General features: G+C 34.8%; 1 protein-coding gene across 2 annotated transcripts; it reads left to right on the forward strand.

Annotated features, from left to right (window-relative positions):
- Positions 1-25,518: 25,518 nt before the first annotated feature.
- LOC149531198 (Cyclophilin-like peptidyl-prolyl cis-trans isomerase family protein) lies at positions 25,519-112,524 on the forward strand. Of its 2 annotated transcripts, none has more exons than XM_089808742.1 (7): positions 25,519-25,924; positions 31,291-31,369; positions 62,066-62,113; positions 80,198-80,221; positions 80,364-80,546; positions 112,039-112,114; positions 112,253-112,524. In XM_089808742.1, the coding sequence occupies exons 1-7, from the start codon at positions 25,856-25,858 to the stop codon at positions 112,413-112,415; spliced, it is 642 nt and encodes a 213-aa protein (XP_089664868.1). In that variant the 5' UTR covers positions 25,519-25,855; the 3' UTR covers positions 112,416-112,524. The 2 variants fall into 2 exon arrangements, with proteins under 2 accessions (XP_089664868.1, XP_089664869.1); XM_089808743.1 differs by lacking the exon at positions 25,519-25,924 and adding an exon at positions 53,316-53,368.
- Positions 112,525-144,179: the final 31,655 nt, after the last annotated feature.

Genomic DNA, 144,179 nt, shown 5'->3' on the forward strand with positions numbered 1-144,179 from the left:
CATGCAATTTTGAAGATTGATTTGGTACGTAGGTTGAATGGGAGGTATAAATCCAAATTGCCTTTGAAGATATTCAACCATTTAGTTAAGCCAATTCTTATCCATGGAGCTTAGACGAAGAGTGATAAAATATTTGATGATGGATAAAATATGACCTTAGGACTAGGAGCAATTTTGGACTTTGTTTTGATTTGATTTGGATTGAATTTGATTTGATTTGATTTGATATTCAATGAAGGTTTGAGATAACCTTGATGTAGATAAAGACCTTACGATATTGCAAACAATTGGATGTTGGATTTGGATGATGATATCTTTTTCCACTCGGAGATGGAAAAATGATCCCAAGTTGGAATAGGATACAAGATAGATGACTCAATACTTGGTGATGGACACAATCCCAAGTGAGAGAGTAAAACTATGATAAGTTTGCTTAAGGATGAAGGTCTAATATCACATTTTGAAAAGATCTTTCTACCTACAAATTTGACTGAATCTTGATGACGGAGAAAGATAATTGATGGTATTAATTTGAGTTAATCAAGATAGCTAGGATTAAAGTCCATGATTTATGATGGTGCTCCTATGTCCAAAGTGGAAGATTGTATTAGAAGAAGATTTGAATAGATGAAATTAGAAAGATTGATTTTGGATGAAGATGTAAATGGATTGAATTAGGAATTGATTAGACAAGCGATTGGATTAAGAATCATGAGGATCATGACTAGGTTGAAGATTAGGGATTTAATTGAATGATTAAGAAAATGAGGAAATGATTAGGAGGGTTGAGATTTTGAAGAGTGTGATGAAATGGGTGAATAGAAGAGGTGATGTGGAAAAAAAAGCTTCTTTTTGTTATTTTTGAAATGATTTTTTTTTTGGATTTTGACATTTTATGATTTTTTTTATTTTTTTGAAACATAACATGCAAAGCATATAATGAAATATATATAAGAAAAGCTTATATGGTGTGTCCCCTTCAACTAGGGAGGGTTTCGAACGCTCAAGAATGTCAAACACACCAACAATCCTATAAGGTCTTGACTAGGATATATAAGCTCGACCAGGGGTGTCCTTGATATATGCAAGGTACGTGAGGCCTAAATTTGTAGATGAAAGAAAATAATGCCACATAGCTAGGAGGAGATGGTAACCCAAATCTCCACCTTCACTTTAGCTAAGAGTGACAAGGTTTTACTTCCAAGAGAAGTGTCTTTCAATTCACCTCCTGATATTTATACTCCGTCAGAATGCTAGAGTTGAGGTTGTCCCAAGAGGTGATGAAATCCCCAAGAAACCTCCTAAAAAGTGTAAAACAAGGCTACTTATTTCTTGTGCACTCAAGATCACCCAAAGGTGCGAGAGGAGTGAATATAGAAGTAGTCTTAGGTTTAAAAGATACTTGTTCTTTCCCAATGGAGCTTTAGGTTTTGTAATCTATTCTTGAAGGCACTCATGTTCATAGCATACAATGTTCTTTCCAAAATGTCGTCAACATAATAAATTGAGTATTCATCAACAAAAATAAATTGATTAGCGTTAACATAAAAAATTCGATAGGGATAGAGAAAATTCCTTTATTGCATTCAAGATTGAGTGAGTGTTCATTTTAAATACGAAATCTAAATGTTCATTACAATGATCTTTGAACCTTAAACATTCAAGATTTGATGAGATTCATTTTAAACCCAAATTGAAATGTGTATCATAGCATTGTTCTTTGACCTTTATGCATTCAAGAGTGTATTTGACTTCTAAGCATTCATTCCAAAAAAAAATGTTTGTGAATTTTCTTAAGGCATTCATGATTGTGTTTTAACAATATTCATCCAAATGAAAGGTTTTGTTCAATTGATTGTGCATTCAAGATTGGATTTGCTTGTTTTAATTTTATCCATTTAAGAGTGTGTTTGATTTATCCAATTAAGTACAACATGCATTAAAAGGAAAGTTTTTAATCATTCAAGTTCATTTCCCAAGAATAATAAAACTTTAAGGGAAACATGCAACACAAATGGTTAGTTGTTTCGAGAATGCTCCAATTTGTAATGTTGCAAACAATCAACTTGATTAGCATCACCAAAATCCCCAAAATGAATGCTTAACTATGCAAAAAATTATTTTAACTTTTTTTGTAATTTTTTATAGACATAAATCAACTTAGAATATCCCATATCCTACGGAACCACTAAAAGTCAATTTTCATTTTATACTTTCTTTTTTTTCTTTCCTTTTTTAAATAAAAATGCAAATGATAGAATATTGGTGCAGGTGACAAAACTTTAGAGACAACAAAATGAATATGACAAAAGAAAACCAAGTATAATATACATGATACTTACACTTTCAGACTACAGATGACAGTGGTAGAGTGGAGACCTAAAAACCTAACCTATTGGGTGCACACGTAAACAACAAAAGTTAGTTGTACATGTACATCAAAGATTCAAAACAATTCCAAATACAACTAATTCTATACTTGAGTTTTACAACTTAATGCAACTGAAAAGAAAGAGTCCTCATGCAACATCAGAGAAGCTCAACAAGGGCACCCACAAGAGGTCTTCTTGGTGTGCTCAATAGTGAGGGATGTGGATGTGCTCTCCCAAACACAACTATCTAATTAATCCCATGATTATTTGAAATAGAATGCAAGATGTATGAAGCTAATTAGATGTGAAGAGAATGCTTCAAACAATGGTTATGGATACAATCATGCTCAAAGCATTCAAGGATGGTGAATATGGATGCAAGAAAAATAAACTAAGTTATCAATGCAAAAACTAAAATTTAACAACTATCAAAGAGTTAGCAACAATGGTAACAATGCAAATGAGGGAGATGAAGAATGTTTGAGACAAGGGTTGTAATGCCCTAATTAGAGGTCCTTGCAACAAGGATAAATATAGGTCAAGATTTTAAAAAAATTAAAACAAGTATGGATGCACATGACATACAACATACAAGGATCATAAAGATTGCAATGGAAGACTAAACAAACATCCAAACACAAATGCATCTCCAAATGACACAACTGACCAAAAATGTCAAACCATGAAAGAGTGTAAATGAATTTGAATTTGAAATATTCTGAATTCAAAATCCAAAACCAAGGGATTCAAGAACACCATAGAGGGTAGTCAAATTACCTCTTGAAAACTTTCGAACAAATTGAAAAGTGCCCATTGTTCACTTGGATAAGTTTCTAAGACCTATGTGACACTTTCATGTAACACTATGCAATACTTTCTAGTATCATACAACCTTTCTCAAGAGGTCATGAGATACTTTCAGGGTCTGGGGGATACTTCTCAAAAGGTTGTGTGATACTCTATAAGTATCGCATGATGGTTCTTCAAAGGGTGTGCGATACTTTCAAGTATCAAATGATAGTTTTCTTATGGGCATGTGATACTTTCCAATAGTTTTCTTATGGGCATGTGATACTTTCCAATATTACAATTCTTCTTCTTTGGGCATGCGATACTTTGTAAGTATCACCCAATGTTGACACATAATTGCCCAGGAAAAGCAAGAAACATACCAATGGAAAACATAGGGATAAAACAAGAAGTTAAAACCTCCACACTGGGGATTATCAAATCTACAATCAAGGCATAGATACTCGAACAATAACTACAAGATGGAAACTACATCTAACCATCTAAACATAGCAATGGAGGAAAATAACTGAAAGTAACATCGTAGTGTACTGACATAATGAACTAAGTGCACAGTTCCTCCCAACCATAATAGCATCATGAGACCATGAAGGTCCTAGCCATCCCCTACGTGTAACATCTCAAACTACCAAAGTCAGAGTTTTCTTATGAGGACATCACTACTAAAGCATAATAACATCATAAGAATAGGAAATCTAACATGCTAACCAATAAGCAACAAATACTCCAACTAAGAAAATAATATCATCTAATCATAAGCTAAGCATCATAATAAGGGAATGTGTCACACATACTAACATCATCTAAACATGATATCCAAACATACCAATGAAAGCATAAATCATAAGTAAGCATACTCCAGAACCTGAAGTATCAAGTGAAAACATCCAACAATGGTTGCACTAGAATAATAGACCATCTATGTACATCGATCCCTAGCAGTGGTGAAGGTTGCTACACCTCCCAACCACATAGAACCCATAGGTCCACTCCCATCATGCTGATGGAGATAATGATCCAACCACAAACATACCCAAGCAAGCATCCATGGCTATTACTCATGCCAGATAGTAATAATGACTAAAACCAAGAATATGAGACGATACAAGTACTACAAGTCCTGGTTAAACACTCAATGGGTAACTATGTAGGTGCTAACAAAATGGAGAGTTGCATGGTATTAGATAGCTCACACTTCCCAATGGAAGGAGAAAATATAGAATATTTTTATTATCTTAATTTCATTACCAACCCGATATGTTTTTTGCATGCCAACCCTTGAGAAATAGTCACCAAGCTGCAGAGTTAGAAGCCCCCTCCATGTTGCTTCCCTACCCTACCCATGCTCATCAAATGATGAGTGCCTGTAAGCATGCATATTCCCAACCCAACCCCAAATTATCATAACTTCTAGAAAACCACAGAAGATTGGGCCTAGCAAGTCACCTATCAAAGGCATGCATACATCCTTGTGTGTAGTGCACCACCATCACAAAGATCATACACAAGGACAGGATGAGAACACAAGTAAAATCACACTCAATTGAAAACAAGCTCAGGAGGATGGATGTAGCATGCATCCCAATGTAATATAAAAGTGCAATGATGATCTGACTAACATCCTATAGATGTTGCAAAGCCACGATCAATAGCATGCCAAGAAAACTTGAGAAAACTGGGTAGCACTCAAATCGAGGTAAAAATCCCAAAACTTCAAAACTTCAAAATTAAAATCCATTTGGTCTTTGGGTACAAAAGCCATGAAAATCCAATAAAATTAGGGTTCAGACACCATATGCAAAAATAGCTAGCATAATGATGTGAAATCCCAAACCCTCGTCCAAAAAATTAGGAAAATGTTCATACCCAACCAACCGAGTAGAACTAGAAAATAGAAAGGGAGGGGAACACTAGTTCTTAGCCTCCTAACAAATAGCTACCAGAAATAGATGTAGAAACTGAGCTAAAACAAGAAACTGAGAGATCCCTACTTGACAACAAAAGGAGCTAAAATAGGAAACAACACAATAAAATAAATAAATAGCAACAGCTACTAGAAATCATGGCACAACAAGGTCTCCCTGAGCTGGATCCAATGAGATTGACCTCGCAAAAATCCCACACCCGTAGCTCTCACAACAAATAGAAAGGCAATCTTCCAAAAGAAGATTCTCAAAAAGGCTCTCAATTTTGTAATTTGCAAAAGTGAGAAGTGAGGAATTAATATCCTCTTTCAAAACTTATTCACTTTTCGAGTGAATAATTAATTAGCGCAAATAACCAGAAGGACTAGTTAGATCCTGAATCAACCCAAAAAAAAGAGAGGTTATTTCAAGCAATTGGAATTCAACTAAGGTAAAGCTACCAGAAATTAAATTCAATAAAATTTAAAGTCCGAAAATCCAAAATCATAGAAATTTCCTTAACAACTTTCATGATAATGCGAACCACTAAATGCACAGACACACTCATTGGTCTAGTCACAATATGCAAATGAGTTCAGATTTAATAATCATCGGAAGGTTTATTTTAAACAATTAAATAAGGATAGGTTGACCATATAGGGATGACATTGGTAAAATATGAACAGTTGAATCACTAACTCTAGGTGCCACTATCGGGGATATAAATCCTGCACACTAAAATACATGATCATGTGCAATTGCATATTTTAACATACCCAAAAAAATAAATGAAGGATTTGAGCAAATATGCAAATCAAATCCACGAAGCCCTTGAATACCTGTATGTAGAAAACCTATCATAGAGAAGAAAAAGACAAGAAGAGGCAAGGGTTTGCTCTAAAAACATACAAATTGTATTCTCAGTTAAAGAAAAGATTAATAATTACAAATAGATCAATCCTTATAGAAGGATATCGAAACCCAAAAGGTAAAAGCTATTTAATAATTACTAATTAATTATTAAATAGAGAATTCAAAAAGTACATAAAGCAAAATCTTAAGAAGGGAGAAAAGGCAATTTAATTAATGAAATTAAATTAACCTTTTTCTTTGAAATTAAATTAACCTTTTTCTCTAACACCCCCCCTTTAAGATGAGCAACAATGAAGTTACAAACAATCCAGAAAGAGAAAGGAAACTATAATGCAATGTTGAAAGCAAACTTGGGTCCCAACAACAAGGCTTGATGAAGTACCCAATCACAACAAAATCTCTATGAAATGGAGAAATAGAGAAAACCTAGTGGGAAAAAATATACTCCAAAAAGAGATAGCTAAAAACCTAGTGAAAGACTGCAGAAACCTCCAACTAGAGGAATGTTTCAGAAAATAGGAACAAAGAGCAATCATAGAACAACTAAGAAGAGTAATTCTCCATGATGGGATTGAGATCTCAAGGAAAAATTTTGGGATCATCATGGGTCCTGGGAAGAAAAGAGGAATCATAAAAATAATAAAAGTTCACGAGTCTATGGCTTCTCCTATCGGTAATGCTATAGGTTGTAATTAATATAATAAAGCTCATAAAATGGTAGATCACAAAATTAAACTCTAATAAGATATAAATACATGAAAATAAATGTAACAAGGAGCATAAAAAGAGAGATCTAACCACACAATAGAGCTAAACCTAACTCTAAAAATATGCAAAAAGAAGATCAAGGATCTAACTCCAAAGTAAAAAAGAAGAGATGTGTCAAATTTACCAAAAGAAGGTAAACACATAGTTCAAAGACACAATGTAACTCCAATAAGAAAGGGGCATAAGTCAGCTTCACTAAAATTTATAGTGGTGAAATGAAAGACATTACAAGTGGTATTAGAGCATCTTTCTTACTAGCCTATGGAAAGCAGTTAGTGCAAAAACACCAAAGGGATCAGAGAGAATTAGAAAGGGAAGGAAGGAAACACTCCACCAAAATGAACAATAAAATAAGTAATAATTGAAAGCCTTCATGAAACAAACAAACCAAACTACTCAAGCACTCATGGAACAAACTGAAAGAAACGCTCAAGCTATAATCGAGCAAAGTGAAACAAACTGACTCCTCTTAGAAACCATTCATAATATAAACAAAAATGAGAGAGATACAAATTCTCACCAATTTGAAAATGATAATAATAATCAGTTGCATACACTAGAATCAGAATGTAGACCCATGAGACCCCCCTTTCTACTTGGAGAAGAACAAGAAGAGGAGGATGGGTTAAATGAAGTAAATAATATAAATGACATTATAAAAGAGTACTCTAAAATTGATTGTGAACTTAGAAGGGAAATACCCTTTAAAGACTATTGTGACGCTCAGATGAGTCATTCAATAAAAAAAGACATTACATCAAGAAAAGGGTCTAAAAGAGGAGATAAATAAGGTGAGTGTCCCAAAATTTGATGGATCAGAAAGAACTACAACACACTCATGGGTACAAATATTAGATACTTATCTCTCCTTGAATCCTATGACAGAAAAAGGTGTTATTAAATTTGTTGTTAAATTTTTTGTCCTTCATCTAAGAGGAATAACACAAGATTGGTGGCAACATGACCTTAACAACCAAGGGCAGAAATAAATTAAGAGTTATGATGAATTCACCCAAAAACTCATAAAATGATTCGATCGGATAGACCAAGAATGGTACTTTAAAAAGTTGACCCAAATTAGACAAGAGGGATCAATATTGGAATTTGCTAGAAAATTTGAAAGATTGTCAACTATGGTACCTAAATTATCACAAAAAAGACAGACTTATTTATTTATAGATGGGCTAAAAGAGCCAATCAAAAGTACAATGGGATCATGAACCAACCAATTTAGAACAAGCAATACAAAAGGCCCTAAAATTTGACCCTCTAGTGAATAATACATCAAAGATTTATCCCAGGCATTCCTTTAGAGATGATAAAAGTGGGAAGTGAATAACCTTTATTCCTCAATGGGAAAGAGAACAGTTAAGGAGAAAAAAATTATGCTTCAAATGTAAGGAAAAATGGGAACATGGACATATTTACAATAAAGGATAGGATCAAGATCAAACTAAATGTTATAAATGCAAGGACCTTTGGACACCCAGGCATAAATGTAATCAAAAGGACCTTATAAAGAAGAAACTATGATTTGATTGTAAGGAAGCATGGGAACTAGGGCATAGATGTGGGAAAAAGAGACAAGTCAAGTTCATGGAAGAAATGTCCTATGAATCAAAAGATGAGGAAAACCCTAGTAAAAAGATAAAACTTGATGAAGACAAGGAGGATGATGGGACTTTAGCCTATATCTCAAAGACATCGAAACATCAACCTTTCAGAATCAAGGGAGATATAAAAGGGAAGAAGGTAACCACATTGATGGATAGTGGAGCTTCCCATAATTTCATTAACCAAAGTATAGTTTCCAGACTAAACCTAAAGACAAAAGATTTCAAAGGGTTGAAGGTAACACTTGCTGATGGATCTGTGACCCTTAGTAAGAAGAAAATATCTCAGCTCAATATCGCCCTAGGAAAACATCTAGTAAAATACAAACTCTATATTGTAGACATGAGAGATACTGACATCATCTTGGGTAGATCCTGGATACATTCCTTGGGATGCTTTATCTTTGATCTCCCAAGACTAGAGATATGCTTCCTTCATAAAGGAAATAAAGTCACCTTGCATGGAATATCAGATGGATCTCCTAGGGTATATCATCAAAAAAGATGGAAAGAACACTTAGACACAAACAAGTAGAATGGGTTTCCCAATGTTTAATCTTGGATAAATCAACCCTGAAAGAAAAATCAATTCATATAGATACACAACCAATATTAAAAAGGCATAAAAAGGTCTTTAGTGATATCCCTCCAGGTATTCCTCCAAAAGGAGGATTTGAACATTTCATTGAGTTAGAAGAAGAGACAAAACTCAATGTTACTACTCCTTATCACCATCCACAAAGTATAAGGAAGAAATTGAGAAAACCATAAGAGAATTGCTAGAGATGGGACATATTCAACCAAGCTCTAGCTCATTTGCTTCATCAGTTGTTCTCTCAAAAAAGAAAGATGGCACAATGAGGATGTACATTGACTATCGAGCTCTAAATAAGAAAATAATTAAGAATAGGTATCCAATTCCAAGGATTGATGAGCTTATTGATGAACTCCATGGAGCCCGCTACTTTTTAGAAATTGACCTAAGATCAGGATATCATCGAATTTGACTAAGAGAGGAAGATATTCCAAAAACAACATTCAAATGCCATTATGGACACTTTGAATTCCTTGTTCTACCTTTTAGACTAACTAATGCTCTTGCTACTTTCCAGTCATGTATGAACCATATCTTCAGAGGACAACTAAGGAAGTTTTTATTAGTTTATTTTTATGATATCTTCATTTACAATAAAACATGGGAAGATCATCTACAACATGTTGATGAAGTATTAAATATCATAGAGAAAGATTCATTATATGCTAAACTCTCAATATGTGAATTCAGCATGGAAGAAATTCCTTATTTGGGACACAAGATTAATGCTCAAGGAGTTCAGGTGGACGAAGAGAATATTAAAGCAATTCAAAGTTGGCCAAAACCAAAAACATTAACACACCTCAGAGGATTTTTGGGGTTATGTATCTATTATAGAAGATTTGTGAAGGGATTCTATAGACTAACTATTCCACTTACTGATCTCACCAAGAAATGAGCCTTTTCTTGGAATGAAGAAGCATAGGAAACCTTTGAAAAACTTAAGGAAGTTACATGAGCTCTTGTACAGTTCTTGTAATACCCAATTTTTCTTCACCATTTGAACTATGTTGTGATGCTTCAAGGGAAGGAATTGGAGCAGTATTAACACAACATAAGCATCCCGTAGCATTTGAAAGCAGGCAGTTGAAAGACATAAAATGAACATATTCAGTATATGATAAGGAAATACTAGCCATTATGCATGTCCTTGAAAAGTTTAGATAGTATTTAATTTGTGAAAAATGCATTGTAAAAATGGATCATAATATCCTCAGATTCTTGTTCAGCCAAAAAGATTTAAATGATAGACAATAGAAGTGGGTAAGAAAACTACAAGCATATGATTTTGACATCAAATACATGAAAGGAAAGAATAATATTGTACCTAATGCCTTATTGCGACAACCACATCTGGGTACCATAACAACAATAACTACAGAATGGAAGACACTATTGATTTCTGAATATGCAAAGGATCAATTTTCCAACCATATATTAGAAGGAAGAATACATGATGAGAGGTACAAAACTTAAGGTGATATCATCCTATATAAAAATAAAATGTATATTCCTCCAAGATCCAAATTTTAAAAAGAGATTTTGAAGACCTACCATGATAGCCCACTTTCAGGACACCAAGGATACTTCAAAACATATAAGAGAGTAAGAAAAAGATTCACATGGAAAGATCTAAAAAGGGAAGTTCTCAAATATACTAATGAATGCCTAGTTTTTCAAAAAAAATAAAGAAGAACACATACTTCCAACAGGACTTCTCCAACCATTATCGATACCTAATAAAAAATGGGAAAACATTTTTATGGATTTTATTATAGGCTTACCAAATATACAAGGGAAAGACAACACCTATGTGGTGGTGGATCACCTAATTAAGTACGCACACTTCATGGCCATATCAATAGACTTCAAAACTCCTCAACTAGCAGAAGTATTCTTTAAAGAAATCTTCAAACTACATGGATTTCCTCGAAACATTGTAAGTGATCAAGATCCAAAACTCCTTATCTTATTTTGGAAATAAATATTCAAACTATCTGGGATAGAAGTTACACCTAACATGAGTTACCGTCCACAAACTGATGGTCAGACAAAAATTGTTAACTAATGGCTAGAAGGATACCCAAGAAACTATGTTATAAGACAACAAAGCAAATGGGATAAATGGTTGCACCTAGGAGAATATTGTTATAATACAATCCATCATATGTCAATGGGGATGACCCCCTTTCGAGCATTATACAGATATGAAGCAACATCTTTTCGAGATTTGATTCGAATAGAAAGTCAAGTACAAGGTAGCAGGGACTTCATACAAAAAAATATAGACATCATGAATTCACTCAAGAACAACCTACATCAAGCACAAAATCAATAGAAGATTTATGTTGATAAGAAGAGAATGGAGCAAACATTTGAAATAAGAGATATGGTCTTCTTAAGACTACAACCATATAAACAAACCTCCATCAAAGCTAGTGGAGTTGAGAAGCTCAAACCCTAATTTTACGAGCCCTATAAAGTGATAAAGAAGATAGTGAAGTAGCCTATGAATCAAGGCTTCCCTCCGATAATTAGATCCATAATATATTCCATGTGTCATGACTAAAGAAGGTTTTGGGGCAACATATCACTCCATGCTTGGAACTACCACCACTAGATGGTGAAGGAAGATTAATCCTAGAACTAGAGACTATCCTCAGAATACAAGAGAAAGGACCAAGGAATAGAACCATTGAAGAATATTTAATTAAATGGAAAGGCTTACAAATGGAAGATGCAACATGGGAAGGGTCTCAAATATTGGATCACCCAAACCTTAGAGGAATTGCTTGAGGACAAGCAATATTGAGAGGGGATGGTTGTCATATCCCCTTAACTAGCCAAAATTTAATTATAAATTGTTTGAATTATTTAATATTGATATAAAATGTATTGATCATTTAACTCTTATAATTGTATTACAAATACTTTTCATTTAATATTGATCCAAAATATATTAATCATTTAATTCTTATAATTGTATTACAAATACTTTAACAATTATACACACGAATCCAATATATATATATATATATATAATCAACATATATAACTAAATGAAATAAACAATATATTATATATATATATATATATATATATATATATATATATATATATATATATATATATATATATATATATATATATATATATATATATATATATATATATATATATATATATATATATATATATATATATATATATATATATATATATATATATAATCAACATATATAACTAAATGAAATAAACAATATATTAATAAGATCAATAAAACAAATCGATAACATTACATAATCTGTAACACAAAGGACATGTCTACTCATTTCAAAGGACACATCTTCCCATACTGATGTCAATGATATTTATGGGGATTTGGAAAGGACTGAGGGAGAGACAATGAATGGCATAATACACTCCAATCTCAATCAAGATGTGGCGAAGGGTGTGATAGGATCGGTACTAAGGTGGTAGAAGACAATCATCAAAATCTACACCGAGTTTTGACTACATTACAGTAACGTTCGGTGACATGGGCACCAGTGTATAAAGAATTATAAAGGTTAGTATTATGTCATATGTAATAGATTAATCCCATCATTAAGAATGAATATCAAATTTAATATTAAAGGATAAATGAAATTAAATATAATAAAGGTAATTAATATTAATTTCTTATATAAGGAAATATATTAGGGTAATAATTGAATAACACTTTAAATTAATAAGATCATAATTTTCCAAGATAAGATAATTCCTACGGTGGGATGGGTTGGGTGGTACAAAGATAGTCATTAGAATCTGCACCAAGTTTTGAGTACATTGCAGCAGCGTTCGATGATGTGGGCACCAACGTATAAAGCATTATTAAGGTTAGTATTATGTGGTATGTAATAGAGTAATCCCACCATTAAGAATGAATATCAAAATTAAGATTAAAGGATAAATGAAATTAAATACAATAAAGGTAATTAATATTAATTTCTTATATAAGGAAATATATTAGGGTAATAATTGAATAACACTCTAAATTAATAACATCATAGTTCTCCAAGATAAGATAAGTCCTACGGTGGAATGGGCTGGGTGACACCACTTGGAGGTACTAGGTAAGGCCTGTAGTGAGATGGGCATTGGGCTTCATCATCCAAGGGTACTAGGTAAGGCCTATGGTGGAGCGAATATCCCAGGGTATATCATACAAGGGCACTATCTTGGGAAGGATGATTAGAGAGAGATAATAATAATGAGGGAGAACGACAAGGCCCATGAATGGGTAATAGGGCACCCCATTGTGGTTTCTCCTCCTACACTTGAATGATGAATTAAGTATTTGACATTATGATGAATTATATTCTTTTTTAAAAATATTTCTATATTGTGTTGGTTTGACAAAATCACTTTAAGATCAAATTTCTTTGTGTTCTCTAAAACTAAAAGTATAAATACCTTGCCAGGGGTTTAATATAAAGAAATCCAAAAAGGGGACATTACATTAACAATATAAACTAAGTGATATGAATTCATTAACTAACCACTTCCACTCTAATATTCAAAATACAAGAGAAATAGGGACTACCAAATATGACTCTCAATATAACTAAAGTTAGATTAGAAAAATCCAAAGGGATAAAGGGATGACAATTCTAAACCTAAATCATAGCAAGGAAGTATGCAAGAAATTCCTCTTTCACGCAATGTTAATTTGATTAAAGATGTGTAAATATAAATGTGAAATTGAACCAATTGAATTAATGACAAGTGTAAAATAGATCTAGGTGCTAAATATATGCAACTAACTCAATTAAAATATGGAAATAGGTCTAGAATAAAAAGTGAAATGAATGATAAAGTACTCACCTTGAAATATGTAAGGGAATATACCTTTTCACTCTAAATATCACAGATCTACAATTGTGACTGGACTTGTGTAAATATAAATGTGAAATTGAACCAATTGAATTAATGACAAGTGTAAAATAGATCTAGGTGCTAAATATATGCAATTGACTCAATTAAAATATGGAAATAGGTCTAGAATAAAAAGTGAAATGAATGATAAAGTACTCACCTTGAAATATGTAAGGGAATATACCTTTTCACTCTAAATATCATAGATCTACAATTGTGACTGGACTTTTGATAGTGAATTTGTGATCATAGCTGAAAACCCAAAAAAGTGCTATTTTTCTTAGGCCTCCAAGAAGACGTCAACTTGATGGTAGAGTGTCTAGACACTTTATGAAAAGATGAACATATATCTGGGACATGGTAGCAAAGTTGACCCAACTTCTTTGGAAATTTTTTGGTGAGTAGTTACTAAATCTTTGGTTGCCATTCAACTATCTTGCTCCTACACATAGTAAAACTTGATTTTTTTTGGTTGGATGAGGGCTTGCCTTGGTGAAGACATAAATTGAGGAATAAAACTTGTGATTGAAATGTAAAACATGTAAGGGAAGAAAGACAAATGTAAGTATTCACCTTGCTTGTAGAAACCCTTGTCAATAAGGATTTACAATGAAGGATGTTGGAAATCTTCACAAATGCAATGGATTTGTACCAAACCAAATCATCAATCCATGGATCTAAATGTACATCAATGAAGAGACGATGAATTTGTTCATGTAGAAATCCCTTGATGACCAGCAAAATGGTAGATCTTGAAGAGGAAATGGTCACAAAGGATCCTTGAACTTTTGAATGCCTTGAATGCTAGAACTTATGCCTTACAGTTTCTTGGATGTATCTTGATGTATAGTGATGTGAAAATGAGGTGCATAAGATTTCTTTTATACTATTTTCTGGGTGTGAAAACAAAACAAGCCGATGGGGTCGCATGATTTTCTAATTTGCAACTTTGAGACAAAATTGGCCCCAAGATTCAAAATCCCTGGAGAACAAGTCAACCTAGTTTGAAATAGGTCAAATTGGTTGACTTATTCTAGAAGAGGTCAACCTAGGTTGACCTATTCCAGAAGAGGTCGACCTAGGTCAACCTATTTCCAAGTTAGTCTACAAGGAGCTAACACTGAGGTCTCAGATATTTCATTGATGAAAGTAGAAGATGTAGGGCATAATAGGAGAAAGAGATGATTAAACACAAATCCATTCATGGTCCATAAGGTCACTAAAGGATGGCAACTAAAAGGTATCAAATGATGAGTACTTCTAATTTAAGATAATACAATCTCAAAATAAAGTTAGACAAACTTACATTATGTGATTTATAAGCTATTAATCAGAACACTACAAACATTGTAAGATACTCCTGAGTATGTGAGCTTGGATGTGTTTTGTAGGATGAGTGTAGACCTTATGTATATGGTCATGAATCTTTATGTGATGGTTTGAGTAAGTTATAATTGTTTTGGTCTAGGCTTGTAACATAGAATTATGCCTGATGTGGTTGTTGTATTTTGGGTATAATATATTAGTGAGTTTGACCGAAGGTTTTTGAGCATAAAATATGGTAGAATATTTGGAATATTGCATTCTTTGGGATGTGTGGGTTACATGGTTCATGTTGTGACGATTGCTAGCATGTAGTGTATGGATTATTATTTTGGGAAGTCGATAAGATGGTGTAGTGCGTTGATTAATGTGGCAAGCATTAGTTATGGATAATGGTGTGCAATTTAATTATTGCATTTTTTGTAGAATTGTAAAAGGTGTCGCATGCATCTCAAAATGGGTCTATTTATTTATTTTTGCATTAGAGAAGTCTTGATCTAAGTTGACCTAATTGATTAGTTGTAATTGCATAAATGAAAGTAATTTCCTTAGTTGTAGTGTATCGAATGATTATTATATATGTGATCTTTGATGCTCGATATCAGAGAAAATCTAAAGGATTGACAAGTGCTTTGGTAATAGGTATGCATCGAATATATTATCATTCCCAAATGTGCTTTATTGGAACCATTAAGACAAGTGTGTTGTGATCAGTTAATTCATTATTTGGATTTGTAAATCCTTGAAGGTGGATTTAACCTTAACACCTTAGGAAACGAGTCTTCTTGAAGGCAGATTTAACCTTTTTTCTCTGGTCATTATGCTCTAGGAGTGAGCATTTTGTTATCATTAACATTGGAACCTTGTAGCAAAGGTCTACTCCTTCAATAGGGACATATGTGTTTAATGTATTGTATCAACCTGTAACAGGGTTAGGTTGTCTTAAATGAATGTTTTCGTATTAGTGCATGATCCTGTGGGTATCATCCCCACTATTTTTCCCCCCTTAATAAGGTTTTCCTCAAGAAAAAAAATCCTTGTGTTATGATGTTGGATTTCATATTATTATGCATTGTTATATTTGTGGTTGGTGATTTGTTTAAGAAGTTTGAAGTTTATAAATATTGCATGTAAATGATTCAACCGCCTATCAGTTGCGTAGTACAAAATATTAACTCCAACACATACATCTGAACATCATTGTAACCATATTAATTTATTTTACCATTATATTTGACATGCGATTGAAGAAGGCAAGCTTCAAGTGGTGAAGATTGACACCAAGGAGAATCTAGTTGATGCATTGATCAAAGTTATTACACTGGAGAAGTTTGAGTTTTTCAAGCTTCTCTTGAAATTTCCAACACGTGATAACAAGAATCAAAGTGGGGAAATGACTTTGTTACGAAAGTAGGTTACTTTTTAGTGGGAAATTGGTTGGGGTGTAAAGACAAATAGTCAAACTTGATATCCCTCCAATTAGCCTTTCCCATTCAACTTCTTGTTGGATATTCAAATAACCTAATTGGATATGTATCTATATTTAACTTGTTGTGTATTCAGATATCTTTGATTAAACAAAATATTTCCTCTCCTTAAAGAGTGGATTTAGGATGAAGTTGAGCCACTAATAAATTACGTCTCTCTTTTGTGTGTAATTGATATTTGTACTTTCATTTCTTTGCTCTTCCATATTTACAATAAGAAGCCTCCAAATTGACAAGTTTTCTTTGAAATCATTGTGTTTCTTGTAATTAATTCCATTATTAGTTATATTGAAGAAAACCACTGTGATAGTGCAATAATCGCTTTATTAGAAGATTGCAAGAACACAATACCTTAATTCTTGTCCTAGGTGATGTAATTGGTACTTAAGAGTGAAATAATACTTTACAGACTTAATATAGAGAAGAATTAAGGGAATAGAAGTTGATCTAGAGAAGACTCTCATAGGGATGTAAATTAATCATTCATATGTTCACAAATATATTTACTATTACAAGAAATAGAGGGTCGTACAAAAAGAGGGAAGAATCATCATTTGGGACGAGAATGAACTTTTTTCTCTTAAAGGGAAGCAATAGATGAATTACTAAAAAAGTTTGATTCACACTCTTATCTTCTAGTAAATTTAGAAACTTGGTTGATCGGGAATATGGACAATGTGTAATAAAATTGCACATAAAAGAAATTATGAGAAAGGTTGTGGATGTTGGTGGGTAGTTGCATTAGGTTTGATTTCGAAGGGTGTGGAGCATTTTCAGTTGTAAGTTATAGCTCCTAAGTATGAAGCTATTTGGTAAAATAATTTATTGTTTGCTTGTCATGAGATGGTTGTATCCATGTGATTAGAGATGTTGATGTTTGTTATTGCGCCATGGTGGATTTAAGTGTTGGCATGATACATTTTCTCTCGAGAGTTTGTGCTCTTTAGAGCATGAGGTTTTTATTTGTGGAGATGTTAAATCAAGTTGTCATGTTGTGTTCTAGGTAATATAGATCATGTGCAGTGGGAGTTTTGACATTGGTATTGTTAGTGTTGTTCATATTGATGTTGGAAATATAAGAGCAGTAATTGAGAGGGGAGGGGTGAATTAGTTACCACTAATATAAATCCCAAATCCCTCTAGATGTCAATACAAAATAAAATCTAAAAATCGAATACTGTTGATGCTCGACAAATACACATAAAATGTTGTAACTTGGTAAATACTGAATATGCTCGATAAGTACTTAACATGCAAATCTCAGATGTTATTTGTGATTACCATTACTTTAACTTAGATGCAAGCACATAAAAGAAAATAACATGAACACAATTGACATCGAGATCTAACATGGAAACCCAATTTGGGAAAACCACCAATTGCAACTAGTTATTATTTTCACTCTTTTGAAGTGAGCCATATTAGGAGCCAACCCCATTAAAGGTTGCAAAACGCACTATTAGGTGTGACCCTATTAAAGGATTTAATCACCCTGTTAGGAGTGGCTTTGTTAGAGGTCTTTAGATAATTCAATAGAACTACCACCTTGTTAGAGGTTTTACAAATAGTTGTTAAGCCAACTCTGTTAAGAGATTTAGATCACTACTACAATGGTTAGAGAGTAACAATGAGATGACCTAATTTTTGATGCAATTGAATTGCTGATTATAGATCTCTATTCAAGCTTGTACTTGATCCTTCCTGATCAAATATATCTTTTCAGCTTCACAAGGATATTCTGCTTATTCTTCTAATTCACTTCCTTACTACATCATTAGATCTTCAAAATCGTCCATGCATTCACACTATTACACACTTTCGAATTCTCAACTTGACCTTATAATTATATCATTCATATTGTTAAGTCAGCTCATACACAACTTAAAATAACTAATATTCATCAATTTAGTTTGCTAGAACCAATAGATAAATTAATTAAACTCAATATGCCAAAATAAGAAAATCCTTCGTTAGCCGACCCTGTTCGATCGACACTAACTCAAAAACAATTTTCCTATGTTAACCAAGTGAACTCAGTTAACACTAAATATTCATGAAGATCCTTTGGTAATCGAGTGAGCTCGATCAACACTCATTTTTTGCAGACTTTTCTTAGATGCCTAAGATAACTCGGTGGTCACTACCTTCTGAACTAGGCAGACACAGTAATGCTTGGTAGATGTAGAAAATTGTCTTTACTACCAAAGTGAGCTCGGCATGCACTAACTAATAATGATATGACATTTGTGTAACATCGAAGACAATACACAATTAATTAATTGCATCCAACAATCTCCCTCTTTGGCATTGATGGCAACACAACATGTCATAACACAATGAAATTTTTGGAACAAGAATAAAGTAAGGAAAATATCCTTAGTTTCATTCTAATTCACATCTATGAGAACTTTTTCTATTAGTATGAACTCTTTCTGTCTTCATTTTCTCCCTTTGTCAGAAAACTTCTATCAACAATTATTACTGAGTTCATTCTCCCTCGTAGACATCTCTATGATATCATACATCTCCCTCTTACAACAAACTTCTCCTTTTAATTAAAAATCTTATGAGATATGACAGTAAACTTCTCCCTCTTTGACAACACATGCCAAAGACAACAACTCTGTTAATATCAATGTACCTTAAGTACTGATTCATTTGCAATATGCCCTTGCCAATACTGCACCAACCGATTGATCTTCAATAGGTTATGGTTAATGTATCACTAAACTTTATTTAGTGAGCTTTAGATAGGGGAATAATCCCTAGCTTACCTCTTAGATACAGAAATGCATCCTTAGGTAATGGCTTGGTAAATATGTCTGCAATCTGTTATTTTGTGTTCACGTATTCCAATATGACTTCCTTATCTTGTACTAATTCTCTTAAGAAGTGATTATTTATTGCAATGTGCTTTGCTTTGGTATGCATCACTAGATTCTTTGATATATTGATTGCACTGGTGTTATCACAATATATGACTACTAGATCTTTGATCTTTATCTTCATTCCTTCCAATGATTGTTTAAACCAAACAATGTTAGAACAATTAATTGTTGCTACTACATATTCTGCCTCTGTTGTGGATTGAGATATGCAATTTTGTTTCTTGCTTGTCCAAGAAACTAGTCTTTTACCAAGAAAGAATGCTCCACCACTAGTGCTCTTCATGTCATCAATACTTCTTGCCCAGTCAACATCAATGAACACCTTTAAGTCCAAATTGCCTCCAAATCTATACCATAAGCCATAGTCTTCAGTACCTTTTAGATATCTCATGATTCTCTTGATTGCCATCATGCGATTTTCTCAAGGATTTGTTGAGAATCTTGCCAACATACCAACTGCCAATGCAATATTAGGCTTTGTATGCACTACATAATGCAATTTTCTAATCATTGATTTGTATGTGATCCGATCTACTTCCTTTGAATCATCATTTATGGAAAGCTTATGTCCAATAGACATAGGAGTTCCAATTGGTCTTGAATCTTCCATTCCAAATTTCTTTAGTATCTCCTTGACATATTTGGATTGAGTAGTGTATATACCATTTTTCTTCCGCTAAATCTGTAATCCAACAAATAATTTTATCTCTCCAAACATAAACATCTCAAATTCTTTACTCATTCCTTCTGAAAATGCTTTGCATGAGTCATAATTTCCTGTAAACAAGGTATCATCAACAAATATTTCTGCCAACATAATCTTCTTGTCTGGGCCTTCTTTGATATACATACTACTATTATCATTTGTTCTTTGAAAGCCAATCTGTATCAAGAAATTATGAAGCCTTTCATACCAAGCTCTAGGAGCTTGCTTGAGACCATATAATGCATTGTGTAATTTGCATAGCATGTCTCTTTTGTTAGGATCTACAAAACCTTCTGGTCATTCAATGTAGACTTCCTCATCAAGAATGCAGACTTAACATTCATTTGATACACTTTAAATCCTTTGTGTGCTGCATATGCTAGTGGAGTTCTAACACCTTCTAATCTTGCAATAGGAGAAAAAGTTTCACCATAATCAATACCTTCTTCTTGAGAATAGCCTTTGTACACCAATCTTGCTTTGTTTCTAGAAACTTTTCCATCTTCATTCAGCTTGTTTCTAAACACCCATTTTGTATCAATTATATTTTTATCCTTGGGTCCAAGAATGAGGGTCCAAGTTTTGTTCTTCTCCATTTGTTCTATTTCTTCGTTCATTGCTTCAACCCAACTTTCATTATCCAAAGCATCTTTAACATTTCTAGGTTCAAATTCAGCAAGTAAACATGTACCTTTTAATTTGCTTCTTGTCATTGTTCCATTAGATTTGTCTCTGATGATTTGATCAAGTGCATGATGCCTTCTGACATATCTTGCTAACATAGGTTCTTTGGATTTGGAATGAGTTTCACTAATTTCATCGTGAACTTTAGTATCAAGCTCGGGTTCCACTATCTGCGACTTAGGTCCATCATACTCGGTTTGAACTAATTCAGTAGCTTCTGTCTACAACTCAGGTCCTTCAGACTGTGACTTGGGTTGCACTGTCTGCAACTCAATAACTGTTGGAGATTTTGGGGACTTGGGGGGTGAAGCTTCCTTTCTCTTAGATAGATTTGGTAGGATATCAGGTTCATAGTAAATAAATCTTTTGTAATCCTCTGGCTCTTTGCTACTTTCTTCTTCACTCTTTTCTGCACACTCATCAATTCTCACATGTGCACTTTCTATGATTTTATGAGTAGAAAAATGCAAACATTTGTATGCTTTACTTCTGCAGGAGTATCCTAAAAATATGCCTTCATCACCCTTGACATCAAATTTGCCTTTTCTAGATTCTTTCAAGATATAACATTTGCTACCAAATACTTTCAAGTAAGTTACATTAGGTTTGTAGCCATACCATAGTTGATAAAGAGTTTTGTTTGAGTATTTCTTCAACTGTACTTTGTTCAACATATGAACTGTAGTGCTGATAGCTTCCTTCTAGTATTTGACTACAACATTCTTTTCAATCATCAATGTTCTCGCACAATCCATGATGGATTTGTGATTACCATTAACTTAAATGCAAGCACATAAAAGAAAATAACATAAACACAATTGGCACCAGGATTTAACATGGAAACTCAATTTGGGAAAACCACCAATTGCAACTAGTTATTGTTTTCACTCTTCTGAAGTGAGCCCTATTAGGAGCCAACACTATTAAAGGTTATAAAACATAGTGTTAGGTGTGACCCTATTAGAGGATTTAATCACCCTGTTAGGAGTGGCCTTGTTAGAGGTCTTTAGACAATTCAATAGAAATGCCACCTTGTTAGAGGTTTTACAAATAGTTGTTAAGCCAACTCTGTTAAAAGATTTAGATCATTGCTATAATGGTCAGAGAGTAACAATGAGATGACCTGATTTATGATGCAACTAAATTGCTAATTATAGATCTTTGTTCTGGCTTGTACTTGATCCTTCCTGGTTGAATATGTCTTTTCACCTTCACAAGGACATTTTGCTTATCCTTATGATTCACTTCCTTACTGCATTATCAGATCTTCAAAATCTTCTATGCATTCACACTCTTGCACACTTTCAAATTCTCAACTTGACCTTATACTTATATCATTCATATTGTCAAGTTGGCTCATATACAACTTAGAATAACTAATATTCATCACCTTAGTCCGCTAGAACCAATCGATAAATTAATTAAACTCAATATGCCAAAATAAGAAAATCCTTCCTTAGCCAACCTTGTTCGGTAGACACTAACTCATAAATGATTTTCCTGTGTTAATCAAGTGAACTCAGTTAACACCCCATATTTGCAAAGATCCTTTGGTAACTGAGTGAGCTCGGTTAACACTCATCTTTTGCAGACTTTCCTTAGACACCTGACATAACTTGATAGTCACTACCTTCTAAACTAGGCAAACACAAGAATGCTCGGTAGACACGTAAAATTGCCTTCACTGCCCAAGTGAGCTCAACATGCACTAACTAATAATGATATGATATTTGTGTAACATCAAAGACAATACACAATTAATCAATTGTATCCAACAATTAATTACATTGATGGATTAGCCATGGAGGTTCTCTTGAAAATTAAGAGGCTTGGGTGAGGCTATAGAGTTCTCTTGGGATTATAGAACATTTATTGAGATAGTATCTCTTTGGAGGTTTCAACAAGAACACCAAGGAGTCTCCACCTATGACGAATGCGAGTTCATTATGGATGTAGAGGAAATCGTTCTTGGAGAAGAGTTACTATGGCTTGGTGTAACCTAGAGGAGCATTCTCATTCCCACTCTTGACCTACTCGATAGATTTATCTCCTTCCAAATTTGAGTTTGAGAAATATTTGAGATGGTTTATAGTTTTGGAATATTTCTGAGTTTTATCTTCTTGTTTACAAGGGCTTACATGTATAGTGTTAGGTGTGACCCTATTAGAGGATTTAATCACCCTGTTAGGAGTGGCCTTGTTAGAGGTCTTTAGACAATTCAATAGAAATGCCACCTTGTTAGAGGTTTTACAAATAGTTGTTAAGCCAACTCTGTTAAAAGATTTAGATCATTGCTATAATGGTCAGAGAGTAACAATGAGATGACCTGATTTATGATGCAACTAAATTGCTAATTATAGATCTTTGTTCTGGCTTGTACTTGATCCTTCCTGGTTGAATATGTCTTTTCACCTTCACAAGGACATTTTGCTTATCCTTATGATTCACTTCCTTACTGCATTATTAGATCTTCAAAATCTTCTATGCATTCACACTCTTGCACACTTTCAAATTCTCAACTTGACCTTATACTTATATCATTCATATTGTCAAGTTGGCTCATATACAACTTAGAATAACTAATATTCATCACCTTAGTCCGCTAGAACCAATCGATAAATTAATTAAACTCAATATGCCAAAATAAGAAAATCCTTCCTTAGCCAACCTTGTTCGGTAGACACTAACTCATAAATGATTTTCCTGTGTTAATCAAGTGAACTCAGTTAACACCGCATATTCGCAAAGATCCTTTGGTAACTGAGTGAGCTCGGTTAACACTCATCTTTTGCAGACTTTCCTTAGACACCTGACATAACTTGATAGTCACTACCTTCTAAACTAGGCAAACACAAGAATGCTCGGTAGACACGTAAAATTGCCTTCACTGCCCAAGTGAGCTCAACATGCACTAACTAATAATGATATGATATTTGTGTAACATCAAAGACAATACACAATTAATCAATTGTATCCAACAATTAATTACATTGATGGATTAGCCATGGAGGTTCTCTTGAAAATTAAGAGGCTTGGGTGAGGCTATAGAGTTCTCTTGGGATTATAGAACATTTATTGAGATAGTATCTCTTTGGAGGTTTCAACAAGAACACCAAGGAGTCTCCACCTATGACGAATGCGAGTTCATTATGGATGTAGAGGAAATCGTTCTTGGAGAAGAGTTACTATGGCTTGGTGTAACCTAGAGGAGCATTCTCATTCCCACTCTTGACCTACTCGATAGATTTATCTCCTTCCAAATTTGAGTTTGAGAAATATTTGAGATGGTTTATAGTTTTGGAATATTTCTGAGTTTTATCTTCTTGTTTACAAGGGCTTACATGTATAGTGTTTGGGCATTGTAAATGCTCTCATTTAGGGAGGTAAGGAGATCATACTTGACACAACTGAGCAACTAGATCGTGTTGGTAGAAGGGTGGTAGGAGGATGAGACATGTTTGCATGGATGTTTCTTCCTAAAGTTTTTTAAGGTCATCTATTGTTGTTGTGATTCATTATTTGTAACCATAATATGTTGTCTTTTCTCGAGGACTTGGACGTTGTCACTTGAGATTTTGTAGCAAGTTGTTTTAGTTTGTTTATCATTTTGTTATCACTATACCTTTTTATGTTAGTGTTGATCAGTAGGTTTGGGTCAAGTTTTGGTTAACATTACTAATGCAACGTATGTATTGCTTTATATGCAACTTCTAGTTTTTTGACACATTAGTAGTTTATGGTGTGTTTTATTGGAAGATGATATTATTTTTTTATATGGTGAGTTGGTATATGGGTTGGATATGACGACATAAATCTATTGATGTGTTATGGTTTGTTGGATGTGATTAGCAATTGGCTATGGTTGTTATTCTAGATTGGGTGTTTGTTCCTTGGCATATTATTACCATGAGATTTGACAATTTTGTTTTGAGATTGGTTGAGAAAGCAAAGCAAGGTTTGGGAAAACAAAGCTAAAGAGGAAGGTTGCTTAAATGTGAAGGTGCAAGTGAAAGTTCAAGTGGGAGATTGTTGGATTGTGAAGTCTGACTATTCATTTCATCTTTCTGTCTTTGTCTCTTAATCTTCAATTGAAGATTATTGCATATATGAAGGCAAAATCCTATGTATGTAAGATGCAATAATAATAAAATTCTGTTTCTTCACTCTTGTGGATCTAGTCAAATTGATAAACCACATTAAATTCTCATTTTCTGTATAATTTATAGTTTCTAATTTATATAATAGTATAACGATCAAGTCTTAAGAGATTGCTTCTATCATATATCATCATTCTTATTAATTATCCTCAACCTTTTATTTTGACTTTTATCCATTATTTATAAATTTATAACTAATAAATATTATATTTGTAATTAGAAAACAAAAACAAAAAAACAAACAAACTATCCTCACAAATTATACTAAAAAATAAAATTGATTCACAATACAATTCATATGATTACATCATTTAAAACCAAAACCCAAAACTCCAAAGTGAGACTTGAATCACTTGATTCATCACATTAGAGAGGCTTAATTTGTATTTAAAGACAACTCACTTTAAGAGTATGAAAAATGGAGTCATGGTGCATAACGCCTGCCCTTGTTTCCATTCCTGGTTCCATTCCCAGTCCGAAGATTCTTACAAAAAAAAACCAACAAATATATAAATATTTTTTCAACGAATGTCATTTAACGAGGGATAAAAAGGAAAAACAAAAACAAGGGTGCACTTTCAAATTTGGAGCTTAAGGAGAAACCCAAATGACCAGTGTTCAACGGGACGAGACGAAGATCGCGCCAATTTCCTACGATCCAACTGGAGCAGAAAACATATACAATTTGGGTTTCCCTATTATTAGGGGTTGATGAGGAGAGAGTTCACAGCAGTCAAGATCTAGAGTAGAAGACAGAGATGAGGAAATGGATGCTTGCTCTGTGCGGACTTGTGATATTTGTGTGGGCATCTTTAGCGTCACTCAAGGTACGTACAACTCTAATACACATTATAAATGTTAAAACCTCCAAACAGAAGCTTCGCATGTAGTTACTAGGGTTTCATGAGTTTTGCGTTTGGATTTACAAACAACTTTTACACAATTTAGAGATCAAAGGAATTCCGTCGAGCTAGTTTACGGAAAGATTTGGATTTCTGATAGTTTTAATTTCCCCATTTGACTGACATAGAATAGCTTTGTCACTAGCTCATTTAAAAAGACAAGCAAAAAAGCAAAGAAACAAACTTTGTATCACAATGACAAAATCTCCGGCTCTCGATTTTTTTTTACCCCAGCTGCACACATTTGAATTAGAAGTGGGTTTATCAGCAGTACCTGTTTTGTGCCACTAAAAAATGTGATCTGTAAGCTCTTGTTATAGTTAGTATATAGATTTTTAAATGGATTTCGTTAAAAAGGGTCCTTACAAGTACATCATATATCAGTGGCCAAGGCACATTGTCGAACTCACAAATTCTTTACTCATTGATTGTTTCAAATTAATGTAATCTTTTTTCCCTGGATGTAGTCTCATCAATAATGCTATGAAGAGAAACATGTAAAAAAGAATCTCTAGCTCAAGAGGTAATGGTGTAATAAGCCAACGAATGTAGCGAATAGTCATTGGGAGTTTGAATACTAGTACAGTAAGATCGTAATGCAGGGACACATTATATATATGACAATTAGTACCATGCTCGTAATTTTTTTTCCTCAAAATTTCCTCAATATTCTTAATCTGTATTTTATCTTTTATTTCACTTCTTTATTCTTAAAAAGATGTACAATTATTTGTAATAATAGTAGATTGCAAACCAAATTTAGAAATAAGATATTCTATAGCGGCAACACAAATATTAGATGTGTAACAGGTCTAACACGGATGGCCTTGAGTCACTTAGTGAAATTATCTGTACTATGTAGTGGTTATAATAAATGTGTTTAATTAAAGAATCCGGGGCAATTTTGCCACAAAGTTCAACTCTCATGTAGAGAATGGACAAGGAGAGATGAACAGATGAAGCTAATGAGCTGGTGTATGTTTTAAATTACTACGTTTGGCATGTCCCATGTTGAGTTAAAGATTGTGTTTAGTGTGCAATGCCACTTGTTTTTTAGAGTTAAGTACCCTTTGCTTGTCATGTTAGGTTTGCTTTCACTGGTTTTTTCCATAGTTTTTGATAGAATGTCCAATTCCCAAATGGTCCAGTTGGCAAACTTCTCATGGGCATCTCCAGTTCATACACTTTGCTGTAGGTAACCATGGGGGAAACCATTCTACCTATGTCAAATGTACACTTTAAAGATCAGCTTCCCCTTTTTAATGGAACACACATGCACAATTCTCTTCTCCTCTAGACATATAATACCCTTGTTGCCAATGGTGTTCTTGTGAAGGGTTCTGCAGTAAAGTTGATAGACAATGCTTGTCAGGTGGTCTGGAAAATGATGTAAGGAAATAGTTGGACACTACCTCTTGAATGCTTCTTTTTTCTTTTAACTTGTTATGTGATGGTTTGTAAATGTTTAATGCTTACTTCATCTTGTTTTGCATGTCAATTATAATTACTAATTAGTCTTTTAAAAATGTTATCCATTAAGGCTCTCATTGCTGGTGTGCCTTTTTCCATTTCCAGTAGTCCTTCTATTCATCTCTTAAGCACTTTTGATATTGATATTTTTTATTGTGATGCAATAGCGTTGACACACATGTTATTGTAATGCCATTCAAGGAGTAAATTACATGTACCTAACGTATCAATTTCAATTGTTGCCTTGTGTCCTTATGTGAAGCACTGGTTAATTCAAGGTAGGTTGTGTCTACATGTTTGGTTTTGGCTTTATTGATTCTGTTAGAGGAGGAAACATATTTAGATTAGGAAGGTGTGTGTATATATAAATCTGATAGTAGTGAAAGTGCAAAGCCTTCTATAACTGCTCCCAAAATCTGTAAGTATTCTTCTAAACTATCTCAGCAATAATTCCTTGTGATTCTGAAACTCTCAACTGCAATCCCTGTAACTTCGACGTCACATGAGTGTAGGACCCTGAATTAGCTTCAATTCCTTGGTTGATGTTCATGGTGTTGTTGGCTGAGGGTCCATTTTCTCTATATTGACACTGCACAAAAGAAATGGAATAAAGACAACTAAATGTGCTGGTTCTCTTACTTACATGTTATGATTTGGCATTGACATCAGACTATGGGGCTCACATTGTGATGTTGAGGGGAAGAAACTATATTCCTCCTGTACTGATAGTCAAAGGTATGTTTTGCATCATGGGATAGAAGGATCATTGGTACTGTATGGGCCACAGGACTTCTTGTGAATCTTAGCTACAAAGAAGTAGAGGAATTGCAATCTTGGTATGCCTTGAAAGGTTCCTCTTACCTTTCAACATGTCTGTCCAAAAGCAAGATGGATAGTGTGATGTCCCTGCCAAATTAGCAACAGTCATAAGTAACAATGTTTTCATGATCGTTTACTCAAATACTTTTTAATGGCACACAACACTGTTTCATTTACCTGCTGATATCAAGTGACCTGAGATTACATAGTCGACCACTTCTATGCAGCTATCCGATTATGTGGAGGAATGTCAATTCTGTACCAGAGGCCCAGTCTTCCAAAATATGAAGGTTTGAATATAATATTACATTGTTTGACTAGCATCTTCAGTGGTGTCAAGTAAAGGATAATTATTATAAACTATGGGCAGCAATGGCTATTAAACAACCAATACGACAAAATCAATCAGTTCAATCACCTTTATGTACTATATGAGTCTCTACAGCAGCATTACCTTAAGATTATTGCACTGGGTGCACATGATAAGTGTTCAGGTGATTTTATGCTTACATCAAGCAGTACAAGGAACCGGTCATTGAATATACGATGAATGCTTTGTCAGAAATAAGATTATAAGATACAAGGCAATTAACACATAATCAGCAATCAACAATAATATCGTTAATAGATTGCAACCATGAAAAAATTATCACATATAACTAATCAAAGATTAGTTAATTAATGGGGTGCTATTACTGTAGAGGAAACCAATACTAGGAGGAGCAATCTTTATTTAGGAATTGTTTATTGAAGGATGCAACTCCTTGAATACTCCTTGATGCGTCAATTGGCAGATGAGAAGGTGCAACTCACTCCTTTATGTGGCAACCTTGCCACTTGAAAAGGTGGAATCCACTTCATGATGTGTCAATGCCACTTGAAGAGGTGGAATCCATTCCTTGATGTGGCAACCCTGCCACTTGAGAAGGTGGAATCCAATCCTCAATGTGTCAACACTATAGAGTGGAAATAGCATTTTAATTTTCAAAATAAATTTCTTTTATTTCCCCTTCATGGCAATTTAGTTAGGCAATTTTTGATTTGTTGGGTTCAATTTTTACACTTAGCCAAATTTTACTATTTTCCCCAATTTTTCACTCCACTAGATTTTACTATTTTTTCCAATTTTCCAAACTTCGCCAAATTGTACTATTTTTTGCAACTTGATTTTTGGGAAGGCTTGCAAAATTCTGAATTGTTGCCAAACTACTCTACCACCTAAACCCATCAGCGGGAAGCAAAAAGACGGTGTCCCCATTTGCAATGAGGTGGTGGTGTGTCAAAACCTTACAACAGGCCTTCCTTCAGATCTCCAGGTTCGATCAGGCAATGGTGCCAAAATGTTTAGTCCCTCCAGGCTATGTGTTTAGCACAAAAAGCAAATAGGAGTATGAGTGGAATACAGATAACATAGCAATTCAAATAGACACATAACAAAAAAATTGGCAGAAAGATATATCATTTTATTTACAGTGTAATCTCTCTCCAACAACAACATGAACTTGTTCTAACCCAAGTATGAATAGTGTCTGATGGTTGGTTAAGGCTGCCAACACTCAACAACAGACAAACTATCAGAACAACTAGTTACACTGCCAACTACTTCTTAAAGCTTAACAAAGTATTATTTATTTATGTGTGGCAGATCTGTCATCTACAATGCCTCAGTTGCTGTGGGAGATGGCAGGAGATGGCAGGATTTTCCTGCCGAGCTCCCAGACTTTTCGTGGAGCCTCTGAGGATGTCTCTAATACTGGAGATGGGGCTCCATTGCCATTTTCAAGATGTGTCGTAGGGGTTTGGAGACATGTCTCCTGGTTATATAGATTTCAATTATTGATGTCCATGATAATGGAATGAATTTGTACAGTAGAAGTAATCTGTATAGTCTAAGTGGATAAATTTATTTTTTGTCATTACTTGTACCGCTTTTTTGTGGAGAATGTTGCATATATGTATATAGTAAATTCTTCCTTTTTCTGAGTACACAATAAATGTTTCCAGAATGCAGTGGCTTCCAAATATCTTTAAGATGTCTAAAAAACCCAATAATATATGTTTGTTCGAAATCTAATAGCGAAATTAGTTGCAGTTCCATTATTTTACAGAAAACATGTTTCCCTTTTGATGCCATTTCTCAAGCATGCAGACTTGTAGGGATTGGCATGCAATGACCTTATTGAAAATAATGCACAATTCATTACTTCACCAGTTAGAACTTAGAACAGATCAATTAAGATTGGTTAATTCAAATTGGCATTGCATTTAATTAGAACATAACAAAGAATATGCAATGCATTCAGTGTTCATGTACAGCTTCAGGGTGAAATGCATCCCTTGTCATATAATTGCTATCAAATCAATTGTCAGGAAATCCTCTAATGGCTTAATGACTCAATCCTCCATCATTTGTGGGCAAGTGTGCTATGCACACATTCTGTGGGTAGAACTAGAGAACACCAATATAAAAATGGAAATGGAAATGTGCTGCTAACCATGGCATGGTAAAGGAAAGTGTTTCATAAGGAATTCTATTTTTGTATAACATCATAACACATGGAACTGATTGTTAGATGAAAATGATTATTTGCAAAGGTGAACATAATTTACGTCCTTATTTTATATATTAAGAAACGATTTAAATACATGGAAATCCAGAGGTGGTCTGAATAGTGTAATTAAGAATGAGATATTCCTTGAAAAAGTATTTATATGTGTGATATAAATCAATCTAACAATGATGTGGATGTTCCCATAACGATATTACTCTGGTTACATAAACCTAGCATATTGCTATAACAGTAACACTTGCTGGGGTTGAGTTAGGAATATGTAAAAATCTAATGTGTGTCGATCTGTTTTCTGTGGGAAATATAATCACTATAATAGCCAGAATTTAGTTCTGCGTGTACACGGTCACATGCATGCACCCTTTGCCTTAAGGCTTAGATAGGATTAATCTTTGTTGCTTTACATTTTTTGTTTCTGTTTTTGTTTTGCAGGCAAGAAGAGAGCGGGTGAGCTTGGATGAGATCACTCATAGAGTTTATCTAGATGTTGAAATAGATGGACAACGTGCTGGTAGTATTCTCTTCTACCATGTATCTATTATACTAGGAGCTGCTTGTTTCTTGGTTATGATCAAGCGGTTATAGGCATGATGCTTTTTAACACAGCCTTCATAAGATTTATAATTGATTCTTGTATGGCCTCCTCCATTGGCTATATATGTAATTCCCTGCCTTATAAATACTGGGTGACATGCTTGGAAGCCTGTAATAAGACCATATTCCAACTAGAATGGCGATTCTCAAATATGTAGTCTTCCCTTTTCAGTGGTGGATGAAATGTCATAGCATGTGTTCTACCAAATTTCAATATAAATGATCCTAGAGCTTCTTAAGCTTTAATGAAATCTTTCAGCTGAATCTTGGCCACTCCAATGTCTTCCACTATCAACATTGAGTTCATAAATTTGTCAGAGTTCTCTTGGTGAGGAATTAATATGTCAGCTCTCCAGTTGGTCACCACCCATTTGGAGCTTATTGGCTTAATTGTGTAGTCTGTTACCTTGTATGCAAAATATAATGATTGGTTTTTATCTTTATTGTTATAGGCATTACTGTAGTCTCATGTTAATGCTACAAGCAAGATTACACAAGCAAGATCATATGTTCATCTAAACCCCAGTAGCTTCTTATTTATGAGACATAATTAAATAATAAGCACATGCTGTTTAGTTTGTTACTGAAGATTTCTTGCTTTTATACATTGCATGAAGGGAGGTAGCATGCCATAAGCATAAAAACTAAGGTTAATATTGCAAAAACCTGTTGTGCCATATATAGTCTTCACCGATCTCTCTAGAATGAATAAGATTCTTCAATGGTGATTATTTGAATAGCATCCTCATATCTTTGGCAATCAAATATAACAATTGTTGATGCAGATGTCAATATATATTGTTTTGTATGATCCTAACTTCTATACTTCATTCTTGGTATTATGCTCAACAAGTCTGCATGATATGCTTGGATTTATCTATAGTGGAGTCTGGGAGAAATGTTTGACCCAGTCTTATTGACTTGTAGGACCAACACTTCCAATGATTGTGTGATTTTGTTATGTACAGTGAGGTAGATATTATCATCTGATTATCTAATGCTGCAAAACCCTGTATGGTTCATAGATTCCATCTGAAGAAATCGGGGAGGTTTGTAGTCTGAATGAATGACGGCCATTTTAGCTAGTATGTATGTTTCAATTGATGACAAACCTTTTATCCATTTCAGGGTCATGAGTTTAGCGGCGTGGAATTTTATTGTTAAAGGATTAAGGTAAACAAGTTGCAATAATTTGAAATTTCAAAGTGTTGCTAAATGGACAGAACTATTATGTGAAATCAATAACTGAGGTAAAAAGAGCACAAATGTAAATGAGAACTACATATTGTTCTGAGATCAACTATGAAAGACTACTGAGATATGTACCTTCCTGTGCTTATTACAGGTATCAGCAAGATAGTGCCTGTATACTTTGTGGGAGTGTATACATTTGTGAGCTTGTACTGAGTTGTGTCAAGTATGTCATATTTGTCTGTACAGTTGTTTAAGCTGTACTTAGCTTTTAAAAAATGAAAATTTAGCAGTGGAAAGAAAACAGAAAGTGAAAAATAAATCTAAAAAGAACTTGATAAAACTATAGATTCATGGTTACCAAGAAGATAAAGATAAAAAGTGATATAGAAGAATCAGAAGACAATGAAAAGAAATAAAAACCATTAAGTTGCAAACCTATATGTCTTGTGTTTGTTGGCTCTGGGATGAATTTCAGTTATTTGGAAGAGATTCCTAGATCTTCTTTTAGATTGTGATATACATGCATGAACTTTTATGCAATATTTTAATTTTTTAATATTCATTTCTTTCTATATATATATTTTACATTTGACTGACTCTGCATGCCATGAAGGATATTAATCAGAATCACAGCTTTTCCAAAGCCCACGATGATAAATTTCTATGCCTGTGGTGAAATTGTGTAGAATTCTCCATTTTAACATTTTGGATCACACTTAGTGATCTGGGAAGAGGAACAAAAATTCTACATAGCTCATTGACCATTATCCAAAACACTGATTTATAATTTCTATAAAGCTCACCAGAAGCATCTTATTCATTCTCAAGGACAATGGCTTTAGTCTGACTTTGCAAAAAGTGTGCTTCTTCCTCATTTCAGTGACGGTTGTTTCATATCGAATTATTACCAAAAAAACATTTGTTTCACACAATTTTCATGCAATGAAATACTCTATTGGGCTTAATTAGTAAGTGTGGATTGTCCACTTATTGCCATATTAAGATTTTTTCCAAGTAACTTTACCATACTGAATTTTTAATTTTTTTTAATTTAATAAATTTCTATGCATCTACCATTTTTAAAATTTTCTTTTCATGATTTATAGAATTTTAATTTCAATGTTCCTTATCTAAACTTTGGGGGTTGTTATTTGATTTTATGTCCATTTCAAATACTAGTCTTTTCTCTAGTTCAAGGAATTAAGTTTTAGGGGCTAGTACATGTTGCACAAACCATGTTTGGTTCATCTAATATGATGACGATATGCTAGTTTCAACCATAGTTGAAAACTTGGACTTAACAATACCTCGACAGCCTCAAGTTTATAAAAAATGGGACTGCAAAAAACGAGGAAAATCTCAGCAATAACTCATCAAATTTATCTAACATTCGAAAATACACGATTGGAAAAATATTCTTCAAAAACACACTTATATTGAATTTCTTGAACATATTACTGATTTCCATCAGATATAACTAAAAATTTGAGTTTAATCCATACCATAGAGAAAAAATCAAGTTCAACCTTTGAATAGATATGAACTTGAAGTTTCTATATCAATGAAAAATATAAAGCGTAAATTGTGTATGATTGAAGCTCAATTTTTTTGTTGCTGTTGTGTGGGTGCTGCCGAAGTAGATGGTATCATGGTACAACTGTGATAACCTCAATATGTCCCTAATTGCTGACCAACCTTGCCTTCTCCCTCCTCATATGCTGCCACATTTGCTTTCTGTTTAGCTCTGCCCTTCCCTAATCAGCTAACTCTCATTAGTTAGCAATGGATCCATATCAACATCATTGTGCACATCAATCCAATCTGGATATGGATCAATATTATCAAGGTAAAGTGTTTCATGTGAACCCTACCTTTGTACTTTCTTTTCATTTGATTCAGGGTTTTACTGTACATATGCTAAATTAATATTCTATTAAACAAAGGAGATGAAATCTCCTTAAATAGATTTACAACATGTTTCATAATGAAACAATTGTGAATTGAAGAAAAAATGGAAACTTCCTAAGTTAACTAAGATGACATTTAAAAATCATTACAATTTTTTAATGCCCTCCCTTAATGCTCGTTGTTCTACTGACCCAACAAAAGACAATCTCCAAGTCTTTTGGTCACAAATGCAGAGAAGGCTATCCCCTTTTGGTCATAGATGTGCAGAGAAGACTCTCCCCTTCTCCTGGAAACGCTTCTGCAAAATGAGCCTACTGCTAAGACCCTTCTTGATTCTACAAAACTTTGGGAAATGACGACGATAACCAAAAATCTACCTAGCTAATGTTTGGAAAACAAAAACATGCCCCATCTTGTAGCCAAAGACATCGAGAACAACTTTTGAACTTGGTTACCTAGTTCTCCCCTTGGCCCTTCGAACCAAGTGAATTTCAAACCGGTTCTTGGTCCTGGTCCTGGTCCTGGTTCCCTTTTGGGTTCCACTTGGGTTCAAACCCAAATAGGTTGGTTTCCTCTAGGTTGAATCTAGGTCAATCCAGGGCAGACCTAGGTAGACTGAGTGCGAATGTACAGTTCCATTGGCGGCATTCTATAAATTTGTGCAGAAAACAATAATTACAAAATTTTAATAAAGATTTTTAACATCACAAAACAAAGTTTGCTGATGTTCAAATATTTATTACATCAAATTAAACTAGCACCCAAGATTTCTTCAAGTGAAATTTTTATATCCGATTGTTGATAATGACCCCTGTCTGAATAATTGGACGCTCTGTACAGTGATAAATCATATTTGAAACATAAAATAACATTTTCAATAGGTGAAGGGAGTTGCAAGTGACTTATATAACATTTTTCAAGTAGGATGTTACTTACAAACAAACAAGCTCTTTGTACAATGAAAAAGTAAACATCGTTGGACAACTTGGAAAGCAGTGATGTTATTAGTGCAGCTGATCCCAATAACATTGACAATGTTTGTGAACCAACTAATGCCTTTGATGAAGAATAAGAAGATGAAAGTTTAGATAATCCATTAGATGATTGAAACTTAGCATAAAGTTCTAATTGTTGAATGTCTAAACACTGATACTTGAACTCGATTTTATTTTAATAGTTTGGTGTTGATAATAGACATGGTACTAGGATTACAAGTTTATAGTGTTTTTGTTGTTTTTATGATACTGTGTGGCATTCTAATCTTAACTCATTTTTCTAAGCTGCATACATGTGTGTGTGTGTTTGTATATATATATAATTTTTACCTGTTTTTGTACTAACGAACCCACACCCCATTTCAAGATTTTGTCGTACCAGAAAAAACAAAAAACTTGACACCAATAAAACTAATTATGATTTTTTGGGAAAAAAACTTGAAAACCCAAAAACAATTTTTGAGGAGAAAATTTGAAAAAACTAAACATGATTTTTAAGAAGAAAAAAGGGTCAAAATTAGGACATTGAGACATTAGTGAGTAGCTAGCACAAAATCTGAGACGTGTATCAACATACAAAACGTCTTTTCGAGGAAAAATGGTAAAACCCTTGAACAAAACGATTTTTGAGGCAAAAAATCGCACAAAACCAACAAATAATTTTTAGGAAAAATTAAAAAACCCCCCCATGATTTTTCTTGGAATAAATTCTTAAAACTTAGAAATAATATTTTAGGAAAAATTATAAAAACCCATCCTAAATTTTTGAAATAGAAAATTAAAAAAAAAAAAAACCGGCTACATTTTATTTATGGAGATTTTTTTAGAAAAACCAACACTATTGTTTAATGTTCAAAAATTAGAAAATCCAAAAACTGAAACAAATACTCACAAATGCATGTTACATTGTATAAACCCTAGTCAGTTCAAATAACAAGAAACCATGCAAAAACCTAGCTGTGGATATGTGATCACTAAAATAAGGGACAAAATAGAGCCTGAACCATTGGTTTACATAGCCTTTGAACAAAAATGGGTTGTTACTGTAAGAATCCCTTCTTGATTTGATCAGCAAAATTAAGTTTTGATGAGTGGAATTTCAACAAACAGTTGGTGTGCAATCAAAGAGTCATAAGCAAAGTACTACTCTAACATCACTTTACTGATTTTCAACACAAAATGCTGTTGGGTAGTTGTATTATAAATGAAATAGTGACCTCTAGATCATACATTAATACATGGCATAATAACAACAAATTGAACTACTGATTTATAACAGAACAGCAAACTAACATCTGTTGTTTAAAATTAAGCTACCGATTCGGATGTGGATGCCGGAAGCGGATACAGTATGCAGGGATTTTTTTTTTGGATGCGGATGCGGGAGGAAACGTGTATATATATATATATATATATATATATATATATATATATATAATGATCTGCTTGAATATCCTAATTGACTGCTGAATATTTTCCATTACAATAAAAGGACAACTTTGATTGTCTTTTTTATAATATTTTCTCTTCCCTTCCCTCCAATCGCATCACTCATGGGTAATTCTTCATGTCTGAGAACATCAACCACAATAGTAATTCTGCCTTGAAGCTGCTAAGAGGAAATGTCCTTTGGAATTCTCCCCAGAACTGTTGCTGTAACCAGAGACCCCAACACGTTAAATGTTCGGAAAGAATATTTCTGTTTTTCCATATGTCAATCAACTCGCCTCAAGTAAGAATGAATACATTCAAACCACCTTATTGTCTGATGATTAAACATGCTCTTGTATTGATATGTTAAGTCCTTGTTGGTGATTCATTGTGTTATTTTCCCTCCCTTACTCTTCAATTCGATTTAAATACCCCATTCACCAATGAAGGGTTCCCTTGGATCAGGTGTGCGTTCCTGCTTGGTACCTCTTGCAAACTAACAATAATTTTTCTTCCTCTGCATTAATCAATGACCATTTGCAATATCACCATCCTCCTTACAACAATTAAGGCCCGTGGATGCTCTTGGAAGCATCTGAAAGCCCTGTGGCTGGCTTCCGGCCAGCATCTGGCATCCGTCTGCATCGGATGTGGAAGCTTAGCCTGCAAGGGATGAATCAGTATCCTACGTGTAAAACACCATTGACTGGACTCTCAAATCATGTAAAGATTAACTTAAACAACAACAACTGCATATGTGATTGAGATATGGTAGTATAGACCCATTTTCAGACAAGAGTGGATGCTGTGATGGAGGTCTGGTTATGCTGTTGTGCTTGTTCCACGTCCACGACCAGTCACCATAAACCGCTGTTAGTTGTACTGGAGGATGCCGTAGTGGAAGCCAGTTCTGTGTTTTGTACTTTCCCAATGCCCACATCCAGACGCCCAGTCTTCTATGTAATACGTTCTCCCGCAGATTGCTCAGCCCAGCTACTGCAACCTTGGTGCGTTGCTTACCTTCACCCCCACATGTCTGAACCCAACGTTGAATTTTTGCAATATCAGTGCCAACTTCCGCAACTTGCCCGAGGATCACGTGGTTACCAATCCGAGTGCCTTCCCTGTTCACTATGGCTCCCGTCCTCACTGAATGTTACTGCGATGTGAATCAGGACGTTACAGTATTGCTACCTCCCACTGCTTTGACTGCCATACTGCATTCACAATAACTCCTGCAAGCACTACTAATATCCGCTAAGCCATACCTGTTTTAACTGTCGAGTCTTCAGTCCTGTTCAAATATGTTGAATCAATGTTCCACCAATACTTTCCAAAATGAATCTCCAAGAAATAACTAGGGCTACGTCTAGTTCTTTCACCTTGCTATTAAGGGTTTGCATCCTTAAAGCAACCAGTCACATTCAAGCAACTGCTTTTCAAACAATGTGTTAATATATTGCCATTCATGGTGTCACCCAATGAAGCTCCACACTTTTATAACCTCGATATGAGGGAAGACACAAAAAACTAGGCAATGTGGGATTAAAAGCCAATTTCGTTTTTTGGTCACTTAAGTTATACTAAAATATTTAAATAAATCACTTAAGTCACTTGAATTTTAATATCTCTTGAAATACTTTTCTGATTGCCATGTCGTCTGAAATAGGAATCTCTCCTCATAATTCCCCATGTGATCAAAAACATTTTCTAAAAATAGAAAGGGTCAATCTCTATTGCTCCTGACTTACTATACATAATAAGTATGGCAAATGGAGTAAAAATGATATCGAACGAAGGCCAAATCCATAAATCGCTGAATGTTGGAGATGAATCAATCCTTAGAAGACCCTCTAACCATCCTCATTAGCCTACAATGATCCAATATTAGGCAAATCTGTGAAATTCTAATGTTGGCAACAAATGGGGACATTATAGTTGCTTAGAGAAAGGAACCCAAAAATGACACCACCCAACCACAACACGGGTATAGAGGAAACAAAGGTCCTTGTGCTCGCCAATTGGTGATACATAGAGGTAATTGTGTGCAAAAGAAAACTTCAAAAACTGATGGATTTGCAGAAGAAAAAACATAAATCACTTGAACAAAAATGTAGGTTGAAAACTACATGTTAATGTGTTGAAGACAGTCATTGGGGGTTTACAAAACACCCTTCCATCAAAGATGAGGCCATTGCAAAATTGTGCAGATCTCATAGAGCAAAAATGAACCAAGCACAAACAAAGATATTTCAAATTCACGCACAAGCAGAAAAGGCGCACAAAGAGAAAGCACACTCGAATGGAATAGTCAAAAAAGTTGACTGGGCTTGAGATTATCAGCAAAAGCCTTAAGATCCGCCCTTCAGAAAATGTCCATGAAATTGCAAAATCGTTTTTTTCATTTAGAGATGATTTAAAAAAATCGGGAATAACTTTCAAGAAAAGGGCAATGCATTTTATATTAAAAAAATTCACCAAAGTTTGAAAAATTCCATTGACTTGCTCTGCTACCATGTTATGGCAGTGTAACACGGGGACTTGCACCCCCTCCTAAACCTTGAAGTACTCGTCCCCGAGACGTCCCCGTATCGTGTACTTGTGTACCCAAGTATCCCCATCTCTACGATTCTACAACCATGTTGCCGTTGGGATGGGTACTTGAATTTGTATTTGAATTTTGATTTTTTAATGTTGCTATTGGGTATGTAATATGTTACCATGTTGAATGTTCAATGGTTCTAGTTCATGTTGCAATTTTGCGATGTTCAAGTATTTTAAATTCGTATGTTTTACTGAAACATCACTTCATAACAAGCATTTCAAGTTCTATATGTATACTATACAACACCCCTCCGTGCCCTGTCCTCCCCTTACTGCCGTACCCTTGCTGTCTTGAAAATGAGACCCATTTTCTCCCCGTCCCGAAAACTCGTCCCGACGTCTTGTCCCAACGTACCATAGTACTGGGGTTACACTGTGTTATGGTAAATCGATGTTATATTAAACAAAGGAGAGGAAGGCTCCTTAAATTGGTTTACAAAGATGATTTCTCTAAATGAAAGAATTGTGAACCGAAGTTAGAAAGTAAAACTTCTTAACCTAACTAAGTTGGCCTTTAAAAAACATTACAATATTTTAATAACATAGACAATGTGATCCTAGTGCTTTTGAGTCCACTTATTGTGCTTCTTTGTATGAATGGCCTAAAAATCACTCTAGTTGTACTCACAATAGTAATACTACAAGGTTGGGATAAAATGTAGATTGCAAGGTTTTGAAGTTTATGTACTGTCGAGCCATAATTTTTCCACCACAAATCTACAAGGATAACAATTTGCATTTTTAACATACTAAGGATTTTAGTAGACTTAAAATAAATAGCATATAACTTAAAATGCTAACACACTAAATACAATATATTTGAAGTTTGTACATAGCAAAATTGCAAAACGAACAAGAACCATTCAACATTCAACATAGTAACTTATCAATATGATTGAGGATTCATATAAATGATTAAATCATTGTTCAAATATGAAATATTATATATCATAAAGATGATCATGATTACAATGACGAGAGTAACATGATGTAATGAATCATGATCAATATCAAAGTGAGTACAAAGTTTTAAAAAGTTTAAAATCTCACATCAAAATGAGAATATGTAACTGTTGGAGGCCTCTAATGACTAATCATCCCCCAAGCCAAAGTCCACATCACTAGAACTACCGTACTCAATATCCTCCTCATCAAGGTCCATCAAAGGAACACCAACTAGCCCTGCATCGACTTTTGTTGCAGTCTTGTCCTTATCAATTTGAGTTGGATCCTTTGGCTATACATCCCATTGTGCTGCTGGGCTCTCTTGGTACCCACGTGTCTTGCGGTTTGTTCCTCTTAACTGAGTGGATGAAGTTGTATGTAGACCAGTTCCTCTTTGCAACTGAGGAACTAGAAACCTGAGATAGCAAACAAATAGTTACTGTGAGAAAATTAGAAAAGTAAAACTCTAAATTTAAAAGTTTTAAAACTTGATTAAGTTCTAAAGGTGAGGAACTACAAACCTAAGAAAGGAATCAAGTGGCTAGTGCGGTAATATTTGCCCTCTGTGATCCATGGCATTTCCACCACAATATGGGATGCTTCTGTGCCATAGTTCTAAGGTCCATCATTGCCAAATTTGAGTATCTTGGAACATAATAAATTTTAGCATAATGTCATTTCTGGTAAACATGCCCAACAATAAATTTAATTTTTAAAGTCACTAATCTCTAGATTCTAATGAATATTGAATTAAGAATCGCTTGCCAGAGTGGCAAACTCCATTCACTCTGATTGAATTTGGGCAGCAGTCTTATCATCAAACATCTTACCAATGTGTTGAAGACCTTCACCTTGTCATCCTAAAGTGGTGTAAAGGAATGTTCAACTTCTCCCACTTGCGGTGAATGATAGGTTGAATGTGCTTAGTATCGAATGCTAGCGTGGGGTCCCTCTCACAAACAACAACTCTCATCTGGCCAAGCATGGAATCGATGCACATATAAACCTTTTCAAGGGTAGGTGCATCCCCATCACCATATCCGATGACCTCAAAACTGGAGCAGTAATGGAGGCTATGTATTTTGCATCAGCCCAAAATTGATCACTCTTCACTGTCTCCTTCACCCTCTTCCCTTGCTTTGTTTTGGACTCAACCCACCGATTCATCACCATATCTAATGACCTCAAAACTGGAGCAATAATGGAGGCTGTGTATTTTGCATCAGCCCAAAATTGATCTCTCTTCACTGTTTCCTTCACTGTCTTCCCTTGGTTTTTTATTGGACTCAGGCCACTGATTCCATTCTTGTGTCACATCAGTTGCAATGACTACTGTGACTCAAGTATTCTCTCCAAGAGAATGTACTGTGAAGCATATCTAGTCTCAATTGGTTTTAGGAACTCCTTCGCAAAGTCCTTGAAGAGTGCATGTGAAGCATGGTGATTAACATCTGCACCTTTCTACCATTTTTAACCACTTATTTGATCCAGTTGATTTTCACCATGTCGTTGAGTGCATTGTTCATGACATGTATACAACATGGAGTCCACCAAATATGTCTATAGGCTGCCTCAACAAGATTCCTTGCAACTTTGCACACATGTGTAGCATCTGTCACTATAACCACATTTGTGTTCCAACCTCCTCAATAGCCTCCCAAGGATGTGAAACTTAAAAGCAGCACCTTTACGATGCCTTGAACAATCAATTGCCTTAAAAAAGCATGGGCTTTCGACACATGTGACCATGATGTTGATGAGTGGACGATGTCTAATGCCCGTCCACCCATCCATAATAATGCTGCAACCCAACTCCATCCAACATGCCTTCATTGTTTCCATCAAAACCCCAACATTGTTATATTGCCTATCCAAGACTGTGGTCTTGAATTTGTGCTCACAAGGTGGCACAAATGATGGCCGTCCGTACTTTGCTACCATGGACATCATCTTTCTATAGTAAGGAGATCGAGTAACATGCAATGGGATGCTATTAGCAAAAAAGAATTCAGCAACGACTTCATCTAGCTGATTCTTTACGTCCACATTAAATAAATCAGCAATGGGGTTATTAGTGCTAGAACTTCTTGCCTTCCTTTTCCCCTTGCTGCTGCCCCTTGCTGAACTATGGATGAAGGAATGTAAGCTGATTCTGAATATGTCTGTACTCTTTGATGTAAGATACGTGTAGAAGTATCTTGCTGCTCCTGTAACATTGAAACTGCACTATCATCGGGAATGCCCCACAATTTGTTTATTTCAATTCTATACTTCACATTGTGAGCATTTCCAAAGAAATCGCAAGAACTCACACCATATCCTGTCCAAAAGAGAAGGTGTGAATTAACCCTAGTAATGCTTCCATGCTATTCTACACCACAAAAATTACATTCCATTTTTGTTCTTGTGTAACGCCACCTGTAGCTGTAGGGAATGACACTCTAAGAGCAAATTGTTTTAGAGGGGATTTCGGATCAAAAGACCCCTAGCAAATGGTGCCAAAGTCTTAGAGGGGCAATCAATAAAATGTGCTCCTAGTGCAATATAAGGAGGTTCGGATTGTGCCTTTGGATCAGCATCATGCTTAGTCTCATACTTAGATAACTAGCACTTTGACCTCCCTGATGCACTTCCCTGTCTTCTACACTTTGACTAGAGGCCGTGTATACATTATATCTCACAAAAACATAGATTTCAGCCTGATTAGTAAAAGAAAAATAAAAATTATAACTACTTTCAGCCTAGTTTAGAAGTTGAAATAAGTTTCAGCATAACTTTATAACCAAAAATAATGGTATGATGACATAATGCATTCAAAATTAAAATTTCAACAACATACAAGAAACTACCAACACAAATTTTAAAGATTTAAAATTTAAAGTTAAACTCAAACAATGCATTCTAATCTCAAATTTGAACATGTTGTTTTTGAATTTTTTTACAAGAAACTCGAATGAAAATCTGAAAATAAATGTAAAACAAAGGAAATAGTAAAATAAAAAACTTAAAACCTACCTTGTGGTTGATGAATCACTTGCAAGATTGAATCTTCTTGCTCCTCTGATCTTGCAATCACTTGCAAAATCACTTTCCAAACTCTTTCAAACTCTTCTTCTCACTTTGTTCTCAACTATTGCAAAAAAAGGAATGCCAAATGAAGTATATGGGCCTTCTAAAGGCTTAGAGGGCCCTATATGGGATCCATATAGACTTAGGGTTCAATAGGGAAATAAATTTAATTTAATTTATTTTTTTATTTTTGACTTTTTGGGCTGCTGTTGCTGGCCGCACCCCGTCTTGTCTCGAGTGCGGTCGATATTCACCTAGGCAATCCTCAAGTACTTCCCCCCCCCGGACCCACATCCCGGAGTTGGGGATAGGGATGATGGTGGTGCAACGGCCAAAATCCTCTAGTGAGGGTGTTTGGGTGCATGGTGTACCCGTCCTAGGGACGTCCCAACACGTAGTACAAGGGGGTCTAGACCCAGGTGCACATCCCCATGTTACAGTGAAAATAACAACAAAGTCTCTGCATATTGACTAAACAAGATCAATATATCGTTACCATCAATGTGTTCTATCATAAGTTAAGTGCCCATGTGTGATTGTAGATGTACTTTGGGATATTCCTTGTATCTTCAACCACATTCTTCACCTGGTTTACTTTCCTAAGTTTTCAAGTAGGCCAAGGCAGTGGGCAACAAAAGGCTCAAAAGAATAATACTGGGTCCCTCGCCTCTAGAAGTCAGCTTGCTGTCACATTGCAATTGCATAGTCAGTAACTATTTGAATGACATATTCCACTCTCACTTCCATCAACATCTGGTCCAACAAGTTGCTCAATGTTTTTTCATTTCTTATTCCATTAGAGGCATCAACTAATTTCAAAAATGCTAGTTATCCTCTTGAAGCCACCAAAAATTTGGTTTGTGTCCTATTTTCTACATTCATCAACACATTAGATAAAATGGTGCAGCCTTTCTTTTCCGATTTCTGTTTTTTTTCTTTTACTACTAGGTCTCTGTTTTAGATCTCATCTTGCAATAATGACCCACTCAACTTATGACTTGGGGCTTTGAACTCTTTAGCTGCCATGGTCAATGCATCACCAATTGTTTCCAATAAGGATTTGAAGCAACATTTAATAGAATATTATTGTAGTACAAAAATCTTGCACATGCCAACTTTCCCTCATGTTGCAATTCTCTATCCATGTAGTATCTTTCAATAAAGTTTGTGCACCAAGATTGTTATGAGGAACAAAAAAGCTATAACTATGTCTGCTCACACTTCTTGAACGTCATATTCTTGGACATCCGGAAGAATAATCTTCCATATCTCCTTAGGACCTACTAGACCTGAAAATTAGGTTTGGGGGCTAGCATTGCTGCCGCTCACTTTTTCTCTTCTACTTTCCTTTACTCATATGTTGCATGGAGTACTTTCACTTCTTCTCAATCCTTGGACAGCTACTACATAGAATGTAACATGTCAATATTTGAGTCAAGCTATGCCACGGGTCATAGGTTGTGTAATGGGTATAAAAACCTCTATTTACATTGAACCTAGTGTCCCATGTTTCCTTGGTATGCCACCAGTTTTTCTATTTTCAGAAGCTGTATCTCTTTTAGAAAAGTAAAAAGGCAAACCTAGGAAAAGGGAGAGAACATGAAGAAAATAGTATTACCCTTGCTGGTAGCTCAAAGTTTAAGAAAGTCTGTTTCAGAAGAGATTTTAGAGATCAACAATTCAATAACATGTTGCTCAGTTGCTAAACTCGCATACTATGCCACTTGTAATTCAAGTGGCAGTCATAGAGAAAGAGAGAATTGTTGATGAAAGTAAAAAAGAGAACATTCTGCAATATGACAATTCCATACAAGAATTGTAAAAGTTATCTCAGAAATCCAGTGAAGAGAGAAATGCCAAATTGTTGTAGTGGCAAATACTAGACAAGTAGTAAATGACCAAGTACAATAGATTGCTTTGATGGATGTCGCTTCTTGCTCCTCCAATGGTTTATTTTGTTGTTGCAACTCTATTATCACACCATGAAGTGCCAAGCTCACTTTTCTGTTTCATCAATGCAACTTTATTTTTCCTCCATTGATTTCAGATACTTTTTTCTACCTCCTAGACTAGTGGTAAATGACCAAGTACAATAGATTACTTTGATGGATGTCGTCTCTTGCTCCTCCAATGGTGTATTTTGTTGTCGCAACTCTATTGTCACACCATGAAGTGCTAAACTCACTTTTCTGTTTCATCAATAAAACTTTATTTTTCCTCCATTGATTTCACATACTAATTTCTACCTCCTCCATAGATTTATGCAAACAAAGAGTTGTTTAGTTCATATTGTAAACTTATTAGCTATAAAGTCAATGGTCACTATTGCAACTATGGTTGTATATTTGTCACTATTATAGTCACAAATTTTGTCTTGGGCACTGTTGGGTCCTTAAAATCTGTGCAAAATGTTTTTTGGGACTTGTTTCTTGTGACAAATGTGAATAGTAAAACATAGCTCTAAACTCTAAAACAGTAGAAAACAACATAGAACAATGAATTCAAGTCTACACTAAGATTAGAGCAAAATAAATGCAAGAAAATGCCAAATGCTATGAATCCTCTCCATTTCAAGCCTTTGATGACCTTAGTAAATGTTGGTTGATGGTTGATGTTTGAAGCATAGTGTGATGCTCAATCTTGTAATACAACCTTAGCATCCAGTCTTCTTCCTTGAAAATGGCTTGAGGATCGTTTGATTTGTAGGCTTTTGGTTGGATTGTTCAATGATAAGAATTTATCTTTTCGGTGGAGGGTTAGCACTAATTCTCATGTAGGAGAGCATGAGCAAGTGACAACTAGCATCATATGATTGCACATGTTAGTAGGGCGAGGAGGGGCTGAAGATGGAGAGTGGAGATTGACCAATTCTCGATGAAGGGTGGAGATTGAAAATGGGCTTTTTGGAGTCTTATGCACTTGGAGCCATGAAAAGGATGACTTTAGAGGATTGTGAAAATGATTATTTACTTGGATAGATTTGATTTATTTTTTCAACTAAGGACGAGGGGGATTTGAGACCAATTAAATAAATAGTGTATTTGTTTGTTGTTTTTCAAAATGTAGAGGAAATGATTGATATAATTGAATAAATATGATTATTTGATTAAAGTTGGAACATTATGGGAATATATTTGTTAATTTTTTTGAATAAATCAAAGTAATTAGTCAATTATTGGTTATTTAGTGTGTTGGCAGTCCCTTGGGTCCCCTTTGTGGTCTTTTGTTGGACATCAATAAATTTGTCATATCTTATCTTATGGCAAAGGAATTGGAGGAATAGTTAGATGGATAAGCGTGGCAGTTTGGTTAATTTAATTGAATAAATAAAAGTAATTTGTTCAATTAATGTGAGAATAATAATCAGATGGGTATGCATAACATAGAAACATAAATCGTTTGCTAAAAAAGTTGGCAAACCAGAGGTGTATGAGCCTTTAAAACAATCGGGTAAAAAGTCGGCAAAAAATCAGATTTACAAAAGAAAAATGTAAAAAACTAGTCAAAATTTACTATTTTATTTTTTCAAAAAAGTTAAAGGGCATTTCCATAGCACAGATATTGAGAGAATAAAAAATAGAGTTCAACCCAGGAGTTGTGGAAGATTGATTTTCATTGTTTATATTCATATTGCTGCTTATCTTGCACAAAACATAACGTAAGAGCATTAAAAAGTAACTAGATAGAGACAAATGTCAAAATGTCAATTACAATATTGTTTGTCATTTCGTACAAAGTTAATATATAAACTAAGTAGTACATTCCGAAAAATCAAATGTAGCCAATGACATGCTACTGGGTAGGAGGCCTCGATGATGCTTTTCGGGAAGTCCCCGACTAGTTGATGGATGTTTTATGACTACGTCAACATAGAATAAAGTGTCTAACTTCTCATGATCAAAATCACAGCACATGCAAAAGTAGCACAGAAGCTCATAGAGGTGACTCCAAGGTTTAAATCGTAAACTTGTGATTTTGGCGCAGATGGGCTTGTTTATGTATGTTGGTTATGTAAGGGGACTTATGTTAGTCCATTCTAGACTTAGTAAACTTGTGTGAATAATATTACAATGAAGTACTTGATACTGAACCAACAAGGCTTTTGAACCAATTTGAAAATAGATAAAGGTTTAGGAGTTCTATTCTAATCCTAGAATGCAAGAGATCATAAATGTGTTTGTGAACTCTACTAGGCTTAGTGTTGTCATCAAGCTAGTGCAATCTTTTAAGGTTGCGCAAAATAGATGTTCAAATCACTACTATAACACCAACACCATCCATAGATGCATGTCAATGTGCAAGCAATAATTGAAGATAAGCTTGTTAATCTTCCAATTGAGCACACAAGACAAATTTACAACGAACAAACAATTAGTGGTATGGATTAAACGAGTTTCAGAAAGGTTGATCCACAATTTCTTTTATTTATCTGAATTACTGAAGGTGATTTCTAAACTAATTACTTCAAGCAAATTCTAAACTATATTTAGAGATCAAAGGATCCCACAACACTTTACAATTTTCATTAAAACACTACACTTAAAATGATTTGATTCAATTATGGTAGTATCTCAGAGACAATTTTCCAAAAACTTCCTTTTCATTGAGAAAAGTGGAGTTTATATAGGAGCCTCAAATACAATGCACAATCGAGATCAATTTGAAACCAATGATCTAGATTAACCCACAAAAAACCCTATTTAGGTTTGCTACAAACACTAAATGCACATCCAATGATAATAAAACACCACCTGATGAGCCGATGAGAATGTTTAATGGCATGAGAACCAATGATAATAGAGAAGCAACTAATGAGCCTGTGAGGAAATTTAATTGCATGAGAAATAATGAGAAATTATACAACTCATCATCTAGAAGGTGCATTCCTTTTTCCTTAGAAAATTTGATGAATTTCACTACCACTTCATTAAGTTCCTCCTTTCAATGTCAAACAAGTTGCTATGTTGTAATTCAATCACCTCCAATTCTCCCTGCAAGTGTCAAGTACCCTATCTCAGTTTGAGGTGAGCTTTTGCAAATCGTTGATGGAGACCATGAGATAAAAGACTATCCAATTGGCTCTTCTTGATGGATTCCATCCACTTGAAGTAGATTGATCTCATCTCCACCTCCAATTCTTCTAAGCTTGACTCACTAGAAACATCAATATCTAGATCTAGTAACATCTTGATTGGAATAAGAGCCTTTGAATGTATGTCAAGGATAGACCCTTCAGCCTCAAGACGATCTGGCTGTCTCTTCATATACAATGAACGATATGAATGATTAAAATCATATGTGCTTTCCTTTTCAATTGCTCCTCAAACTAGTGTTTGCATAGGAACCTTCAATGCTTTGAGACAAGGGTACATGATGTCCTTGCTTGGTTGAAAGTCCTCCAAACTTTGGAGCTTATTCATGAGTAGCATAGTTATTTCATGAGCTTGAACCATCTTGGTAGGAAAATCCTCTACTTGCCTTCTAATATCTTTAATCTTCCACCTCTTGATGGGTATTCTTAATTTTCTTGCTGGTATCAAAGGATTCATGAGGAATAGAATAGGTGGAGCAAATATAGCACCTTCTTGTATTGTTGGATTTATTGGCCTGCGCATATATTCCTTCAACCTTTTATTATCCAACTCTAATATCTCCTTTTCTTCTAAGCTATCCATCCTTTCTTTAATTGCATCAACAATGTTTTTCAATTCTTGAAATTCTCACCTCTCGTTAGATGGTTCAATATCAAATGTTGCAATGTGATGGTCCAAAGGAGTAATCTAATCTCTTGTTTCGTCAACCATTGAGACAATTACATGTAAGGTGCAGGATTCTAACCCATCTTTGGTAATCTAAGTGAACTTCTTGGCTTGCTTTTGTTTTCTTTGCCTTACCAATATGACTTAGAAATGTATCAATATCCTGAATTGACAACCCCTCTTCTACTTTATTCTAATTTATGCAGTCTGTGAACCAATAAGGCACTGTGGACAACTCCATGCCATCCTCAAATTGATTTTTTTCATTTGACTCTTCCCAGAGCTGAAATAATTTCCTCATCAACCTCCTTTGTACTGGGACTGGGTTGTCTCATATCCTCCCTCAAATCAATCTCCAATTGAATGGTGGGAGATGCAGGTGGTTCTTGAGTTTCTTGCTATGCTAACAAGGATGATGCGAATTCTCCTTGATCTTCTTGACAGAATACCTCAATATTGCCATCCTGTTATGATTCATGTTCCTTATCCTGTATATCCATTTTTCTAATTGATCAAGAACTAGTAACAAAAGTGGTTGTGCTAGATTTATGCCTTTTGTGTGTGGACTCTCCATTGTTATTTTTCTTATCTTTTGCCTGTGATCCTTTAGCCACACTCTCTTTTTTTGGAAGTTTAGCTTTCCTTGTGATTGTTCAATCTTGAATTGTTGATTGTCATCTCATCCCCTTTGGAAGAAGACTCTTCATTCTGCATTTTTCCATATGTGAAAGAAAGCAACTCTATTAGTCTTGTCACTTGTGACCATTTGGTTATTGAGTTGATTTGTCCTTCTTGTGTTCATATGGGGGATGCATATGATTTCCATCATCCTTAACATGATTAGGATTGTGGAAGGTGTTACACTTTCTTGTTAAGCACACTGACATTCTGGACCACACTTTCCTTCTTATTGCATAATCATCTATTAATTTTGCTCAATAGTCTTCTAAGTCCACCTTGTGCTTGTATTACTTTCTTTTGTAGGTAAGGATCTTCTGAAATGGTTTGAATTGACCTCTTGCCTTATAGATTCCAAGTTGGTAGAAATGCAACTTAGTGCTAGTTGTCTCTATAGCTAATGTTGTGGGACACATGTCCAACATTTTGCAAATCGTAATAGGGAACATCATACCTTGCGTATGTTTCTCCTTTTGAATGTGATCAAACCATGATAATTGTCTCACCACCTCAAATAACACCACCAACTTGTCTATGGGATATCTTGGAAGCTTGTAGGGCCCAAAAGTTAATCCTTCAATCCTTAAGTAGGTGAAGGTTGGGAACTCAAAGGCCATATCTTTCAATCAATGTCATTGCCTTTTTGGACAACCTCTTATGGAGTCCTCATTGTCATGTGCTTGTGATATGCATGACAAGTGTATCTTTAACTCTCCTATAGTTCCCTTTCTCACGGAGTTGAAGCTCAAGATGACAACCATAAATCTTAAGTTGTCCTTTCTTGTTCCCTACGCTGCCCTAGCATATTAGACTTGGGCATTTGATGTTCGTTGCCAATGGGTAAAACATATAAGAGTTCATATAGGTCTTTGTCTTCAAAGATTTCTATCTGGATGTCTAAGTTGTTGCTTATTATCTTAGCCCAGTTGATCATTACTGTTCTTGCTGAGAGTTCCTCTATGAAATAAAACATCCAATTCTCTAACACTGCACCTTGAGGTGTTCAAATGACCTTGTTTAACATGAGGATCGTATCATTATATTCATTATCTGGAATTATGAGTTTCTTGGGCAACTTGGAGTGATGTCTCCTAAGTTCACTAATCCAAACTTCATTTACGATGTCCATATGGCCTTTGGTCTCTTCTTGAACGTGGATTGTGCCTCTTCTTTTGTCCTTACTTGCATTGTTGGATGATAGGTAATTCCAAAGGTTTTCCTTACTGCCTCCTCATTTAGAATGCAAGCATTGCTCCTTTGGAAGTGTCGATTGTCCTTAACAGTGGATCATAATGTCTTACACACCCCACCCGAGTTCATTGCACTGGTGGAAATCCTGTTGCATGGTACATTCCACTCTTCATAACATTGAAAGCCACTGGGGGAGGTAACTGACCTCTAGTCCCTAGAATCCTTCCCTTCATCTTCATTATGTTCAAGTGCTTGAAGTTGGTATCACCAACTTTCTTTCTCTTAAAAGTTATCTGAGACTAAGGAAAATAGCCCTTTCATAAGATTTTTCATTTGCACCTTGTTGCTGCTCTTCCCTTTGTCTTAGCCATGGTCTTGAATGAAGGAAGAAGTTAGCAACATTCTAAGTAAATCTGATTAAGAAACTAACTTCTAACCTTACTACTCTTGACTTTGCTACTGATTTGGAGCTTATAAGTTAGAAAAATCAAGTATTGAAGGGTTGCAAATGGAGTTTATAACCAAGACAAATAATGAATTTTTTAAGACAAGGTCTGAAAGTCAAGTTTGAAGACAAAATTTGTAGACCAAGTCGACACTTGAATCTAATTTCTCCTTGTCATAAACTTAGATATCAGAACACCAAAGTCTGGGAAAAGTTAGAGGACAATAGTCTGGAGATAAAAGCATGCAGACATTGTCTGATCTGATTATTAGAATTATTTTAGTATCTTAGGTTCTTGCTATTTTTAGCTTGTTATTCATAAGTTTTGTTAATGGTCATTTAGGCTTTAATTTTAGTTCTCTTAATCAGTTCTATTTTTAGACGTTGTATTTATTTAGACAACTTGCTTTTCAGTTAATGCTATTTTTAGCATCTGTTAAACTCTATCTATTTGTGCAAATTGTTAATACATTTTAGTTCCGTTCTTTTAAAGTTTCGTGGTATCAGAGCAAATTCTCTGGGATTTTTTTTTCCTATAAGTCATGTTTGGAAAACACGTGAGGAGAAATTGCAAAAAACTTTCATGGTATCAGTGTGGGAGCTGGTCTGGGTATGGCTTCCTTATGGAAGTGTTTTAATATTTTTTCTTCAAAAATTATCTGGTAGGTTTTAATAAATATTCCTCAAAAATTATCTGGTGGGTTTTAATTAAATTTTTCTCTTTAGAAGAAATAAAAATTTGGTTGGTTTTAATCATTTTTTTCCTCAAATGAAGTTTTGTATTCTCTGATCCATGTCTCAGATTCTATGTTTGGTTTTGATTAATTTTTCACCTTAAAAAATGTGTTTTTTTGGTCAAATTTTACCTCAAAAATCTTTTATGGTTTCTGTTATTTGTGAAGTTTGCATGGGATTTCATAACAGGTGTTCTTCTTCTAGGATTTTTGATGCTTTTCCAAAAAATTGATGCTTTGTAAACTTTAAATCATAATAACGTGCAATCTGTTTTGGGGCATCTTGCTCAACTGAAAAGTTTGGAGGGTTCGCCTATTTTTCCTTAGAATCGCGACAGCTGTTCTCAGTGTGTATCTCAGTTTCCAGGAAGCACAGTTTAGTTATCCAACATCAGATATGGTGGTTTTGTGATGATTTTTTGTCATGGTTTTGGTAGATTCTGGGAGGGTTGTTGGGAGATTCATTTAAGTGACAGCGTCAATGCCAAGCACTTGTCTATTGTTGTGGACCATTCTGAAGAAGGGGACATCATTTTCTATTTTTTTGGCTACTCATGATCATTGACATTTTGCAGAACCTGGGAGGATCTCAACAACAGCAGTATGTTTAGAAGGGCTTATGACCACAAGACATGTACATTGTTCTGCAGTGCAGTTGGTAGAATGACCATTAAGAGAGGGTATTAGAATATTTGTAGTATCTTAGGTTCTTGCTATATTTAGCTCGTTATTCTTGAACTTTTATTCTTGAACTTTAATTAATGGTCATTTTAACTTTATTTTTAGTTCTCTTAATCAGTTATATTTTCAGACATCTTTATTTAAACAACTTGCTTTTCAGTTAATGCTAAAAACTATTTGTTTGTGCATTGTTTATACAATTTGATTCACTTTTTTTGAAGTTTCACAGATTCATGTAGCTTGCAAAACGTGGCTTAGGAATGGATATGTCGAAACTTAAAGGTGAAAATCAAACCTTTTCATTTATGGACAAAGTTCTGATTTCTGAGGACATGCTAAGAATCATGCATTCCTGGATGGAATCAATTGATTTTTCCTTGCAAGAAATGTGTGTCTTTGTGCCCTAGGTTGAAATTTGTGAGATTTTAAGCCTTAAAAATCTTCTGATTTTAGTTCTGAAAGTCGCAGCTGTTGTGTAAAAAGTCTTCAGACTTATGTCTGAGATTACATATGTTTGCAACTTTGCAACCCCTGTGCTTCCTTTATCTCTGCAAACAATGTTGATACCTTAAGTTTCTTCTCTTCACTTTGGGAATTGTCACCACTTGTCAGAATATATTCAGACTTTAGTCCGAAGACACTCGTGGCCTCCTGGACATCTGATAATTATTTCTGTTTTTGAAGTCTACAACACTAATTTAATGGAGACCTGATTTTGAACCCTCAAGGCTATTTGTATTCTTTGAAACACCCTTCGACCTCTTACCTCCCAATTATTGGGAGGGTTTCAGACCTGGATTTGAAGCAAGATGTTTGCTAATTTATGGAATTTTGATCTTAATCTCTTATTTTCTGCTTAAAATCTGCAACAATGTATCATGGAGATCAAATTCTCAGCCTTCAACTTCAATTTGCATTTCTTCAAATAGCTGTTACTTTGTTATTCTCAGATATATTGCTATTTTACCTGTTTGCAGTCCCTTAGACCCTCTTTGTGGTCTCCTGTTGGACATTAATAAATTTGTCTGATCTTTATCTTATCTTCACATAATTGATGCAACCTCTTGCCTAGATCAAACGCCTCCCTCTCAGCTTGCTAATTTGCTGATGATTTCCCTAGGACCAACTAGCTTCCTTCTCTGCCACCTTTGACATTCACACTTAAGGTCAACTCTTCACACTGTGTTTTCTTTTTTGCTGTTTAATGGCTTTTTAAAGGGTTGTGGCTTTGGTTTACATCTAGATGACAAATGTGGCATAAAAAGATTTTACCTCTTGATACCTCGAGACTTGTGCAAATTGATTTTTATTCAATTTTCCATTAATTTCATCGTAAAAAAAAATCAAGTCTCTGAGGGGAAAATCAATGCTTATAAGCACAATCTCAGTCCACCTTTAACTATATTCCCAGCCTTGTATAAGCCTCCACAGTGGAAATTCAATGTCCTTGGGGAGTAATTCTTGTTGAAATTTACTTTGCTCTTCTAGTGGAGATTCAACCATCATGGGGACTAACATGTCCCTTTAAAATTTCCTTTCACATATTCATTCACCTAGCAAAGGGAAAATTTGATTATCATAAGGACACCTATTTTACTTGTTTAGTTGCTCACCAAGGCAAAAATTGACCCGTATAGGTACACTCTTGATCCCAACAATTCATCTCAGTCCTCAAGGGGAAAATCAACCACAGTAAGGAGAAGCAGAAATCTTGTGGGTATAAGGACTAGCGAAAAATCCTTGCCTATAAGGACAAGTTGTGTCTCTTACTTTTTAAGTGGAAAATCTGGCTTCATAGGGACAAAATGCAGGTTCCATGGTCATAGGGATTAGGGGAAATTCCTTGTCCATTAGGACTTTCCATTTCCACTCTTGAAAAATCTGTAAGCTCAAGTATCAAGCTAGTGGAAAAATGACCCTTATAGGGACAAAGTGGAAATTCCTTGTCCATGGGGAGTTTCCACATTAATTTTATCTCAAATTCTGAAGTGTCCAGTGAGTGGAAAACTGACCCATATAGGGACTTTTGCATTTTGACTTCGTTCCTCGTGTCCTGAAGTGGAATTTGACCTCCATAAAGACTAACAAGATCTCCAACATGTTTCTAACTTGCTAATCCTTCCCAAGAGTGGAAAGTCAGCCATTACAAGTACTTTTGGCCAAGACTTTGTGAATTTTACTTGTTTTTGCCCTCAAGGAGTGAAAATTTTATCCTTATAGGGATTACCACTAGGACTTTGTGCAAAATCAATTTGCATAGGGACTCTTGGTCCAAATGTGGTGGAATAATGACTCCCATAAGGACTATGCGCTTGTCTTGCATGATTTTATCATTTTAGTCCAAATTAATAGGTAAAATATGACCTTATAGTGACTTGTAGACCATTTGACTAGCCAAAATAGCCCATACTTAGGAATTTGCACCTAGAACTTGACAATTGCATATCGTAGTGACCACCAAACTTATATAACCCGTCTATATTTGCAACTTTAATGACTTGGTCACTTAACCACTCCTCAACCTTCTATCCTCAAAATTGATGCTACTACTGCCAAAATCCTAAGTCTATCGAACAAAAAGATGGGTTCCCCATTCACTATGGGATGATGGTGTGAAAATGTCACAACAAGTTCTTCAAGAACACTACTCGAAACTTTGGCCATTACCATGACTTCCAAATCTTCAGACTTAAGCACATAATTATCAACATCAATATCTTGAGGTGCAACAACGCCCTTAGAGACTGAATCAATCTCATCAAGGTCACAATTGGGGAGTCGTCCTCAATAGTATTTGTACTTTTCTGCTAGAACACACACACACACACATCAGAATTTTCAGATATACTCGTGAATTTTAGAATTTCATAACATTGTAAGTGTAACATTCATCATAGCAACATCATTTGAAATTATCAATTCCATTCATCAAATCATGTAGAACGTAGCACTAAATCAAATAACCATCTTGTTTTGAATGACTGTTGGTTGTTAAGACAACCATTCAGAATTTTGGACTAATTTGCTCATTAATTCTCATCAAGTGATTATCTTCTGTCCAAAAGCTTTTCCTTAGCATTGGAAAAATTCAACTTCAAATTCTTCATTATTTTGTCTTTATTAAAATTTGTCTAATAAGCATTTCTGAGACAAATGACATGAAGCAGAGATAGATATTAGTTGTTCAATTCATTGCGTGCGGGAAGTGCAAAGCCTTAGGGAATTTGAGGAAGCGCTAATTGATGCTGAAGAAAAAAATAAATTGTTGTGCTGTTACTTCTAACATATTTTTCAATTTAGAATGTCTGTAAGCCCATCCAATATTTTATTATTTTGTTCAAATATCCATCCCTAAGTACTCATTATTAACCTTCTTCCACTGTTGCACCGGGCCCACTAATGGGCAAAAAAATTGCCATTTAATAACTTTTTTTCCTTTGGGATTTAATATTATTTTGCTGCTGAAAAATTTAATCAGTCCTCGGGACGGTCAATGTATCCTAGAAACATGTTGACCGTTTCTTGTGTTTTAGGGACGCGTCCCTGATTTTTTTGCCTGGAGAGGGATGACTTGGAAATGTCCACTGCTGTCCCCCCGTTGCCGAAATCAGGACGGTTTTTGAAACTTGGGATATAGGGGTGGAAACGTGTCCTTGGCTAACATAGCTTGAAAGTGAAAAAGACAATGAAAACAACTTTTTTAGTGTAAATAATTATTATTTACACTTTACTTAAGTTTACTTAGGTTAATGCATTATTTTATTATTTTATTGTTTTAGGTTAATTGAGTGCAAGTTATTAAAACTCCTACCTTGAGCTTTCTTTAGCTTATGTGAAGGTTGTGCTGAACAAAAACCAAGTCATTCATCTGTTTTTGTGTTAGACGGTTGCATTTCTTGGAATGTATGTGTTAAAAAATACTTGAATTATACTCTCAAGTGGATGAGCTGCAAGGCTGGGTCAAAATGCACATTGCAATCCACTCAAAATTTTGCATTTTTGACCAAAAATTTCCCAACATTGAGCTGGAAAACACATTGTGAGGGGATGATACCATGTAAGAATATCTTCAAATCTTAACATACTTATTGATCATGTTGACAAAATGAATGGGCTATCAAAATTTTTTAGCCCACCTTATTGCAAGGTCAATTTGCCTTCCTTGGTAGCCCTTTGGGAGCAAATCCCTTCCCTTCTTATGCATTTGCAACTCTAACATAGTGTATTTTGATTGGTCTTTGCTTGGAAACCTTTTTTTTTTTTCATGCACTTGAACAAGCCTTATGTGATTTCAACGTCAATCTCTTCAAATTTCGTGTTGTAGAACAATGATGGATTGAGAAACTATCATGCAATGTTGAGAAGATAACACATCTATCCATCCCATCTCCTATCAATTATGTCCTGTAACGGCTTATACGTGATCATTTTGTTTTCCAACCTACCCTTTATCACTAGTGTCCTTGGCCTTATCCATTTTCCCATCCACATCCACTAATTTCAAGACTTTTACTAGAGGCTTTGAAAATTGTACCATTTGTTCAATTGCTTCCCAAAAAAATGATTGAATACTTGTACTCTGCTACTCCTATGCTATCTGTTTGATTTGAGAAGCCTGAGTCTATCCACTTGGTTGAAACAAACACGCATCTCAAGCTCATTTTTTGTTGAACTAGAGACTGTAGTGTAAGGAAGTGTGTTGCAAACCTTGTCATGCTTGGTCGAACTAGCTCCTTGCCCTTTGTGAAATGGCAGATCATACTCAAAACCCTTGTGTGATTGTAGATAAATTTGGTAACTGTGCAAGCCTTCAGTAATGCCATCTTAACAACCCATTCAATATTCCAATGCCCTCTAGGGTTAGATCAAGGTAATGTGCTGCACATGGGATAAAAAAACATAGAAGGGTATTTGTCTGTCAGAAGTCTCCCATTAGTAACAAAAGAAACGACATTATCTGTAATATATTGAACCACATTTTATGGCCACATCTATGACTTTTGAGTCAAATATCTCAAACAATGCAATTGCAGTTTTCATATATCTGATGCATCCAGTGATTTCAGAAATATAGTGCCTCTTGCCTCTATCACAAAAGACGAGGAAGTTGATGAGGGTTTGGTTCATCTGTCCATCCATCTGACATAACGGTGCACCCACTACAAGCCCACTCTAATGGATGCTCCTCAACATGTTTAACACCTTTTATTGTCATTGAGCATATCAACCCTCATTGTATCGGAAGATGAGGCTTTGAATCTAGGACCTGCAGTTACAATGCCATCCATCATAGCTTGCCAATATGGAGATCTGCAAGGCGTGAAATTCCTAGGCAGAGGAGAAAAAATAGTTTGAAATTGACTTCATCCCTGTTCATGGATAGTTTTCCCCCACCCACTACTCTCTAAAGCAGTATGTGATTTTGGTGTATTATGAGGTACAAAGAAACCATTGATGTTCCTTCCAGTAGTGTTTGGGCCACATGATATAGTAAGTGTTCTCCCACTAGTATGAGATTCCCTGAAACTCTCCCCTCTACCATCTTCCTCATCCAATTGATGCCTCTGCACGCCCATAGAATTGGAACCTATTTCAATCCTCTTTCTTGCCTTTTTGCCTCAGTCTTAGTAATTCCATCAAGATGGTTTTTGGCTTGGTATGTGACATCTGTAGGGCATTTAGTGCATCTTGTGGTGTTATTTCCCAAATGCCATTTGAAGTGGTAAATTCCACCAGTTTCTTTGTTTAGACACCAATTGCATTTAACCTTTGTTATTCTACCGGTAATCAGTGTGCAATGTGTCCGCACAATCCACACACAGCATTGTGTTTAAGAATAAAATCTGTTGAAGCTTTTTAATTCAGCCTTTTAGCAATTTAATGTTGAAATGGGTTAGTTACTCAGCCTATTTTGCAACTCTATCACAATTTATGTATTACAATCTAAAACATTTAAATACTTAATCACTGATCAATAAATTAAATTTATAATATTTTAGTCAGAACTACAAGAACAAAACAACCATAAAATCACATAACCCTAAAATCATAGTGCAAGAGATGCAAATTATAGACTAGTAGCATTTCTATTGCATGATTGTCAATATCTTCAGACCTTTGTAATAACTTATAATCAGAAGTTGCAGAAGTTTTCAAAATTTTCAGGAGTGTTGTGTTTTCTGGATCACTGTTCATAAAATCTTCAGAATATTATACATTAAATCAATGGATCATTGATCATACAAATTTCAGAAAATTATACAGAAAATAATTTACAGAAAATCAGAATGTATAATTTTCAGATATTGTGATTCAGAATATTAGTACAATTTATATGTATTATGTTGCACTTTTTGGTCAAATTTCACCTACTCATAGCCAGTCAGATATGACAACTATCATTATTTTGAAAATAGGTTAACGGGTATTAAGAATATATGTATATTCTGTAACATAAAATGTAGACAGAACATATATGTAAACAAAATATAGAACCATAGAAGTATCTCGAAATTTAGCTGCAACTAGCAAGTATATCTATTCCTGCGTGGCAATCTTTTTTGGTCAGTATGGACAGCAAATGTCTGGACTTTGCTCACGTGGCTCCTCTAAACCTGCAAATGACTGCACACAACACACAACAAACCTGCAATTTTGCAAACGACTGCACACGGCCCCTCTACAACAACTTGATACAAAATACAGGCTTGCACAGCCAATAAATAGAAATTTGGGCAAAATTGTTCTGGCGCCCTTAGGGTTTTCCTGATAAATACATTCAGAGGGTTTAGTCGCTATTTTCACAAGGGGATTAATCGCAATTTTAAATTATTTATTGGCCAAAAATCTTCAAAAAATCATTGTCTTTCGTCGTTCAAAAAATCCCAATTTTCTGGGGAATTAATTGGCAAACCTCTCAATCCTTGATTAATTGTGATTCAAAAATGATTTCTGCTTCTATGATGTATAGGCTAGCTTTGATATAAGAAGTGTAAAAAATGCTGATGTTAGATGTGTTGTTAGTATTCTATCCTCTATTTGTTTGACAATTTCATTTTATTGTTTACAAAATACATCTCTATATGCATTTTTCTAACAAGTCTCATGATCTGTATATGCTACGCCTCTTACATTAGAGGCTTTTGGTCCCATAGAAGCTTAGTGAGACTAAATGAGGAGTTCCCCCACTTCTTCCTTTTATATAGATGGTGTTAGCTGTTATTCACTTTCCACATAATAAGTTTGGACACATGCTTCTTCCAAGTCTTGTGGATTGGTTGTGGCGTCCATGCTAACATGGCTTGTCTTTGGAATCCCATGGTGTAATATTGCAAAATTTTAAAAGAAATTCCACTGAATCTTTTGTTCATGCATGTGGCACATGGGGATAGAAATTCTTTTGGATCAATTCCTTGAATTCTCTGCAACAACAATGTAAATAATTTTAGTAGTAAGATAGTATTTTTATGTTTTGCTATTTCCTATTTACAGTAGAAACTAAATAGTGAAGAGTCTTTTTATAGGGGGAGCACTAGGTTGTGGATTTTAAGTCTTTTGTGCATTTACTTGGAGACTTCTCACATTGCCCATTGAGGAATTGTCATTGCAGCATATTGTGGCAACATCCTAATATGTAATGTTCAATTCAAACAAGATTTCATACTTCATTTTGGTTTTTCGTAGCTACACATGGATTGGATCTTCGTATGGCTTCATTTTCGTTGGAGCTTTTCCTGCTATAGGAGCTCTTAATGTGTTGACATGATTGTGGACAAGTGGTTCACATTTTCAATTGATAGTAAGTTAGATCATTAATTGCACAATAACATGCTTTCAGATCACGCATGGGCACAATCAACCTAGTTTCTCTAGTTATAGAAGTGATAGAGACAAGTTGAACAACCTTATTTTGTAAAATTCATCACTTTCAGGAAAAAATGGTGGCGAATATTTTTCACAGGAAATATGTTTGGTATTCTCTTATTAATAATGGGATATAACATTGTAGAAAAGTAACTCGACTTGAGAAAACAAACTTTGCTTTTTACCAATTCAATACCTTGGCTCTTGAAAAATTGCAGAAGGGAACAAGCTATCAATTAGGCAAAACTTTTCTAGAACACTAGAGATTTGTATTAAGAAAAGAGGTGCTATAAACAAGTTACGCATGCACAAAAATAGGTGGCTTTATCACCACCTTTGCAGATTAAGGGGGGGATGTAACAATAATATACATAATCATAGTAGTAGTAGCAGACAAGGAGTTAATGCACTAAAAGTAGATTCTGTTTAATGAGATTGACCATAGGTCCAGGAGAACAGGCCATGAAGATTTTGTGGTGCTTGTGGGATTCCAGCATGCATGCAATCTACAAGGCTGCAAATGCAACTAGGAGTATTGAGTTTCATGGCAGTGTAAATCTGCATAGGTCAAAGCAATATTCAAAAGCACAAATAGGCTTTACTATAATGGGTGGCTTGAAGAGGAAAGATATTGAGGTTATGATACTGTACTAGACATGGAAAAGACTCTGATTAGTATGGTAATTTTTTTTTCTGTGCCTACTCGCTCTCATGTGTATTGCATGGCTACAATCGATTTATAGGTAGTGCAGACCTTATGTAACTGTTTTATTAGTTCCTACATAGCTTGAAGTGCCTGGATGTTATATAAACCACTAGCAAGACATAATGAGCAACAGTCCATTGCATTAACAATAGTAGCAGACTGTCTTTATAAAGAGATTATACTTAATAAATAGAATAAATGTCTGGGCTTAATAATGCTTATTGTATGTGATTTTTGTCTTTTCTAACTTGTTTGTAGGATTTTTTTGTGTAATTGATATTTTCATGCATAGTATTGCCTATTGTTTGCTTCCAATTTGTTTTCTCAATCATATATTGAATATGCATTTTACTTAAACCATGTTGGGATGTCTTATAATATTTTTGAACTTTGCTGGTGAGTCCTTGCAGGTCGGATTGTAATAGGCTTGTACGGCAAGGTGGTACCAAAAACAGCTGGTATGTAGAATCTATTTTTCCTTTTATTAATTTTCAGTCGAGAGCTTAATATGAGTCTCATTATCATCACAATGCATGACGTGCTTTGATGCATTGTGAAATGGTGTCAACAGTGTACTTTGTTGTAGAAACTTGTGCAAACATGCCCTCGGGCCTCAACATCTTGTATTTTGATACCTCGAACAAAAACAAATGCATCCTTTTAAAGTTTTAAAAACAATGATTAGTCAAAAAAGCAAATAAAAAAGACTTTCAAGAATACAGCAAAACCTACTCTCAATCCTTCAAACTCATTTTTTCTTTGGAGATGAAAGCTCCTTATATAGATCTACAAGGACAATGTTTCTAAAAGAAACAATTTGGAATGAAAGACAAAAATGGAAACTACTTAATAAACTAAAGACCAACTATGGTGATCATTAAAGAAACATTACAATGTTCTAATACCATCCCTTAATGGTCATTTTCTAACAACTGCCTTTTGGTCACAAAATCTTTTGAATATCTTGCTACTGCTGATACTCTCCCTGGATCTGAAAAATGTTAATGACCAAGAAGCCATCTAGTCAGATGTTGGGCAATGAAGGCATTACTCCCTGTAGTTAGAGATGCAGAGATGAAACTGAAACCACGATCTTGAGGAAAACTGCCAAATCCTTTTGCAGATGTGTATTATGGCCCAAAACAGGCTTCAAGATTATTCCCCCAAGAAATTTTACAGCTGAGCACTATGTCTCAACATAGACTGCAAGAAGCCATGTTTTTTGAGGTGAAAAATTGAACAAAACCAAAAAATATATTCCAACACATGGATCAGAGAATACAAAACTTCGCTTTTGTAGAAAAATGGTAAACGGCAACAGGTAACTTTTGAGGCAAAATTAATTAAAACCCAAGAGATAATTTTTGAAGAAAATTTGAATTAAAACCCAAGAGATAATTTTTGAGGAAATAACTATTAAAGCCCATAAATTATGAAACTGATAGCAACATGCAAGAACATGTGACTCACATGCAAATTCATGCAACCTTTGAAAATCAGAGACTTTCTCAAACTAGGAATTCATGTGATTCAAGCTCTTGACCAGACTTATGATTTTCAGCAAAAATCTTCAAAGAAGAACCACAAAATTCTCCAATGATTTTTTATTTAAAAAAGTCTAAAACAAAATTCTGCAAAATTTTTTTAGATTAGAAGAAGCTCAATTTTTATTAAAATGTTTGCCAATTTTTATGAGATCTCATCGACCCACTTTGATACCACATTATGATAAATTGATCCTTGTATAGATTTACAAAGAAGATGTTTCTAAAAGTAACAATTGTGAATTTATGATGAAAATAGAAACTACTTAATAAACTAAAGACCAACTATGATGACCATTAAAGAAACATTACAATATTCTAATAGGTGGTAGATTAGGTCAAATTTGGTTAGGCATAGTGTGTTCCACCTTCTTCTAGCATTGTGTATGAGCTATTGGATTTGGCTTATGACACGTTTGTTTTAGGACCTATGATGGAGGCTGACTTGCAGATGCATTAATCTTTATATTAGGCTGACCTATGTTTGTAATTGTGATTTTTAATTTATATAAGTCTCTTGGATCCTTCCTAAAGTGTGTTTGTAATTGTAACTTGTAATTTGCAATTCATTTGTGCTTTTACTGAGGTCTTCCTTGTTGCATTGTATTCTCTTCTCTCAATGCTTTGCAAGACCCCTATTGTGTTTAGAAACTGAGAATGCCACTATGATTCTATCTTATCTATAGTATTTATTCATAGGCTAAGAACTCTCAAATGTCATTTCTTGCTTATCTGAAACCTTTGTGTCTGTCATAATTACACTTGCTATCCTTGATGACTAGAGGGACCAAGGATTCACTTCGCTTAGGGTTTTACCATTGCATTCGTCAGTATTATTATTTGTATCTTATATCAGTTGTGATGCTGTGACATACCCATGTATTACAGCCTTGCTATTCTGCATTTGTTCCTTGCTGCTAGTCTTCGTTTCACTCTAGGTCAAAGTTGCATGGATACAGATATGGATACAAATACGAGTATGGTATTGGACATGGATACAAAAAGAAACCCAATTTGGATATGGTTGGATACAGAATTTATAAAAAACAAATACACATATTTTAACACAATTTTCTACATTATTAAAGGATATTTGTAACTTCGAAAGCAATATGGACATATGATTGCTATATAACACAATTCTAAGTTGATTTGATGGCTTATAATTTTCAAAAAATGGTAGATTTGCTTTGGAAGATAACCCAAAAAATGGCTAGCTGAAATAGAAAAACTTTTCGTTTGTCTTCCTCATTTCATGTAGGCTTTTGTTTATTCCAACTAAACAAAGTTGTATGATTGATGTTTGTTTTTAATCAAGGAATATTTACATCAAATTTTTAAAAAATCAAATCGTGGTATTTGGCACAGTCCAAAAATTAAGTACTTTTGGGCACGTGGGTAGGGAATCTGATATGTGTTCAGGCCATATCGTAATCATATCTGATACACATACAGATACAGATATGGGGATACACGTGCCTGAGAAGGGGAAGAGTAGTTCTGGCTACTCTGCTCAAGGTTTCTTCTTTTCTCTTTTTCCCTTCCTTCACATCTTTTCTGGTTTTCCAATGCTATATAATTATGACCTCTCCAATTTGCTTAGTACCCAAGATGACTTACAAATCCTTCATTGAAGGCAAACATCTCTTCTATTCTAATTAATGTCATGTCACTCGCCTGATTATTGTGCTCTTTTCATTGAGCCTGATCCTTTTATTCAATGCTGATCTTGCTTGTCAACGTTTTTGTGTCACCCCTCTTCTGTTTTTTACAAGTATCATTTTCCTATTTTTGTTACATCTCTTTTTATACACTTGCTGTCGCTTCCATCTTGACTTTGGCATGTTTGATTTTTTAATTAAAAAATGGGTTTATTGAATGCTTGACCTTGTAACATAAATGTTTCACATATTTATCTAGGATTGATGCACTGTTGACTCAATGCATGCGACATTTCAGCAGTGCATCATGCTCACAACTAAATATCCCAAGGAGAACAATTAATCAACCAAAGGCTAAGTGTTTGTTATGAGTATCACAAGATTTAGTTTCTTCTTTAGCACCTTAACTGAAATATATGGTTTTGTACATGAGGTAAGTACTGTAAACTCTGGTTTGGTTCAATCCTATTATTTGCACACTCAAGAAACATCAAATATATTTATGACAACATATATGGCCAAAGCAATTTAAGTTTTACCATTTGGCATATAAACTGTATGAACACTTTAAACATGTATTTAATCGCATCATGTCATGCCCACACACATATTGCACACACATGCACACACATGATTAATGTCTAATATATCTTTCATTCAGAATAACAACATTGTTTCCCTCCAAGATGTTTTTGTGTAATATTTAAAATAAGGAAAGTAAAATGTTAATGTTTCTAAATTGAAATTTAAATGTAGCCTTAAAACAAAATACGACGATGCTATCAATCAAGGTTATACATTGGTTGGTGATATTTTTGTTGTGATACATAAGATTTAAAGGCACAATCCATATTATCAGGTGTGTAGTTGTCCTTGTGTAGGTGTGCTTTCTAGGGTTATAGATGAGATTAGAGATTTAGTTGATTTTTTGTTACAACTGCCAAAATGCCAAGGAGTTCATACCTACAAAACATCTCAAATTTAACAACCAAGGATAAGTGGAAGGGCTTATATTTTGGGATTGTTGAAGGGATTTGTAAAGAAATTCAATCCATAGGGAGATAATCAAGCTAGAAACAAAGTGTTTGAATAATTGAAGACAACTAAAAATAATGTGCTGAACTTATATGAGGTGAAGAGGTGAGGCCTGTCCATAGAAGATGCAGCTTTGGGGAGACTATTCTAATTGGAAGCATATAGATTTTTGTAGCATGTGATTGGAAATGTGAGGCATCCATGCAACAACATCTAAAAAGGCTGCAACGATAAGCAATCTAGAACTAGAATGTGACAGAGTGACGTAGTAAAAAATGTCCCATTCTCATGTATGGATTTTGTTAAGAAGTATTGTTTGCTGGTTGGTTTGTGCTATAATTTCTCACTTAATGTTAGTGTGTTCCATTTTCAGCACTTGCTCCACTAGCATGCAAAAGTGTGTCAAATATCTTGTTCTTTATCTAGTTTTGTTCTTTCCTAGAGTTAATTTATTTGCTAGTTAGTGTTTGTTACTAGCTTTAACAACAAGCTCTTCTAGAGAACAGGCAAGTTATGTACTTCATAACATATTAATATTCCTTCGTCCTAGTTACAATTCGAGTAATATTTTGCCCACTTTGGATAATATGAAGACCTAGGTAATAACTAATAAGTTAGAGGTGTTGATTGGAGTTTCTTTCTCATGGAGTATTGTAAGGAGAAGCCATACTAGATGTATGTATCTATTAAATGCATTTGTGAATGAAAATATAGAATGTCATGTTACCTTTGGATTTTTAGGTGCAATCCATATTCAATTTTGGAGGCGGCCCTTATTATTCTAGGATTGTAGACACTCTTAATAGATTCATGACATTATTTGTGAGATAAACCAGGTGGAAGAAAGTGACTTGCGTTAGTTCTCAACTTCTTTGGTATTCTAGTACTCTCGATAAGGATAAAGATGGTTGGAGCCTTGTTGATGCTAGGTCTTAGTCTTTATTTTTTTATACCTAAACACATCATTTGAGCCGCTGATGGGAATACAATGTGAGTTAAATGGAACACACTTAAACTTTAATGAATACGATTTCCAACTATGGTAATACTTATTTTTGGTGAATTATGTTCAAAATGCATTTGACCCCTCATTTGGTCTTCAAAACCTATAGTTCTTACAAATTGGATGGGACCTACAATATTTAATGTTTCTTGTTTTAAATCAATAAGACTATCAAATATGCCATCTACAAGCATAATATAACCAAGAGACAACTTGGGTACTGTTCTTGTCTATACTCAAAATTAGATTGTGCTTTCTACATCACTAGATACATTTGGATTTGGTGGTGTGGTTGTCTATGTAGCGTCAAAGTGAAGAATGACGTGCTATTTAAGAGGGGAATGAAAATGTGAGGCTACATAGTCTCATATGTGTGAGGGTTGCATTTAGAGGTCTAGCATTATGATGAAGACGCACTTAAGTGGGTTATCTTGGGGACTCTCATCACTTACAACTACAGGGGTATTCTTCACATTGTTTTTGGCAACTACTGTGATATCCATGTTGCTGGTCTAACCTTTCATTCCACCAATTGGTGCTCAACGGGCTCTTTAAAATTGGCCACTAGAATGCCAAATGCTTCTTACCATGTGGAAGATTAAAAAGGGTTACCAATCCTAATGTGGAAGGTAGGAAGTGTGAATGAGAAAAATAGAAAAGGAAGTTAATATAAAAGAAGAATGAATATTATATTGAGTAATTATCTTTTTTGAGGAAAGTTGAATATAATATTAGATTATAAATTAGTTGATATCTAGAGATGTACTTTACATAAATCAACTAAATTAATCAATGCATATAGCATATGTTTATTGGAATGCAATTTTGAATCTACCAGAAATGGTTTGCAAATAGGAAGGATGGCTAGCCATCCAATTCATGAGAACTCAAGTATACCACTTTGAGATGGATGGACTAGAAGTCTTACCATTCTCATGGGTTGGGCAGTGTTGAGGACAAGAATTCCAATCATGCTCTTAGGCTTGTGGATCTTATGAAGCATGCCACCTCAAGATGAATGGACCACAAACCAACTATGCTTATAGGTTGAGAGGAAGAGTGGTTCTAGGTTTGATCGAGGAGGGTTAGCCTACAAGAAGGATTGAGGGATGGAGTGGGCTAAAGATCCTAACATTTTGTGGGCTGGGAGGTGAATAAGCGCTCCTTTGCTTTGAGGGTTTTCTCAAGTACGCCACCCTGAGATGGATGGATAGGGAATTCATGTATGCTCTTGCAATAGAACGAACAAGCATCCTTGAGATTACAATTTGCTAACATTTTTAACAAATTCCCAATATGGTTGCTATGGGATTATGCCTTACAATTATTATTAATGCAATTAGGGCACTTATATTTAGAAAGGACTCAGGAGTAATGCTCATGTGCATTTATATGTTATCATGAATCTTGATATTTAATGTTAATACTTGTAAATATAGATACTATGATATATTCTTATTTCTTAACGATAATTGATTAATATTGTTGTAGGATCTAAACCAGAACTATTTCTTACAATGTATTGCATTTGATAGTGTTTTGTAAAGTTATGTTTGAAAGTGAATTGCATTCTTCAATGTAAGTTGGAATTGTTATTTTAGGGTATAAATTAGGGAGATCCCAAGAAGGGAGATTACAGCTAGTATTCAGCTATCAGTGGTTACAATTTATAGAGCTAAAATTCATTTTTAATCCAACTCACCCCTTCTTTATCTTCCTCAACTGTAGAGTCTTCCTCAAACGAAAAAGCCCAAGCAAAGAGTTGTGGTTATCCTCTATTAATGATGGATTTGGGAAAATTTTCCCTTGGTGAGCTTTGGCTTGATGCTTTTCCACATTCTCCTTGAAGGCCTTGACTACAAAGAGAATCCATTGTCTTCCTATGGGAGAGGACACAGTAGGTCAAATTCCCACATTATTGCAAAATCCAAACCCCACCACTACACAATTTACCACCCCATTCAACTCCACACCCCACTTGGCATAAATAATACACTTCACAATGCATTTCACCATTGCCTTCTCTCCCAAGTCGAGTATTATTGCTGCGAGGAAACAATGTTGTTCATCTTATGTCTTCTTTAGAAGGATGTTTGGAAGAGTTGGAGGAAATCTCCCCCCATAACACCACTACCTTTGCTAGGGATGCTCTGGGTCGCTATATGGTACGTGCCTGTTAAATTGAAAACTTGTTGGCCTTTCATGGGGAACTCATAGGGAAGTCATATTGCAGATTTTTCCTTGAAGTTTCCATTAATTGCTATTTTGAAATCAACATTGCACCCCCTCACCCTTCCGTTGCTATCCCCTCACCACAACCTATATCCATATCCATGTCCCCCTTGTAGGACATTCTGTGGAACTATGGTTATATCTAGCTTCAACTATTATTCGAATGGCCTCTAAAATCACAGGGGACTTAGACCTAAGAATCTTGTCGAGCTAGAGGAGTATGACAACCTTGTTGGAAGCCATTTTCCTTAGATTTGCATGGAGAACCATGGTCAACTCCATCATGTCTGCCCTTTGAAACATAAACACAACCCAAAATCTTTGCATCAACCCAAAAACAAACGAAGTACTCATATTGGCATCACTATTTGTACATAAGTATAGTGCTCTTTGAGTGCGCTCAGTCGTCATTACATTGAGTCCTCAATCACTAACATTAATCTCTATCCGGGAAATGATTGCCTTTTAGTCAAGGCCCTCACTGTAAAACTTTGTTCAGTGAAGCTATATTGATTTATTCGTTTGATAGCACATTAGCCCTTAAGTTTCCATTTGCATATCTTTTTTTATCAAAGGGCATTGACAATTATTAATTGGTCTACATTAACAAAACTTTATTTAGGCTATTTATCAAACCTTCTTCTAGATCTATCCATAACACCCACAATTTCACTTCATTATTAGTATCCAACGTAAAAGGAAACCTATACCTCACAATCACCCTTCCATTGGAATCTCTGGATATGCACCCAACCCTTGACAACCTAAGATTGCCCCTTGAGGCCCTATCAAAGTTCATTTTAATTCACCTAGTCTTTGGTGAGATCTAAGAGGTCCTCCTTGATGGAATCAACTTGTCTGACTCCTTGAATGAGGGAGTTTATTTTATTTAATATGTTGAAAAAAGAAGAAGAAGAAGAAGAAGAAGTTTCGGAAATGGGGACGTCCTCGAGACAGAAGGGGACGTTATAGATGTCTCTCAACCATCTCGGAAACAACCGTCTATCCCCAATGTTAACACAATTTTCAAATTCTTCTTTTTCAGTCACCATCATTGTTATATTTCACTTCTTTGTAAGTGGTCATGGTTTCTCATCACCAGTTTCCTAATCCTTTTCCAATCCTACATCTTAGGTAGGTTTATTTAACATCTTTCAATTTGACGTTGTTCCTTGTTTTAGGGGGAGTCTGGAGTAGGTTTGGCAGAATAGTTTATCTAGGCCTTGGCTTCTAATTCAGTTGTAATATTAGTTTTCGGAGATGTTGATTGAATGTTGGAGTAGTATCGCTATCCCTTTCTAGGTTGTTTTTTGGTATTAATAAAATTCATTTTGTATTTGCTCTTAGTTTGACCCCTAGTTGGTATTAAGCCTTAAAAGTTCCAACCAATTTTAGGGTGCAAATATGTTGTAGGTCCAATTATAAAATATAAGTTGTTTTTTGTATAAGGTCCAAACAAATCCATGGTGCAAAAGTGTTGTAGGGTCGATTGAAAATTAATAAATATCAGTTGTTTTCTGTATAGGTGTTACCATAATATTATTGTCTTGTAACAATTTTATTTTTGCTCCTTGTTATTGTAAGTTTATTGTGCATCTCTCCTTGCTGAGTTAATTATATTCTTATTTTCTCTTTTCACTAGTGTTCTTTTGGTTTCTACTTTCAAATCACATCAATTTTAGAAGTCTATTTTATCGGCAATAGGCTCTAGTAGAAGAGGCTAAAGCAAGATATGACAAGGCTGTATTGATACTGCTCACTTATAAACTTATATTTTTGTTCATATATTGATATGCATATTGACAATTCAATACTAAATCGGTTATTATTTCCTAAATGACATTGAAATGGTGTATGTTAAGGTTCTATAATGTTTAAATGACATGCTTTGTGCTTAGTTTCATATGAATAACATGAATATTTGCGAATTTCAGTGTTTATTTTAAAATTTTCCTATATTTATATAGTCGTACCCAAAATCGGCAAAAGATTTTGCTATCTTGGAAACCCGTCTCATCGTCCTTGTCCCAGAAACTCGGGGGGAACATAGGTTCGTGTGAATATGTATAATAAGAGAAATATACATAATTGTAAAACTAAATCATTTCATAGTATGATTCTATGATGCTTGATCATTGATCAATGCCTGTTGGACTTTCGGATCGTTTTTGCAAATGTACTAATATGGCCATTGTAATTGATATATTCCAAATGCAGATTTGGATCTCATATAAATATGAGAGGAGACATGTCTCTTCTCTTCAAGAGACATGTCTCCAAGGTTTAATCATCATTTAATTTAATACATATATTTCATAATAATAATAATTAGTATAATATATATGTATATACACATGTATATATATTAATATATGTATGTGTATAATATATATATGTATTATATACAATAGTATATATTATTATTAGATGAATACACATATATACAAAATGATGATTTACCAATAACAACAATGTATCTTAGATTGAATTTATCAGACTAAAGCTACAACTTTAACACTCCCTTTTAGCTAGGGAGGATTAGTAAAACACCTTGTGCTCTCAAGTATATGAAGTGATATCATCTTAGTATGATATTCCTTAAATGACATATATAAGGATATCAACATAAATCCATCAACACAAATATATATATTAACATATATTACATATGGAATTTGCGTCAATTCACTATGAGGCTAAATTTCAGCAACTATAATACAATATTTGAATACCACCTTAAGTGTGCTCTATTATGGATTTAAGTTATGGTGTCCGGCAGGATCCGACCCGAAGAACCATAACAAATTCATTTTCATGGTGTTAGGCAAAATTCGGTCTGAAGAACCATGATGATTGATTATCAAGTTGTCCGGCAAAATTTGGCCCGAAGAATCACGATAAGTTGGTTATCAAGGTGTCTGACAAAATTTGGCTCGAAGAACCAAGATAACAGTTGCTCCAACACATTTTGGTGTTAGGAGATGGGCATAGTTACACTGCCTTACGGGACAGGGGGATGGCGGGATGAGGGGACAAGTTTTCGAGACGGGGGGACAGAGGGGCTTTGATTTGGAGAAGGCGAGGGGATGATGATGGGGGACAGGGGGGGGGGAGCACGGGTGTATATACAAGGGACGGGGGGTGGTGGGGGGAGCAGGGGTGTATATACTATACATATGGTACTTAAAATGCCAGTTACAAAAATATGAACTACAATATAATATATACAAATGTAAAAATCTTAAACATTGAACATTGCATTGGAGATTTGAACTGGAACATCATGATTCATGATCTAACAATGAATATTGAACATCAGCAAATGAAAGAGTGTCAAATTATATAATTTTAAATTTATAATATAAATATATATTAGATCAATAGTATGAGTATCCACTTTCTAATCAATGATTATGAGTGATGACACAAAGATGATTACAATAAGTATCATGTGCCATGAATCATGATATCAAAATAAGTATATAATGCAAACAAAAACTACAAGTCTCCAAGAGTCTAAATCAAAATATCAAACGAATGATCAATGATCATCCCTTGGAAGTCCAGGCGTCCCCCTGCACCCAAAGGGGACACGATCGCATCCCATCGCACCCACAGGGGGCACGGGGACAGCTCGCTGTCTTCGTCGAAGGTGGCGCTCTGAGTGGCACTGCCCAAGATGTTGAGACGACGTCCCCCTTTCTCAGGTTTGACTTGGTTTTGGCAGGGGGACGCATACCCGTGTTTCACTGGAGATTGGTCAACTATTGATAAGATTGTAACCTTACAATAGTTACCTTTTGTTCGCTATCATAACTTTCAGCATTCAAGGACAAAAACTTAATGTAGTTTGTTATGATAACAAGTCCAACTACTGATAAGATCGTCACTTTTCAATAGCTCCCCTCTAAATATAGACATCAATGAAATATCGTCACCTTTCATGACATAATCACAACAACATCATGTAGTAACTCACATGATATCCACCATGAACCAAGTCAGAGGGTGGACCAACCATAACTACTACTAGAGGGTGGAACAAGTGTTTTCACCTTAGACTTCTCTCTCATAGAGGAGAGCACTTTACAACGAATTTCTCTTGGAACTTCTCCTCAAAGAGAAGATATCATCCACAAAGGATTGCATCTCAAAATTTCTCCCTCTGAACAATGATCTTGGGAAGTTAGGTCCTGTTGTTACTCCCTTTGAGACTCTCTTCACCCAACGATGTCTGTCGAACTCCCTCTGAATTTAATATTAATCTTTTCAACCTTAAGGTGATAAGTTGATACTTCCTCATGATGCACTCAAAGAGTAGGCCCATCAAAATCATGCAGTCACACACATGTATTTCGAGACCATCTTTGAGTATTAATATTCTAAGCTCGTGTTACCTTTGAAGAAGTGTCATACTCCCTCTTATTGTAGAAGGATACTCGTAATCTCAATCATCAAGGATATTTGCTTCAAGAGTCTCACTTTATCCAGCCTGATCACAACTTATTGTAAGCTACTGTCATACGTTGCCTAATGTGCCATTCTTCTTTTCCTGCAAGATCAACTTTAGATACAAAGGAAAAGATCAAGGAAAAAATAACTCTTATAGCATGTATAGAATTTCAAATAAGAGAGAGAATAACGTAAGAAGATAAATGTAATATTCAAGGCTAATGAATACTTATCTGTACATCCTTCATACAAGTTTCTCAATGAAGGTCCATATGCATCAAAAACTATCTCCATATAGGCAGTTGTCAAATAATGGGAATAAAACATTGGCTATTATTTCCCCCTTCAATGTAAAATTCCCACTTATTCCATTTTATAGAGTTTTTAGTCCCTATCAACCTCTATATCATTGTCTTTAAAACTTTAATATGGTGAATGCACTTTCAATTTAACTTTCTTAGTGATGAATCTCATATAATAAAACTTGTAATTATATTGATACTTTCCTCCAAACTGATCTATGACTATACAACAAAATTTATGAAAGCAAATTTGATGTTGAAACCTCCAACCCTCTGCATTTGAGATGTGATTATCTCCTATAAATTTGAGTTTAAGGATATTTGATACACCATGCATCATAGAGCAAGCTCTTTACAATATGTTTCTCTTTATATATACATATCATATCCATTTATGAATGTTTCTCATCACAATAGAATTTTGTAGCTTCCTTTGTGCTATCCTTTGTGACGGTCTACTTATATCAATGACAACATGACACACTTTTAATGTTTCCTTTGTTTAATTATTTCCAAGTTTTTTGTCTTATCTTACGTTTGATGATGTACGGGGAACACAATATGTTTGCCCTATTTTGTAACATGCAATTTCATCTCCTTTCATTGTAGGTTCATGGTGTTATTCAATACCTTTGTCAATGGTGTATGTGAACTTTTGAAGACCACTCATGATCTCTCGATCAAATACATAAGGCTTTAAAATGTAATTCCCTTCCTTATATTAATGTTGAATGTTGGAGATCTAACATGTATCCTCCAAAACAACAATACCATTTTACTTGTGTTTCTCACCTTACTTTATAATGTCATGATAATATTATTTCTACGACAAATATGAAATACCACAAATACTCCTGAATAAACATTTGGTCAAGAAGAGAATGTGTTCTCCTTGTTGTTACCTCGAGGATCACGAAGCACCTTATACTTTAGTTGGTGCATAGAATCAATGTTCTCCACCTTTCTCCGGTATGATATTGTACGTAATATGATGCATTTATGAAAATCTAGCGCTCTAACTCTGAGTAGTTGATAAATATATTTACTACTTCGTATCTCCAAGCTGGCCAACAACTCCCATACTCACAAAGGATCTGCGGATTCACATGGGCAAATCGAGTGAATGATATTTTCTTGTTTTTGTCTAATATTTGGCGATGATGATACTCAATTCTTGTATTGGTTGCTCTCAAGTTGCTCACTTTTATTATAGCACACATTAATATATCTAGAAACTTTAGTCTTTATGCGAAATCAATAATGTCACCAAGTATCATTGTTTCAATCTTCTCATGTGATATATTAATCTTTGAATACTCATTAATACGTGCCTCTACCAAGCATCGATGATTTTTAGAATTTAGGAGTCACCTCTCATGTAAACCACAACCAATAATATTTGATATCCTTTTAAGCTTCTTGTAGTTGCTTTAATACTTCTTCCAATACTTATAAATATTTTCGTATTGTCCAAACTAGATGCTCACATAATCAATGCTTATCTAAAACTTATATGCTTCCATGCAGGGTATGTGCAATTCGAATATTCTTACTATTGGAATCTTCCTTGACTTGGTATTTTTTGTATTATGGGAATGTTGCTACACAAACTCCTATACTATGCATGGATGAGGGACACCTTAATCCAAGGTCATTATTTCTTAGTCTCGTTATTGTTAAGGTGTGAGTATTTTTCATTAAGGTGGATATTATTTTCCATCTTGGAAATGTCATGATGGGTCAATCCAATAGGAGGCCACCTCAACCATGGCCGCTTCAGCATCACTTTGCGTTGATCATGTTTTAGGATACTCTATTTGATATTCCTGTCATACTTATGTAAGAACTTACAATATTTTTTAGTTCAACTCTCATACTAATAACTCGTGCAAGAGAATTTTTAGGGTTTCATAATCAAGAGTAAGATAAACATTTGAAAATTTGCAATTCTTCAACTAACATCCTCTAAATCATAACTTGATCACATAAGTTAAATCGCTCATACATACCATCTAGTATATGGTTCTCATTAGATGAGTAGATCATCCTTGGAAGCTCACATATCCCCTAAAATGGTTAGTGGATCCATGCTTCCATTTATGTAACCTAGGCTTTCATGCCCATCTTATAACAATAATATTTCATTAAAATAATCATTTCATGATAGGAATATATTTCATCACCAATACAATATAGGCCTTACAAGTGATTAGACAATTACACATTTATAACAATGTGTCAAAGGTAAAATGAAAGATCATCGTACACCCAATAAGATCACAATGGTTATGTTTAACATGGTACCACACTATTTGTATCCCAGTTTCCTAAGCACTTGGATTGCACACACACAGGATTCCTGAAATGGGGTGTGGCCCAGAGGCTTGTATGTTCTATTCAAATCATTCCAATTGTGGCCCGGATCTTGAGTCTGATACAACCATAAAATTTTACGTTTCTGTGGGACTCTACCTACGGAAATCCCCTCACTTATCCATAATCAAGTGTTCATTTTGGGGGGGCCTGGGGCCACTTGATTTCACCTTGCATCATGTTAAGCATGGATGCTCGCTCTACTCCTCCAGAGATAGCTAGGATCTCACCATGCTCACAGGGAGCATACGTCTTCAGAAAGAGCCACTGATGGAACTCTAAATTTTGGCTAAGTCCCAAATACCATACCAAAGAAAAATCCTCATGTACAAATGAGTTCCCACAATTTTAAGTCCTAGAATCCAATTTGATGCATGCATTCAGTCTTCAGTCTTCAGATCTTACCCACTACTTATATTCAAACAATATAAGTAAAAGTTATGATTAGGAGAATATAGAAAGTGTTGAGTATTCAAACAAAAGCAAAGTAATCAAGATTGACTCGTAGAAGTCTAAACAAGAAATATATCAAAGATGTGAAGTTTACATATGTGAAGGGAAAGCTATGCAATATAATATAGGAAGTGTTGAGTATTCAAACAAAAGCAAAGTAATCAAGTTTGACTCATAGAAGTCTAAACAAAAAATATATCAAAGATGTGAAGTTTACATATGTGAAGGAAAAGCTATGCAATATATATAGATTTCAAGGTGAATATGATGAGTCATGATTGAATGATACTACATCATAGAGAGTAAGGGCCATTGGAGCCATAAAATGCCTTCATAGAAACAAACGCAGCCAAAGGAATTTGTTTGCCATACCACATAATAGAGATATATGTATTGACCAGTTAATAAGTGTGAGATGGTGGTATCACTTGGAAGAGTTGAAGCTTATGTTCTTGTGCTGTGATATCATTTGAGTCGCAGACATGTCCTCATCGTCAAATTCCAAACACAAGGATGATGTGAGCATAAATGAAATTCCAATATCCTATGCATCCGACATAGTGATATCAAATATTGGTTCGAAGGACTACACAGATTCAGACGACATAATACATGAAGACTATGAACTAGACAAAGGAGATGTTGGTCAGATGCTTTTGCCGAAGCCACATTGGAGTCACATGAAGCCATTTCAAGTTCAATATAGGATCGTACGCTTGTTTTCCAACCTTAGACATATTTTCTAAACAAGAGTCCAGTGATCCGTGCATCATGAATATCTTCAAGACTTCAAAGAAATGCCCACCCGATGGGAAATGTTGCCGTATGCCTTGAGATGTCCTTCAGAATATCCTGAAATTGTAGGAGTCAGAAGCACATAAGGAAATCGATGGAGGTTCAATGAAATTATTAAATTAATAATAATTAAATATCTACGCAGAAGAAGAAGTCCTCCCACATCGCACAACTTAGAAAGTATAGATGAGTATAATCATCCTGCATTTCTTCAAAGCCTTCCAAAAGAATGAAAGTCAATGAACAAACACATCCAATGCACTCGAGACATTGTGGAGAGTTTATACTTGACAGGATTGGTAATGAAATTTCATCGAAGTGGAGCATGGTTCATGTAATTTGAATCCCGACAGAACCAGGAGCTAGTGTGTGTTTTGTATATTTGCAAATCAAATCTCAAGAAACCCATATTCTAGATTCCTCGTTGAAATCTTTAGCCGGCAGTCCTGCAGTGGTAATGGTTCCATCGATGGAGTTCACTACACAATGCATTTGTGCAAATAGAGAAAGCTTTGATGCAGACAATATAAGAAGCAACCAATACACACGAGCAACTGTGAAGCTTGAGCAAGTGATTGAACGTGTGAAGAGTTTCAGCGGAGAGTCTGAGAAGAATTTGAAGTGATTATGTACGGGATGTCCAATATTTAGTCGGGAGAGATCGAACCTTGATTCATTATTTTCCAATTTTCATTTGATAGCGTATAACATCTTCGCTAAAATGGATAAAATAGTTATTATTAAATTGTTATAGTATCCGGCTAACAAAGCCGATAAGTTTCTATCTAGGTGTGATTCAAGTTATTTGTTAAAATATGTGAAAGGAAATGACTTTTCATTTGAAAAGTAACATCTACCCTTATACGTAAGTATAAATAAGGGTCAGATATTTGGAAAGAAGCCTTATTCAAAAGACATATTCCGAGAAGTATTTATAAAAAGAGATATATTTTTGTGCAGAGGGATGAGGAGTTTTAATATGGCTTTGTAATATAAAATTTCAAATTATATTTTAATGATTTATAAAAGTCTTTTGTTTGTATTTGAGACATGGAGAATTAAACTGTAGTTGATTCGTCGTTTATAATCATTTTAAAAAATTCTGCAAACAATTATGTCAGATAAGTGGACAAGGTCATCTATGGCATTTTAAACTTGATCATTGCAAATATTGTGAAATATTTAAATGTTTTTGAATCTGTGTCCAGTTTGTCTCCCCAACCTTAGGAGTTAAAGCACACTCTGGACTAGTTTAGAATTGTGTATATATATTTGATCCATTGCATCTTGATTATTAAACTGTTTATAGTTTATGTGCATAGAACATTATAGAGTTGTACATTATAATCTTCATTGTAGTTGACTCTGTTGCCTGAATAAGTAGAGGCATTGGTCTTTTTATTATTGAAGTCAGAAAATCTATAATTTCCTTCTTACAAGCATCAAATCCATTATTTACAAATTTTATACAAAACATCCAATTCAAACATTTAGCATTCAATCATTTAATGCACTCAAAATTCAATCTCCATATTAATCGAGTTCAAAGACCTTGCCACCCAGAGAACTTAATAGAGCTTAAATTCGCTATAAAAAAGCCTTGAACTAAGCAGTCAATGTTTGAGGTGAAGGTTTATCGCCTAGGTGTAGTGAAGCCAAAAGTGCAGGGGAATCAAAGTGATTCTCGTTCGTTGGCCAGAATTAATTACGGAATCCTATTGGAGAAGTGGCAAGCTCTTGGATTTTCAATCTACGGTTTTGGGAACCAACAAAATGTTTAGTGTTTTTCTTGTATTATGAACTAACCGGGTAGCTCATGGTCGTCCAACGTACAATCTTGCTTGTCTAGCCATTTTCCTTTAGCCACAGTGGTTCACGACTCGTACCTATTCGCCCAGTGATGGTGTTGCCCCCTGTGCTTAATTCCTTTTTGGCAATCCTTCCCCCCCTTCAATGTGGTCCTGCAAGGAATTCTCCATGATTATATCATATTCCTCAATATAATCACATTTACCATAACAAGTTATTATTCAAAAACCATCATTTCATTCCCCATGACGAATAACCAAGTTTCCAAGATTTCAAGATAACAATATAATAGCATCATAACGATTAACTAACATGTCTTCTTCATATGAAATTATAACAATTAAACATCTTATTATTATACATGTTCATAATGAATTTACTTGTCAACTAGCTTCACATGAAACCTCAATGGCTATATGAACATTTTTTAAATTTGAGTAAAAAATTGGGATGTAACACAAGACCACCTTATTAACAAAGAGTGCCAATTATGGTTTGAGTTTGATCCTTTGCATAACTCGTAAAGAAAACTTGTTGAGATGGCATGAACTGGAACTAGGGCATGACAACAATAGTCGACTTTCATGATTTTGATTCTCTGTGCATTCATCCAATGCCCCATACAAGCAACTCCTATTTATGAAGGCACTATTAAAATTGTGAGCTTAATGAAAATACTCAATGAGATTACATTCAATTGCATTTTATGACTTTAGACAACATGGTTGAAACTTGGATGGTTTTTCTTTCACTTTTGTTATCGGAGTGGGATGATGAGGTGAGGGGAATGTCATGTTTCTCTGGCTTTATCCAATTCAATTATACTAGTCTGGTTCTTGTAGAAAGAGCTGCTCATGTCTGATGTTTTCTCATTTTGTTGCAGAAAACTTCCGGGCGCTCTGCACAGGTAATTATGATTAACTGCATTGGAAACTTTTTTTCATTGTTGATTTCACATTAATAGTCACTGAGTAATTGAGTCATTTGACAGAAAGAAAAGTTATTTTTGACCTTTCAGAAACTTAAGCACAGGATGTCATATATTTCAGGGGAGAAAGGTAAAGGAACGGTTGCCAAGGATTTGCATTACAAGGGCACACCCTTCCATCGCATCATTCCAGGTTTCATGATTCAGGGTGGAGATACTGTGTATGGAGATGGTAGGGGCGGCGAGTCAATTTATGGAGTCACTTTCCCTGATGAAAATTTTAAATTAAAGCATTCAAGTGCAGGTAGGCATGATTTCTATCTCTTTGTGCTGCTTTACTCAACTGTAATTTACAAATTTAAGGCATACATCACCTCTTCTTGCATCCATACTATGGCCACTTATGTTAGCCTTGATATTGTCATTGATGTCCACAGTGTTGTGTTCTTTACTCTTTGCCTCCTGTTACAAGGAAAAATTGTCAGAGATCTTTTCTACTTAAATGGTAATGTCGGTCACAAAAATATCAGGAAATAATAATGGATTTTACCTTGGATCTGAATGCATTTATCTCTTCAATATACTATCTATTTGTGTGATAGAAATTTAAGCTTGTGTTTGATTTTCATCTCTTCTCATTATTTGCAGTATGGTGTCCTGACTAGGTTTTTGAAGATTGTATGACTGGTTGTTACTTAGTTACAGCTGCTCATTCAACCGAAGTATAACTATTTGTTGTGATCACAAAATTAAAACATTCAATGCATTCTTTTGGCGAAAGAATGAACAAAGAATAGTCTTTGACAGTTACAACTTTGTAAGTTAGTTGAAAAGTCTCCATCAACAAGCAAGGATCATATAATATGTTTCTGAAAGCGAAGTATGTGTGTAGAAGACATATTTCATAAGGCACTGAAGAAGTTATAGTAATACATTTCACGTGAAGAAGAAAGCTATGTTTCTTTCAAGAATTTCCTTAGTCTTCAATAAAGTCTCTGCTTCTATATTATAGTGCTGATAGCACAGACATTTGTGTGGAAGACGGAGGATTTAACAGGAGTATGTTGTGATACCAATTTGTGGTGATCGAAGGTTCATCTAATCTCAGCAGAGGGGGTAAAATTGCTATGATTTCAAGTTAATTGGTACAGTCTATAAAGTAAATTTATGGAAGCTTTTCTACATTTCTGAACTGTTCTTGGTTACAAATACAAACTTTTGAATGGTTACAACAGTAGTATTCACAGATTTTGAAATTCTGGTTTCTGCACTGATTATCTCCGGGGTTTTATTAGTTGCAGATTGGAAACATCTTAAATGATATCTTAGGACTGCTCTATATTGTGGATGTTAAGAAACAGATCAGAAAGTCTGATACTTATATTAAACAGTAAACTTCATAGTTGATATTTTCAGATTACTGAATTCGTGTTAAGATTGACAAAACTGTAATTCGTATTTTCAGAATACTGAATTGGTGTTCAGTTTGAGAAAGTTGCTAAGTGTAGAGAGTTGGTACTCTCAGAGGAAATTGGAAGATTCCTTGGTTTGGTGCCCTAAAAGGCAATGCATTTCAATTGTGAGGCTAGATTATGAAAGTAGATCGTGGTGGCATTTGGTTTTCCCACATTGGGTTTCCACATAAAAACTTTTGTGTTGTGCTCTTGATGTTGTATCTTTTGGGTTCTGTTGTTGCTCCAAAGTCTGGTCCTTGTTAGATTCGGTCAAAATTCACTGGGAATTCTTGCAGAGGGACTTGGCTGGAATTTTGATGAAATTTGGGCAACTTTGGTTTCTAGCGGAGTAACCCAAACAAAACTTCACATATTTTTGATGGTGTATCTTTTGGGTTCTGTCGTTGCTCCAAAGTCTGGTCCTTGTTAGATTCGGTCAAAAGTCTGGTGCAGAGACCGAAATTGACTGGGAAATCTTGCAGAGGAACTTGGCTGGAATTTTGATGAAATTTGGGTGACTTGGTTTCCAGCAGAGGAACCCGGACAAAACTTCACATATTTTTGAGCTAATTTGGTCCAAAAACACCTTTTGTTGACTTTTTCATTTTTTTTTTCCGCCAAGTCAGGTCTAGTCGACCCTCCAATCTTAAAAGTGACCACTAAAAAAGCCAAAAAGGTTGATTTATATGTTATATGTGCATCTATAATTGAAAAAAAAAAACTTCTTGCATCCATTGCTAAACTGTCTTGTTTGGTTTGCATTGCTTGAGGAGTGTTGATAGGTGATTTTTACATGCTCTAAGCTTGTTTGTGAACTATTCCTATGTGGTTCCAAGTCTGGACAACTCGTCAAGGACATTGAAGAGGAAGACCTCAACAAAAGAGGTAGGGTTTTGTTTATTTTGTTTGTTTTTAAAAGTTTTTTGACTTTTCTTTTACAAAATGGAATGGACTCTCTAGTTTTATTTTCTTTTTCCATTTTGGTTTGTGGCTTTGTGTGTTGTTTGTGGATTCATAGAATGGCAAGTGTTTCTAGCACCAAGAACTCCGGTTCAAAACAAACCAAAGCTCTTCAGTATGAAAATATGTGGAAATGGTTCACCAAATGCTAGGTGAAGGAGGCTTTATTTGGATTTGCAGCCATTGCAAAGAGGCATATAATAGCTCTTATAGTAGAGTGAAAGCACATTTGTGCTTTAATCCTCAAAACCACATTACATTTTGTACATGGAAGCCACGAGTTGATAGGATACTACCTAAACCCTTCTTCCAAACGATATTGTGGACAAATATATTCAAGAGAAAAATCAAGCTGACGAAGTAGTTGGGACTGCACATTCTCATCCTTTGCAAAAGTCTAGAAATAAAACAAAAACATCAATAACATTAGTTTCCACTTCCATTGGACAACTATAGAGGGCCATCCATTCTTGCTTGTTCCTTAAGGATTGGTGACAAGCCATTGGAAATATAATTTAAGAATGAAGCTAGAGACATTGTGGATGAAGACATAGTGAGATGTGTCTATGCAAATGGATTGTCATTTGATGTTGTTTGCTTACCATATCAACAGAAAATGACGAGATCAATTAATGAGGCTCCAAAGGGGTTTAAGGGCCAGAGTAACGAGGAGGTGTGCACCACTTTATTGGATAGACAGGTGATTGATGTAGAGGCTTCCATGCAACCCATCAAGAATTCATGGACCAAAACAAGTGTGAACATAGTATTCAATTGGATGGAAAGATGTGAGAAATCATGCTTTGGTCATTGTTATTGTAGTGTCCACAAGAGGTGCAATGTTTTTGAAAGTTGTGGATTGTGGAGGGGAGGTGAAGGACAGTCCATTCATTGCAAACGTTCTCATCCAAACCATGGAGCAAGTTGGTCCTCACAATGTTGTTTAGGTAATAACCAACAATGCCAAGAATTGTAGGGCTGTTAGGTTATTGGTTGAGGAGCGCTTTGAACATAGTCTTCGGACACCTTGTGTTGTCCACTCACTCAACCTATTGCTGCAAAAAAAATGACAATAAAATTGAGTGGATTCAAAAATTGTATGAATATGCACAGGCAATCCAATGTTTGTCGCAAACCACCATGTGACGCAAGCTATACTTAGACAATTCTCAAAATTGGTGCTCTTGAAGGTAATTTAAGTAATTTAATTTATTATTGTTTTGATTTTAAAATAGGCTACTAAGACCAACTTTGCCTCCAACAACTATTGTTTTGAGACGCCTTGTAAAGGTTAAAGAGGTATTATCTAGGATGGTAATGCTAATTGGAGCATATGGAGGCAATCTAGTAATACTAGGGCAGTTGTCATCAAGACAACTATACTAGATGACTCTTGGTGGGATCTTGCTGAGTACCTCCTTAGGTTTAATGAGCCTATATTAAGCATGATTCAGTACACTGATATGGGTAGGCCTTGCTTGGTTGAGGTATATGATGGCATAGATTCCATGATTGATGATATTAAAAAGATCATATATGAGAAAGAGTAAGATCCTAAAGCAAACTCTCTCAAGGAACTACAAATAATCATGGTAGAGAGATGGAACTTAATGACTACCCCTTTGCATCTTCTTGCCTTTGCAATGAGCTCCAGGTTCTATAGTTAATTGGTCCTCAAGGAGAGTACTGCTAGAGTTTCCCTATACAGAGATACTGGAGTTGCTCGTGGGTACAAAGCAACCCTTTGTAGACTCTATCGCCATCACATATGACCTACAATGATGTCTGAACTCATGAGTTTCGCTAGCTCCGTTGATTGTGGTCTCGCTGCTCTTGAAGACAAGAACAATGCTGATTCTCATAATTGGTGGACTTCCAGGGGAAAATGTACAAGCAACTATAACTTGTTGCCATCAAAATTCTATCACAAGTAAGTTCTTAACTCTTAAGAATTTAATTTCTAAATTCTTGTTGATGAATATTGAATTTATATTTTTAATTTTTTAATTCAAAACTCTTAACTTGCTAATATCAAAATTGAAAATACTGATAGGTTGCTAGTTCATCATCATCCGAAAGGAGCTTGGAGCACATACTCTTTAATCCACTCAATAAAATGCAATCCACTAGATTCCAAGAAGGTAAAAAACTTGGCCTATGTGCATTCAAACTTGAGGCTTGCAACACACAAAGGCAATGCTTACAAAAAAGAGGAGGCATAGGGATGGGATGTTGAACTAGAGTGTGCGAAATGAAAAGATATGATTGCACGCTTCAATGCACTTGCAATTGATGATGATGATTACGAGCTACCTAGGGATGTCAAGGCTGCTCTTTAGGTTGACATTGCTAGTATTGATGCTAGTGGCACCTTTTGTGCTTCTAATTTGCAACAACATAATGTTGATATTTTTTGATTATATTTGATCAATGATGGCTGATTAGTAATATTGACATTATTGTTTTTGGATTGAAACTTTGATGTGGTGGTGTATTTTGGCAATTTGTTATGTCATTGGGACTAAAATGTTAATATAAATGTGGTTTATTTCTCTATGTTGCTTTGATATTAGCATAGTGGTGTATGAACTTATTTGTGGGTGTGTATATTCTTGTACGGACAAACCCAAAATGAGTTTGCAACAAACCCAAAACATTTTTGGATGAGTTTCAAACCCAAATTTTGAACTTGCATTTGTGGCTGAATCCGAACCAGCAACTTAGCATATTAGCAATTTCTGTATTTTCTTTTTAGGTGGATATTTTGGTCATTAATGGTATGATTGACTAATTTGTGCAATTGATGGTATCTTGGAATGTGATTGAGAATGTTCAAATAATAAACAATCCTGTTACTAATAAAAACAATAAAAATATTCAAATGCATTTCAAAGCCGACAAAAATTTTGAGTGACTATTTGCAAAAAGTCTACCTACATGAAACAAATGGACATTGACATATGCATGTGTCCAATTTTCACCATTTATAGAAGCTCTTGGATGCCTCCAATTAAACCAAACACTGCATTGCAAACTCATGATTCATAAATCTTCTCAAAAATAAATTGAATGATACTTGGACTCATTGAATTTATCAAATTTGGAGGTTAATGGATTTTGGTGCTCTATCATCTTTATGCATTGAGGAAACTTTCTATTGGAGGCTGCCAAATTCTGAGGTTGCATATCATCTCTCTCAAATTTGTTAATGACACATGGGGTGTTGTTAGAAGCACTTGATGTAGGGGTTATATGTATTACAACCCCTTTAGAATACAAAAACTTTTGAGAGGAAATGAAATGTATTACGGGAAGACATCAATCGCAAGGTTCCATGGGGACAAGGGTCTTGGGTATTTAGTGTACGGGTACATGTACAAATACTATTAAAATTAAATTTCTCTATTTTTGTTTCTGTCTCTTCCGTAGATTTACTTTTATTGGAAATTTTCACTCTGATTCTATGTTTCCATAGTCTTTCTCTGTTCAACATGGAAACTCTCTTTCTATCTTCAAAATGTTTCTATTTCCTCTCTTTATTCGTTATAGAAACATTCTTGTGTATACCTATACATATAGATCATTTATTATCTTTGTTTAATACCAAATTCATAATTTTACAATAATATGGTACCAGAGCTATTTTTTTCAAAAAATAATAATTTCATTATCGAAATTTTCTGCGCTAGTTTTTGAAAATCTCTAATTTCTTCATGAAATTTTAGACTTATATGATTTTTAAAATCTTTTTGCGTAGGTGTGTTCAAAGATCAATTTGACCTGTGTTTCTATCAAAGCTCGACTAGGGTTTTTCTGCAAATTTTGTAGCCATTTTTCTTTGACACTGGTATTCTTGGTCTAGAACTTGTCATTCATTGTTGGCGTCATTTTTTTCAAAAATTCACACTTCATCTTCAAATTGTAGTTTTTTTGAGGTTGCGGTTTGTTTCTAGCACCTATGTTTGCTTCTATTCCTTTGCAATAAATGCACTTTACTTGCTTCTTTCGTGATTTCTCAGTTCATTTATTTCCTATTGACATTTTTCTCTCTTCCAGATGTTGTTGCATTGCGCTCATGTTTTCTGTAATTTTCGACCCAAATAATGGTTGTTTCTTCTCTTTTGGCATCGTCAAGGGTTTCTAAAAACTTCCTGTCTTTGATCTATGGCCAAAAGTTTTTTTCCACCATTTTTTTTACATCTAAATCTGCAATTTTTTGGGTTTTTTCAGAAATAGCTAGGGTTTCTTTCGAAACTCTTAGGTTCTTTGGCATTTTGAAAAATGTAGATTCATGGTGAGTTTTTCAAGATCTCATCTTGGTCATCATAAGTGTATTCTGGGTGCCTCAATTTTTGAGCCAGTGGATTCAAAAGTTGACAATAGATTCCTTCTAGGTTTTTCGAGCTCTCTTCTGGGCGTCTATTCTTTTTTTTTTCTGGGTCTTTCGTCAATCTGCCTGAAAGTTTGTTCCTTTTTAGATATTCACTTTTTTTGCATTGCAAAACGTGTCGTACATCTCTTACTAATGTTCTATTGGAAGGCAGTCATCGATTCAATGTACAGAACTACGACACTTGGAGGCAAAGAATGATGATATTCAAGTACCGTCGCCTTGAGGTGATTGTTTTTGGTACCGAGTCTCATCCTACCATAGTCAATGCTACTCAAGAGAAGTTTGATGAGCTTAACCATGAAGTTGTTACACTCATTAAGCATTCAGTTACTATTGATTAGTTGTTTCAAGTGTCGTCCGACAAGACAATCAGAGAGATCTGGACTATGTTGAAGGATCTTCACGAGCGCATGTCCTTATAGGAACATCTTTTGAAGATTAAGGACATAGAGATCAGCTTGCGACGATTGGTCGTACAATGGAGGAAGAGGATATGGTAGTCATTACTCTGAAAACTCTTCCAACATCCCATGAGCACTTCATTGAGATGCTCAACATTGCTGCAACTAATGTTGACCTCAAGTTTTCAGATTTGTGCACCAAACTTGTGCAATAGGACAATTGGAAACAATATTTTGGTAGCAGTACTCCTTTATCCTCTTCTGAGCAAGCATTTATAGCCCAATCCTTCCACAAGGATAAAAGTCCATCTCAGTCATGAACTCACTCTTAGAATAGCTCCAAGAAGTAGTACAACCGGTGTGAACTATTGCCACAAATTTGGTCACGTGATTCCATATTCCAAGACCTGCACTTGTTTTTGACCAACATAAGTAGGGAGGGTCTTAACCACATGCCAATATTGTAGAACATGCAGAGCTCATTGATCAGCATTAGTCTGCCTTTTACACCTTTTGAGGATTCACTTGCAGATTTTTGTTTTGAAGCTAGATTGACCATATTAAGGGAGGGTATTAGAGTTAAATATTTCTATTTTTGTTTCTCTCTCTTTCGTAGATTTACTTCTATTTCTAATGGTCACTCCTCTTTTATGTTTCAATAGTCTCTTTGTTCAATATGGAATCTCTCTCTCTCTCTCTCTCTCTCTCTCTCTCTCTCGTGTATACTTGTTTATATAGATCATTTATGATTTGTGTTTAATAACACATTCATAATAAATACAACTATTTTTCAAAATAGGGGACGGGGGTACTTGGGCACGTCAATTTTTTTAGTATAATTTAATATTTATAGAAAATCTGAAAATATGAGTCAACAAGAACGGTAATTAAGTTTGCAGATGTAATGTATTGATTTCAGTTGCAGATTTGCAATATGTTTGTAATAAAAATATATGCTAAATGTTTAGATTCATTACAGAGAAGGCAGACTTTTAACATGAACAAGGAGATCATAAATCATTTAACAATGACATATTGCAAATGATAAACTTCTGACTTGAACATCGATAAAGTTTACTATTAATTAGTAATTTATCAAAGTTTGAAACTGATTGCATGTTGAATTAAGCTTGATAAACAATAAGTTGACACAAACAAATTATTGGAACAAAAATCAGAAATCTTAATCAAGGTCCTTAGCTATGATGCTCTCAACTGAGTACCCAGAACTTGGGTATGTGGGTGTGTGTTCTAGGGATGTTGGTACACATACCCATGCAACATAGGATTTATGCGTGGGTTACACTAGAAGTTTGATGAGCATATTCTGTAGTAAATGGGAATCAGAAGGGGAATTTTGTTCACATGGATGTAGGGGCTGATTTCCATTATTAGAAGTGAAAAGCAAGAGTTAATAGCTCTCCTGTTTCTTTAGTGTGAATGATCATCTATCTATGAACTACCGAGAAACATCAGTTTCAGGCTGTCCTCTAATTAATTGGAGTCACTTCTCAAATTATATATTGTGCCTACTAATGTATTGATAAAATGAAAATCTGTACTACCGTGTGCATTATTTCTCGATACCTACTGTGTTACAGCCTCTAGTAGGTCTTCACTTTAGAAAGTTGGTTTCAGTGCAATCAACTGTATACTTCTATCATGCCCCAAGCCAAAAGAGCGACAAAATATACGAAGTATAATTTAGAAGGGATAACACCATGTATATTATATTTTGATATCTTATCATGCTGACAACATTCTTTGTATTATAAATACTTGTAATCTTGTTTCTTTGTGATATCCTAACTTTAATAGGATTCAATAATAAGTAATTATTAAAATAATATAAAAGAATAAAATATAATTGTTAGTAAAGCACTTCATCTCGATCAAAAGCACTTTATCATATAATAATTTTGGCAAAGATTTAGGATTTTGTTCCGGATTCTTTCCCTAATGAGCCCATGAATCCGGTTGATAATAATTATTTAACATATAGTGGGTTGCCCACTTTTACCTCAAAAAAATATAATCATATTGTGAGTAAATAATAATTATAACTATAGTTATGTCTTGATGGTATAATAAAAATATATCATACAATAACAATGTATGGTAATACTAATGTATTAATCATAAATAATAATAATATATTAATGAGATATTCTAGAATATTAAATTAGTAATTTATTATAGTTATAAAATAATTATTAAAATAAGTTCCAAAGTGCATGACCAAAGTGCATGACCATTGGGAATATTAGATATTTAATAGGAGGGAGAAACAAGAAGATGGGAGGCAATGGGAAATATTTTTAATTCTTCTGCAAAATGCCAAAGATCTGATTTGGGATCATCACAACTGGTATCAGAGCAAACATTCTGCTAGCCTGTGAATATAATTGTATAAGTATCAGAACAAAGACATTAACATTTGGATTGCAGTACAAGATCAAACAAAGGATAGAATCCGCAATAGTCATTAACCCAATTCACTAGCAAACACACTAATCATAATCAATTACGGGATGCCTACATACGCTCAATTACTGAATATGCCTTTTGCTGTATCAACAACTCTTCTCTTTCAAATGTTTCTGTTATGCAGTCAATTCTCAGTTTCTCGCAGCAATTGATTGGCCTTCTATTGTACAATGTATGGGATTTGGATAGATTCAGGATGTATAACGATCTTCATTGGAGTGACATATGTCATGTCTGTTGAGGTGAACAAATATGAGCAGATGATTCCTCAGCGAAGGAAATAATGAGCAATGCCATCTTTACTACTTGTGGTCCTTTATTATTTATCACATATCCATTTGTATTACACCAGAAAAAAATTCATTGTATTCCGGAAAATCTCAGCGATATCTCAGAAGGCATTCAAAGAAAAACCACTCTCTTGATGTGCATTGCAATCTCCATGCATCACAAAAATATATTAGATAAGAAATAATTCAATCAGATCTTAATATTTAATCTCCATCACTCCATTTCGCTATCAGTAAATAAGAAGACCACGTCTATATTATGACAAGAAATAAATGCAGTCATCATGGCATCGAAATGAAATAAGAAACAAGAACTACAAACCAACATTGTGAACCAGGACGTTACAACAATAACAAGGAACACAATCCTCTAGTGAACAAATTTCTACAACTAATTACTTTACATTTTCATCTGAGGTTCAAGCTCCTGTATGAAGACTCTTACAATTGTCACCTACAAATTACTGGGCCAGCTCGATACCTATTAAGAACATCTATAATGATTAGTCCTGAGGGCATAATACCATCACAACACTCATTTGTAGTACGCAATAATCATAATTATTTGAATGGAAATTTATGAGCAACTAAAATACAGTTCTAGTAATCACATTTAACTATTAATTTAATATCTATGGATTAAAGCAATAAAAGTTAGAGTTTGATATCTAGAGATTCTACGAAGTAATTGGGCGTTAAGAAAGAAGACTACATCAGAGAGGATCGAAGTACTCTGTTAGATCTCTATGAAGATCTTGAAGCATACTTGAGCCATTTGACATGATGAGGAAGCAAAAATGTTGCAAAGAATTCTTTGTACAAATACTCCAAAAAGATGCACCGTGTCATATAATTAAAAATAGATGAAAAAAAAAGAATTGCGACCCTTTTTAATGGCCTCTACATGTTGTAAACGGGAACGAGAAGACTTAAAATGAGCATTTATTTATACACCAAGGTTTTGATTAGATATAATAATTGCGGGTACAAAATATGCAAAGCAAGTTGTTTGAAACGCACTGAAAAACAAAATTTAACCACTTTCTACTGCAACAGCTATCCATGTGGACGTCTTATAGTAGGATATAATAGAGAGATAAGGAGAAAGTAGCGAATAAGGATGATGTGGAGTAGGGAGGAAAGACATTATAAAAGAAAGCAAATAAAAACATTTAAAAGAATCTATAAAAGGGAAAAACTAGAAGGGAGAAAAATACAGAGGCTGTTATGACCAACAAGCCCATTCGTAACATGCTATCAATGGACCGCTTAGGTGGAAAGGAGGTGTGAATGGCAATTAGCCACATCTACATGCGTAAAACAAAGAAAAAGGAGATAATTAAAGTGCGTCATACCTCAACACCAGTAAATCTATTGTTAGGAAAGCCTTAACCATTAATAAACACTCTCATTCAAATATGTTCATTGGTACTAATACTAGGATTAGTACAATTCCACTTGTGTTCACGTACAATCTTGGATCCACTACATAGTGTTCGGTTTTTATACATATATTGGTAATGTGATGTCAATTTTGGACTTAGGAAGGTAAGTATTAATAAGTGTGTATAGGAGTGGAGAATGGAATCAGTAATAACCAATCGTAGCATGATTAATGACATATGATTCATACCTTGAATTATCAAATAAGATGTTATATAGTGAGTAACAATTTTTTATATTATTCTGAAATATAATTTTTAATATATTAAGAGTATAATTATATATACATATATATATAGGATTAGTACCAAGAGTTGGATTAATTTTCGTATTATAGAGACTATCTTCTAAATCATTACTAGGCATAATTTGAGTCTAATATAATCATTTATTTATACTTTTAATAAATTATGGATAAGTCTATGATAACTCTTGTATTAGTATGTAGTGGATAGGGACTGTGCACAGGGGGAAGAGTAAATCACTCACGTTGGGGCAAGATAATTCCGATATGGGAACCCCATGTAGATCGTGTTCAAACTCGAGCAACTGTAAACCTACCATCCATAACACGATTTAATACATGGGGAATATTAACATTATCTAGAATTACTAATGACACTTAAAATCCTTTTGTGTTTAAATTCATAATGGATAGGGAGTGTGCACAGAGGGAGGAGTAGATCACTCACTTTGGGGCAAGGAAGCCATTAGTAGATCATGTCCAAACTTGAGTAGTAGTAAATTTACCATCCAATACAAAATTAAGCACATACCGAGTGGGTAGGGAGTGTGCGGGGAGGAGTAAATCGCTCACGTTGGGGCAAGAGAATCCCAACATGGGAAACCCCACGTAGATAGTGTCCAACCTTGAGCCATAGTAAATCTAACATCTTCTATGGAATTGGGCACATTAGAGAAGGTCTGTAACGAAGGGGGAACTACTAGGACACCTATATCATAGTACTAGCTAAAGATAGATTTCTAAAAGACACATCTTCATAAACTTTTGATTTCTACACAGGAGAAATGAGCGCGGCAATTATGGTCAAAGTTGGTAAAACATTTTCTTAACCTTTGCTTATTTCAAATTGTGAAAAGTAATGTAACAAAGTTTTTATCATGTGTACTCTTTGTCTACATCGCATCTTTATGCATTAATGTGTTTTCTTTGTGTCTTCTTTGTGTCTTCATGCATTCGCGTGTCTACCTCATGTTTGCATTGTGTCTTCATGCACTAATGTGTCTACTGTGTGTCTTCATTCATATGTTCGTGCATAGGCCATTGTATACTAACATGTGTACTTTTGCATGTGTTTAATGCGTATGCAAGGAAGAGAATGAATTTGAGCTATGAATTAATAAAGATCAAATCAATTTGTTGAGGACAAGCGAACTCGAGAGGGGAGGACTGTGATATCTTCACTTTAATAAGATTCAATAATAAGTAATTATTAAAATAATAGAATAGAATAAAATATAATTGTGTTATGAGTGAATAATAATTATAACTATAGTTATATCTTGATGTATTAATAAAAATATATCACACAATGACAATATATTATAATACTAATATATTAACCATAAATAACAAATATTAAGTTAATAATATGTTCTAGTTATAAATAATTTATTAAAATAAGTTCCAAAGGATGACCATTGGGAATATTAGATATTTAATAGGAGGGAGAAACAAGGACGGGGACAATGGGAAATATTTAAATTCTTCTGCAAAATTCCAAAGATCTGATTTGGGATCATCTTATTCTTTCACAAATGGTTGCTTAATTTTTTCCCTTGGGGTCGACTGAACATTTACACCAACAGTAATTGTGGCAAAATGCCGACTGTGCTGGCTTGGACAATTTAAGCACTATGAATTTGGCATTTACATATTAATACCGATCAACTACCTAAAGGCATTTAGTGAACTTTCATTCTTTTGATCTATAGTGATTTCAAGGACAGACAATTGGATTTGAGAGGCAGGCTCTACTGCTAGCATTAGCAAGGATCAATGTTTTCTCAATCTTTTTGTGGTCCTGTTGATGTTCTTCACTGCCCCAATGATCATAGGGTTTGAATTCGGGTATTAATGTCATTGATGGTTGATTGCAAAGATCGATGGATGTTATTTATAACTGGTTTCAGTGATTACTTGCATTTACTCATGTCCAAAAAAACTGCTAGTCTATTCGGAAACATCCCATTTTGTACATGCATATACATTCCCTCAGCTATTCTCAACTGTTTCTCATGAATGGTCTTTGGCATTTGTATATTAGACAAATGTTTACAGCAGTCTGATCTGTGCAATTTCCTCATGGTGACAGTGCAGCTTACAGTTATGTGCTTGGCTCAAATCCTCATAGGCTTCTGAAACTCTTACATCTCTTCTGAGCTTTTTTTTTTTGTTACTAGATGATACATATGTGTAATGCAAATTAGTCAACCTTTTATTGAGGAAGTGCCATTGATGCATCATTGGTTTTAGTGTAACTGAAAGGTCCTGGAAATGGATCAATTGTGAGAGTTGAGTTGGCTTCCATTTTATATAATACACCACACACATTTTCCTGCGGCTGTGTTGCGGTCTCAATTTAGATCAAATATGATGTTTCTTGTTTGTTAAAGACTTATTTTTTAGTTATTTGAAAGGAAAGAGGATGCATCATAGATGCTTCTAGATAGATAGCAATAAATGACGAGACTTGTCATAATCTCAAAACCTAATCTTATTGTGAGATAATATTCTTATTCAGTAATTTAAAGTGTCAGATTTCTCGACTATTTGGTATTTTGGAGTTCCACTTCTGGAAAGACTAGCATTTAAGTTAGCTTTTGATTCATGCTTTTTAGGGATTTGCAGATGCATAACTTTCAGATAAAAGGGAAGAATACCAAGGGAAGAAGCATTTTTGGTTGGTAATGCTGGAAAAATTTGATGCCACTGTGAATTCATGGGGAGGATGCAAGAGTAATGTAGTGAATTTTCCTACCTCAAGTGAAAGTGAAACAGGTCCAGAATTTGGTAAATTAGAGGATTGCTGGTAGGGGCAAAGGTGTTTTATCTGCAAAAATAGAGGCACCGGTTGAAGTTTTACCTCCTACTGTCCAAGCAAAAGCTGAAGGTGATTTCCATTTAATAGCAAGAGAACCAGTTTCAGCTAAGAACCAAGATTGGACGAGAACATTGGTGATAAATTATTAGTAGAGGGGAGGGAAGAAGCACCACACTGTTGTCAAAGAGGATATACATTCATCTTATTTGTGCAGTCTTATTCTGTTTTTTAAGTATAAGAAAGTTTCTTATAATCATTTTTAATCAATTATTATCCATTCATGATCAGGAAAAATGTGCAACACAGTATGTGCCAGTTTACCAGTTCATGAAAAATGATTTACCTATCCTTATATGAGTGGTACAGGTTTAGCTACAAAATTCTTCAATCTACTTGTGTAGTTGGTATACAAAGCCTATTTTTGTGTTTTACTATTGGTTATTTGTCTATATGTCAGTTGTTGTCATTGTATCAATTATTTGTTGGTTGTTACTCTTGGGTAGTTGTAAGTGTCGGTTGACGGTTGTCAATTGTAATCCTTGATTGGCCATCTTTGGCCTTCTTCTTTGTAATGAATTCATGGGCAAAGAAAGATATGTTTTACTAAAATATCGGGTCTGCATTGCCATTTGTATTATTTTTTCATGTATGTAATTTATCAGGTATAGCAGTAAACAACAAGATTGGAAGTTGGGAAAAGGTGAACTACAAATTCTCCTCTTTTCTTCTATGAAAATAGATATACGAGTTTTTTTCCTGGAAATAGTTTGTATTTTGCGTGTCTTGGAATGGAGATCTTCAAAGGTTAAAGCATCATTTGCACACTATTCAGGTGGTGGCTAGAGTGGACAATGAAAGGCAAATGTGTGAAGCAACATTCTGAGTTTATAAATTGAGGAGAATAAATAACATTTTGAGAGTTGAAAGCTTTTGCATGTATCTCATTCTATGACTAATTCGATTTTGGATGGGCAAGTTCTCATAGTAGATGGATATACTCACAAAAGTTATGGGTTGACCTTTGATGCGATGAGGGTTTGTATTGATAGAATTAATGAGAGGATGAGCCATGAAGGGAAATTCTCTAATGTAACTTCTTCTGCTGAACTGCTTGAGTTGGAGGTAAATTGACGAGAACCTTCTCTACTATGCATTCTCTCTTACATAGGCAAAGGTTGGAAGCTCCTCCTAAGGCAGAAGTGGCATAATTGGATTAGGTTATTATATGGCATTTTGTTGTATGCAGTTTTGATGAGACTTCAATCCCATAAATTTGCTCATATGAAGGAGAAGATGTAAAGGATGAAGATTGTTATTATGAATTGACAGATACATTGCATACAAAAGGCTCTATTTATAAGAGATTACAAGACGATACTTCTTGTTGAATTCAGAGGATTGCTGCAACTGAAACAATACTACCTGTGATTTCTGTATGTTTTCAAATGCAGCAATCTCACTCACATTTATATTGGGAATAAGGTTATGAAGAGACATGTCCCTTCAAGGGACATGTCTATTCATTAATTACATAGTTGATATATATATATATATATATATATCTCATAAATAATTATTTATAGGTTTATCTGACTAAAGTTACAAAACATTAGCACTCCCTTTTAGCTAGGGAGGATAAATGTGGGATAAATAGAACACCATTGGAATATTTAGAAACAATACGACAAAGGAAGTCTTTGATCAGAAGACTTCCAATCTATTATATGTTAGAATATCAACATAGGATATTCACCAAATAATAATTTGATATCATATCAGGTAGCACGAGCATTGGCTTATTTGAACATCAATTTAATGATATCCACCAATTACTGCTTACCGTGCAGGGTAAACGGATACTTGTCGCATTAATAGATTAGAATGTAACATAGAACAAAGACTTTATTCATATAAGCAAATATGCAATTCCAATTACAATGATGGTCCTCCATAAATCCTTTCGGACAATGTACATATACCTCCTAAAGGGGTGACTCGATCGTCATGCGACCTTCCGGATACCAATTCTACCTGTCGGTATAATATGTTTTTTACCAACATCATCATCCCCCCCAAAAAGTAAAGTTGTCTCCGGACGACAAAATCTAGATAACTTACACATCAAAACTGAAAATATAACACAACCACTAATTACATCAAGATTCAAACAACTAAGAAGAAGAGGGATGCGTCCCTGGTGTAGTAGACGCCCCCTGTGCTCTAAGTTCATTTAGTTGTGCTCGTAGCTCACACACTTGCTTGGTCTGCATCTCCAAATCTGCTTCGGTTTGCATTTGAATCTCCAAGGCTAATTGCATCATCTTGGCAATTTCTCCAAGCTCTGCCTTCTTTTCTGCTGACTCTTGTAGCTAACTCTTCTCCCGCCTAGCCTTGTCTAGATGAGCCATAAATGCTATTCTCTCAGATTCGCAAGCTACTCTTTTTGACTCTCGAGCTGCCCTCTCTGTAGTTAGATCCGCCTTCACTGTTGCTAACCTGGTAGCTGACTCCTCCCGAGTCCTCTCTGTTGCTACCTGGTCTCAACTCTTCTCCATAGCTTCGTACTTATGGTTGTATGAAGCTATGGAGAAAAGTTGAGACCGTACAAAAGATATAGAGGAAAGTCCAGACCATACCATCGCAAAGAGATAAGAGACTGTACAAGTGTTGCAAAATTTAAGAGCTCTACTGTACCACCTACCGTACGGTCAAGAGGCCAAAAGTGTAGTAAGCGTTATAAAATAACCATACTGTACAACCAAGGTAATAAGTGTTTGGCTAACATAAAGTGCACACCATACGGATTGGAGGAATAGCATCAGGATGCAGGATATCCTGTACGACAACAAGAACAACAATATGTAGTACATAAAGTCAGCCAAAGAGGCTGTACGTAGCACGTGAGCAAGGAAATTGACAACAAGCCAAAAAAATTAAGTCGAGAGGTGAAGGTGCATTTGATACAGTTGGTATGTGGGGATTTGTTACAAACATAGAAAGAAGCCCTCATGAACACTTCGAAGGGGAGAGGACTGAAGAAGTCCAATATTCAAGAAGGGTATTAGCGTTGTCTCATGGACTTAGTAAAGAGTCAGCTTATAGGATCAAGCCGCGCATCCAGCATCTCATTTCCATAGGTCGCGATGATAAATTGGATCCTGCATGGGAGAGTATATGATTGGGTTGCACTATCGGTAGAAAGAATGTATGAATTCATGACATTGCAGCATAAGACATTGTACATGCCTCACTACGTAGTTGGGTTATTCTTGGAGGTGACAATGCAGATGATTCCCCACGACAGGTTGAAGGTCAAGCCTGGGCCACTCGTGCTAGGTGAGCCCCCTATCATGTAGTGGAGACACCTAGACACACTTGGCAGCAAGACCACAGTTGGGCAGAAGCGACCAAGACAGGATGTAGGAGATATTGATAGTGGTTGACAGGAGACTTCTTGCGATGAGAGTGGAATTGATGGAGAGGAGGTGGAAGTGATTATGGTGACACCACTACTATTTCTGTGACCTGTGCTTTCAGCGACAACACATTTGGTTCCGGTGGGTACACAACACACATATCCCAGGGTTTGGTCAGTTTAGGCAGCCAGTGATGATGACCCCGGTTACCATAGCAGTTCAGCCAACTACAGAGACCCCGACCATTCCAGAGGCCGTAGCCATAGTTGGGACAGAGTCACATCCGTCACCAACGACAGCTGTACCAGAGGAAGTGATGGAGTTACTAGAAGGGGTTGTCTGAGAGGCTTTTCCAGCTATAGTAGAGGTAGGGGCTGAGATACTTATACCCGATGATGAGGTAGAGACATAGGAGCGAGTGATGGAGATATCTATATAGGTAGAAACAGGTGAGGGTTTGAGGACACCCGGTGTTCACTTAGATGTAGTGGACTCGGACATGGTGGTTACAGTAGATGCAGTGTTGTTAGCATCGCCAGTAGCAGAGGAGCCGAGCAGAGAAAGCAAATCTCAGAAGTTGAGCACATACTTGAGTACGAGGTTTAATTAGATATCAGCACTGCGGTTGTCATGCATTCTTTCACCTGCAAGAGAAGTAGCCCCGAAAGGAGACTCTATTGGTACACAGACACAAGCAGAGGAGAGTCATCCGATACAGATTGATGAGATATCACATCCCTCGACAGATAGCACTGCGGAGCAGATGGTAGAGGCAGTGAAGACGACTATGGGTACCGAACAACCTACAGTAGGGTCGGAGACATCGATGGGAGAGGATGTTGAGACATTTTTGGCTAACATGGTGACTCGGGCTCGCCAAGTGGTGGTCTTTGCATAGAAACATGCTTTGGATTTAGTGGTGCAGGAGCTGGAGCACATCATATCCTTCATGAGAGTAGGGTGCTTTGTTGCCTTTTCAATCTGTTTTGAGGAGCGTGGGTGGCCTAGAGTAGAGACTTCAAAGATGCGCCAGGATTGGGCCACTACCAGAGACTTGGTTGTGGAGAGCCACATAGAAACTTTGATTCGTGAGGCAGTCTAGATCTATCGTGATGCTTATTATGCCCTTCAGAGGAGCCAGGTAGACTAGGTAGCGACAGAGAGGGCTCGGGAGGAGTCAGCTACCAAGTTAGTAGCAGTGAAGACGGATCTAACTGTGGAGAGGGCAGCTCGGGAGGTAGAAAGAGCAGCTTAGGAATCCAAGAGGATAGTATTTATGGCTTAGTTGGACGAGGCTAGGTAGGAGAAGAGTCAACTACAATAGGAGTCAACAGAAAAGGAGTTAGAGCTTGGAGAGATTGCCAAGATGATGCAATCAGCCTTGGAGATTCAGATGTAGGCCGAAGTAGATTTGGAGATATGGACCAAACAAGTGTGTGAGCTATGAGCACAACTGAACAAACTTAAGAGCATAGGGGGCATCTACTACACTAGGGACGCATCCCTTTTCTTCTTAGTTGTTTGAATCTTGATGTAATTATTGGTTGAGTTACATTTTGAGTTTTGATGTGTAAGTTGTCTCTATTTTGTCGTTCAGAGATGACTTTACTTTTTTTTGGGGGGGGGAGTGATGTTGTCGGTAAAAACTATATTATAGTCGATGTATCTGAAAGGTCGTGTGGCAGTTGAGTCACCCCTTCGAGAAGTATATGTACATCTTTCGAAGGGATTTATGGATCATCATCATTGTAATTGGAATTGCATATTTGCTTATATGAATAAAGTCTCTGTTCTGTGTTACATTCTAATCTATTAATGCGACAAGTACCTGTTTACCTTGCATGGTAAACAATTACTCTGAGTAGAATTTGGGGGGGGGGGGTGATGTTGTCGGTAAAAACTATATTATAGTCGACAGGTAGAATTTGTATCTGAAAGGTCGTGTGGCAGTTGAGTCACCCCTTCGGGAAGTATATGTACATCTTTCGAAGGGATTTATGGATCATCATCATTGTAATTGGAATTGCATATTTGCTTATATGAATAAAGTCTTTGTTCTGTGTTACATTCTAATCTATTAATGCGACAAGTACTTGTTTACCTTGCATGGTAAACAATTACTCTGAGTAATGGCCTATGAGAACATCAAATTAATGATACTCACCAAGTACTCAATATGGTAATGGCCTATAATAATATTAGGGCAAGATATTCACCAAATACCTATCATATATCTATACAAACAACTTAAAGACCATCAATTTAATGACATTTAACACTTAGTTGTTGATTTACAAGATAAAGCCTTTCATGATCTATTTCAACATTTACATAAAATGTATATCATGATTTAAGTTATTGTAAGATCGTCACCTTTCAATAACTTCTATAAGTATAAGTGATAATCATTTGGAAGTTGTCGCTTCCTCATGATGTACATAGAAGGTAGGCCCATACACACATGAAGTCCTCACGGATACTATCATGTGGTGTTGTCATGACATCCACCATGGATCATACCAAAGAATAAGGTTTTCAGCTTGAACTTATCTCTTATCTCTCATAGACAAGAATGTATTACTAAGGTTCGCACATGGGAATTCTTCTTCTTGAAGAAACACTAGACTTTTGACCTTCTTGTCAAGATTACTAATAAATTTTCAAAATTCCCTTTGAGTATGATATCGACTTTTCTGACCTCTTAGTAAAAGGTTGTCTTCGATGAAGTGCTAGATTCCCTTTGAATCTATTATCATCCTTCTAACCTCATGTCAACAAGTCGTGTCATGCTTACCTAGTTCAATAGGTATCCTGATAGCATAAGGCTAGTGCAGGAGCACTTGGGGAAGGACAAATCCCTAAATCAATTTTGGCTTTTAAATGGTCTAGCAAATCATTTGGTGAATTAAGGACTAATGATGAAGTCCCGTGGTGTGTTTAGGAGATGTGAATAGCTAGAAACTAAGTTTGAGTGATGATTTTGCTAGTTGGGTCCTAATAAGCCTAGAAATACAAAAATTGCTCAAAGAGGGCAAAATATGGTAAAATGCCTTGAAGGGAGCAGGAAGTATTTAGGAAGGGTCCTTAGGTGTTCTAGGACCATATTGGAGGGATTGAAACCAAACTGGACAAGTTTGGAGGGCTCAAATGCCAAATTGCCAAAAATTGTCAAAGTCGCTCATTGACAACTTGCATTTTTTGCAAAGTTGCAATGACAACTTTTTGCAGTTTGGTGTAGGAGGAATAAGGTGAACCTAGTAGTCGACCTAAAGGTCTAGGTAGCTGGGGAAGGCTATTTAAACATAAGATAACTCCTTAGAACGGGTTGGTTATGCCATTGTACGGACAATTGATGGAATGATGAGTAATTGCTGACAAGAAAAACATGTTTTTGGAGGAGTGGTTGAAGATCTTGATTGTTTTGCTTACTGTTTTTGATGGATTAGATGCTTGTGATCATGTAATTACTCTGTACAATTTTGTTTTGGTCATTAGCATTCATTTTGTCAGGGTTTCAAATTTCTTTAGTTTCATTGTTCCTGCTGGTTGGATTTGGCAAGGTCATACAAAAATGGCTAGAACTTGACTTCCCACAGTTGAAACCCTATGGCCTTTGGGAATCAAGTATCAACCTGTGTATATTATGTAAATATGAATTTTGGAGGTTGGAAGAGGCTGTTTGGTATTTTTGCAAGCAAGCCCTAGGCAAGCTAGTAGAAGCTTGGCAAGGCACAAATATGTTTGCAGGAGAGAAATGAAAGGAGAATTGGATTGGATTGTGCCAATCAAGATTGGCCAATGATGGAGGAGAGTACCTAGTGTCCTTAAACCTGAGGAGGAATTCTGGAGCATAGTTTTAATTACCCATTAACTGAAGTTGCTCTCATTGCCTTAGAAACCCTCAAAAACAGGGTTTTCTGGTATAGCACTGTACATACACTTTGAAGACCTAAGACGTAGAAAATCCTTAAGTCTAGGTCAATATGAAACAATGTCTAATAGACACCCATAGGTCTTGTTAAGAGATTTTACAAGTTATTGAAGAATCCTTGTTTCAAGGAGGGCTAATAGGGGCTCGTAGGGCTACAAGGACAAACAGAGCAATAATGAGTTTTGGGTATGGGAAACCTAATAAGATGGTTCAAAATGACTTGAAATGTGTCAAGAACCTCATTAGGGAGGCTTAAGCTTGTTTTTGCCTTATTGAAAGTATTTGGTGGACTTTTGGCTTGATAGCCAAAAGGTGCATAGTTGGGGTTTTGGAGTTAGAGGAGTGAAATTTGAATTGATAGGAGAGTTTCTTGGTGAAAGGGGATTAGGAGAGAATCCTCTAGGTTAGGGTTAGAGAAGAGACCCTAAGAAGGCTAGGAAGTAGTCTTGGTAGAGCAAAGAGGCTCTAAGAATAAGAAGCTCTCCATCAAAGGCCTTCTAGCCAAATACATGAAACTTTATCCCATGAATCATATTCCTTTAACTGTTATAGTTTGTGATCACTAGAGAATCCATTTTGACATGGTCTACTTCCACTGAATCAATATGACCAAGATCATCAAAATGTTGACTTGTCATGCCCAAAAATACGAGGGCAAAAACACACACAATTTTTTTTTTAAAAATTAATAATTAAAATGCTCCAAGTTTAATATGCTTGCTGCTCACAGTTAAAGTAACGGTTCTCTACAATCCATCTTAAGTTTATAATCTTGTGGAGGAATACATCGTTGAATTTGAACTCTTGTTATTAATCTGATCTCGACATTTGTTTCATTAATTCATTTACTTGCAACAATAAATGAAAATTATTTAAATAACAATTTAAATGAATTCGGGTTTAAATTAATTTGAAATATCAAATCAAGAACTCATTAAAAGAAATATCACATCTACCCATACACTTATACAAACTATATTTAATTTTATTCCAATCATAATTTTATATAAATCAAATAAAACATTTCTAATATAATGACCATATGAATTAAATTTAAATTTGACTAAGATAATAAAAATATTTCATGAAACATTATCTACAAATCTTAACAATACTTTAACTAAACTAAAACAATATTAACTATAATTTTAAAACAATCATAATGATTAAAATTTCAATAAAATCTATTATTTAACTTATAAAGTATCAACTACTAAAAAAAAAACAACATTTAAATTAAATAAATTATACACTACTCCAAACTAATAAACAATATAATGTTAACGTCTTTCTTCTTTTCATATAAAAATTTCTATTTAATTCTTAAAGTAAATTTCATTTAAGTAATGTAAGTCTACATCCAATAATAATAATAACTTATAACTCTAAAACTAACTTAAACCTAAACTGAATTAAATTTAAACTAACTTTACAAAACCAAAAAAAAATGAAAATCTAAAACAACTTTAATAAAATACTTACTATCTAATACTAATCTAATTATCATCAACTAAATCTTATTAAACTTAAACTATATTAAATAACAACTAACTAAATTTAAATATGACTCATCTTAAACATATACTAATCTTATCCTAAAACTAACACAATTACTAACATACCTACACTAACCCTCAACTTAACCTAACACTAACCCACCCCCCCTATACTGTCCCTACACCCTACCCCAAGAGCTTCCCAAAGCCAAGCACTTCCCAAGCGCTGGCCAAGGTACAACACTCTGCCCAAGACTAAAATAAGCGCAGACCCATCCTAAAAAAAGGTGGTGACCAAGCTAACAAAAGGGGGAAAAGACTTAGACAAATTTAATCCCCTTTTTACATGGCATGTTAGGTCTACGAAATCTATGGAGGGGACAGGGTGATGTCACCCTTGAGCAACTATTATTGACTTAGATTTAAAAAAGAACTTTTTCAATGCATGACCCAAAATTGGCGCCCACTATGGAGGAGTTAATGCAAAAGTTATGTTGGTAGAAGTTAGATATTTGCTAGTTTCATATGTTAAATATTTGTTTTGATTGATTGAATTTTTTTTTAATTTATTCATTCATTTGTTAATTTATTAATATTATTCAACAAGAATATTTTAGGAGAATCTTTAAAGATTCTCTGTTACCAAAGGGAGAATTTAATTTGCTCCCCATACAAAAACCAGAGAGTTTTTGCTCTCTTGGGGCAATTTTTTGTCTTAATTTTTCTAAGTCTAGATTTTGAAGTTGATTTATTTACTAAGAGGGGTTATATTTTTTTTTTGCAAAATAATTCTAATAGGACTTGTTACAAACTAAACAAACCATGAATTTGAATATCCATTTAAACCACAATGCAAGAATTGTTTTGTTTCCAATAATCACGAAACTGAACATACGTTCATAACATAATCTTTCGTTTTTCAACATATATGAAACTTGAAATTTTGCCTAATTGAATCATGTCATCATTTCATCTTATTTTTGATGTGCATCCATATAACTAAAAATTACAATTAAATCTCATGAGAAGCAATAATACTCAACCACTATTTTATTGGCAAACCTGATTCAAAGGCTCAGCCGGGAAAGAACCAGGAAGAAAACTTGGCGTCGTTGCCATTACAACAAAGTTATTCAATACAATTTTCATAGGATTTCAATCCTGAATTTTCAACAATCAAATAAATTTCCTTCATGACCCTTATCAAGGGATCTATATCATTTTTTGCAACACCTTGCTAAGATCGTGGAGGGAACAAAATCTGATCAGGTGTCAAACAAGCATAACCAAGAGACAAAATCAAACTTGCATATTCATACTAGGTTTTCACAATAGGATTCACAATGAATCAAAACTAGGGAAAAGTGGATTTTTCCAACAGGAGATGTCAGACACAACACCAAACCAGGTGCCCAATCGGGGCTATAAATCAAGAACTTCCGTTCTTCCATTCTTACATGTCAAAACTCGTATGTGGTTTGTGCTAACAGGTAGGGGCCCATAACACCCTACCCTCTCTCCCTCTTCTCGTTCTGAGAAGAGACTCTACACTGTTGGAGTCCAACTAAAAGGACCTTTGCTGAAATTTGCCACTTCTCCCCTATCCAAAGGTGAATAATGCCAAAACACCCATACAAGAAAGCTTTGAAATTCAAACCTAAACATGAAAGAAAAGCATTCAAGAAACATGGTTTCAATCCTTCCCAACATACCCAACATACATACAAGCATCCAAATAACAACACAATAGCATAAGCATGAAACAAGCATGAAGAATCTAAACAAGGGAGATGAAGAACTCCTACCTTCACAAAGAGGTAATGGGAAATGAACAAATTGAGAAGAGCTTTCCCTTCCTTCCTTCAATCTTCCAATACTCCTCTCTAAAAGTAGAGATTGGGTAACAACCAAACTACTCCAAAAAGGGCCTCTAAATAAGATCCAAATTCAACCACCAAAAAGGGCAATAACTTCACCCGCTCACCTACAAATCTAGACGTTTCTAACTCAACCAATCCTAAGGTTAACCACTAAGTGGAGTTGAGGTCATGCAACTCATGGTAACCACTTTCAATTTTCGCACAAAGGCAAAAATAGACTTTTTGAGTGACCTCAAAAGTCAATAAAAGGGGCTTAGGGGGTGGAAAATACCTCCAACCCATACCCATACCCCTTGGGTATAAAGATTTCATGTTTAAAGCCTTAGGAATAGATTTGGAACCAAACAAAAGCTAGGAAATATTTAGGACCATCTAACAACTCTAAAATGCAGATTAAGCACTAATCCGGATTAGGGGTGACTAAACTCGGTTAAGAAACAAGATTAGCAAAAAGACACTAACTTAATCCAACTTAGGTCCAAAGGTTACACAGTTAACCCTAACTAGCATGCTGGAATGCATATGCAAATTCACGAGTGTCAAGCGACACTATAAGAACATAGTTAAGAACATTAACATTTTTTGATCACGGAAAGATACATTCATACATCTCACAATAGAATTAAGTTACGAACAACAAGGTTTCCACAAATGGCACATAGGGATCAATTCCGTTCCTCCGTCGGGTTTCTCGGTTAAAATCTCCTACACACTCATTGCACACATTAGTAGTCCCATAAAATCACATGCACATATGTATATACGTATCAGGGAATCACATAAATTAAAACATACATCTATAAATCAATCAGGGTTTCTCTCATCCTACTCATATTCTTAACCATTAAAATCTCTTAATCACAGTGTTAATCCTACATTTACTTATTTCATCAACATACATGTTCATAACGCATTAAATGACGAACTCAAATATCTGAAAGTAAACATCACACAACATGAAATAACATAACATAATATGTTCAGTATATCTGATAGTGTCTCGACGTATCGAGTCATAAGTATCAAAATAATCAGGTATCAACTATGCTACGAAGGGTCGGGGCGAGGCCTCACATGACTGAAGCATATTGTCTATCTGCTCCCTCTCTTTGTTCAAGGTTGCTTCTAATGAACTCTTAGATTACCTATTTATATAGAAGGATACTTCATAATCTCAATCATCAAAGATATTCGCTTCAAGAGCCTCACTTTATCCATCATTATCATCAGATGACTAAGGAATTCTAGTTCAAGACTTCTTTGGGGCTACTGTCATAAGATTGGGATCCAAACAATATTTTGTAGCATGCAAAGTACCAACCTCTTTTTTATCTTTTTCCTTCTGAAAGGACATCCCTACACATCCTTGATGGTTTCTCCTCTTTGACGTCTCCCCTCTAAGGATTGTTCAGAATGGGAATGAAACATTTTTTATTATTTCCCCCCCATAATGTAAAATTCCACTCTTATATCATTGAACAATTTCGCATCACATCATATATGACAAACTTCTTTCTGTTCTTCTTCATTGCAAGCAATCACCCCTGAGGATCAAGGAAAAGAACAAGCGCATAATAAAGAAAATAACTCTTATATGCAATGGATATAATTAAAAGATTGACTACAATATGCACAAATAAAATTAGTATTCAATGCTCATTAACATCCTTGCAATCTGCTTCTTACTTATTTGAGCATTAGTCTTCTTGCAAGCTCTACTTTGGTCCTCCTCTTAAAGTAGATGGATTGTGCAAATTGAACCAGCCAAATATATCAAGAATTTTTTTATCTTTTTCTATTGGTATGTTCTCTTTAATGATGGCTTTGACTTATTGTACACACAACTCAATGTTAACTCATCCTCCTAATCTGCTTCGCAGTTTCAATCATGAAGCTCTTATTCTCTTTTGATTGAACACTTCTCAGACATCCCGTTTTATCACAATGTCTATACAGACATAAATAGCTGCTAATAGTGTTAATTTTCTCTGCAACTCTAAGCCATCACCCTCTAGTTCACAGGCTGAGTATCCCTGTCTGAGCAGCGATGCCCCCAAAGCAAATGAATAGATTATTCTCCAATATTTTTTTTTTTGGTTTTTACGTGGCATGTCCAAAACAAATTTTGTTGTTTACTCTTAATATTCAAAATTTTTCTTATTTCCCATACTATGTATAGACAGGTTGGATATCCACGCACACAGTCAACTCAATTATGAGACTGTTAATGGGATCTCACACTTTGTATTCTTCATTGCTATAACTATTGTGACCCACTTTATAGTGACTCGGTATCCTTAGTATCATCGTCCATGTATCTCATATGATATCCTTTGAAATACCTTCCTAAGTTAATTCGGTGTCTCCAATCGCAAACATGCTCCTATGCCGTGAATGTACTCTTTGGCTATGTGGTACACTATAGTATTGGCAGTTTACCCGTGCTTTGGTTTGGTGCATAATCCTATGCCCGCCCATTCTTTTTTTTTTTAACGTACATTTTTTTATATTTGTTTCACTCAATTCATAGCAGGCCCCTTGTCTATGTGGTACATATCACGGTCACCCTGTTCAAAATTGCTGGCGGTCTTCACAAACCCTAAGTGCATTCCTTTCTCTCTGTCCTTATCTGATCACCTTAATTTTCGTACCACATCTATATGGTGTAATATACATTCGTCTTTATCACATATAATAGTGGGAATATCCTCTTTCCAATATGCACTTTGATCTTCAATTTTCACTCGTCCCGTTATAACTATCCTTTCAATATATGTTGCAGATATCCTCCTTTAAACAAAGTGCATTTTCCATGCTGCTAATATCTGATGCTTTCCAAATTGCAATCTGCAACCTTCGGATATTGCTGTTCCACTGACAGCATATATTTAACCATGAAACATTAATATAAGGAATACATATGCCAAGGATAAAAATTGCTCAATTTTCTCCTATGATGAATATGTAAGCTAAAATAATATTATTTTAATGCACTATGTTGTTTTCTTCTAGGGGCGTTGTGATCTCCAAGGATAATTTCCTGTTCCATTTTAACGGTGGAATATTTTTCTTTATATCTAGCATTGGAAACCATTATTCTGGAAAATAAGCAACTGCATTGTCATTATTGGAAGTGGTACTTGAAATCCTTTTCCATGCTCAGGTTTTATTTGAACACTCACTTTGCCATTGTCTTCACTGCACACGAGAAACATATCCACCACTCTTATCATTGAAGGCCACCTGTTGGGCTGTCAGTTTGTGCAAAAACAAGCCCATACTTAAGCGTGCATCATTTTCTCTTTTCAATTATCATTCACCACACATTGATCTGACACTTTGACCTCTTCCTTCCATGTCCATATTGAATTTATGATGTCCTTGTCGACTCCATACACGGCCTCACCCGTAACTCAGCAGCTCTAGTACCTTCTCTGATGTGTGCCACAGTATGATTGGTGGTCTGTTTGTCTTTGGGGTTCGCAGATTATGAACCCAAATGTTGCTATGTAATTGTGGACTTACACCGATCTGAGACTTTTTTTTTTGACCAATCTCGCTTTCAATAATTCCACTTCTGCACAAGGCAAGAGCAGCAAGCTACAAGCAGACTCTAATACTATTGAACCTACGATATCCATTTTGTTCAGATAATTTTTGGAGCAGATTTTCACCTGCAGGTGCAAAGACACACTTCTTCACAGAGATATCAAAACACTGAGCCGGTTATCCCTTATAGCCTTATCCAGCTGCAGCGTTTTCCAAACAAAAGCTTGACACAGATCCAATCAGCCATTGTCAACCTTCTTGATTGCAAAACTTTAGTGTTTGACACTTATGCTGATCACAGAGATTCTTTCCTGCTCTGATACCATGTTGAATTCAGAGGATTGCTGCAACTGAAACAATACTACTCGTGATTTCTGTATGTTTTCAAATGCAGCAATCTCACTCACATTTATATTGGGAAAAAGGTTATGAAGAGACATGTCCCTTCAAGGGAAATGTCTATTCATTAATTACATAGTTTATATATATATATAACCTTTTATATAATGAACAAATTATATCTCATAAATAATTATTTATAGGTTCATCTGACTAAAGCCACAAAACATTAACACTTCTAACAGAAACAATTGTGAACTGAAGCTAGAACTAGAAACTAAGATGACCGTCATAGAAACATTACATCAATATTTTAATACCCTCCCTTGATGGTCATTGTTCGAACTACCAATGCAAAAGACATAATCTGCAAGTCTTTTGGGTCAAGGATGTATAGAAGGCTGCCCCCTTCTGTCTGCAAAGCTGTGTAAATGACTGAGTTAACCCCAATCTTCCAACATGATGTTGGGTAACAAAGCTTTCTCTCCCTGTACGGAGACACTGAGATCAACTTCTCAAACTAAAACCACAATTTTGGGAAAAAAATTGGTACACCCTGCACTGCTTCATAAAACCAGCTGCAATTTTGTTCAAAAAGTCATAAAAAACTATTGTAAATGAGTACTATGACTTGAAAATTGATTGCAAGAAACCATGATTTTCGTGGAAAATATTGACACCCTCCAATGATTTTTTGTTGTTGAAAAAAGTAACCTTGAGATTAGGAACACTAATTGTTGATAGTTTAGGGGAAAATTTTTCCAAAAAATTCAGAGATTTGTGAGGGAAAAAAACAAAAACAAAAAACACAATTTTTCAGATCGAGAAAATCAAGACTTTTTTTAGGAAGAAATTATAAAAACCAATCATAATAATTTAGTAAAAATTATAAAACTGAAACAATATTTTAGGAAAAATTAATAAAGCACAAACATAATATTTAGGAAAAAGTTATAAAACCCAAACATAATTTATGGGAAAAAGTTATTAAAGCTAACCTTAATTGAAAGCAATTCTTGAAACAATGGCCTTCAAACTACACAGAATGAGCTGAGCTGAAATGGTATTAAACTCATCATCTTTTAGATCTAGTTAAGCTGTGACATGAAGCCGAGGGTAAAGTAAAACTGATTTGATGAACTGTGATTTATCTGTGACATAGTGGGTTCATTTGTAGGTAAAATAAATAAAATCTTTCTGTTTTTGGATAGCCATTTTGCCTGTGTTACACTATTGCAGTAAAAAGAGTGATTGCCGTGTATTTATTGTCATTTGCATGTATGCCCATGGGATGTTTTGTAACACAATAAGTATCAGTGGACTTTTAGGGCTCTTATGTTTTGCTATGTTTGCCTAGCACATTGATAGAGGATGGGAGCCATGATTTTAATAAAGTTTATATGATTACTATTGTGCCATAAATGGGTAACAAGAGATTGGGACAAACCTCATATACCTTGCTTGGTACCCGTAGTGGACTTTTGTATGGTCAGTTTGTTTGGAGTGTGTTAGATTCAGGTTGAGAGATATTGCCATCCTTTTTCTAGAGAAAACTTATGATTAGTTTAAAATGTTGACCCTGGCTGCAGCTTGCATTTTTTTTGAGATGAAGAATCAGAAAATTTTGTAGACTTCTGTTAGTCCAATCTGTGTTATGGTAATGCCTTTGACAACTTTACCTTCTCATCAAACTCTACTCCTTCGTGTTTCATTAATGTGAGATGATATATATAGTTTATAGACTTTTTGTTATGCGTAATTTATTTATTTTCCTTAATATTTTGTTGTAACCTCATGTTCCAAGGGAACCCAATAATTTGTTTTCATTTTAATATATGGCTGCCATGAGTCTACATTTGTATGCATAAATAATTTCATAAACGAATATAGATTAAAATACTGCAAAATCATTCAATTTAGCAACTAAAACATCAATGCTCAAATGCATTTGACTCTTCCAAACATTGTAGATTTTTCAGGGAATCAATAAAATTTTAGACTTTGAACTCTTTGAAGTTAGAAGCTGATCAACTTCATAGACTCGGAATGCCGGGTGATTTAAGAAACTGTCTTTATAGTTAGTCTAGAGTTCCCTTGATATTTGGAAATTCAAAGGCCTCGAAGTTCATTCTGCAATTTATTTTGGCAACTGTGTTTAGAGTAGCTCTGATCTTGTCTTTGTTCATCTGATCTTTTAAGTTATGCCATTATCACAAATAGACAAAGTTGCACAAGAGGGAGCGCTAAACTTCTTGTTTCCCAGTAACTATAATGCATCTCCTTGAATGCATTTTTCTATGACCTAAGGTCACATCATTTATCTTGGTCTAATATATCCATGAAACCCAGTTCCCATACCCTAGTCACTAATAGAGGGGGAGTGTTGTTCTTTAGCCAGTCCACTGAGGCTAATATGTTTGTTTTTATATACTGCTTTCACTTGGAGAATTGTCATTTGTACATGAGTAGCACCTGTCAAGAGTTTCTGAGTTTTTCTCTTTATCAAGATGAAATTCTTCTTCAATTCTTAGGTATAGATTATAAGCCCAAACGTTGATGTAGAGAATTGAATTGAATTTTGCCATACTTGTATAGCACCTTGCTGGAACCCAAAATGCAAGTGTTATTTCTACCAATTAATAGCTGATTTTTCAAAGTCATCATAAATTCTTCACAAAATTGTTCTGTTCAGGTATAGTATCCATGGCAAATTCAGGCCCAGATTCAAATGGATCACAATTTTTCATAACAACTGTGAAAGCAAGCTGGTAAGAAATTTGCATGTTACGTTCAATTTCTTCAATTTATATAAGCCTCTAAAGCCATTTTTGTTTGCTTGCTTTAATCTTGTTTTCAAAGAATGAATAGTTAATCTAGAATCAACATATTCATTGCGGGACCCTCAGGTTGGATGGCCAGCATGTCGTTTTTGGAAAGGTTATACAAGGCATGGATACTGTATATGCAGTGGAGGGAGGAGCTGGAACCTACAGTGGAAAACCTAGGAAAAAAGTGAGGATCATTGATTCGGGAGAAATACCCATTAGCAAATGGGACGATGAAAGTTGAGTAAAAACTGTATATCTATCTGATTTTGTTTATCAATGGCTGTAATGTATAGATATATTAATTTAAAAAAATAAAATCTTAATGCCTGCTCATATTTTTGTTTAACAAAGATCTCTCGCCTCCATTTTAGTCCATTCTTTTGTTTTGTTCTAGCGATGATTGAGTACTGCTCATTAGAAAAAGGGTGCCTAGTTTAGTCATAGGTTTTTTTAAAATTGAATTTAAACGCTGCTTACTTTAGTCATAGGTTGTTTTTTAAATTGAATTCTTAACGCTGCTTAGTATAGTTATTGGTTGTTTTTAAATTGAAGTCCATATTCATTAAACGCCAGTTCTAACATTTCTAATTACGCAATTGTTCCATATAGAACAGGACTAAAGAAAAGACGCTGCTTACTTTAGTCATAGGTTGTTTTTTAAATTGAATTCTTAACGCTGCTTAGTATAGTTATTGGTTGTTTTTAAATTGAAGTCCATATTCATTAAACGCCAGTTCTAACATTTCTAATTACGCAATTGTTCCGTATAGAACAGGACTAAAGAAAAGACACTGCCATCAAATAGATTCTCTAGATTGAAAAATGAGTCAAACAATCAATTTGATAAACTAACTTCCAACCCACTAATTATAAAGGTCACTAAAGTAATCATAAAAGATCTGGATACTGTCTAAGAAAGACATAACCGAACTACTCACTAATTGTAAAGGGTCACCATAGCAAACCATAAAGATCTGAATTTTGTTAAAGAGAATTCAGAATTTTGAACACAATAAAAATGTAATCTCTTAAATGCTCATTCAAGAGAACATTACGAAAAAGCATAATCCAGTAACTACCATTTAAGGGAGGTGGGTCGAATTAAAGCCTTCTTAAAGATTCATCATAAAGATTATAGCCATCTTAAGATTGTATTTGCACAACTATTTGAATCTTTAATTACTCTGAATGGATATATTCTATTAGCTAAGTAATATACTATTACGAGATGAGGCTTAACCATTGGGATCAACATTGCCGTGACGGTGGTCTCTTCCACCATTATCTCAAATTCTGATATGTTGAAAACTTTGAGATACTTTGGTTGCACAAATGATATTTCCCTCCATCTCAGCATATGCCTCTCAGGATTTTGTTTGTAGGGAGAGATTTAAGGAACTCCAATTACACACTAATGATTTCCACACGAGGAGTTTGAAAAAGCTGTACTTCCAAATACATTTTTGGCTTTTGCATTTGAACCTATATCACAACCTTAAAAATCAACAATGCTTTATAAACCACAAAGGAATAATAGGTAATAACTCCATTGTTGAAAAGTGCATTATTTCTTTCAGTACTAAGCCAAAGACCAAATAAATATTTTGGGTTTGGTCGTTTGGTAAAACATGCTAGACAAATCTCCAAGAACTAATTTTCCATTTGAGAAAAGGTGAGATAAATGGAGTTGTAATGTACATAAGGATATGATATTAAACTATATGTAAATGAATGAAGGTGTTGAAATGTTGCATCTCCATCCATTACATGTCTAGGTGCACATGCTTTTACTCGACATATTTTGTTCCCAAAACATGAGAAGTCAAATAGTAATTCTACTACTAGTACAAATGCAATTTCATATCTTAGCATCCATTCATCCTTGAAATATGATAGAAGCCAAACAATAATACAACTCATTACTGCCATAACTCTATATTGACATACGACTAACATGAACATACTCATATTAATGATTAAATATTATAAATATATACATGTGTTTTCTATGTGAATAAATATTATTGATAATAATAATAATTGATATATTAAAAAATGATTAATAAAAAACAATGATATTAAAATATAAATAAATGAATAATATCGAACATATCATTAATAATAGTGATATAGAAATACAAATAAATGAATAATATTGAATATATAATTAATTATATTATTTAGATATCAATTATAAACATATATTCTTATTCAATAAATAAATATAAAATAGATAGATCTAAGTGTAACTATGGCTTATTTATCAATAGTAAATGAAGCATCAACTAAAAAGGTAACTAATAAACACAATCTAATTGATATTGGTACAGTGATCATGAGTTACATTAAATGTCACAACATTATTGCACTTTAGAAAGGCAAGGAATTAAGAAGGAAAAAACAACAAAAGCAAGAGACGTAATGCGTCATAGTTCTTGCCTAATGCATAATGGTTGTAGAGGCATAGATGAGTGAGAATCTAAATTAACATTATGAATGTGTCATGCCCAAAATTCGAGCAAAAACATACTAACAATTTTTTTAATAAAAACAATCACAACATATAATACTCGTTACCTCAAAAGTTAGATAAGATAAGATAAATTTATTAATGTCCAACAAAAGACCACAATGTGGGTCTATGGGATTGGAAGCTTACAACAAGGAAAAAGCAGACAAACGGAGCACCAAACGATGTCCAAAAAAGAACAAGCACAACAAAAGAAAAAAGCAGGAAACATCACGGAAAATATTAGGTATTCGTCTTCACAGGGAAAAAGTCCAACAGTGACTGATCTGTGCGGCTACTAGAAGCCTTGTGATGAAGCTGAGTGCCACGAGAGGAGTGTCATTGGCAAAAAGGTCCCCTGCGGGGTCTCACCGATTTGGAACAGCTCGTGTTAGGGAAACTGTACGGTCGCTTCACACCCCAAGTTGGAGTTAAGGGCGAGAAGAAGGTCGTAATAAGCTGTGCCTGGGTCTGACTCCTAGGAAATGAAAGCTGTAAAGTATGGTCATGAAGCTGTAAGGACTCGCGAAGGTAGAGTGCAATGCAACGCTGATCGGTTTACCTGAAAAAATTTGAGAGGGATCTGCAATCTCTAAACAAACAGTAAAATCTCCCTCTAATCTCGTAGTATATGGGGCATCTGAAAAGAAAATGAATCTCAAATTTTGCCTCTGCTAAGGTACAAAGTGTACACACCCGATCCTCTCTAGCAATATGGTGACCGTACTGAATCCGGAGTTTGTGTGAGCCCACCCTAAAGGAGCCAAGGGAGATACGAAGGGTGTGAGTCTAGTATCTATGTAAGTACTCAAGGCGTACAATAATCCCATCTCGGATAACTAAGAAGTGCTCAGCGTAGAAAGCCATCCTTGGACGTAGTCCCCCTAGAGGATCCACCCAGGTCTGTGTGATATACTTCCTGTAAATGTCAAGTTTGACATGCCCGTTCAACTCCTACTGAGAAGGGAGTAGATGAGCAGGGGCATCCAATGAGAACTGGTAGGGAGGAAGATGATCAATGTCAATCTCCACTGAACTCAGTAGGATAGTAGCCTGAGCATAGCAACCATGGGCTCTAGTGGCAAGATCGACGTCAACAATAGCAACTGAGGAGCAGTAGGCTAAATAAGGGTATCTGTGTTGGCCTTCCTCCGAGTCAGCAAAGCCACAAAGACGGTGGAGAAACTAGATCAAGTCAAAAATGGTTGCAAGTCTAAATGGGTGAGCATCGAACTCGGCCAAAATAATATTGTGGGGGGTAGAATTGTGACATCTGGTAATCCGATGGAGTAGCATAATTTGGGTACGCTCGATCATGGCCCAATCCGAGTCTAAAAGAGAAGGACCCCAAACCATCGAACCATAGAGCACTGTGGGTCTTACTAAGGAATCCAGGAGGGATGGCTTAGACGATGTATTCTGAAAGTGGTGTCTGAAGCACTGTCTCTCGAGCATGGCAAGGGAACCCAACCCTTTATTGATCCGAGGTTGAATAGTTGATCTGAAGCTGAAACGAGATCCATAAAACTTAACCCCAAGGTATGTGTAAGATGATGTAATCTCAACTTCCCAACCCTGGAAGTGAAAATGGAGATGTGAAGTCTTTAGACCGTTGAAGACCATAACCCGAGTCTTCTCAAGGTTCACAACCAGCTGTCTCATATCACAAAAAGATGCAAGTCTATCTAAAAGCCTCTGAAGACCCCTAGGAGAGGAAGCAAGAAGAACCACATCATCAGCAAAGAGAAGGATGGAGATCAATACCTGGTGTAGATGACAATCATCACTTGGAAGCAAGGAGTCACTAAGAAAAGCCTTGAGTTCATACAAATTAAGGTTGACCAATTGTATAACACAAATTAAGTTTATACAATTTCATACATTATGTTAGTATATCAAGTTATCTCACATTCAATCGGAATGCTAACATGACTCCTAGGAGAGCTAGTTTACATCTTCAAGGAGTTGACTTACCTCCTTGGCACTCGATTACTGGTTATTAGCATAACCTAATAGAGTTAATTGAACCATTAACATTTCTTCATTAAGTCATATATGTCAACCAATATCCTAGAATGTAATCCTAAAACAACAACCAAGACCAAGCAATCCATCCTATAAAACCTATGCACAAAGACGTAACACTTACTAACCTTAGATGCCTACAAGGTAATTACAATTAATAATAAGATCAAATAGCTTTAATTGGATCTTCAAAGATAAAATATATCTACAACTTGAAGTAATTTTAATCTTAAACCAATACAAAAATCTATTTCAAGAACGTTAACCATCTAATCTTAACATCTCATAAAATCGCTAAATTTTATTGACACTACTACCAATTATAATCCTGACACTCTAAACATACTAACAATTTTGACACAAGCTAATCTCAAAACCAAAAGACAATACTATCTTGACACTTATCAAAAAATTAACCTTTACTAGCTAACAACGAACCTCCAACGTTTAACTTAACTCCTGATGAAATCACTACAACTAAAACTAACTTATAGTATTTAAAATAACACTAGCTACTCAACTTTATAAAGTACTAATTTAATTTCTTACAAAATATCTAATTATGCTCAATTAACACAAAATCTAAAATTACAAATACCTAAAATGCATTCTAATATTTAGAAAGTAAGATTTGAAATGTATAATCCTAACTATCAAAAAAATAAACTTAAAATTTTATTTGCAATACAATTTAAAAGCTAATAACTATGACTACACAAGCTTTATTACTAATTATACTAATTTCTATCCATTAACTTTACTACTTTAACAAACACATATTGCTAACTCACTTAAAACTAAAATTATAACATACAAATTTAAATTTCCTGAAGTATAAATGAACCTACTCATAACAACACCCTTAATAGCCCTTATCCCCAAACCAACTAACTCTAACCCTACTAACATCTACCTAACTCAACACTACACAAACTATCAACTTATAAAACAACTAATCTACTCACTGCTACTTCCTAAGCCTACTCCCACCAACTCTCCACTTGGCCACTTGGCCACCCCCTATCCTAAGCTTCCTTGGGCGGATCCCAAGGCCTGTGCGCTGCCCCAAGCCTGTCCTTGCAGGTCTGATCCCACACACACACACATGGACAGAGCCCTAAAAAGGCCAGGCGCTAAAATGGGTAGGAGGAGTGTTAAACACTCATATTCTAACCTTGGCTTAAATGCCCCCACACACAACAATCACCTTCCTTGCCAAACGACTGGTCCACGTGAGCTTGCACAGATCTAGGGGGTACAAGGGTCGCATCCATCATAAAATTCATTGACTTAAGCTCCTAAGTACAGGTCTGCCACCCGCCTGACCAATCTGACGCCAAGGAAGATTGAGTGGGAAAAAAGAGTATGAGTTAATGCATAAGGATTTGTGGGATATTTGCTAAGGATATATTTGTGCATTTTAAATTTCTTTCCTCTTTTTTGAAAAAATAATTTTAAAAAAAAAAGAATCTTATAGAGAATATTCTCTGTTGTCATTTAGAGCAAATTTCACTTGCCCATACAAAATCTAGAGGGCTTATTTGCTCTTGGGACATCTTTTTTTTTTTTTTTTGTTCTTTTGTCCATATTTATACTAAGTGTAGATTTTTTTGAGTAAAGTTTATATTTCTAATTTAAGGGAATGATAATCCTTCTCGTTTAGGTGTTGAAAGTTTGCAACACATCTAATTAATCAAGGGGGGGATATATTTTTCTCACTAACGTTGATAATTATCGAGTTTTGATATTGTTTTAACCAAAATGTAAGACTATTTTAACTCCCAATAATCATAATAGTGAATTGACGTTTCCAAACATAACATTAGTTACTCTCACAACATAGTTGAAATTGAAAATTACATAGCTGATCATCCCCATTTTTATCCACTTTTCCATACACGTATACATAACCGAATATTTAAAATTCAAATGCAAGAAGTGTTAGTCAATCTTTTATCTGCTATAAATCAACCTAGTTCAAGGGCTCTATCGGGAAAGAACCAGTAAGAAAACCCGATGTCATTGCCAATTACATCAAAGTTTACATACATTTTTACATAATATTGCAATTCAAAAGAAATCTCTTCTAAGTCCTTCACAAGTGAATTCTTCCAATACCTTCAAACTCCAAGGAAAACAAGGAGAAGACAAAGGTTGACTCGAGGTGAAACATCACAACATCAAGAACAAATCAAGCATACACCCCAACCCGGTTTTACACAATAGATCCAAACATAGGACCTGACTAGGGGGGAGGTGGATTTTCCTAATGGAAGATGTCAATCACCATACCATAACATAGCCCTTTCGGAGCTAAAATTTCAAGGACTTCCATTCTTCTACAAGGCCCTTTTGAGGCTGTTCGCACAAGGATTTTCATTTCTTTCCATATTCAAGTATTCACAATATCAACAAGGTATGTGATGACAAGTAGGGGCCCATACATCCTACCCTGTTTCTCTCCTCAGACTGTACACCATTGAGGTCCAACTAAGGCCCTTCCCCCGTACATGGCCACTTCTTCCCTATCCAAGGGTGAGTAATGCCAAAACAATCCCCATGAAATCCCCTCAAAACAAAACATCAAAACAAGCATAAGAAAAACATCAAGAACAAGTTAAGATCCCTCCAAATCAATCCCAACACACAAGCAAGCAAAACAAAGAACAACACAACAACTTATGCATGATTCAAACATGAACAACATGGATAAACAAAATCAAAGAGTGAAGAACTCCTACCTTCACAAGAGTTATGGTAAAATAGAAAGTTGAAGAGAGCTTTTCCTTCTCTTCCTTCAATCTTCCAACTCTCTCTAAATTTAGAGATTGGGTAACAAAACTCAAAACTATTCCAAAATGCCTCTAAGTATGATCTTTAACTCAACTAGACTTCAAGTAACCTCAAGATGAAGTTTGAGTCACCAACTCAAGTAGGAGACAATCAATTTTCGCAATCAACCAAAAGTGGGGTTTTTGAGTGACCCTAAAAGTCAACCAAGGAGGCTAAGGGGGTGGAAAGTACTCTCCACCCATACCCTTACCTCTAGGGCACTTAAATTTAATGATTTTAGGCCTTAAAGACTTAATAGGAACCCATCAAAAGTTAGGAGAATTTTAAGACTATATAACAACCTTCAAAGAATGACAATGCAATTTAACACAAATAGTAAGGGGTTCAGCCTTGTCTTTCCATTTGATTTCTCGGTTAAGTATCCTGCACACTAATTGCACACATCAGTAATTCAAGAAAATCACATACATATATTGAAAACTTATCTGTATAGTTACATAAATTAAAACATGAATCCTTCATATAGATAACTATTTAATTCATTTCTTCTAAGATTTAATCATCAGTAGACACAAAATCAATATAACATAACTTATTCATTAATTTAGATTAACATACTAGAATAATCATCGTTAGGCATGTATTTACCTAACATCATGACATCACTAATTTAGGAATACTGAACTATCTGAAAGCATAACACTTAATCATTGAGGTACCAAAATCAACATCCTTATCACTAGGTGACAAAAAAATGCCTAGAATTGTCATTAGTAGAATTTTAATATTTACATAGTCGAGATAATGTAGTAGTTCTCGAGTCACTGAGCATTTTAAATAGGGAAGAATTAACTGATCACAATTTACATTAAGACATTCACAATATAAAACATTACATCTTATCCATTCCAATCTCCTATAGCAGTTTTAACAGAGCATTCGTATTGATAATTACATACAAGGGAGGACCTTACATTGCATTAATTTTTTTCCTATAAATGCACTTGTGATCTGATAGGATCGCTCATATTTTGTTGTTAAATTCTCGCCCTAGAAATGCACTTGTGATATGATAGGATGGCTCATATTTTGTTGTTAAGTTCTCTTGCTATATTATTATATCTTTGAGCATTTAAGCCCAAGAATAGCATTTACAATATAAAACATTACATCTTATCCATTCCAATCTCCTATAGCAGTTTTAACAGAGCATTCGTATTGATAATTACATACAAGGGAGGACCTTACATTGCATTAATTTTTTTCCTATAAATGCACTTGTGATCTGATAGGATCGCTCATATTTTGTTGTTAAATTCTCGCCCTAGAAATGCACTTGTGATATGATAGGATGGCTCATATTTTGTTGTTAAGTTCTCTTGCTATATTATTATATCTTTGGGCATTTAAGCCCAAGAATAAGAGGCCAAAGTTCCCAATATGGCACTAAGTACTTAATATCATACTATGATCAATACATATGCTTTAGACAAATTTGCACCTTCTAAGTTGACAACTTAAATTATGTGCAATGAGGAAAGATATCCATACCAATATTTGAATTATAGAACTTGAAGAAGTGATGAAGCATTTGGAGTATCACATAATATGTTTAAGCATACTATGCATGCTACTAGACAACCATAAGTAGTTGGAATAACTTCCCCAACTATGTATTATTCTCATCTTGATTATCAAATGGAACTCACACTATTTTTAATCATTAGCACTGGACAAAAACTAGGATAGAGATATAGATAGAGATAAATAATAGTATACAACAATAACAACATAAACATATATGCAGAGGAAAAAAAGATAGATAATATAGAGGAGGAAGAGTAAGAGAGAAAATAGTAAGATAGAGTGATACCAACATAAGTTGTGTGTGTGTGAGAGAGAATTAAATATAATTATTTTTCTTAATAAAACAAATAGTCAAAATAAAATCATGATTATAATAAAGAATTAAATATATTATATTTTAATTAATAAAACTAAGAAATTTAATTTTTATATTAAAACTCACATTTCTATAAGAAAAAATGAAATGTATTGAAATATAAAAAATATTTTATAAGTAAAACTAATTGTTTAATTTTACACAATTAGAGAAGGTTTACTATTTAATATTTTGTATTTCTAAATTTTTAATAAAATTAAGTAATTTTTCATTATGAAATAATATCTATATAATTTAATATGTACATTTATAAATAATAAATAGATGTAATACATATAAATTTGATGTTGATGGATAAATATGATATAATAAATAATAAATAAAATATAACTATTTAATTTTAATACATAGTTTATAAAAACCTAATAATAATTTAAATATCTTCTAAATTGAATTATTTCTATTTTGTGGTTATTTCTTTAGTATGTTTTTTGATATAAAATATAATTATTAATTTAATATTAAACTATATATTTAAGTTTTAAATGTATTTAAACTAAATGATAAATTGTTTAAATAAAAAAATATTAATAATAAAAAATACTATAATTTAAAAATTGTAACACTTATCAATTATACATATTACAAACACTATTATAAAATATAATTAAAAAATAATATTATTTAATTTATTTTTATAAAAGTAAAATAATAGTAATAATTTTACCACTTTTATTAAAAAAGCAAAGTTTTAAAAAAATTAGAAATTCAAATACAAAGATATAACATATTGAAATTATGTTAAAAAGACACACACACACACACACACACACACACACACACACACACACACACACACATTGAACTTATGCATTACATGAAGTTTTAGGAATAAGTTATATCAAATAGTCAAAAATAAACATCAATGTAAAATTAATAATAAATATATTTAAAATAAGAAATTAAAAATATTTAATAGATTGTGATAATTAATATTGATTAGACATGTTGTGTGAGGTGGAAGATAAAATGATTTGAAAAAATAAAATTTTATCAACTTGTCACAAATGTGAAAAAGATAAAGTTATAATTAATACATTCATTAATGCAAGATGAAGTTGTTAGAAAATATTTGTATTTTTTGTTGAAGAAAATTAATTTTCTCCCCCACCAAAAATAGTATAGACCAATAGAATGGATGAAAAAATATGATTTATAAAATACTGAAAAATTAGAAAAAGATATAAACATTTGAAATCTCATATAATCTTTTAAATTCTTGAATTTGATTGGTTAGTGTTAATGTCATATTTGGATTGACATGAATGCATAAGTATTCCTGCCTTGGCAGGAACTAATAATAATAAAAGATCACATTTTCTCATTTTATAAGAACGAAAAAGTGCAGAGAACGAAAAGAACGAGGACAACGAAGCCAAAGTAAAGGTGGAAAAGATAGATCAAGACGAAGACATTTTGAGCTACCAAAAACATGAAGTGAAAGGGCATCGAATGTACTGACACGTGGGTACATTGGTTAAAGGTTGTAGCACTCGCAAATAGAAAGTGTGGGCACATGCAAATCTTAAGACCAAACAACTTGTAGAGAGGGATTGCGAAAGGCATTGAACCACGTGAGGATTGTACAAATTGGCAGGAACAATTGTAAGAGGATGAGCAAAGTATAAGTTACATGTGTCATTCAATATAGGCAATGAAAGGGGAGAATTACCCTCAACGACTAAGGACTTAAACAAGCCGTTTCATGCAAGCTTAATGAGATTGCCATTAATACTATATAAAAAGTGAGAACCAAGGTATAAGGAGGTGAAGGCCTTGGGTAAACGATAAAAAATAAGTAATAAGGTATGCTTTTTAGGCAATGATCATGTTATAAATATTCCTTTATGTTTAAATACACAAACTTATTAGGAATTTATTTTTCCCCTAATAGAATGAATCTTTCGGGTAAGACATCACACTTCTTGATCAAGTCCTCCCTATAATAGTCTACATGGTAATGAATTTAATGTATGTATGTATATATGTATTACATATATGATTGCACATGTATAAAACATCTTTAAAAGAATAAATTTTATGTAAATGTGATGCAGGAGCATCCAGAGGTATAAGGGCAATCCTATGTCACCCAAAAAAAAAAGTACTTAGACTTAGTTTCTGTTTCATGTGTTTTCATTTCTGGATACCCATTTGGGTCAAATAAAGGTTCCAACTCTCACAGTTCCACTATCAGTGTTCTAGGATAGAGTATTTGAACACCTTGGGATACGTGTAAATGCCAAAAAAATAGGAGTATGTAATTGAGCCATCATTTTGGTGAACTAGGAGGTGTAAATTGGCCAGATGAATGTAATTGTAATTTAGAGCATTCCAAAAAAAAAATCAGGTCAAAAGGCCCCACGGTTTGAAAGTTATCACAGTTTTTTGGGTTTTGGAGACCTCCTAAGAATGCTTCAAAGTTAGGTTAGGGGCATTAAATGACCTCGAAAAGGGCCGAAAAATGGGGGACAAGCAAAGCTGGTCCATAGGGCTATAGAGGGCTTCGAGAGCTTTCTAGAAATGTAAACGGTTCGTCAATCGGAGCTACGGTTCAAAAGTTATGCCTCTCAGAAGTTCAGTTACCGTTTTTGGATTCTTCTAGATTTGCACCAACTTCTAACGTGGCTTCTGGAGCCTTCTACTTGGTCGGTGGATGCCTACTAGCACTTTCTAGAATGTATTCCTAGTCCTTAACCCTCCGAGGTCTATTTAAGGACATTTCTGGCATTGTAAAAGACAGTTCGGAGTGGAGTTTGAGAGGAGGTACTAAAAGGAGAAATTATCTCCAGATTTATGTTATTGTAAGCCCATAGGGCATGTTATGAAGTCTATTTTCTCTGTACTGAATGTACTAGCTTATTTTCACAGTTAATACAATTTCCCTTTTCCTGTTGTGTCCATTCTGTGCTTGGGTTGTGTCCCTATCAAAATGATATTATGCTCTTTTAAGGGATAATTGTAATGAGATCAATATAATGTCCTATAAGGAAGAGATTGATCTATATTAATAGTGCCAATATGAGAGATTGATAATCTCCATCTGATTGACACGACCATATGACCTCTACAATGTCAGTATGTGAGACAAATGATCTCTATTTGACCGACATCGTTGTGAATTGAGGAATTTCTATAATATTGGCATGTGAGATTAGTAATCTCCATTAGACCGATATGCCTAAGATTATCATGATCTCTATAATGGCAGTATATGAGATTGATATGATCTCCACCTGACCAACATGACTGAGATTGATGTGCCAAAATATTCTAATGATGTCAACATATGCATATGCGAATGTTTTTATATAGGAAACGTTCTATCCTAGAAGAATTTTAAGGGGTGCACACTAGGGAAGATAATTGAATAACAAAGAGTTAGAATACCTGATTTAGAGATGACTTCAAGGTTGAGGCTAAGTTAGAGGGTAGAATACTATGATTAAACTTATTATTGTTGAATTTTGACATCTATTTTGCAGGTAATATTTATCCCAAACTAATCCTAATAGTAGGTACATTGTAGTTACAAATATGATGTTTTTCCATCTAATCACACATAGTTGATCCTTGTGATTGTTTTTACCTAGTGGTCTCTAGATCCCATCCTTGATCCATATTTTGCTCCACCTATCTGATTCAATTCTTCATCTTATCACTCTTTGCTATTATTTGTTGGAATTTCCCAACATTGTAGCGAATCATATTTTCATCCAGTATGAGTTATTTGGAAAGATATGTATGTGTTAGAAATCACATACAAATAACATCAATTAAATGGAAAATGAAAATTAAACAGAGGAATAAAAAACACACAATTAATAACAACAATTTTTTTTTGTATGGTTTACCCAAACTCAAGCTACATCTACCAAATAGATAGTCGTATATTATTATTTAGCAAAATCAAATTGTTTACAATCAATAATTGCTTTCAACTCAATATTGCTACAAAATGTTACACAATTCTCATATGAAAACCCTAAGCCTAACCCATTCAAGTGTCCCAATAAAAGTCGATAAAAATAACCTCCGAGTCTGATTAGGCTCTATATAACAACATTATGTGGATACACATGATCTAGGAATACTACTTAAAGAATCAATTGATAATATTGGTTTGAGGGCAAGATTTAGAAAGTCTTATGACAATTTAACCTAGATGTGATCTAAGAGGTGTGTGCAATAAACATTTTTCATGAGTCATACCTTTGCAATTCAAGAGGTGATACATGATATTGGTATGTGATGTTTCACTTAGAAAATCTAAGCTACTCTTTAAGAATGATAAAAATTCATCACAAAACATTGAGGTTGCAATCTTGAGATTTGAGATGATTTAGGGAGAATCAATGCAAATAAATCAAGAGGGAACACAATCTTTGAATTAGGAGTGGTCCCTCTAAATCGTAAATGAATACCTTAAAGGAATTTGTCGTGGGAATTTCATGGACATGATCATCAATGCAAGATTTGAAGAGTAGGTTATTGTGGGCAACTATATTAAAAAATGTGGCCGACGTGATAAGGTGGTATGCTTGCCAAAGGTTTTAGGTAAATTGACATTTTTAGGTGCATTCCTCAATCTTAGTAAAGTCTTATTTTCTTTTACGGGGGATTAATTTCATTAGAGAAATAGTAGAGCAGTTAAATAATGGTTGTAGGTGGATACATGTAGTATTAACTATTTTGTTAAGTGGGTTGAAATAGCCCTCTCGAGAAATGGAAAATTGAAGGTGCCATTTGGTTTCTTGAAAAATAATCTAATCATATTTGGTGTGTTTGTGATATTAATGGTTGATGACACCACAAGCTTTGTATATCATTTGTTTGTGCCAAGTGTGCAATCAATTTGACCTCATTATTATGATGTTATTTGATTACTTTAATGACCATCAATGTAATATATGTAAATCATTGCAAATGTTACTTTAATCTATTTCTTATTCTTGTAAATTCTTTTTAATGATCTATTCGATCATTTGCTAATACAACAAAGTGTTTCACCAATTACTACTTAGTAATTTGGTATTAGAGCCTTTTACAAAAAAATAAATAAATATTTTTTGAATTTTTTTTTTTTTTTGAGTCTTTTGAAAAAAATATGTTTTTGAATTTTTTTTTTTTATGAACAAAGTTTGGGTTGTGGTTTTCAACCCAAATAGAGTTGTAGGTATATGGACGCTGATTTTGTAAAGGAAAAGATCCCTGCATGTGATCGTTTTTGGCCATTTTTTCTTTCTTTCTATAAAGCCTCGACGACTCATTTTCTAACACTTTTTGCTACTACTGCTAGGTGACATGCTATTCTGAAAAGAGTTTGGGTCATGGTTTTTAAACCGAATAAGGATGCATGTGCTTAGACATTGGTTTTGTGTGGGGAAATATCCCTACGTGCTACTATTTTTGGGCCATTTTTTTTAAAGCCATGATGACTCATTTTTGATATTTTTTGTTGTTGTTGGGCAACATACTCTTTTGCACAATGTATTTTTGGGCCTTTTTGCAACTCCAAACATTGTTTTCACACTTTCAAATGACCTATTTTTGGCCATTTTTTCCTAATGATCACATTCCACGAGATTCTAGGTCTATTTTCTTCAAAAGCATAAGTTTTTAGTAGTTATTTGATAAAAAATACTCCACCTATAGGCATTTTGAGCTCTCATGAGGGCTCTCTACCATACTTTTGTTGTTTCAGACAAACATCCACCCTTATATTATGAGATTTCACTTATCTACTTTAGTTGTCTAGGATTTCCTTAAAAACTCTTTGTTTACTTGATGGCTTTAGAATCTAATTCCCAATTCTTCTAGAGTTTTTTGAGATCTCAACTTGGTTGCTTTTGAATTTTTTTGGGTGACTCATTTTCTATGCCAGTCAAAAAATTAATTTAATTTCAGATTCTTTTTGGGTTTTTCCAGAGCTCTTCTAGGTTTGAATTTATTTTTTCTAGGCCAATCAATTTTGTGCAAGAAAAGATCCCTATATGTGACCATTTTTTTGCCATTTTTTCTTTCTTTCTTTAATGCCTCAACGATTCACTTTCTGGAATTTTTTGTTACTTTTGCGTGACATGCTATTCTGAATAGAGTTTGGGTCATGGTTTTAAAACCAAATATGGATGCATGTTCTTCATGCTAGTTTTGTGCAAGAAAAGATCATCACGTGCTATAGTTTTTCATTCATTTTTCTAAAGCCACAGTGACTCATTTTTTTATCATTTTATTTTGATTAAGTAAAAATAGGTTTTGAAAGGACTCGAAACCTTGTACAAAGAGAAAAAGAAAAGATATAGCAATGAAAGATCTTTAAACAACTATGGAACACCACCCAAAAAACTAGAGGAACTCACCATAGTTCCCATCAAGATGGCAAAAAACCCACCTAGCTAAACACAACAAAGGACCAACAAGATCATTTTGGCCAAATCATATGTGAATGTAAAGACGTCAAACAGAGGTTTGGAGGATTTGATTTTTTTTCCTTTAATTGATGTCCATCCATCCTCCACCTTTCCAGTAGCCATTTGCCAATCCAGAGAACAACCATAAGGACCTACTAAAGGGAAAACAACACCAGTAACCACAGAAGGGAAAGGGGTAGCACCACAACTAACCCCCAAGGCCTTCCCAAGAGAAACATGGGCACCAATACCCACAACAACAGGAGATAAGGCAGTTGAATCAGTGCTAGCAACGACGCTCTGGATAGGGACATCAATAATAGAAGGGACAACCTTAACTTTATGAATGAAACCTGCCTTAGAGACCACATCTGTAGCATCCAAGACAACAACAGTAGCAACTGCCAAAGAATGATCAATCTAAGGTGAGCAATCCATGACACGCCCTTCCTTGGAAAGTTTTTGAACCGTATAATGATGGTTCGAAACCCCCAACCACCAAGAAGGTGATTTCTTTGATCTATTTTTGATCATTTTGTTGTTGTCGGGCGACATACTTTTTGTGCGAAACGTTTTGGGGCTTTTTGCATCTCCAAGCATTGTTTTCACACTTTCAAATGACCTATTTTTGGTCTTTTTTTCCTAATAACTACATTCCATGAGATTCTAGGTCTATTTTTCTCAAAAGCATAAGTTTTTAGTAGTTATTTGATAAAAAATTACTCCTCTTGTAGTTGTTTTGAGCTCTCACAAGGGTTCTCTACCATGCTTTTGTTGTTTCAGACAAACATTTGCCATTATTTTATGAGATTTCGCTTATCTACTTTAGCCGTCTAGGGTTCCTTCAAAACTCTCTGTTTAGTTGATGGCTTCAAAATATAATTCCCAATTCTTCTTGGGTTTTTTCAGATCTCAACTCTGTTGCTTTCAGATTTTTCTATGTGACTCATTTTCTGTGCCAGTCATAAAATTATTTTAATTTCAGATTCCTTTTGGATTTTTTTGAGAGGTCTTCTAGGTTTGCATCGATTTTTTTTGGACTAGTCAATTATTTTTCTTGAAATATGTGCTAGTTGTTTTAAAATTATTTTCAAGTTTGTAACTAAAATTTTCTTTGTATTCTCAACATTGGAATTCATGTTTTTGATGTGATATATTCTCTTCTTTGTTCTTCATTTTTCATGTATTGGAAAATGTGCAAGATGATGTCATTGACCGACTTAATATTGGAAGGCAATCAATTCAATGACAAAAATTATAACATCAAGAAGGAACACATGCTGACAATCTTTGAATATTGTCATCTTGATGAGCTTGTTTTGGGAGCAAATGGTCGTCCTATTGCAGTTGAATTAGAGTAGGACAAGTTTGTTGACCAGAATTAATAAGCGTTTATGCTTCTCAAGATCTTTGTCACATATGATCAATTGCCTTAGATTCCTTCTAGGAAGTCGATTTAGTCATCTAGAAGCATCTCAAAGAGTTGCATGCGACTTCAAACAAAAGTAAATAACTCTTCCTAAAGAACTAGTTCTTCCTCATGATGGATGAATGGGTGTTTAGACTTACAAGAGCATCTCATGACGATCAAAGACATTGAAGATCATCTTGAGATATTTGCCAGAAAATGGAGGAAGCATATATGGTAGTCATAACCTTGAAGAGTCTACCTAAATCTTATGAGAACTGTACAAAGGCTCAACATTACTTCCACTAATGTTGATATGGAATTTCCAGAGTTGTGCACCAAACTCCCGTAGTAGGATTATTGGAAACAACAATTTGATAGTGGTCCCACTTTATCTTCCTCATAGAAAGCCTTTATAACTAAATCTCTTCTCAAGAATAAAGGAAAATCTCAATCATCTTAATAGAAGGGCCCTAGTTAGTCACATCATGGTCTGAGGAAGAAGAAGGTTCAGTGTAACTATTGTTATAAATATGACCACTTGATCAAGGATTATTACAATCATTTAGCTTCTAAGCAAGGAAAGCAAGGCGGATCTCATCCTAAAGCCAATGTTGTTGAGTACACAAAGTATAAAGAGTTTGCATTTTAGGCCTTCATGACCAAATGATCTACAAAGCATGTGAAATCTTGTGCCTAGTATATATATTTTGATGCTTCTCAATATTTCACTCATAGACATGATTGGTTTATAGAATTTTCTCCCTATTCTATTTCAATCATATTTGGAGGAGGTGAAGAATATACCATTGTCAACAAGGGAAGTGTTTAGATACAATGTAGTGAGAGGAATCTCATTTTCCTCAATGTATACTATGTTTTTGGCATGGAACTAAACCTATTGTTGGTGAGTTAGATAGTGAGATATTCTCCTTAGTTTGATGTGGTACTCATTGCACACAAGTGTTTATTTTTTGATTGTGCAACACACTACTATTGATGTTAATATTGAGGATCATAGTCTATACAAAATTGTGGACATAAGTGATTCTCTTGAGCACGCCTTTGCAACAAAACCATATATTGTTAGTAGTCTTTGGCATCAATAATATAATCACCCAAACATTAATTATCTTACTCAGCTTGTTCAAGAGGATTTAGTACTCAACCTACCTAAAATTAAAACTCAAAATCATCAAGTTTGTGGAGCTTGTCACTCTAAGAAGCAATGTAAAACACCGTTCAAGGATGGTGACTAACGATGAGCCTTTAAGGTACTACAGTTTGTCCATAGTGAGGTATGTGGTCAGATGAATACTCTTGTTACTAGCTGTAGATATTTCTTTCTTTTTGTTAATGATTTTAGTTATAAAATATGGGTGTACTTTCTTAGACAAAAATCAAACGTGTTTGTTGTATTTCAAAAATTTAAGACCTTAGTAGAAAAAGAGTTTGTTTGTGCTATTACATCTCTTAGGTTTGATAATAGAGAGGGCAAAGCTTTATTCTACTGCTTTCCCCACTTTTTGTAATACAAATGATTAAAAACATTAGTTAACCACACCATACAACCCTCAACAAAATGACGTTGTAGAACGTTGCAACCACACCATTATTGAAATGACCAAATCTATGATGGGACACATAAATTTCCTAAGAAATATTGGGTAGAAGCCATGTTTACTATGATCTATCTCTTTAATCAATGTCCCACACCTTATGGATCGGTCGCAAACCTAGGATCAACCATCTGAAAGTTTTTTGTCTCTTTAGCATATATATGGATTCTAGATGCCCAATGCTCCAATTTGGATTCCATGACTTAGAAGCTTATGTTTATAGGACACAACGACAACCATAAGGCTTATCGACCAATTGATGTAAACACCAATTCTCTCATCTTTGGTTATTATGTTGCCTTTGATTATGATCAGGGACCCTTTCAACTTTTGTCATCTAAGAAATATTTTGAGCCTTTAAAGGTTTCTTATTTGGGTGCCCGTCATCCATTAGGTTCATTTGATGAGAGGGATGATGCAAATTTTGTATTTGATGGTGCACTACATGAATTTCCTTCTGATGATGCTAATCATCCATTTGTTCAAGATTCTTTTCCACTTCTAGCTCTAGTTATTACTCCATTTAATGTTGGCACATCTACACTCCAACCTAAATGAATGGATAAGACCATCAATTATCTTTATCTTGATGAGCTAAATTGAGGGTAGATCTTCTAGAAATAAAGGCATGCAACGAATGGCAAGGCTTTCATGGCTAACCTTCATAGTATTTATGGGCCTCAAACATTTAGAGAGACAACAAGGATTCCAGAGTGGGAACATGAAATGAGTGTAGAATACTAGACTCCTCAAAAAAACAACACCTTGGTCTCTCTAATCTTCCTCTAGGGAAGAAGCCCATTAGCTACAAATGGGTATATAATGTCAATTATCATGCAAATGGCACCTTAGATAAATATAAGGCAAGATTAGTTGATTGAGGATTCATACAACAAAAGGTTATAGACTATGAGGAAACAAAGATAAAAACTTGTTTTCGCTGGAGGAAATAAGATAGTCTAGTTTAATTTCTAGCAAGGATGAATTAGCTTAGTCTTTTCAATTCTTTGAAGCATGTAGTAGATTAACATTTTCTTTATTCTAGTTTTCTTAGAGTAGGTTAGAATTCTACTAGTATGTTGTATAATAGTTTGTTAAAAAAGTTTCCTTAGTTCTCTTTTGTAAACAACCTTGGACACCGCCTTGGACTGATAAATTAAATGATGAGAATTTCATTGAACCCATCAACAATTGAAGCAAATATGCCAATTATTTCAGAATTTTTGATGTATAATTTGTAAGAAATGAGTGAAGAGGAGGATGTTACAATTTATTTAAGGGTATGTAAATTGAAAAAATTATACTAGATTATGATGATTGCACATGAAAGAATAATGACATTGGAACAAAAAATGAACTTGTTATTTGACAAAAAAGTATTTTAAAGGTGTTTTCAATGAAAATATTTGATCCTCATATAAAATGCTAGATTACAAGATACATAAAAGCATGGTAGTTTTTATGCTTTATGGATTGGTGTGTATCAAGTGGTTGATAAGTGCACATGGGATATATTATTTTTTAGGAGTGTGGAGGATGTCATGTACTTGGTTAATGACTATCAAAAAAAATATTTCTCTTAGTTGGTGATAATATAATGTACACTATGTTACAAGCTAGGATTGTCATTGCACCAAAAGATTGATCTGTCAATGCCCGATACAACCACTAGACTTATAAAATACATGGGTCAAGTAAGCCATGTCATGAACCTCAAAGGGGAAAGTTGGTGGTTAGTCCAACAATCCTCCCCTCCCTCAATGTTTCGTACGAAGATTCAAACCTATGACCAAGCTTTGAGTAATGAATTCAATTTCTTGGGGAATTTGGTCTAATTTATGGTTGCTGTGAGTACTTTGGATGCTCTTGTGATGATTTTGTAAGAATGGATTTGATGCAATGAAAGAATTATGCTAAGATCTAGAAGCCCAATGAATAACACAAATGAGAGAGAAATACTATGATAAATAGGGATCAATCAAAAGGTGCAAACGCTAGTACATTTTGACTCATTTTTGGACAAAAATTGGTCAAATTTTTGTCTCATGTTGGTTGAATTTTCAACCAAATGCTTTGTGGCTATTTTTTTTGTCAAAAATTCGACCAAGTCTTGTAGGTGTTAGAATTTCAATGATGCATTTGGTCGGAAATGGTGTCCTTTGTAAATAAGACCAATGGTCAAAATCTTGACCAAATTTTGTCAAAATGTCAACGAAAGCATCAAACCAAATGCCAAAATCACGATGACATCCTAGTCAAAATTTCCACCAAATATTGGTTGAAAGTTCAACCAAAGTTGGCCCTTGATCGACTAGGATGCCAAACCCATGACAATAATTTTGACAAATGTTTGGTGGAAATTTTGACCAACATGTTTTGTTTAATTATTATTTTATTGGAAGATAAATATCCAAAGCAATCACCAATGACAACCTGGTCAATGATTAGTTTGGATATTTATCTTTAGGTCATTGGTCGGTCTACCACCACCTTGAGATGAGATTTCACAAACCTATACTGATGGCACTACAAGTGGCTACAAATGGATGAGGTTATCATCTATCAGGGTGTCTCATTCCCTACATCTAGACCATGGAGAGGGAGAGAATATATGTTATTGCTTAATTAAATGAATCTAACTACAAGAGAATTACATTGCCTCAAGTAGTCATTGCTTGAGGAGATGTAACCTCAGACTCATGAGTAACCTTAACACATCATCAAGCCATTCAATTTATTCCTTTGAAAACATAGTGTACAGTTGTAGTAACAACTTAGTGAATAAAAAATGAAGGTAGAATTTAAGTATATCACATGTGCATTATATGATCCACCAATTGTTGGTAAAACTAGATTTTATACATGGTCCGAGAGAGTGGGCTTAGCTACATCTTAAATTTTGCTAGGGAGACATGTCACACCTCCCTAACATTGAGGGTGACTTATTCCTTTATGAAACTAAAAGACCTCAACTAACTAATAGGTGTCCTAGTCATGTTTGAACTCTTAATTAAAAAACAATAATATAGGAACATGCAAGAATCACTACACGAGTTAATGAAACACGATATTATCATCTTGCAAACTCCTTCAGATCCTCTGGGTGTTAACTCCTTCCAAGACAGAGTTGGAAAAGTTTTCTGGCAATTGCATTTGATTTGTGTCCTCTAACTTCTTCCACATAGGTTGCAAGGGCCCTCTTAACAAACAAGCATGCATTCACATTATATCATTAATAACAATATTACAGTGTAATAACCATGGACAATCACATACCATAATCATTCATTATATATAACATATATATCATAATTAAGTTAAAACATTGTCCACACATTAAAGTTTGATGGAAGTAATGAATAGGATAAAGAAGCTAAAATAGTGCCAATTGCAGGACTCATAACTTCCCCCATTACACTTTTAGTTGTCCTCACACAAACAAGGGCCTAAGATTAAAATATAACAGATCACATCTATAATCTATGAATTTTTTCTTAGTACCTTTTTTTATTGATTTTAATTGTTTTATTATTTTGGTCTGAGTAGTTAAGAGTTTCAATGTTTGCCATCTCATCATCAACATCTTCTGCCTCCTCCCCTGCATCATCATTCTCGTGGTCCTGCCAATACACAACTAAACTAAGGACATTTGAAACTTCATATCAAGCACTACTATTATTTCAAGCTTACATGGAAAAAATAAAAATCAATCATTATCTTGTGTCTATGTCAAGAAAATAAGTAGGCATTTAGTATTTACTAGTTTATCTAAAACAAAACTTATAAAAGTTGAACTAGACTTATATCCTAAAGTCCTCTTCCTATCACCTGAATCTCCTGCCCAATCAAAACCCACAATTCCTTGCAGCATCAATTCATCATTTCCTAAATATCTCATACCAAAATGTATTGTGCCCTTCAATTACAATATACTCAGTGTATCTACCTTGACTATTTCAAAGACTATTTCTAACATGACTAATAGATGTGTATTGTATGTCAAAATACGAAACAATATGGCATGTTCTTTGGAACAAAACATATTGTGGTTGTTTGGGAGAAGAAATCATTAAAATGAGTGCTCTTCTTTGTAAAAACCACTAATTTGGAAGTTATCAATTTAGAAACTGGCATGGTAATGGGTTCTGAAAGACCATCTAGCTATAATGAATTCCCTTTCTTCAGCAATAAAGATGCAAGATAACTTGTATTGGCACTTCCAACCTTTACCTCAAAGATTTGACTACTTCTAAAGCTAAACCAAACAATGGATCTATGGTGACATGATGGAGTTTGGTGCTAAGAAAGACATGTTGGCTCCAATTTCCTATATAGTAAAAAAAATTAGTACACCCATTATTTAACATAGTAATATAGGATATCATTTTTCAGAAAACTCTTGCTATTATAAAATAATCAAGAAGCAGATGGTGCAGGGGCACCTAGGTGGGCTAAGGAAGACCTAGGGATCCCTTTTGGATTTTGTCTTGTAGTGGTGCTAGCCACATCACTAGGTGAATAAAGGGACTCATGTAGTCCTAAGAAGGTAAGATGTTAGGTTTGGCAATCCCAGTTAGGTCAAAGTTGATCACTAAGCCAAAATAGGTGTTGCCAAAATAGGTGTTTTGGGGCCTAGAAGGGTACAATGGTTAAGTAGAACATTTTAGGCCATATTTAGGTGTTTAAGGTCCTATCACAACATTATGAAAGATTTCATGGCTTTTGGAGAAAGTTTGAGGGCTTAACTCCATAAGATGTAAAAGTTGCTCAATTGTTGTCAATGTTGTCAATGACAACATTGACAACTTTTCTTGCAAATTCGAGCAACTTTTTCTAGGAGCTGTAATAACTGTTTGAAATAGTTAGAAGCACGAGTGGAAAGCCTATATGAGGCCATTCTCAACTTGTTCAAGGGGTTGGAGAAGTTTGTTATTGAATTGTACAAACTGTGCAACAAATTTTGAATACCAGTTTTATGCATTTGAATTCTTCTAGAAAAAATATGGATTAGATTAGGAAATTTTTTAAATTGGAAGTGTTAGAGTAGGTTGATTCAAGGTTTTTTATAGTTTCAATTGATCATTTCATAATGTTTTGTGTGCTTAAATTATTTTGGTTTCTACTAGCCTATTGTTTTGAATTAGGCTGTTTGTGCAAATGGAGTCATACAACCACTTCCCACCATAGGTTTTGTAAAAGATTTTGGGATTTGGAACATGATTCCATGTACATTTTTTACAGTGGAGATGGGGCCCTGGAATGTTGAGGAGGAATATTTGAAGTGATGCCCTAGGAAAGTTCTGGTAACTTGGTTAGGGATCACAAAGAAGAGCAAGTGAGATGGGAGTGGTTGAGCATGTCTGATACTTCAACTTGAGATTGGATTATGTTAGAAGGTGTTTTGGAGTAACCCCAATCCAAATGGGAAGCCTTGGTGGAAGTCCTAAGGAAGGAAAAACACTCTTTCCATTAGACAATATGCAAAACCCTTGAAACCCTTGTTTTAAGACTAAAATTGTGCCCGTACGGTTCAGAGAATTTGGGAACCCTAGACCCCCAAAATCCTTAAGGTATTTGAAAAAGGTACTTAGAATGGTGGTTTTTTAGGACCCTTGTTAAGAAATTTTGCAAGATAATTGGGTTTTTCTGCATTTGGAGGGCTAATTCTTGTAGCCCTATTTACAACATTTGAATGTGTTTTTGCTTAAGGGTTGGAACTCAGTTAGGATTTCTTGGTTTTTTTTGTTTGAGGAACTAGTGGAGAGTCCAAATACATTTCTAGATGACTATCCACTCATTTTTGGAGTTCAAAAATCATTTGGGGTTATTTGTGTAGAATGAGAGTTAACAAGCAAGATTGTTCTACTTAATTGATGTGTACCAATTGAAAGGTTTAGGAACTACTTGGTTAGAGTCCCAAAGAGAATAGGGTGAGTAGAAGCCCTATTTGGTCAAGTGTATGACCTAAGGAGACCCTAAAGAAGAGCTTGGGGGAGAAGCAAGATTAGTTGTCACATTAGCAGAGAAAGGTCAAATAAGCTAATGAATTGAAAAATAATGATTCTAAAAAGCTACAAAAATTAGATTTTGTAACATGCAGTAGGATACAATTAATATTGATAAACATCTTACTTGAGATCTTGAGTTATGCGGTGCAACACAAACAATGACTCCATGATCTCAGGTTGTAGAAGGTTATGGCAGTCTGCATATCTAATTATTATGTCGTCTAGGAATTTAGAGCTTTTATTCCCTCCCTATAATCCATCTTCATAAAATTCCTATTTTAAAGGTTTCAAATTCATAATTATACCCTCAAAACAAGCTACAGAAAACACGAGCAGTAAGAAAAATAAAAAAATGTATTTCATGTAGGTTATTGATTCCTCCAAAGTAGCTCACTTGTGTATGAAAATGTGTAATTTCTCTTGCCAGGTTGGCTAGTAGTTGTTACAAAATACATCTCATAACAAGTCTCCATGATATCCTCTGCAAGCTTCAAGTTTTTTATGTCCTCAATAGTCATTAAACCTTCTTCTGTTGCCATATGTTTTGTCAGGCCTCTAGTTGCCCCAAGTGCAAGGGTGCCAGGTAGAAAACATACCTTCAGATATAATTACATGAAAAATTTTTGGGTTCTAATAGAAACAACTGATCAATGTAACATGAAACATGAGCAAGCAACTCATTTACCCAATTCTTAAGTTCTTAACAATAATGATGAAAGCATGATGTCAGTTCAATTGGGAATCAAGCAAATAGACTGCAATCAACTCTTTCATCAGTTAAATCAGACTGTATAAATCATTCAAACATCAAATGGGACAAGAGAATAAAGTCATATAAAATGCTTCTAAAACAATATCTTACATCTAAAAAATAATAAAAAATTCTTTAGAAATAATATTTTATATCTCAAAAGACCATAAGTGATACTAAAATGTTCTCATTGATAACCATTTTAGTAGATATGTAAAAGAATTAAGGAAATGTTGATAGTTTTTCATTAGATTATAAAGACATGCTAGTACAAAAGGAGAGAGCAAGTATTTGAGCCACATTTTAGGTATTAATTTTCAAGTAGAGTCTCCTTGTTATTGCAAATAAGTGGATGATAGAGTTAGAAACATCAAAAGACTTTGAGTTGAGAATTTGCAAGATTATAGGTACAAGTTGCAATGGAAAGTTAAAGCATGAGAAGCATTCCCTTTCGATGGGATAGTTGCTGCAAAAATCTATCGAGATGTTTAAAGAGAAAATATATTAGACATGCTTCGAGAGAGATTAAGATAAATAAGCACAAAAGACTAGCACATGACTTCTACCAAGGCATGCGTTAAAGTGCCTAATACCTATATTAACATGCATAATAGTTTCACTATATGTCTAAAGTAATCATTTCTATAGTGATTAAAGAAAAACATTGATATTTTGTGTAACATTGATGTTTCACCTCTATTAAAACCATCCAGATGCAATAAATATTTGGTAAATTTTTAAGCTTCTAATATCTAATTTCTTAAGAAATTTTATAAAAACACACAACTGAATACTAAGAAAACATAACAAATGCATAAGTCAAAAACCTCAATTGATAACAAGAAGTCATAGTCACATAATTAATAATAATAAGATTAGGTGTCACAACAATTGCATAGAATTCATCTACAACAAATTCCAAAATGTGTATATGATAATTATTAATAGTGTGTAGAACATCTTCAAGGATTCGGTTTTTGCAAATGCTTGAGCTCAACATCTTTTCTTGCAATGATTTGCTTCAATTTGGAAATTTGTTCATTGAGATCTCTAACATCCTTTATTTCCTTGTTGCTATGTGCAACACCCAGTTCCAAGCTGGACACTCTCTTGGCAAATTTCAAAGTGCTCGTTGTCTCAGAGTAAGAGTCAATGTCTGGATTGAGATGTACAAACATGAGTATCTTTGCTTGGCCACCCAGGGATTCCTGAAGAATCTAGGCCAGTTTGTTGTTATGATATGGGACATATGCACTCTTATTAGCTAAAGCAAATATAACATCCCCAAGAGCAGAGAGAGATTTGTGTTTTGATAGAAAATAACTATTTATCACTCAAGTCAAAGAGTCCTGTTATAGAATTGCACTCCTAGGGCTTACTCATCACATGGCAATATCCATTGGTTGATCTAGGCCTTGGTCCTATTTGAATTCATGAAGATATTCTCATTTTTGAGATTATCACTATAACTATAGTGATGAGGCATTAGATATCAGGGTATCTTTCAGTGATTGCAGTTTGGGCAACTTGAATTAGGTATGATATCACTATAGCATATAACGATTGGATTCATCACTATGCATAGAAGACTCATTATCGATATGAAGATGAGTGAAGGAATCGAATAATCGCTATAACTTATGTCGATATATCTCATCGGTGAGCGGAGGATATGGAATTTTAGTATAGCAATGAGTGACAAGTCTTCATATATTGTTGTATGTTATAGCGATCATGATCTATCGCTAAACGATGAGAGCACAAAAAAGATATAGCAATTAGCGATGAAACTTGGAGATTGCTGTAACTTTGGATGGTTGTATTATTAAAAGGGCATTGCTGTCAGTTGCGGTGATAAGTTGAATGTGATTGCTGATCGCATTTTGTGTTATAGAGATATAGCGATCAACGATGAGCTGCGGGGTATCGCTATATGTTATAGTTGTTGGAGTTCTTTCTAGGTGAGGAACATATTAGGTGGGTTTAAACCTTATACCAGGAAGCATAAGACAGGGACACGCCTAAGGATCAACTAAATCCTAAATTTAGCAGGGCTAAATCCTAGTTCTAGGCCAACATTAATAGAGTAATCAGGACTCACTTCACTTTCGGCTCTGCAGGGTCAAGGTGGGAAAACCTTAGGGATTGAGCTTACTAATTTGATACTCTTCTCTTCAAGACTATTCCCTATAACAAAAAATTGTCGATGTTCTTCTATGATTTGCTTATAAACTTCCTTATCACAGTAGCTAACTATAACCAAAGAGAAGGTAAAGGCAAATAAGTAACAACCAACACTTTTAATTCTTCATTACATAAAATGGTAAATTGATATACGATTAATGATTGAATTAGCATAACCCTAATATGCAACAACAGAGAACATGCAGTCTCTCAAGCTGATCAATCCCTTATCCATTGGGCATCAACTGAATCAGAACATACACCAAAATACCCAAGACATACTCATATATCCTGATATCAAATCTATCTATCTATCTTGCAAATAGACATCTATCTTCAAAGAAAATTTGTACTTATCATATCCTCTTGTGATCCCTGCAACTCTATCATTGTATATCAAGCAAATTACTCAAGTCCTTGACTCAACAACAAGATATACAAAGGCATACAATTTCTAGAACAAGCTGCAACTGGATAATACACACTTTGGGCATATATCAACAAAAAATTACAAACCCATTTAGAGGAGACAAACTTCGGAATGAAACTTTCAATAAAACTCTATATTCATTTCCTTAGAATCAATACATCATGGTGCAAGTAGAAAACTTAGAGGATGTAAAATCAATCACTATATTAGCTAATGCTCAGAAGAAAACTACACTATTGCTATTCATAATAGAGGAAATACTGAGAATGGTATCATAGCAGTCAAAAAATTCTCCAACCCTAGAAATATTACAATGAGTAAAGAAGAGGAATATATAGAAAAGAAGAGGCTCCTAGATCTAAATCTGATCTTGCCATGTGTCCTCAACTGCCTCTGCTGGCAAAACATTCATTACTTGCAACTGCCCATAAAATCATTCAAATCTATCTTTATAGTCACCAGTGAATCAAATCTTATCCCCATTTGATCAAAATTTGATATTATTCCCATTTGAAATAGAAAATCTTCATAAATGTTGAGAATGCCTCGGAAACATAAAACCTCCTGTAGCTCCTTTTGATGGATACCTGTGCAAAATCTGACTGCAAAAATGAAGAATTCATCTTCTCCCAGTTTCGACAATATATTACACTATATGTTTTGGATGAAAACAATGCCTTTGAGGTTAATTTGAAATTTTAGGCCTCGGGCCATGAAATAGGATTAAAAACTTGAAAAAAATTAAAAATACTATATAGTTAAACTATATAATATCATTAGATTAAAATCAAAATTTTTCAATTTGAGAACGAACTTACATCTTCTTTAATTTCCATTTTATATTTCATTTTATCTCTCTTTCCAATCCCGAAGCACCATGTGGTTGAATTGTGCCTGAGCGAGACCCACACACTCCATGCAACATTTGAAATACTTTAATCACTTCAAACCTTTGCTTTTGGCGTAACATCGGAGCTTGATCTCTTTCCTTTCACGATCCTCCGATTTGTGGTAACATCGTGGGTCTTCCCGATTACATTTTCGATCGTATGATCTGGATGCCTGCCACGTGGCATTTAAGACTTGGTTAGAATGGTCAAAATTTCACTTGCCAGGCTGGCATATGGGCGGGCCCCTCCATGTGTCTTGCGCTCTTCGAATCGTTTGTTTCTTAATAACATTTATTGTGGAGCACTTGGATTTAAAAACATTATGAGAAAACAACCCAACGAATGTGGGATTATCTGTCTTCAGTGTTTTTGACGCCTCCAAGCTGGGTGCTCTGCTCCTTCCTCGCCGGTGTTGTTCTACTCTTGCCGTGGATAGATCCCTTCTTCCTTTTCCGTCAGCATCGCTGTAGATCAAGGACTTACGCAGTCCCATTTCCGTCTCCAACTGCACGTCTCAACATTGTCGAAGGTGGACAGTTCCTCACTTCTTTTGCGTGGTGCTCTGTTCTTTGCTGCCAACGTGGAGTTCTGTTCTGATGGCGCCTTGGATGCTCCTCACATGGATGGTTTTATTTTCATTGATCGGAGCTCTGCAAGTCTTCAAACGTGGGTGGAGCCCCTTTTCTACATATCTCTTCACTTGGCATGGGAGTACTCCTACATTTGTATTGCCGCCTTCCAGCTCTTGCCTCTCTTTGCCGTGCCCTGCCATCTTGCATCTCCTCCATGCCGTGAGTGCTCCTCTCCCGCCATCTGCGTGAAAGCTCTGTATTTCTAACACCATGGGAGCTCTGGCCCTTTTTTACAACATGGGTGATCATTACATGGAGATCTCTTCCCTTAACGTGGATTGCTCTGCTCCCTTGCCGCCATGAGATGTGGGATGCTGTGCCGTGGATGCTTTGGAGCTCCCGTGGAATCCAAAACATGGTGGAATATGTTCAAGGTCTCCACCAAACCGCCATTTCCCATTTCATTTTCAGGAGGAGACCAACCGCAACCTGCTTATTCTCATGCATTTATAACGTAATTAGTCTTCAAGGTGGGGTGGAGACGTGCCTGTGACAACGTCTTTCTCCATCATTCTCCTACGTGCAAGGCATGGGCCTCCCTCGGTGTGTCAGTTCTATTTCTCACCTTTCATGTGTAACACATTCCCTCTCTTAAGAATTTTCCTCTAGCCTATGATCAACTCTTAGTAATGGGATTAAACCACCTTGAGAATCCAATATACATCTAGAATCTCCAACAGAAGAAGTTGTAACAGTCCATCCATTGATCACCACAAATGTTACTGTAGTTCTACCCTTTGCTAGAATTTCGCCCCTAATTTCCTTGCGGAACAAAGCCCCTATTCAATTGGTTCACTGACCATTCCTTGTGTTCACCATCAGGCATATTGGATGCTTGTATTGAATGATTAAATATCCTTGTTCACCATGTGCATGCATTCACACATCAAATTGGTCTCAAAAAACAATGTGCACATATCAAAAAACTTATAATAATTAGAGCCATTACAATCACTCTTGTTAAAACATACTTAAACCTCACAAGATTGAAAACATACTTAAACCTCACAAGTTGTCATTAATCTGATGAAATTAGTCGAGCTCCAAAGTGGGTCCGACTAAATTTTTTTCGTTTTCAAACAATTGATTCCTCAAAATAATCCAATGAGCATCTGACACTAATCAAATTCAACCACTGGAAACATCATTAAAACTCATTTTATCACTTTTTGCAAACTGTGATTCCCTGATAGGAAGGCCTATAGGTTGGCTTTAAAAACTAACATGAACACCTGACTAAGCCATGGGATTTAACATACTACTTCTTTGTTCAACATCCTCGCACCCTGTTAGATCTCGTCACATGATGACTTTAGGATCAAAAGATATTGACCATCAAAGTTGTCCTCTTAAAACTACTTGCAAATAAACATGTTAGAAAATAGGAAAGTGCATTTGGATTTGGCTTCGAAAACAGGGCAGACAGATACTTCAGGGCTTGAAAATTGGAGTGTTAGTTCACTATCACGAGGAGAATATAATTCTGTGATTTGGGTTCATGAAGAATAAAAGGATGCTTTTGGTGAGCATGCAAAGTGCGGTACTCAAAATTGTAGAACATTAAATATCAACAGACCTATGGTTTTTGCAAATTGAATGGACCTGGGAAAGTATGCAGATGGATTCATCAAGACTTGCAAACTGACACACTTGGAGAACTTTTGGAGTAGAACATAGTGGTACAATCCATTTGATCTCATCATCATGAATTCAGAGCTATTACATCTCAAATAGGGGTACCAATCAATCCACACTTCTCGACACCAGTAAAAAGTTATAAAGTGCATTCAGAATCTTGTTTGAAAATTGATCAAACAGATTCTTCATAGGCTCAAATCTGGGACATAGAAAGTGCATGACCTCTAGAATAAAATGAAAAATGAATTTTATTAGTACGATTAACTAGTTCAAAGTTAAAATCAATCAAACAGGGCCTCCCAGAATTCAGGGCAATTTGCATCAGCATGACAACAATAAATAGTCTACTTTGAGGGATTCAAAACCTAGTCAAAACATATCAAAATGACTTGAAAATTGAATCATAGGTTCTTTGGTATGTGTAATAAATACTCCCAATGGTGAATCATGAAACATAATCGGGTGCGAGATATTCAAATATGAACTAGGCTTTTTGTCGGTGCTTGACACTTGGGCAAAAATGCAGAAATGAACACTGCTCAAAATGAAACTTTATAGAATGACTCAGAATGACAATTTATCATTATAGGACGCATAGATATACTGAATGCAAGGTGTTAGAAACATAAAATACCTCTTAGAACTTAAAACAATAGTCGGGTACATAAGCAAGAAAAGCGCTTATATGGCTTAATTGTACTCAAAAGTTTGGAATGGTACTCAAAACGGGAATGCAATTTTAAGT

The sequence above is a fragment of the Cupressus sempervirens genome, chromosome 11 (assembly GCF_028749045.1).
Source record: "Cupressus sempervirens isolate cs-2001-9-10 chromosome 11, ASM2874904v1, whole genome shotgun sequence".
NCBI classification, from domain to species: Eukaryota; Viridiplantae; Streptophyta; class Pinopsida; order Cupressales; family Cupressaceae; genus Cupressus; species Cupressus sempervirens.

What these genes read in the sequence shown, in the direction of transcription:
- LOC149531198 (XM_089808742.1), top strand. Translation starts at nt 25,856, where the DNA reads ATGAGGAAATGGATGCTTGCTCTGTGCGGACTTGTGATATTTGTGTGG. An exon ending in ATTAAAGCATTCAAGTGCAG is followed by an intron (nt 80,547 to 112,038) that starts GTAGGCATGATT and finishes TGTTCTGTTCAG; the next exon opens with GTATAGTATCCATGGCAAAT. An exon ending in ACAACTGTGAAAGCAAGCTG is followed by an intron (nt 112,115 to 112,252) that starts GTAAGAAATTTG and finishes CGGGACCCTCAG; the next exon opens with GTTGGATGGCCAGCATGTCG.